Here is a 143,031-nt window from a genome sequence, read left to right as displayed (position 1 = left end):
TTTTCTCTTCATCATGGGTTACATTTTTCTACATCTTTTCATGACTTGTTATTTTTGATTAAATGTTGAACATTGTGAATTTGTGCTGGATTTTCTTTCTTTAAAATGTTTTGGATTTCGTTCTGGCATACAATTAAATTAACTTGGATCAGTTTGATCCCTTTGAGGCTTGCTTTTAGTCTTTGTTCAGACTTTTTCAGAACATCACTTAGTCTAGAGCTAATTTATCCCCATTACTAAATCAATACCTTTCTGAGGACTCTATGAGATCCTGTGTGCTATGAAGTCCTGCCACCCTGGTTTGTGGGAAAACAAGCTTGGTAAACATTCCGAGACTTATGTGAGCTTTAGGAATGGTTGAATCCACTGCTTTCAAGTGGTTCCTTCCCTTGCCTCATGGAATTTTACTCCCCACACAGGCAGATCAAGGCTTAGCTAAAGATTTGCAGTGACTCTGGACATCTTCTGCACGCTCTCTCTCTTTGTGTCTCCTTTCTGCCCAGTGTTATGCCCCCAATTTCGGTCCCTCAGCCTCCACAAACTCCAACATTTCTTTTCTTATCTTAGCCAGACCCTTTGCTCTGTTTGAGTTCCTCCTTGCTTTGCTGAGGCTTGGAAATCCTCTTAGCTGTAAGCTGGGGCTTACCTTGTTTGTTCTTTTATTTAAGGGATCACTGTTATGTTCTGTCCACAGTCCAGTATCCGAAAACAGCTGTTTTTTATATTTTCTCCAGTTTTCTGGTTGATTAAAATAAGAGGGCAATTCTTGCAGCAGTTACGTCTCCATGAGTGGAAACAGAGTTTTTCTCATTGATTTTCATGTATTTTCATTATGACTCAATTCAACATGTTTTCTTATTTTCCTTCCGTGGATAAGTATGCTGTAATATTTTAATGTTTCAAGTTTATCAAGACTAATGTTGCAGAATATAGTCTATCTTGGTGAATATTCCGTGATAATTTGAGAAGAATGTGTGCTCTGCAATTGTTGGATAGAATGTTCTATCAACATCGATTCGGCCAAGTTGATTGATAGTGCTATTCACATCTTCTATGTCCTTTGATTTTTTTTCTAGTTGTCCTATCAAGTATTGAGAGAGAAGTGTTAAAGTTTCCAATTATGATTGCAAATTTGTCAATTTCTTTATATAGTCTTGTTAGTTTCCTTCCATATATTTTGAAATTCATATCATTTCTGAAATGAAATGATACATACATTTTAGGACTGCTATGTCTTTTTGATGGACTTATCCTTTTATCATTATGGAATGTTCTGTTCTATCTGTGGTAATATTCTTCATCTTGAAGTTTGCTTTATCTCATGGTAATATAGAGACATCACCATTCTGATGTTTATTGTTTGCATGATATATCTTTTTCATACTTTTACTTTTAACCTAGGTGTGGTATTTAAAATACATCCCTTTTATTTTAAATAGTAAGTTACCCAATCTGATAATCTTCCCTCTTATTTTGAGTTTTTAGTCCATGTATACTTAATGTAATTATTGGTATTATCTTATGTAGGTCTACTGTTCTGTTGTAATAGTTATCCATTGCTGTATAACAGAGTACCATAAATTTAATTGCTTAAATAGCACATATTTATTATCTCACAGTCTTTGTGGGTCAGGAATCTGGGCATGGCTTAGCTGCTTCAGGATGTCTCACAAGGCCACAATCAAGGTCTTATTAAAGGCTAGAGTCTGATCTGAAGGCTTGACTGGGGAAGAGTTTATTTCCAAGGTCATGAGGTTGCTGGTAGGATTCGGTTCATCTCAGGCTGTTGGAATGAGAGCTTCAATGTCTTGCTGGTTGTTAGCCAGAGACTACCCTCAGTTCCCTGCCCTGTGGGCTCCTCCATAGGAACGCTCACAACTTAGAAGTTTGTATCAGCAAAGTCAACAAAGGAGAGAATCTGGCAATACAATGGATGTCATGGAAGGCGCATCCTGTCATCTTTCTGTATTCTATTGGTTAGAAGCAAGTCATAAGTCTTGCCTACATCCCAGAGAGTGTCTTACACAAGGGTGTAAATTCCAGAAGGTGGGGATTTTTGGGGACCATCTTAAAGTCTATCAGCCACACCTAGTATTTTGTTTTCTGGTTGTCTTTTCTAACTTGTTTTTTGTTTTTTTCCTGCCTTCTTGATTAAAAAAAAAATTTAATTTTAAGAACTCAATTGGCTTTTTATCTAGATTTCTTTGTCTATTTTTGGTGGCTGTTCTACACATCCTTAACCTATCACAGTATATTTAGAATTAATATTGTAACACTAAACATGAAATATAAAAATCTTAGTACAGGAAAATTCTATTTACTCTTTTGTGCTACTGTTATTATGTATTTTACAACTACACATATAATACATCCCAACTTACAATGCTAATATTTTTACTTTAAACAATTAGCTACCTTTCAAGAAATATAGCTCTCAAAATTCTTTTTAAGGGAGCACATGAGGAAACAACCTTTCTGTTGTTGTTATTGCAGGATTGTCTGTAAATATTATCTGAATATGGCATTTCAGTCTTTTAAAATCTTATGATTCAAAAGCATTCTCCTAGAGGAGACGGGTGGGTGTGTGTGGGGTCACTGAAACTCCTGGTGAAGTGGGAGGAGAAGGTTACCTGAGTAAGAAGAGACTCTCCCGTGACACAGGCTCAAATAGTTGAGTCACCTCTGCTTTACGGTAACCTGGTAGCTGGAGGTAATATAGCTGAATAGTCAGCAGCCTCAGATCTGGAAACAGACAGTCCTAGTTTAATCTCAGCCATGCCACTTTCAGCTATGTGCTGTTGGCCATATTCATTGGCTGGTCAGAGCCTTGGTTTTGTTATCTATCATACGGGTATAAATTGTGAGGATTAAATAATATAGTATATATTAGTGGCCAGAACAGTGCCTGGTATACCATAAGCACTTAATAAATGTCAGCAATTCTTGTTCTCATTATAGCTGCTTTCACACTGGAATCAGGAACTCAATTCAGCAGGGGCTCCCCACATCTAAAAAAGGGGCCAGTCTTGCCTTATCCGAGGCTGGGAGCTGAGTTGAGGTGGAGAGAAGGTTGGCATCTGGGCCTTGCGTTGGAGCCCAGAGACCATTGCTCAGTAGAGGCACCAGGCCCTGGTGTCTGCCTGGACCAGCAGGGAGGAACAGCAGAGCTTCATGGAAGGGTGGAACCAGAGAAAGCTGAGCAATGAAGGCAATTGCTGCAGCCTGGTCCTTAGAAAGTGGAGCCAGGCGAGGACACCAGCAGCTCTTTGTTACTTCAGGTCAAGGATCTGGGATATTCACACCTTTTTTGGTTGTATTTTAATCCCCATAGAGTAGGTTCTGGGTTAGTGGTTCTCCAGATGTGTAGAGTTAATAGTGGGGTGGTAGTTGGCCTCCAAGATAGCGGCCAATGATTCTCACCTCGTGGTATTCACACCCTCTTGTCGTCTCTCCCACGTCAGGTATGGCTGACCTGTATAACCAATAGGATATTGTGGAAATGATGGTGTGTGACTTCCGATGATGTCATAAAAGACACTAAAGCTTCTCTCTCTCTTCTGGCTCCATCTGGGAGATGCCAGCTGCAATGTCATGAGTTTACTTATATAGTCCTATGGAGAGCCCACACGGCAAGGCACTGAGGCTTTCTGCGAACAATCAGCTCCACGTGAGTGATTGAGTCCTCTTGGAAGCAGACCCTCCAGCTCTAGTCAAGCCTTTGGCTTTGGAAGCAGACCCTCCAGTCCTAGTCAAGCCTTTGGCTTACTGCAGCCCTTGCCAACATTTGACTGCAGCCTCGTGAGAGACCCCAAGCCAGAACCACCCAGCTAAATCACTTACAGATTCCTGACCCTCAGAAACTATGTGAGATAGCAATGTCTGTTCTTTTAAGCTACTTAGCTTTGGGGATAATTTTTAATTATTTATTTAATTTATTTATTATTATTTTTTTGAGATGGAGTCTTGCTCTGTCACCCAGGCTGGAGTGCAGTGGCGTGATCTCGGCTCACTGCAACCTCTGCCTCCCGGGTCCTAGCTCTTCTCCTGCCTCAGCCTCCTGAGTAGCTGGAATTAACAGACTCACACCACCACACCTGGCTAATTTTTATTTTTGGATTTTTAGTAGAGATGGGGTTTCAGCATGTTGGCCAGGCTGGTTTTGAACTCCTGACCTCAAGTGGTCCGCCTGCTTTGGCCTCCAAAAGTGCTAGAATTACAAGTGTGAACCACCGCACCCGGCTGGGGGTAATTTTAAAATATAGCAATATATAAATAATATAGGTGGCATTGAGGAAAAAAAGAGCTAATGCTTAAACAAATTTTGGGTTAAATAAAAATAACAGTCTTCTTTACTGTAAGACTTCTCAAAAGCCTTTAACATGAATGTGCAAGGGAATGACATAGCGTTCAGGCCTTCTAGAATTTACTTGACTGCAGGCCCCCTGGTCTCTATATACCACCCCTTCCCTTTGGTTTTTGCAGAGCATTTCTGGGAACTAGTTTGCAGGAGGCACACTAGGGGTGACGCTACCTGGGGTGGCTGGTGGGAGGAGAAGGGATACTAGTTCACCTCTCCAAGGCTCAGTTTCCTTATGTGCAAAAAGAAAGAGTTAGATTTAAGAATATTGGGACTCTATTTCTGCTCTATCATTTTAACGCTGAGGCTGGGTGAGGTGCACACTCCCTTACGTCCTGGTCATTCCTCAGCCTATTAGGTGCAATTGGGAGAAAAATCCAAGCCAGATTAATCAAGGTATACAGAAGTTATAGATATGCTAATGCTTTATGTTAATGACTGATGAGAGTGGTTAATTGGAGATGGCAGGAAGGTGCAGAGTTGTGAAGAAATTTCAGTTCTTAGAGAAAATATTGTATTCAAAGAGCTTAAGAATGATTAATGGGGGTTCTGGAATTACAAAGAACAGCCGGTAGAAACTATTTGGAACAGAAATTGCTCAGGGGGAGTAACCTTGGAGAGACTGCAGGACAGGTTGGGAGGTTTTGTGAGCAGAACCCAGGGGAGGGGCTGGCTTGAGTGTTCAAGGGCAGACATGTGACTGGAACCAGCGTGGGCTGTGGCCCAGCAGGTGACCCAGGAAGATCTGGCTCAGTGTGTGGACAGGGTTGGAGCTGGGGGGATGGAAGATATCATAAAGACAGGACCTGTCTATATCCCTGTCCCCCACCCATGACTACTTCCCGCTGTCATCGGTGGCTGGGAGACTCTGTCTGCTGAACAAGACCCAGTGGAGAGACACCACCAGCAAATAGCCACGCTTGAAAGGACACTGTTTCCAGATTCTGATTGCCTGCTCCCTTGGGTGTTGTTAAAGGGAAGGTACCAGGTTGAAAAGGAAATGGCAGGGAAGCCCTCTGCTTCCTTGATAAGGTATCCCGTATCTCTTCCCCTGAATGGGGAGAGTCTCTGGGAGGGCTGGATCCAGGCATACTCCAGGGTATGCTTGTTCTCTTATAGGAAACCTGAACCCGGGTCCCAGAGCCAAGAGCTCAGGGGCACTGGCCTTGCCTCTTCCTGCTGGGACCAACATGGTTAAGCTTCTGGATACCAACTCTTCACATTTATAATCCTCCTGACAGCGGCTGATGAAGGATGGGGAAGTGTGTCTACTCAGGGAGGTTCTGCCCTGAGCCAGATGTTGCGGGTTGAGGCTGTCTCTCAGCCCCTCCGTCTTCTTCAGTGCCCACCCCAGAGCACCTGCCACCTTGCCTCCCTTCTTGCCTGGGTCAATATCCTCCTCCCAGACAGCCTGGCCAGCGAGTGGGCGCTGGGTGGCACCACTGGCCTTTCCAGCTGTGTGATGGATGAGTGGGCTGCACACCTCCTGTCCCCACTCCCAACCTGTCCCCACCCTCCCCACCCTCACTTTCAGTGCAACAGAGAGTCCCTGGTTCTCTGGGTCCCCTGGGGCCTGAAGTCACAATGCCAAGAGTTCGTGAGGGAGGGAACTAGTTAAGGCCTGGGAGGAGCCTGGATTCCTGGGGTGATCTCAGCTCATTTGGGGGGAGTGTATTTTGTCCTGCTCTAGACCCAGAGAAGCAGGACCCATCCTCCTTGCTCGTGGGCAGAACTTTTCTTTAGAAAAAGCTCAAGCCTCTCAGCCAGTCCTTCCCAATCCAGGTCTTTCAGATGGTCTCATCCAGTCATTTTCTGATTTCAAAAAATAATCTTCAGAGCCTTATACTCAAATGCAATCAAATCCAGAAACCTAATAGCTTAAACAGATTAAAATGGAGCTTTGCTTACTCATCTCCCTGCTACCTGCTCCTGCTCTTAGCAGCCCTCTAGGGGCCCAAGATGAAACCCCAGGGCTCCATGGAAACCAGCTTAGAAACCAGGGATACAGGAGAAGGGGAATGGGGAGTGTTCAATGGGTGTAAAGTTTCAGTTCTGCAAGATGAAAAGGGTTCTGGAGATGGATGGTGATGACAATTAGGCAACAGTATGACTGTACCATACAAATGTGAATGAACCATATGAATGTAATACCGCTGCGCTGTACACTTAAAAATGGCAAAGATGATAAGGGCATTCAGGACATGCTATACCCAGTTATGTACCTTTGCATTTGAGGAAACAGCAGAAGCGGGAAGGTCTCTTTCACCTTCCCCAAGACCTTGGCTTGAAGTGGGTTATAAGACCCTCGTGTGAGATGAACCCTCCCTTATACCCAGAGGAAAGGAACGTCCTTATCTCCGAAGACCCAGGGATGCAGAGAAGAATCTGAACAAGCAGGCTTTGCTAAGTGCCCCCGGTGTATGACTGTTAGATCATATATATTTTTGGAGACAGAGTCTCGCTGTCACCCAGGCTGGAGTACAGTGGTGCAATCTCAGCTCACTGCAACCTCCACCTCCCAGGTTCAGGCAATTCTCGTGCCTCAGCCTCCTGAGTAGCTGGGATTGCAGGCACGTGCCACCATACCCAGCTAATTTTTGTATTTTTAGTAGAAATGGGGTTTTACCATGTTGGCCAGGATGGTCTTGAACTCTGGAACTCAGGAAATCTGCCCATCTTGGCCTCCCATACTTCTCCACAACTGTTCACTTCTTTATCAAACCTAGCATAAAAAATACATAGGCTTATTTGTTTTTTTGGATCTTCATTTGCTTATGAAGTCTCCTGTGTCATGTAAAACATTAAATAAATGTGTATGCTTTCTATGCTTTCCTCTTGTTAATCTGTCTTGTTATTGGGGCTTCAGCCATGAACCTAGGATGGTGAGGAAAAGATATTTTTTTCTCCCTTACGATGGTAAGTTTTGTTATTATATTTTACTCACCCCCACACAAAAACATAGTGGTGCAGTCTCATTTGCTGGTGGGAACAGGCCGAGAGAGAGGAGTAATGCGGCCAAGTTCATGAGCTGCTCGGTGACCAGGTTAAAACCTGAGTCTGTGGTCACCCAAGTCCTGAGGTCATCCCACGCAGGCCCTCTCAGCTAGGCTGGGCTGAGGTCAGCGAGGCATCACGTTCAACCCAGGGAGAGTAAGAGGGAGAGTGAGGCAGAACACGCCATGTTCCCGGCTCGGAAGGTGAGATGGAGGAGGCGCCGCTCTCCGAAGTTCTGGTCGGGAGGGCCCACCGGCCTCGCTTATTTTGGGTAGGTTGCTACATTTTCACGAAACGCGTTTTTTAATTGCTTGATTTACTTATCTCATCTCGGATCTGCTGATACACTCTGCTGCCTTTTAATTGCTTGAAAAGTTGAGCAGTTTTTCATGTTTTAAGGAGTGCTGAATTGTATAATTAAAACACTAACAGTGTAAATCAACAGTGCAGAAGAAAGACAGCAGAGAATTAAGCAAGTGTGTTGGCATAATAATAAAATCAAACCAGCACGAAGAGGGACCATTACTGAGAAGATGCTGAATACTAATGGCGCTCCGGCCTAGGTGGCAGGGAGAAGACCCTGACCTGCCTCCTCCACCCTACCTAGAATGGCTGAGGAGAGAGGGGAGTTGAACAAAAAGATTGCAAACTGTGAAATCCTGTGTGGCTGAGGCCCAGGGCTCATGATAGATGCAAAGCCTCTGTCATGGAAATGTTTTTGTTTTTTTTTTTCTTTTTTCTGAGGCAGAGTCTCGCTCTGTCACCCAGGCTGGAGTGCAGTGGCGCGATCTCGGCTCACTGCAACCTCTGCCTCCCAGGCTCAAATGATTCTCATGCCTCAGCCTCCTGAGTAGCTGGGACTACTGGCGTGCACCGCCATGCCCAGCTATTTTTTTGTAGAGACGGGGTTTTGCCATGTTGGCCAGGCTGGTCTTGAACTCCTGCCTTCAAGTGATTCACTAGCCTTAGCCTCCCAAAGTGCTGGGATTACAGGCATGAGCCACTGGGCTTGCCTGGAAATGGCTTTTAATTCATGTGTGATTGGTGATGTTTGGTTGGGAGGGGGTGGAGGTGGGAACTGAGTGAGGAAGATGAAGGGGGTACTTGGGAGGGGGACGCCTGTGCCTGCTGAGCCTGCTCTCATGCCCGAGATTTTCTCTCACTTGAGGATGGGCTGTAGGAGCTGCAAACCGCAGGATCATGTTCACTCTCCCCACTTCTCTCTTCTCTCTGTATCTCTCTCTTCTCTCCCTTCCTCTTCCTTCTCTTCTTCTGTTCCTTTTATTTCCTCCTTCTCTCTTCCCTCCCTCCCTTCTTTCCTCTCCTGTTTTCTTTTTTCCTCTCTCCTTCCCCCCCGTTTGGTCAATGCACCTGATAGCAATATCTTAAGCACACCCTGAGAATGACCCTGTATGGCGGACACACCTGAATGCAGTTTGGAGTTCTGAGCTAAGGAATCCGGAGTGGCCAACCCATAGATTCATTCCTTATCTATGAGGAACATCTGAGCCGAGAGGGTGCTAAGTGAAACTGCTATAGAAACTGCAGGCCTTTTGCAAACAGTTGCAGTTCTTCTCCCCAGCCCACTGCCACTGCACTCTCTCCCCTCTGTATAAGCTCCCAGTAAAACCCCATGTCCCATTTGCTGGCTCTGGGTCTCTTCTTCAGCCTCTTGAACTTGATGCCATTCCCATTGGAGTTGATAGGGGTCGGCACAACACTCCCCTTCTTCCCCTGTCCTCTTTCTCCCTCTCTTTCCATCCCTCCTCACAAAATAATTCATGTGCTGTGTGAGACAATCAAACAATATAGAAATAGTTAATGTAAAATCTGAAAGTCCTTCCTGGGCTTCTCCTAAAGCCCCTCTCTCCTCTTCCTTCCTCTTACACCAAGGCAAGCTAAGTTGGAAAATGGAGTACAGCATAGAGGTTGATGGGGTTTAGGAGCCACTACCCTAAAATATGGCACCTGGCACTTGAGGAACAGCAGAAGCGGGAAGGTCTCTCTGGCCTTCTCCTGCCCTTCTCCCCTGAAACAGGCCGTAAAGGAATTCTCTGCCCTTCCTCTGAAGCAGGTTATAAGACCCTAATGTGAGAGGTGCTCCTCCTGTATCCAGAGAAAAGGAGCATCCTTAGACCTGAAGACCCAGGGACACAGAGAAGAATCTGAACAAATGGGCCTTGCTAAGCCCCCCTAGTTTATGATCGTTAACATCAGACCCTCTGTGTCCCATTAACTTCTGCGCGACTGTCCACTCTTTGACAAACCTAAGGACAGGAATACACGGGTTTGTCTTTCTTTGGGTCTTCATTTCCGAAGGCTCCTGTGCCACATAACACTTACATTAAATACATTTGCATGCTTTTCTCTTATTAAGCTGCTTTTAGTTACCGGTGTCTCAGCCATGAATCTAGGGGTGAGAAAAGAAACCTCCCCTCCCCTGCAAGGTCAAGATTCAAGTATGGGTCCTGACAGGACCCATTTGGACCTGGCTGGAAAACTCTCACGCTAAAAACAGGTCAGTATTTCTTGACTGTATAAGATGAACAACTGGCCCAGGGAGATGTTCCACGAAAAAAGAGTTTTGAGGTCAATGAGTTTGGAAAATGCTGAGTTAAAATCAAATTCTTTTTTTTGAACTGCAGAACTGCCTAGAATCTTTGATGTCCTCGTCGTGATGGCCCTCCATGCACATCTGTGGGTCACGCTTCTCCAGCCATGAAGCCAATCCTTTCAGGTCTCACAGATACACAGCCCATGGAATATGGGTTCCAAGGATGACATTTTGGGAAATGTTGGGTTCTGGTGAAAAGAGCATTTTGCTAGAACCACATCCCAGGTCCACTACTGCTCAACCAGCTGTGCGAATTTGGCGAGTCCCACAGTCTTTCTGGGCCTCAGGTTCCCCACCTGACAAGGAAGGCTGATGGTGCCCACCTCTCAGGAGCTGGGTGGGAGGCAACCAGATAGTGCCAGAAAGCATGCAGCTTGGGGCTGATGCGGTTACTCCCTAGGGAGAAGGCGTTGATGGCAGGAGCTTTCCTCCTTGCACTGCCTCCGCCACCAGATGCAAAGGCTGATCGTCACTGAGGTGGGTTGTGAGACCACGGGGGCTGGGGTGGGGAGTGGGGAGATGGAGTCAGAGTCTAGAAGACTAGGAAGGTCGAGTTGGAGCCAGCTGAAAGTGGGTTGGATAACTGGAAGCTGAGAGCTGGTAAGCATGGGGAATAATCCCAGAAAATGCAGTCACTTGCAGAGCTGAGGGTAGGGTGAGGCATCATGCTGGACACAAAGTTTAAGGGGGCACCAAAAATGCAGTAATCAAGATAAATAATATTTTAATGCAGTATAAAAATAATCAAAAGCCAACATTAATGCAAAAAAAAAATTATGATAAATGAAATATCCCCCAGGCTTGGGCACAGGCTCATAGCCACAGGCCTGGGCTCCCTCCGGGTTTGCTAAGAACAGGAACATCCCGTCCAGCTCCTGCTCTGCACGGGGCCCAGGCTGGTGGGTGAGCTTGGATCCACTCCCTCCTTTTGCTGCCCACTCTAGGCTCATCTGCAGGAAGCCCCTCTCGACTCCCCTCAGCTGGCCATGACCTCGCTCTTTAAGCCTCTGGAGCACTGAGCATCCCTCTAACAGCACTTGCTCAGCCTCAGGTTTTAGGTATTCTGGTCCCTTCCCCCACTGTAGCTTGAAATTCCTGAAGGCAGAGACCTCGTAAGGACCAGCTGATTTCCGAGCCCCATGCCCTGTGCTGTGAGGGCATTCATGAGCTGTGTGGGCATTCAAACTGAAATCCACCAGGAAAACCAAACTGGGGCTTGAGGGGTATGGTTAGGGTTAGGCTGCTCCTTCCTCAAGTGTGATGTCACTTTACTGGGCACATCTTCTGGAGGTAGTGATGGGATACTCTGGATTGGAGCTGTTCAGCGTCATGCCTCTGATATGGTTTGTCTCTGTGTCCTCACTCAAATCTCACCTTGAATTGTAATAATCCTTATGTGTCAGGGGTGGGACCAGGCAGAGGTAATTGGATCATGCTGGCAGTTTCCTGCATGTTGTTCTCGTGAGAGTGAGTGAGTTCTCACGAGATCTGATGGTTTTATAAGCGTCTGGCATTTCCCCCGCTGGCACTTGTTCTCTCTCCGGCCACCCTGTGAAGAGGTGCCTTCTGCCATGATTGTCAGTTTCCTGAGGCCTCCCCAGCCACGCAGAACTGTGAGTCAATTAAACCTCTTTTCTTTATAAATTACCCAGTCTTGGGTATTTCTTCATAGCACTGTGAGAACAGGCTAATACAGCCTCCTGGTCTCATGGCACCAGGAGCCCCTGGCCACTCTTCATAGTAGTCATACCTACCATGGACACTGGTGGTTATAGACATTGCCCCATTTAATATTCACAACCTGGCCGATTGCTGTCAATATTCCCGTCTTACAGATGAGTAAACCAATGCTCCAAGCAGTTAAACTTGTGAAGTTTACGAAGCTGGCAAACAGTGGGCAGGGCAGGATTCCATGCCCAGGTCTCCCTGACTCCACACCCACATGCTAAACCTTAGGCTATGTTGCCTCAGCATACACGGGGATGAGAAACCCTCTCTACCCCGGGGTGGAGATTTGGGGAGCTCAGATGACAGCCTTTTTCCTGCCATGGTAAAGGAGAAAAGGGGAGGCTCTCTCTCTAGAATCCCTGCATATGAATATCTCCTTTCCATTTGAGGGGTCCTCTGTCTCTCCCTCCCCCTCACAAACCACACACACTGTGGCGGGGGTGGTGGCAGGAGGTTGCTGGAGTTGCTCTCATTATAAAGTTGCCTTGGGGACTGTCCCAGCCTTAGACCACCTATATTGATAAGTCTTGGGCTGCAGACTTATTATTTGATATTTATAACACCCTGTTCTGCACTCTCATGATGGATGGCTCATATGTTGGGATCAATATGACCCTCGTAACATTTACATATTTATATTATTAATAAGCAATAAGTTACCCAGGCAGCCCTGCTCTGGGTGTTCCATGTGTTCCCTACAGACAGCTAACCTTGCCCTCCATCTCTTGGCTAAGCCCTGATGGCTGGTATTGATCCACTCGACTGGAAGGGGGCACAGAGCAGAGCGTGGAGCCATGCAGTGTCGGAGCCGGGGAAATGGCACTGGTGTCTTTTGACTTCTGTCTGACAGACCAGCTCTTGACATTCCAGTGTGGAGGGGGATCTTCCTGTGTGGTCCTCTGCAGACAACAGCCACCCAGCTGGGGGATGGCTTTCTCCTTAATGCCTCCTTATCCACCTTGCCCTCTCTGTCCTCTCTGTCCTCCCTCCAGGTCCTCGGTCGTTCATGCCTGGATGCTGACCAGCCTCCTCTCTGCCTCCAGCCATCCACACTCCTGTGTCCCACCCGCTCTGCCGTGAGGCTTTGCTACTCGCTGCCCTGCTGAGTGCCTGCCTGGGATCACCACTCTGCTCTGAAATCTCCCACGCTTTTCACATGCTGACTCCTCTACCTGCCTTCAAGACCCCTGGTCATCTACCCCTGCTGGCTGACCTGGTGTCCCACCTTTTCCCAACCTGCATCTCTGCTAGCCTGGCCCATCTCCTCCTGTCATCCAACACACACACACACACGCGCGTGCACACACACACACACACACATACACGTTATACTCACCTCTTGGTTTATTCTGGTCTGGTCCACCCACCTAGAATGTCCTTCCAAATGCCTCCATCAACACAAAAATCTACTCCTCCTTTAAGGTCACCTCAAGTCCCACCCACCTCATAAAATGCTGCCCAGGTTTTCTAGTGAGTACTAACCATTTCGCCTCTCAGCATCTCCCCTACAATTATTTTTGCCATTTCCAAAACATTTAATTTTTACTTTTATTTTTTAAATATTTATTTATTTATTTTGAGACAGTGTCTCACCTTGTTACTCAGGCTGGAGTACAGTGGCACAATCATAGCTCACTACAGCCTGGAACTCCTGGGCTCAAGCAATCCTCCTGCCTTAGCCTCCTGAGTAGCTGGGAGTACAGGCATGCACCACCACACCCAGTTAATTAAAACAATTTTTCTGGTAGAGACAGGGTCTTGCTATGTTGCCCAGGCTGGCCTCTGGACTCAAGTGATCCTCCTGCCTCAGCCTCCCAAAGTGCTGGGATTATAGGCATGAGCCATGGTCCTCAGCCTACACATATTTATCGAGTGCTTACAATGGGCCAGGGCACTGAACTAGCTTTTTGGGTTATAGCAGCACCAAAAAACAGTCATAATCTTCAAGAGCTTAAATTTAGCATGAAAGGAAGACATTCATCAAAGAATCACACAAAGGAATGTAAAATTAAATGGAGATTAGTGCCAGGAAAGAGGGTTGCCATTTCCTGCAAGAGGTTGCAGTGGAGTTGGTCTGGTCAGAGAGAGCAGGAAAGGCTTCTAAAAGGTGTTGGAGGCCGAGGCGGGTGGATCACTTGAGGTCAGGAGTTTGAAACCAGCCTGGTTAACATGGTGAAACCCCATCTCTACTAAAAATGCAAAAATTAGCCGGGCGTTGTGGGAGGCGCCTGTAATCTCAGCTACTCGGGAGGCTGAGACACGAGAATTGCTTGAACCTGGGAGGCGGAGGTTGCAGTGAGCCAAGATTGTGCCACTGAACTCTAGCCTGAGTGACAGAGCAAGACTCCATCTCAAAAAAAAAAAAAAAAAAATAGTATGTGTTGGTTAGCTGGATGTGGTGGTGTGAGCTTGTAGGCCTAGCTATACTTGGGAGGCAGGATTGTTTGAGCTCAGGAAGTTGAGGTTGCAGTGAACCAAGATTGTGCCACCGCACTGCAGCCTGGGCAACAGAGCAAGACTCTGTCTCAAAAAAAAAGAAAGGTGTATGTTGGAAGGGGGTAAAGTCGAATGCATCTTAGGCTGAGAGAACAGCATGTGCAAAGGCCCTGTGGCAGGAGGGAGCACAGAGAGTTTGGCGAGCTGAAAGAAGCCCATGTGGCTGAAACACAGACAGCAGTGCAGGGAGTGGGAGGTGGTTACAGAGGAGGTGGAGTGGGTGGGTTCCACAGGGGCCGGGCCTTGCAGGACCCACTGTAGATAGTGACAGGACATGGGCCTTTAACCTAAGTGCACCAGGAAATCAGTGGAAAGCTTTAAGCAGAGAGATGATTTGGTATTTTACAAAGCTTGCTGTTGCTGTGAAGGCAGGTGAGAGGGGAGAGGCGATGGGGGTGGGGGAGGCTATTAAGGAGGCCATTGCGACGGCTATGCAGGAGATGGTGGTGGGGGACGGCTGTGGGATGGAAAGCAGTGGACCAGTTTGAATGGTATTTAGGAAGCAAAACCATCAGGACTCAGTGACATTTAGGATATGCGGAGGGGGGCGAGGTGGAGGAGGCAGGGTGGCCAGCTGATGACTTGTGGTCCTGGACAAAGCTACTGTCTGACCTGGGGAGAGCAGAACAAAGTCAACTTGATGTTGGGAAGTGGGGGTGGGTACAAGGTTGCATCTGGACTTGTTGAGGGTGAGGGTCTTTGATGCACCCAGGAGGTGATGTTGGATATACAGGTGGGGGACTCATAGGAAAGACTATCTTGGGACATACACAAAAATTAAGATATGGCTGGCAGAGATGAGAACCCCAGGGAGAGAGAAGAGAGGGAGGAAAGGGGCCAGGACTGAGCAGTGTGGGATTTCCCCACCGTCTGCTTCCCATAGTTCTGTACTTCCTTCTACTCCTTCCCTGGGTACATGGTAGGAGCTCCAGCCCTCATTTCTGAGTGAATGCACGCTTATTCCACTGTCTTTCAGTTTCACATCTGTGTTGTCCTCCAGCCGTACTGGAGGCACGGCTGTGTTTTGGCTTAGTACCTGCCTGCCTTTGCAGTCATATCAAATACCTGATGGCAGAGGAGGCCCTTCCCCATGCCAGGCACTCCATGGACCCTTGAAGGCTCACAATTCAGATAAGGAAACTGAGTCTGGGAGGGGTTGATTGACAGTTGTTTAAAGATGTTCCAGTTATCTATTGCTGTGCAACAAGCCAATTTAAAACTTTGTGTCTAAAAACAATAAGCATTTATTTTGCTTAAGAATCTGCAGTTTGGGTAGGCATGGTGGGGACAGCCCATTTCTGCTCCACGCAGCATCACTTTAGGAAGCTGGACTGGGGCTGGAAGATTCATTTCCAAGGTGACTCATTCACGTGGCAGGTGGGGTCTCGTTGTTGGCAAACGCTATTGATTAAAACACCTTCCCGGCCCGGCATGGTGGCAAACACCTGTAATCCCAGCACTTTGGGAGGCTGAGGATAGCGAGACCCTGTCTCTACAAAAAAAAAAAAAAAAAAAAAAGCCAGATGCAGTGGCAAATGCAAATGCCTGTAGTCCCAGCTGTGCTTGGGAGGCTGAGGTGGGAGGATTGCTTGAGTCTGGGATGTTGAGGCTACAGGAAGCCATGATTGGGCCATTGCACTCCAGCCTGGGAGACAGAGCAAGACTCTGTCTCTAAAACAAAAATAACAAGTGAACAAACAATCCCTTCCCCTGACTTTCCTGTGAACAGAAAATACAACAAAACAAGATCCTTTCCTGGGGGAGGGGTTTCGACACCCCAGCCTCTGTCCATCTTCTCTCTAATCTTCCCCTCTGGAGAGTGACCTCTCTGGGTGACCCACACTCTGCCCAGACACATCATCTGGCTCCCACCTGTCTGGTTTTGCCTTCTCGACAAGCCCTCATGCTCTGTTTGTCCTATTTCCCTCCAGGCAGGTGTCTGCCTCTCTATGACGTCATCTCCATGAATATTTACCCTGACTGCAGTTATTTATTTAGCTCTTTGTACTCTCCCTTCTTCTAGAAAAGATTTAGGACAGATAAAAAGAATGCATAAAATATAAGAAGACTTGCATAAATGAAGAGTTTGGTCAAAGAAGAAATGATGTAAAATGGAGCAGACATAAGACTAAAGATGTGTGTCCCTGTGGGATACACCCTGAAACAACTTTGATTCTAAGTTTTCCAATAATCACGGTGAAATGGGCCACATGGTCAAGTACATGGTTCACGGTGTCTAGAAGATGAAAGGGATCAGGAGCTCTAACTGAGCCGGGGAGAAGACTTCAAACAGATCCAGAACTGAGAAAATACTGCAAATAATACTTTAAGCATCACTCTAACCCAGCAGTTTTCATCTGGGGGTTATTTTGCCCCCAAGGTGAAGGTTGCTGATGTCTGGAGACATTTTGGTTGTCATAACTGCAGAAGGGTTGGGGGGCTTGCTACTGGCATCTAGAGAGTAGAGGCTGGGGGTGCCACTAAGCATCCTATAACGTACACAGGACAGCCCCCAAACAGAATGATTTGACCCAGAATGTCGACAGAACCCCAGTTAAGAAATCCTGATCTGCCAGGTGTGGTGGCTCATGTCTGTAATCCCAGCACTTTGGTGGCCTGAGGCGGGTAGATCACCTGAGGTCAGGAGTTTGAGACCAGCCTGACCAATATGGTGAAACCCCGTCTCTACTAAAAATACAAAAGTTAGCTGGGCATGGTGGCGGGTGCCTGTAATCCCAGCTACTCAGGAGGCTGAGGTGGGAGGATTGCTTGAACCCGGGAGGTGGAGGTTGCAGTGAGCCGAGATCGTGCCACTGCACTCCAGCCTGAGCGACAGAGTGAGACTCTGTCTAAAAAAAAAAAAAAGAGGAAATACAAAAAATCCTGATCTAGCTTTTTCTTTGGGCTGGAGATACGGCACTGCCTTCAAAAAAAGTCATTTGGGTTAGTCTACAACTTATCCCTCTGGGAATGTCTTAGCACACTCTGGCCTGATACTGAATACCTTCTCTGGGGAATAGTGTGTTATCCTCCTGGAATCTTACAACGAGAAAGCTAGATGATCTCTGAAAGGCAGTGTGATTTAGAGCAAAGACGGAGTTCATAGTGAGTGCTGGGTTCATGGGCCAGGACAGAAGCACACCAGATGCGTGCCACTTTCTATGATACAGCACGCGGGCAAGCCCTTCCCTGTGTATTGATGATTGCAAACATCCTACGCTGAGCTCGGCACAAGGACGGGGTCTGGAAAAGGTTTTCTTTCTCTTCCTTTACGTGGTGGTCTTAAAAACATGGCCCTACAATTCTTTGTTGCTTCTCCATTGGAAGGTGGAGTCTATGTCTCTTCCCCTGGAATCCGGGCTCTGTGACCACTTCATCGGTAGAAAATGGTGGCAATGACGCTGCATTTGTATCTGGGACAAGGCCTTCAGAAATGGGAAGCTTGCCCTACTTGCCTCTCAGGGCAGTGCTCTTAGAACTCACCATATTGTGAGGAAGCCAACAGCACATGAAGAGCCAGGGTAGGGTTCTGGCTGATGACCCCAGCTGAGGTCAGAGGTGACAGCCAGTAACAACCACCAGAGAGCAATGATGGCTTTGACATGACTCCAGCCCCCAATGTTGGGTCACCCCTGCCTTTGAGCTGCCCCAACCTATGTCATGTGAGCAGAGATGAGCTGTCTTCCCAGACTCTGCCCAAATTGCAGATTCAGGAGCCAAATACATGATTGTTGTTTTAAGCATCCCAGTTAAGGTGGGTAGGTATGAAGTGGTAGATAACTGAAATACCTTTCTTCATGTTCCCTCCTTCTGGTGATTCAACAAATATTTTTTAGCATCCTGAATGAGTCAGCCACAATTCTGGATGCTATGAATAGAGTAGTGAAAAAACAGACAGGGATCCTCACGGAGCTTACGATCTGTGGGGGAGACAGACAAGTAAGAAAAACAAATAAAATAGATGGTTTGGAGGTGGTGAAACATGCTAAGAAGAAGAACAAAGGCAGAGAAGAGAATAGGAAGTTTATAAATAGGGTGGTCGGGGAAGGCCTTCCAAGCAGGGGGCACTGCATAAAGACTTGAAGGCAATGAGGAGCCAGCCAAGTGGATGCCTGGAGGAACAGCTTTCTTTCTTTTCTTTTTTCTTTGTTTTTTTTTTTTTTTGAGACGGAGTCTTGCTCTGTCGCCCAGGCTGGAGTGCAGTGGTGCGATCTCGGCTCACTGCAAACTCTGCCTCCCGGGTTCATGCCATTCTCCTGCCTCAGCCTCTTGAGTAGCTGGGACTACAGGCCGGGCACGGTGGCTCATGCCTGTAATCCCAGCACTTTGGGAGGCCGAGGCGAGCGGATCACAAGGTCAAGAGATCAAGACTATCCCGGCTAACATGGTGAAACCCCGTCTCTACTAAAAATACAAAAAATTAGCCGGGCATAGTGGCGGGAACAGCTTTCTAGACAGAGGGAACAGCAAGTGCAAAGGGCCAGAGGCAGGAGTGTGCCAGGAATATCCAGGGGGGCCGGATGGAGGGTGCAGGGCAGTCATAGGATGTGAGATTAGGATGATGGTGGTGGGGTCAGATGGTGAAGGGCCCTGTGAGGACTTTTTGCCCTCATGGGAGGGTTTCAAGCAGAGGAGTAATGCATTTTAACAGGATCACTATGACTGCAGGGGGCTCAAAGATGGAAGCAGGGAGACTGCTTGGGAGGCCATTGCAATCATCCAGGTGAGAGATGATAAGGCAGGTGCCTTAAATCAGGATGGCAGCAATGAGGGTGGTGGAAAGTGGTCAGAATCCCAATATATTTCAAAGGGAGAGCTACCAGGATTTGCTGAAGGATTAGATGTACGTGAATGGAAGGAGAGGAGTTAAGGATGTTTCCAAGGGTTTGGCCTGAGCAACTGGAAAGATGGATTTGCCATTTCTCACTGAGATGAGGAAGACAGTGAAGTTGGCTTTGTGCACGAAGGGAGAAACTTCGGGAGTTCCATTTCGGGCATGTTAAGTTTAAGATCCTGTGGTCAACAGCCTTCAACATGACCCCAATGACCATAACCATTTTTTTTTTTTCAAGACAGAGTCTCACTCCATCACTCAGGCTGGGGTGCAGTGGTGTGATCATGGCTCACTGCAACCTTAACCTGCTGGGCTTAAGTGATCCTCCTCCTTAGCCTCCTGAGTAGCTGGGACTATAGGCATGCACCACCATATCCAGATACATTTTAAAAAATATTTTTTGTAGAGATGCAGTCTCACCATGTTGCCCAGCCTGGTCTCAAACTCCTGGGCTCCAGTGATCTCTCCACCTCGGGTTCCCAAAGTGTTGGGATTACAGGCGTGAGCCACTACAACTGGCCAGGCCCCACCTGTTGGTATTCACACCTGTCTGTAGTCCCCTCCCACACTGTACCAGGGTTGGTCAGTGTGACCAATAAAATGTGACAGAAGTTATGCCAGTATTTAGATTAGGTTGTAAAAGACTGTACCCCCTACATTTCTCATTCTCTGTCTCCCTTTCTTTCTTGGGTTATTTGCTCTGGGGGGAAGCCAGCTGTGATATGATGAGCAGCCCTATGGAAAGGGTGCGTGGGAAGAACCTGAAGTCTCCAGCCAGCAGCCATGTGAATGCATCATCTTGGAAGCAGATCCTCCAGCCCCAGTCCAGCCTTCAGATGACTGCAGCCCTGGTCAACATCTCAACTGCAGCCTCATGAGAGACTCCAGACCAGAACCACCCTGCTGAGCCTCTCTTGGATTCTTGACCCTCAGAAACCATGTGAGATCATAAATGCCAGTCGTTTTAAGCTGCTAAGTTTTAGGGTCATTTGTTAGCCAGCAAGATAACAAATACAGATCTGCATGAAACATACAAGCAGAAGGAAGTAGGCAGTCAGGTCTACAAGTCTGAAATTCAGGGAAGCAGTTCAGGCTGAAATACAAATTTGAGAGTTATTAACATATAGGTGATATTAAAAGCCATCAGGCGCAAAGGTTTCTCTTTTTATGGAAGCTTTCTCCACTTCCCTACTCCCTCTGCTGTGCTCTGATGTTGGCTTGCCTTTGCTGTGAGGTTGCACCTAATCTGACCATTAGGTTCTGAGATAACTGAGTCTTCTTTGGATCTTCTTCTAAACTTGGTACAAACTGGAAGTGCTTAATAAATGCTTTTGGGATGCATGAACGCACATTGGAGCTCAGTGAGTGAAGCAGACACCGTTAAGTGTTATGACTGTAACCCTTTTTGCATGGTTGGGCTAACTTCCAACTGCCAGCTTTGGCCTCTCAGAGCCTTGGGACCCCCAACACCTGTGTTGGGAGGCCCCTCTGCCCTTATGTGCACCAAGCCAGAAAAGCCTAGAATGAACATCCCCCAGAAGCAGCCCTCAGCTGAAGATCATCATGAGTTGACATATGAACATCTCAGCTTACCCCTTATGTAGGTTTGGGAGCGGATGGTTCCAGATCCTGCGTTTTGCGTTGTTTCTTGGTTTCCCTACAGGATGCAGCTCTAGTGCCCACTTAGGCAGTAGGCTTAGAACAGCCCTTCCCTGGCTGCCTACCCTTCTCTGGGTCATTTCCCTGCTCTCCTTCTGGGGCTCCCCCCATAGCCAGTACCTCTCAAATAAACAATTTTGTGCTCAAATCCACTCAGGAACTGCTTCTTAGGGAACCAAACCGTGATTATGGAGAGGCAGAGCTTGGATATGTGGAGAAGTAAAGCACCAGCTCAGGGCTCAGCACTGCACAGAGGGCATCTGGGGAGCTGAGCCCCTGGCGGTGTGACCTTGCCTGACCAGCAGAGAGGACACTGGGTCTTCCAAAGCTGGACCCAATTTTAGAGCATTGCTGAGCCACACCTCTGATCCAGGAGCCCTGTGCTTGGTTTCATACTTTCACCTTGGCAGGATCACTGTCTTCCTTGGAAGGGGAGGCAGGTCCAAGGGTGGTGCCAGCTGCCCCAGCACACAGCCTGCAGCTGGCACCACCAGGAGGCATGACAAGCTTTCTGCACAGAAGGAGGCTGTTCCCAGGCAGATGGCACTTGGCTAACATGTTGGCGGTGTGACCGCGTGGTTTCCAGTGCTGAGAGTGTTTGTGCCCCTCATAGGGTCTTCCCCTGAGGGGTTGCAGGAGGGAGTCAGACCGCATCTGGCTTCTGGAACACTCCAATTTTTACCAGCCTCACCCTCCACCTGGAGCCCCCTCAGCTCTGCCTTTAGTTCTCCCACTTTGATCCTAGTCCCTTTCTTGACCTCTCGGGGTGTGGCTGCTGTGTCCTGCGGGGCTTGGCTTCCACCTGACAGATGAGACCCGGAGCTTGGTGGGCACTGGCCTGCTCAGTGTCTCCCTCCTTGTCCTTGTTCACCAGGAAATGCAGATTCCAGGGCAGCACCAGATTCACTGTGAAAGAGCTTGAGCCGGTGGCTCCCACTCACAACCAGATTCATTCAATAACTTCCATTACCTTGGCACTGGCTGTGTTCTCAGCTGGGAGATGCCACAGGGAGTAGAAAGACGTCTCCTAGTGAGTCCACCCTCAAGAGAGGAAGCAAGATAGAGCAGAGGAACAAGAAAGTCATCAGTGCCCCAGGAAGAAGCCGAATAGCTCTCATAGGGCCTCCTTGTGCTAGACGCCTTCCTGCACAAACATTCGTGAGGTCCTCCCAGCGAGGCAGACAGCTGCTCATCCCCATAGCCACCCTCAGCCCTTCCCCCGCTACTCTGTGCTGGGAGGCAGAGCTCCGTGGACCGCATCACTAGGCTCTCGACTCAGATCACAGAGAAAGGGGGGGAATTTCCCCAGCCCTCCAACCCCCGTCAAAGCTCTGTTCCCATTCTGAGGCCTTCTACAGCGAAGGGACAGCTATGCTTTCTCCAGGCCACTCACTTGTTGCACAGGGAGTTGTTTCCCTAAACCCTGCCCACATCTTGGTAAAAAGCCCCTTCCAAGGCCAGCTTTGTGGGCCTGTGACCCATGATGACATCATCCTGGACCTGGCGCTTAGAAGGGCCCATTCCTGGTCTAATGCTCTGCTGTTATCATCTTGAAATTCTTAACACTTTTTAACCACGGGGCCCACATTTTCACTTTGCTCCAGATCTGTAAGTTATGTAGCTGCTCCTGGTCCCTTGGCTAAGGCCCTCTGGTCAGCCTGTTGACAGGTGCCATCCGCTTCCTGCTGGGTTCATTTTTCATCAGCAAATGGAGGTTGAAGGGAGTGCAATAACTTGCCTGAGACCACAGAACCAGTAAGTAGCAGAGCTGGGATTTGACCTGGGACTTCCACCTTTGTAGCCCCTGTTTCTCCCGGCTTGAGTCCCCGGATGAAATGCCTGTGATGTCAATCTGCAGCACTTTGCATATACACTGATTGTTCCTCCCTGATGGGAAAGTCACGAGGCTTCCGGGGGCCTCTATTTCTCTCCTCCTGATTCTGGTGGTTTTCCTGATTGCCTTGGCCCAGCCGGCCTCAAAGCCTCCTGCTGGCCTGAATCACAGATGCAGCTGCCCTGACCGCCTGGTGATGGAGAGGCCAGGCCTCTCCCTGGTCGCCTGAGCTGGGTTCCTCTCTCCCTGCCAGCCCCCTGTCTGCCATTTGCTGCTCCCAGCAGAGAGACCCTCACTCCCCAGTGCAGCCTCGAAGCTCCGGCCTGGACATGACGGATGAGAAAGGGAAATTTGGAAAGGACTTAATGCTCTTACCGGCTGCCTCTTATTTTATTTTGAAGGGAAGAAGAAAGAGAGGGGCACGGGCAGACAGGAGACATTTCCCCTGATGGAGATGAGCTGGGAATCAAGATAAATGAAGGCTCCTTTTGGACACTTGTTCCGACCCTCAAACTGTTTTCCTGGCAGACAGGCACATGATCAAACCCCTGCCAGGCGGCCCTGGGTGAAGCTGCTGCTCAGATGCCCATCGGATGCTGGGGGTCTGGAAGGGAGGGTTCCATTCCCTTCAGCCTTTGGTCTTGGCCTTTGTGGTCAGCCTAGTCCCTTTGGAGACCACTGGTCCTCCGGAAAAATGGGAACGGCTCCGACTCTGGATTCAGACAAATCTGGGTCCATTGCTCTTTCATTTCCTGCAGGCCTCCAGGTACAATACTGAACCAAACCCGAAAGACCCTGCTGTGCGTGAGTTTGGATGCTGTCTCTGCCACTTCCTAGTGACGCAGCCTTGAGCAAGCTCCTAAACCACTCAGAGCTTTGTTTTCTTCCTCAGGGACACAGGGAAAGTCACACTAATTCTCAGCATAAATGTGAGCCTCAGAGTTTGTGCATATAAGAGCTTCGTCCTAAGTCTGACACATTGTACCAACTCTAATATACTAACCACTGGCTTTGTTTTGGGAAAGAACGGTAGGCAAGACACGGCTTGGAGGACAGTGGTCCAAGGGGGATGGTGTCTGGTGTCCCAAGTTTGTGCCCTGTTTATAAATGCCCAGGGCCCGGCCCCGCATGGAGGAAACAATTGAAAAAAAAAAAAAACCCTCAACTCGGCAGCATCCTCTTCCAGCTGCAGGCTCGCAGCTCCAGGGGGACCCAGTTCTCCTTCCTCCCTTGTTATTTAAAGTCGAAGGGGTGTGTAAATCAACCAAAACAATTCACGCGAATCATTAGCGACTCCAAGGTGGCATCTTTTTACCAGCAGCATTAAATTAAAAACAGAGCAAAACTGCGGCTTTTAAAAACACATCAGCTCTGTTTCCTCCCTCCGGCCCGCTGTAATCGAAAGCTGCTGGGATCTAATGAAATGGAATTAGCATCTCCAATCCCTCTCTGGCTACTCCTTACATAAAAACATCTCTCTGGATGGAGAGCTGAAGGGAGATGTCAGAATTGCAAGGGAGACCCACCCTTCTCTGCCAGCCCCCTCGCTCTGTGGCGCCCACCTGTCCAGTGCCGCCCGAGCTGCAGTGACCATGTTGCAGAGGGGACCGAAAGGAGTGGTCGGTTCTGTTTGTTTATCTCTCGTTTCTGCCTCTGCAGAGACCCGGCCCAGCTCAGCTGTGCTCACACCAGCAACTTCATGGTTTCCTGTGACAACTGCACATCAAGACTGTCTCCCTCTAACCCCATTTCAGGCACCTCTCACCTGCTGTCCTCTCTCGTATCCCTAAACACTCAGCCGGCTGGGCACGCAGCCTAGAAGCTTTGCCATCCTTTCTCAGTTACCTGCCTCCCATTCCTCTTTCTGGCTGAATGGGAAGTCCTGCAACCCCCCTGTATCATTCCCCTGGGCTGTTTCTAAGTGTTCTTTCAGGGGTGTTCAATGGGGGGGCTGTGGCATTTGGGTCATGAGAAGAGTAACAGGGGCCCCCAGAAGCCTGGTGACTTTCCCAGGCGCCAGGTCCCTGGTGCCTTGTAAATGCTTGGAAAATGATCCTTTCTTCTGTGGTTATGGTTGCAATAGGCTGTGAATTCTATGAGAGCAAGAGTGGGTGTCTCCGATCCCCCACTTCCTCTCTGATACCCTGAACTCTACTGACGGCAGCAAACACTTGCTGAATCGTTGTTGAAAAAGGAATGAATGAACATTGGGTTTGGAATCAGGGTCTGTCTTTGATTTACCAACTGTGACTGGCCCCTGGACTGAGTGGGCCGCTCTTTGCTGCTGGGGGACTGTTGTGTGTATCGCAGGATGCCTCTCATGCCCACTTGATTCAGGAGTACCCTCCCCGGTCATAGCAAAAAGCAAAAATGCCCAATACCTTTCAAGTGCCCTGGGAGTTTGATGCCATCCTAGCTGAGAAACACTGATTCCCTTCCCTCCTCCCAGACACTCTCTTGTTAACTCTCTGATTTTTCTAAAATGAGATCATCTCCATATTTTCCTTAGAAAACTTTGCTGACTCCCAGGGACTTAATTCTCGGTCTCATTGTCACGGCCAGCATGAGGGTGTGTCTGCACAGCAAGGGGCAGGTGTGGGTGGAGGGAGTGGAGGGGATGTGGGCATTACCTCTCCTTGGCAGGGGTTGCCCCTGACCTGACGCCTGCCTCCCACAAGCCACAGACTATAAATCTCCTGGCTTTGCTCATAGGAGGATGTACCCACGTGCCTGTGATTGGTAGAAAATAAAGTCCTAACTCCTTAGCATGGTGCCAGAGAGTTGCAGCTCCTGCCTGAGCCATTTCTCCTGCTCCCAGAGCCTTGTACCCTCTTAGCACATCCCTGCTGTCCTGGCTGTGACGCTCTGCCTGTGGCTTTGCATCATCCCCTTCCCAGAGGCAAAGCTGAGGCTCACACAGAGGTGATCCTCAGGCAGAGAAGAGGCCGCTTTTGCACTCCCAGGTCCATGCCCTGAAACTGTCTTAAAGTTACTCTTTCACTCCTTCATTCACTCACCCATCCGTGCTCACCCATGCGAGGCATGAGTCTGCATGCCTCGCCCACTTCTGATTTGTCTGTAGCTGTGGGGGGCAGTCCATGCATGCTGAAACCACCCCCCAACCTCAAGTGCACTCCGAGTCTCTGCCTGAGGGCTGTCCCCAAAGCAGGAAGGAGTGTCCCTGCAGGTGCAGTTGGAAAAGCAGGAGAATCAAACCTCAGCCCATGGGCAGGGGGCCCGTGGGAAAATGCCTTAGTCTGCAGTCTTCCAGAGGAACTATTACAAGGCACCCCATGCCTGGCTTTGCAGAGGGGCCCCAGTGGGGTTGAGTCCCATTGTCCGCAGTAGTGACAAGCCCAAGAACGCACCCCTCCTTGCTTTTCTCCCTTCCGAGTCTCACTCTCCCTGTCCCTCACTCCTGCTTCCTGGGGTCATCTCCCAAATAAACCACTTGCACCCAAGTCTTTGCTTCAGGCTCTGCTTTCAGCGGAACCTAATTGGGAACAGCATCTCCAGTTTGTCTGGGGTGTGGAGAGAACACTACATATGCTGCAGGATGAGGAGGCCAAGCACTGTCCCCTCCAGCATCCATTTCCTCCTCACCACCCCCCACCCCAAATAGAGCGACAGTGTAGCTGGACCACAGATCTGCCTGAGACATGCCTGCTAGTGATGGCCCAAGGAGGACGTGCAGGAGACCAGCTCCACTGGTTCCCCAGCTTCCCAGTTCGGAGCCAGCTTTGCTCCACTGTCCAGCTTTGCAGAGAAGTGACGGATTGTGTGGGGAGGTGGCAGTGATGGTGGGGAAGGCTAGGAACAGAGCCTGCTACTGTAGGGAGCAGGCCCTTTCATGGTGCAGCATGGGGTCTCCAGAAGCCTGGGGGGCACTGCACAAACTCCGGGTTGGCCCGGGGGAGGCTGAGCACCAGCCTGAAGACTCACCACCCTGGTTAGGAGCACCTGGCAGCAAGAGCACACCCTGATGGGCAGGCCAGGCAAAGCTTGAGGCTGGAGAACCCAAGGTTGGGAGCTTGACTGAAATTGGGGGCGCCTTTGATCACCTGTTGAACTGCTACACCATCGGAAGTGGCTTCTCCACTGGGGGATTCCCTCCTTAGCCTACTCAGCGCCTTGCAGATGACAGGTGCTGAAATCAGTGCAGACAGAAATGAGAGGAACCCCAAATCAAAACCAGGAAATATTCCTGCCACTCAGCAGCTCTCCTTCCCCCTCCCTGGAGACATGTGGCAGAACTCCCTCTTATTGTTTTTGGGGGCAAATTGAGCCTGGGGCAGAGGAGGGACAGAAAAAGACAGCTCAACTTGGGGTGGCAGGTCACAGATTATGTCCTGATTTTAAACGTCTGACCCCTGGCCCACCAGCTCTCCATGTAACCCTCTTCCCCAAACAACCATCTCCCGATTCTCCTGCATTCCCGTCCCGTCCCCACCTCCCCGCCTGCCCCTGCCCCCACCCCCTCCCCAGTTCAGATCTGCCTGAAGGCCTGGATGGCGACCATATGTTTAAGATGTTCCATTGCTGCTGCTGAGAGCCAGAAGGGCTGTTTGGGAGAAGGCACTCAGTCAAAGCTGTGTTTATATACATAAGGGCCGGCGTCTTTTTATTATGCATAATTATACGCTTCTTAATGTACAGGCGTTTCGAGCCATTTTTCCTTCCTTGGTGAAGTCGCAGCAGAGGCGGGTGTGAGTCTGGGTGCTTGCGGGCCGGGAGATGGCTGCTCGTCTCCTTAACTCGGGGGTGCTGAGCCCTGAGCATGGCGGGTCCCTCGACAGATCAGCGCGCGAGGTCGCTCTGACCGAGAGAACGAATTCTTCCACGGGGATCGGGGAGCCGGGACGCGGTGGTACAACGTGGAAATGTTGTAGATCATGAGGTGAAGCCCTGTCTTTCCCTCTTTGTTTTTCAGCCAAAGCCTCAGATACGCACTCCTGTCCTCATCCTGAAAGAAAATGTTAGATCCTTCCTACAAAGCATTGTTTTACATCTGTACCCAGCGATTCTCCTCTTCTTTCTAAATTTCACAAACTTAGACTCTGAAAACCTGACATTGAGAGGTGACAGCTCGCTGGCAGCCCTCAGCCCTCGCTCGCTCTTGGTGCCTCCTCGGCCTCAGCGCCCACTCTGGCCGCGCTTGAGGAGCCCTTCAGCCCGCTGCTGCACTGTGGGAGCCCCTTCCTGGGATGGTGGATGCTGGAGCCGGCTCCCTCAGCCTGCGGAGAGGTGTGGAAGGAGAGGCACGGGCTGGAACCGGGGCTGCGCACAGTGCTTGCGGGTACAGTTCCGCGGGCGTGGGCTTGGCGGGTCCCGCACTCGGAGCAGCCGGCCGCCCGTGAGGGGCTTAGCACCCGGGCCAGCAGCTGCGGAGGGTGCGCCGGGTCCCCCAGCAGTGCTGGCCCACCGGCGCTGCGCAGCGATTTCTCGCTGGGCCTTAACTGCCTCCCCGCGGGGCAGGGCTCAGGACCTGCAGCTTGCGGTGCCTGAGCCTCCCCGCCCCCGCCCCCGCCCCCGCCCCCGCCCCCGCCCCCGCCCCCGCCCCCGCCCCCGCCCCCGCCCCCGCCCCCGCCCCCGCCCCCGCCCCCGCCCCCGCCCCCGCCCCCGCCCCCGCCCCCGCCCCCGCCCCCGCCCCCGCCCCCGCCCCCGCCCCCGCCCCCCGCCCCCCGCCCCCCGCCCCCCGCCCCCCGCCCCCGCCCCCGCCCCCGCCCCCGCCCCCGCCCCGGGCTCCTGCGCTGTCCGAGCCTCCCCGACGCGCGGGACTGGCAGGCAGCTCCACCTGCGGCCCCAATGCAGGAGCCACTGAGTGAAGTCAGCTGGGCTCCTGAATCTGGTGGGGACTTGGAGAATCTTTATGTCTAGCTCAGGGATTGTGAATGCACCAATCGGCACTCTGTATCTAGCGCAAGGTTTGTAAATGCACCAATCAGCACTCTGTGTCTAGCTCAGGGTTTGTAAATACACCAATGACACTGTGTATCTAGCTAATCTACGGGGACGTGGAGAACTTTTGTGTCTAGCTCAGGGATTGTAAATGCACCAATCAGCACCCTGTCAAAACGGACCAATCAGCTCTCTGTAAAACAGACCAATGGGCTCTCTGTAAAATGGACCAATCAGCAGGATGTGGGTGGGGCCAGATAAGAATAAAAGCAGGCTGCCGGAGCCAGCAGTGGCAACCCGTTTGGGGCTCTTTCTATGTTGTAGAATGTTTGTTCTTTCACTATTTGCAATTTTTTGCAGTGGGTCTTGTTATTGTTCACGCTGGATCCACACTGCCTTTATGAGCTGTAACACTCACCACGAAGGTCTGCAGCTTTACTTTTGAAGCCAGGGAGACCACGAACTCACCGGGAGGAATGAACAACTCCAGACGCGCCGTGTTAAGAGCTGTAACACACCGCAAAGGTCTGCAGCTTCACTCTTGAGCCGCCGAGACCACGAACCCACCAGAAGGAATTTCGGACACACCGCTTTTAAGAACTGTAACACTCACCGCGAGGGTCCAGGCTTCATTCTTGAAGTTAGTGAGACCAAGAACCCACCGATTCCGGACACAACATGGTAATATATGGGGACCCTATCCTTACAGTAAGGGTTAAGCGTTAACTCATCACAATGAAAGCTTTTTGTTTATCTAGCATAGCAGTGAGGGAGAATAAGGTCTCTGGAGTTCAGGACCTGCGTTCAAATCCAAGTTCCGCCGTAGCTGTGTGACCTGGGTTTATCATTTCGCCTCTTTGATTTCGGTTTTCATTGATAAAATAGGAATAACATTAGTTCCTACATCATGGAAAGAACCTGACACAGTCCCTGGAGCCTTGTAAATGCTTGGAAAATTATCCTTTTTCCTGTGGTTATGGTTCTAATAGACTGAGTTCTATGAGAGCAAAAGTGGGTGTCTCCCATCCACTGCTTTCTTTCTGATACGCTGAACTCTGCTGATGGCAGCAAACACTTGCTGAATCGTTGAAAAAGGAATGAATGAACACTGGGTTTGGAATCGGGGTCTTTTTTTGAGACGGAGTCTCGCTCTGTCTCCCAGGCTGGAGTGTGGTGACTCCATCTCGGCTCATTGGAAGCTCCGCCTCTCGGGGTCACGCCATTCTCCTGCCGCAGCCTCCCGAGTAGTTGGTGCTATAGGTGCCAGCCACCATGCCCGGCTAATTTTTTTGTATTTTTAGTAGAGACTGGGTTTCACCATGTTAGCTAGGATGGTCTCGATCTCCTGACCTCGTGATTTGCCCGCCTTGGCCTCCCAGAGTGCTGGAATTACAGGTGTGAGCCACCGCGCCCGGCCAGGGTCTGTCTTTCATTTACCGACTGTGGGGCCAGGCAGTGTGAGACCTCTGAGCTCCACAGATGCAAAGTGAAGTCATGGATTTGACCCACAGGCGTGTGACGATGAGATTAACTGAGAGGCGCTGAGATAAAACACGTGAAGTGTTTATTGTGAGACTCGGTGTCAGGTCATGTTCAATTTTATTAGGAGCTTATATTCTATTCCGTAGCAGCTTGCTTTTTTTTTTTTTTTTTTTTTTTTGAGACAGAGTCTTGCTCTGTCGCCCAGGCTGGAGTTCAGTGGCGCCATGTTGGTTCACTGCAAGCTCCGCTTCTCGGGTTCAGGCCATTCTTCTGCCTCAGCCTCTGAGTAGTCGCTCGGCTAATTTTTCTATTTTTGTTTAGTAGAGATGGGGTTTCACTGTGTTAGCCAGGATGGTCTCGATCTCCTGACGTCGTGATCCACCCGCCTTGGCCTCCCAAAGTGCTGCGATTACAGCGTGAGCCACTGTGCCCGGCCGCAGCTTGCTATTTAAAAGCATTTTTATTTCCATCACCCAATGTGATTCTCAAAACAACCTGTGGGTTGGGCAGTCTTCATCCCACAAATAAGAGAGTTTCAAGCCGGCCACTGGAATCCCAGCGCCTTGGGAGGCCGAAGCCGGGGCGGGGGAGGGCTTGCGCCCAGGCGTTTGAGACCAGCCTGGGCAAAACAAGATCCTGTAACTATAAAAAAAAAAAAAAAAAATTTCAGAAAGGTGAAGTGACTTGCCAGCCACAGTGTCCAAGCCCCATGGCTCTACCCGCCCCCTACCTACCCCGCCTTCCTGTTTTTGTCACTTTTATTCTAATGCAACTTATTTGGTTCTTTGAGAGTGTCCCAGACTTTTAAGTGTGGGAGATGCTGGAGCTCTGTGGTGTACGTAAATCTCCTTTCTTTGAAGCCTGCTTCCACCAGGAAGGCTCCCTAGGATGAAAAGACTAAAAGGTTATCGGCCCACTTTTGAGAGCCCTTTTCTGGGCCCCTACCCCAGTGGGGAAGCACAAACAGACTGCCAAGCTGTCATTCATACGGAGTTCACCCCGGGAGGAGGAGACAGATTACGTGTGTGGGGCAGGGCACTTTCCACACCCTTGCTTGGGGTTTGGAGCGGGGACGGTGGCCAGGGGCCCTGTGTATACACATTTTTTTTTTGTTTGAGGCAGGGTCTTGGTTTGTCTCCCAGGCTGGAATGCGGTGGCGTGATCACGGCTCACGCACCCTTGATCTCAACAAGCAATCCTTTCATCTCAGCCCCTCAAGTAGCTGGGACCACAGGCACGTGCCACCAGGCGTGGCTCATTTTTTTATTTTTGTAGAGACAGGGATATCCCTATGTTGTCCAGGCTGATTTTGAACTGGGCTCAAGTGATTCTCCCACCTTGGCCTCCCGATGTGTTGGGATTACAGGCATGAGCCGCCGTGCCTGGCCAACGCATGATATGCTCTGTGCTGACAGATTTCTTCTGAGCTAACAGATGTTGTCCTTTGACCCATATTGACTCTGTCGGAACACCCTAAATATTCTTATTTAGCTTTCTCTCACCAAAACATTACAAAGGTTAGGCAGTTAGAGCTGTTTTTCAGATTTACCTGGCTGTCTTTATTTTTTATTTTTTTGAGATGGAGTCTTGGCTCTGTCACCCAGGCTGGAGTGCAGTGGCGTGATCTTGGCTCACAGCAATCTCTGCCTCCCGGGTTCAAGTGATTCTCCTGCGTTAGTCTCTGGAGTAGCTGGGATTACAGACACCTACCACCACGGGATTACAGACACCTACCACCACGCCCAGCTAATTTTTGTATTTTTAGTAGAGGCAGGGTTTCACCGTGTTGGCAAGGCTGGTCTCGAACTCCTGACCTCAGGTGATCTACCTACCTCAGCCTCCCAAAGTGCTGGGATTACAGGTGTGAGCCATCACACCTGGCCCATCCTGAATTTTCATCTGCTGAACCTAGCAACCCTAAGGACTAGTGACTTCCCAGGGTTGGGGCAGCTGTAGCTCCTCCCAGCTCCACTCTGCAGAGCTGGGGACCAGCCTGCCTTCTGGTCTCACCAGGAGCAAGGGAGATGCCAAGCGCCTTGGATGCCTCCCTGAGGAGACTGTGAATCCACAATAAAGGAAGCGTCCTTGGTAATGGGGAGATTTACCATCTGAAGGGCACCCCTCCCACTCGTAGGTGTGATTAGTTCCTAAGCACTTTTCTTGCAAGTGCTTTGTTTGTTCAGGGACACAGGAGGAGGCCCCCATCAATTATTTCCCATTCCCACTGCCCCCTGTTCCCCAGAGATTGAGAGTCAGGTGGTGATCTTCCCTCTCGCTTCCATTACTTTAGCGCCTGAGTTACTGAGCCATTATCCCTTCAAGAGTTTTTCATTCGATCTCAGGCAACAAAATCCAAGGAGCTGTAGAAGCGCTTCCCTCTGCTCCGGGGCAGTACCTGCCCACTGGACTCTCCATTCATTTAGCTCTTTTATGGGCTGCCTCTGCCACTCATGACTAAACAACCTTGGGTGAGACCTTAAACTCTCTGAGATTTGTTTTCCTAAACTGTAAAATCAGGTGGTTGAAATAGATCCTCTCTAAGGTCCCTCATTTTCTGTGATTTCTTGCTGCCCATCTGGAGACAAAGCCCCCCGCATCCCAACATAATAGAGTTAAAAGGCCATGGCCCAGTCCAAGGGGCCATCAACTTCCTCCAGCTCCCCTCCCCAAGCCTTGACCCACCTCATCATGCAAAGCCAGCAACTCAGGAGGTGGGAAATTGACAAAGTTAATAGAAGACAGGAAAGGACAGAGTTGGGTTGAGATTCCCTCGTTCAATGAGCAACGTGCATGAGGAATTGATCTCCCCCACCTCCTGTTTACTATGGTATTTTTCCCCTCTGGTGCAGGGAAGGAAGGCTTTGCATCGAGATGAGTCGTTCCACAGTGAGACTGCAACTTTACCCAACATGTTTATTATTTCGGGAGCCCGAACACCTTTCACAATAACTTGATTCTCTTGCCCTTGCTTTTTTTTGGCTTGTTTCTTTTTTCCTATAGACAGTTTCAGAGGAAGATCAATTTCTCCTCGGTTGTAGGTTGGGGGTTCTGTGGAGGTCTTGGGGAGGGGCCAATGTCTCGGCAGGCCTGCTGTGGTGGGAAAGCTGCTGGTGCCTCTGCCTCTCCAGAGGGGCACTTTTTTGACCGAGGACGTGAGCTTCCCAGCCGGGAGGCCAAATGGCTGAGGAGCACTGAGGAGCCCCAGCGACACCTTTGTAGGCTGGGGTACCAGCAGCTCCTGCTCGTGCCTTGGTCTCTGAGTAATCAAGATGGCTGGTGTGGGGGGAAGGGGAGAGCAGGTGGCTCTGATAAGGATGAAACAAAATGAATGTGTTTTCAAAGTTTCCCCCAGGCCCCAGCAGGATTCTGCAAAACTGTAATCCTATTTTGTAAATAGATGGAATTGCCTTCTCTTTTTTAACCCATTGGAGATGCAAAGCCAGCTGCTCGCTCTTTGTCTTAATGCAACCGGTGAGAGGGGGAGGCTAAGCTGTCGATTTGTCCCAGCGCGTGGATGAGGTAAGGGAACTACAGCGCGGTGACGGCCCCCAGAAACCTGTGCTGTTTGTCTCTGAAGCTTGGACTAGTTGATGCCCAAACCAGTGGTCAGTTCATACAATTTGGAATTAGACTTGGCAGACCCAGTGGGACACTGGGGCAGAGAGAACTGATGGCTCCTCTGAATCCATTCTGAGTCGTTTCTGACCAAGGGTCTGGGCTGATGTTCTTGGGACAGAGACTGGGGCCGCCCACAACTGTTGCATTTCCAAAGGTGACAAGGGGACCTCAGCCAAACACCTGGCAGCAGAGCCTCAGCATGGGGACTGGACCTTACCTCAGTCACTAGAGCTGCTGATTGATGTGAAGGCTGGGTGCACTGGCTCACACCTGTAATCTCAGCCCTTTGGGAAGCTGAGATAGGCGGATAACTTGAGAACAGGAGTTTGAGTCCAGCCTGGGCAACACGGAAAAACCCTGTCTCTACAAAAAATTAAAAAAAAAAAAATTAGCCAGGCCTGGTGGTACGCACCTGTAGTCTCAGCTACTAGGGAAGCTGAGGTGGGAGGATCATTTGAGCCCAGGAGTTCAAGACCAGCCTGGGCAACATGGCTAAGCCCTGTGTCTACAAAAAATATAAAAATTAGCCAGTTGTGGTGGTGCATGCCTGTGGTCCTAGCTTACCCGGGAGGCAGAGGTGGGAGGATCGCTGGAGCCCAGAAGGTCAAGGTTGCAGTGAGCTGTGATTGTGCCACTGCACTCCGGCCTTGGCAACAGAGTTGGACCCTGTCTCAAAAAAAAAAAGTTAAGCAGGGCACAGCCTGATGGCATGTGTGTCTTAGATGCCTTTGCTGGCCAACTGGAGGTGGGGGTGGGTGGCTAGGACTGCAGGAGGGAAGACCAGGTGGCGGTGCTGTGGGAACCCAGCTCAGTGTAATGGTGGTGGCCTTGGTAAGCGTCACCCGAGAGCAGAGTGTGGGCTCTAGGCTTGTTAAGGATGGCGGGCCATGCCTGGGTGGTGTCTGCTTGGGCACTGGGTGGGTGACGGTGTCATCTATGGTAGGGAGTGCAGAGGAGGAGTCAGTTTGATGAGTGGAATTTGTGACCTCCCGCATTTGAGGTCCCTGGAACTCAGCAACAAGGTCTAGACACCTGTGTTGTCGCGGGCACAGAAGGCGTGGCACAAAGACCAGCACTTATCAAGAGGCAGAGGACCATCAAATTGGAGAGATTTTGATGACACATTCGTTAAAATTTGTTGAATTGTAAAGTGGTGAATATTACGATGTTTAAGTTATACATCATTAAGGTTGCTTTTTTTTTTTTTTCTTTTAAAGAAAAGACAATGAGAGAGCAGCCAGAGGGGTGGAAAGGGGAGCACGTGACCCTGCAAGAGGCAGGGAGAGAGAGAACACTGCGTCCGCTCCCTTTTAGAGCAGGTGAGTGGGGTCAAAGGGCTGGTAGGTTCTGTTCTACTCAGCAGCAGGTAGCTGCCATGACCCTCGGCCAAGCAGTCCCAGGGAGGAGGTGAGAGCAGGAACTTGATCATGGTAGACTTGGGGGGCTTGGCAGGGGGTCAGATTGGGTCTCCTTCAGGATTCTTAAGTCATTTCCTAGACCTTTGCCATCTCCTGCCTTCAAAGACTGAGCTCAGGAAAGCAGAGTGAATTACTGGTGTTCAATAATTCACCAATAATTAGCGACACCACTGGCTGGAGTTTGGGGATGCTTAGGACTAATTGTGACGAGCAGTACCAGGTGTCAAAAGCCATTTAATTTTTAATTTTAATTTTTAGTTGGGTACATGTGCAGGATGTGCAGGTTTGTTGCGTAGGTAAACGTGTGCCATGGTGGTTTGCTGCACCTATCAACCCACCAGCTAGATAAGCCCAGCATGCATTAGCTATTTTTTTTAGCTGTGTTTCCTAATGCTCTCCCTTTCCCCATCCCAGCTCCCAACAGGGCCCCCCCTCCTGTGTCCATGTGTTCTCATTGTTCAGCTCCCACTTGTAAGTGAGAACATGCAGTATTTGGTTTTCTGTTCCTGCGTTTGTTTGCTGAGGATAACAGCTTCCAGCTTCATGTCCCTGCAAAGAACATGATCTCGTTCTTTTTATGACTGCATAGTATTCCATGGTGTATATGTGCCCCATTTTTCAAAAGCTATTTTAAAAAAACATAGGACAAGGGTTGTCATTGCACAGAGGGATGACTTGTTAGTGGGCCAGGAGTGCACCCTGGCTTGTGTCCCTCATCTCCAACCAGCGCCCTGACAGCCTTGCGTGATCAGGCAGGAAAACAAGGGCTGGGGACAGCTGGAGCTTTCTCTGGGGGCTGCTGTTGCGGGGAGGAGGTGCTACCACGTGGCTTAAATAGCTGCTGGGGGACAGTGTTCACAGGCTGTCCTCTCAGGCATCTCTTCCTTCCCCTTTCCATTCTTCGAGGCTCCAAAGTCTTCTCTGAACTTCTTCAGTGAGTCAAGGCTGGGTATAATCTACAGCTGGAATGAGGTCTTTTCTGGGAAGCCACAGGATGTGGGGCTGAGTGAGGAACAGAGCACCTGCTTGGCTTCCAGAAGAGACTTTGCCCAAGGCCAAAAGCGACCTGGGGCTCCATGGAGCCTGAGGTGAGGTAGCCCAATTTCCCAAAGGTCATTTTCCTGAAATCCAGTTCACCCCATGGCCAGTTCTCCAAAGGGTCCATTTGCTGAATTTACTTGCTGCCTTCAACTCTTCTGTTTTTGTTGACTGGTTTTCATTTTGTCTTCATAACAGCATTTTAAGGGATTGACCTACAGCTGATAAGAGATGCTTTAGATTGTTAGGCCCAGAGGCTCTCACAGGCTATTTCATGTAATGGGGTTTATGGACAGACAAGGCAATATGAAGACAGAAACCTCATGGGGATCTGGGAGCAGCCAGACTGTCAGGAAAGAACAGGAAGAGAAATGCAGCCAGCATCCTGGAGACTGGGATGAAGGTCATTTGGGATCATGGCAGCTCCAGGAGCCAGGTGTCCTTGCCACCCAACAGCTAGGATGCATCCTGGTCCTTACTGATGAGTGAACACATCTGTGGTAGCTTGACCAGGTGGCTGTTGGGTTGCGTGCAACACGAGGGCAGGAACTCTGTCCCGTTCCTTACTGTGTCCCCGGTGCCTGGCACGCAGCAGGTGCTCCAGGATGTTGGTGTACATGCAACTTGCCACCTCCTCTCTTGGGCTCTTCCCCTGTGTTCTGAGGTTAGTTCCGATTCAGATCTGCCTGGCCACGTGGGTTTCCGGGCAACAGCACTCACATTCTTCTGCAAAGCCTCCTTGCATCCCAGGAAGTGGACAGGTGGGGACAGCCACAGTCATCCTGGAGGCTCCTGCCTCCTCTCTACCAAGCCCAAGCCCCTAGAGTTTCCTGGGCAGACCCAGGATGCCAGGACTCTGTGGAAAAGTACTCCATCCCCGCTACCACCCTTGGGCCCCTGCCCCCAGGGTAGTCTGTCTGCAGCAGCCCTGCTGGGTTTAAGTTCTTTTTCTGAGAGATAGAGGTGGCTTTGCCCCTCAGGAGGCTGGTACCTTTGGAGCCCTGATGCCCTCTACCCACCAGCCACTAGATAATGGGAAATCATTTCTGGTGGGAGGAAGCAGCGTGGGGCCTTCTGTGCATTGGAGTTGTTGCTGCGTAACTGCAACAAAGGAAAATGTAGGGCAATAACCCTTCTGGCTCGCCACTCGTGCTGTTGAGAACAGCACCAACCAGAAAATACCCGCTAATGGCCTTCACCCAATCTCCTTCTAGATAATGATAAATTATGTGTATTTTTAGTTTGGAATTGAATTTCATCTCTCCATTGCTTGTGTTTTTCAGGTGTTTTTTTCCTTCTCCCTCGGGGTTGGAAAACTAGACGTTTGTGCATTTACTGTGTGCATTTATTCCTTGCCAAAAATTGACATACGGACTCATTAATTCCTTTACACTTGTTCTCACCACCCCCCAAACACACATCTGGCTGGACCAGGAAGGGAGCTGTATCCAAGAGGGCTCTTCTGAAGGAAACCTGCAGACCTGGGGAACAGGTGTGTCCTGGAAGCAGGAGAATGACCCCTCTCAGTGACCATTGGTTCCCACACTTGAGTGTGCCCCCAAGTTCCCAGTTTAGTAGTTTGGGATAGAACGCAAGAAGGTGCATTTCTAAGGAGCTCCTAGGTGATATTGAAGCTGCCAGGTCAGAGGACTGCACTCTGAGAACCAGTGGCCTAAATCCTTCCTCCTGAAAGTGTGGTCCTAGAACCAGCGGCATCAGTATCACTGGGGAGCTTGTTATAGATGAAGACTGTGGGCCCTCACCCCAGTCTAATAAAAATTTTCATTTTAATACAATCCCAGGTGATTTAAATGAATATTACAGTTTCAGAAACACTGGCCTAAATGATTTCTCAAAACTCAGCCCAGCAGCCTCGACCTTGGCTGAAAGATTAGAATCGTGGGGAGATTTTAACATTTCTCTAAGCCCAGGCTGCACCCCAGACCAATTAAGCCAGCATTTCTGGGGCTGAAGCCCAGGTATCTGTGTTTTTAAAAAGCTTCCTAAGTGATTCCATGTGCACTGACATCTGAGAAACACTGTTCAGGCTAGAGGAATCAAATCAGAAACATATCTCACCCAGCCCTGACCTTGAACGGAGAAGGGAAAAGTTGTTCTTCCATGGCCACTCATCCATACCCACTTTTCTGGCCCAGAGAGAGTTCAGCCTTGCTTGACCCATGGTTGCCCATCTTTCCAGTGTGCCTTGTATGGGTTTTGGGAGCCTAGTGGCTGCAGCAGTACATCCTTCTCTCTGATTTCAGTTTAGCCAACTGCGGCAGGTGGGGAGTGGGAGAAACAGCCAGGATTGGCCAAGCCAGCCTTTGTTCACCTCATTGGCCTAATTAGAGCAGGGCTCATGTCGTACAGTTCTGAAATTTCACTACATAAGTCCTTTTGAATTAAATCTGGAATGTCAAATACTGAGCGAACCTACTAGGACTCTCCCACCCTGTGTCCATGGCAGACATCACCAATTGATCAGAGCACTCTTTCTCATTGAGCCCAGAGGTGGCTTCAGAAGACTTTTTCCTAGTCTTCCTGGGGTGCTCTAGGCAGCTGGGGCCAGCTAGACTGGGCATGGGAGATGGAAGCCACTTGCCTTCCTAGGTTGAAAACATCAGCCCCTGTCACAGGAAGACACACTTGGGGCGAGAGTATCAAGTTCTTGTTGAGTGATTCATACTCTAGTAATACACACTAGTATGAATTACTTATCTGCTTCTTTCCAGGGTTAATCTAGAGCAGGTTTCTAAGTGGATGGGAAGGTGGTGGTAGCAGGGAGAGAGGTCTGAAAGGTGAGATGCTGTCTTGGGAGGCAGGGCTGGGGAAGCCCAAGTCAGCACAGGGTTTTGGGGGAAAAGAGAATCCCTTCTTTGTCTTCCCCTCCTCTTGCCTCCAGTGCTAGAAGGTTTTGGCTGAGAAGACCCAAGGGTGAGATTCTCTTACCCCCTTCTCTGTACCTGGGGCTGTGGCTCAGTCTGACAATTTGGGGAAGGCTCTTTCCTCTTCTATCATGCATTTCATTGCAGCCAGTTCTTAGACTCAGCCAGGATGGTATGGGTGTGCAGAAAACAAGCAGGGGGGTTGGTGGGGTAGAGATCCCCATGCAGAGCCTGGCATCCTGGGCAAGAAGCACCCTGGGGACTCTCATGGATGACAGCCGGACACTGCAAGGCCAGCCCGAGGGCGCTGTTCTATCCAGCTGTGGGGTGAGGTGAGGAGTGTGTGGGGGAGGAAGGGCCAGCAGGGCCCCTCCACTAATCCTGATCTCAGCTCCTCCCGAGTGGACCTGAGGGAAAGGAAACGACATGAGAAGAAAGCAAAGAACAAATACTGGAGTGTGTCCTCCAAAGCAGCGGGATCCTGCTCAGTAGAGGGGAGTGGGGCAAGCAGGTAGAACACAGCACCTGAGCTCACAGGCAGGAGAGGATATGACTTTCAGGAAGAGAAGGAAAGAAGAAAAAGGAGATGAGCATGAGGAAGCTTTGCCTCCAGGGCTGTGCATTTATTCATTCATCCACGAATGTAATACTTCTCATCAAACACCTACTCTACAAAAGGCTGGAAGCTGCTTAGCTTTTTCCTGTGTGGAGGAGTCCACTGTGTAGGGGAGGAGAGGAGTGGCTTGCAGACCATCTTGGTGCCATAGAGCTTGGGGGCAGAGGAGTTCTCACCAGCTCGACACACAAGAGGCACTTGTAGCCTGGGGTAGCCTGGGATGGTGATGGAGACCCTCAGGAGACTGGTCCAGCCAAGAGCTTCGTCTTCAGAAAAGTGATGAAGCCTGGTCCCCACTTGCCCCAGCGCAGATGGAAGGCGGCCAGTTGGATGTGTGCTCAGTAGCAGACCCTCAAGGTCAAAGGATGCTAAACTAATGGAGCTTGGAACGTCCTCCAAATAGTCTGCCAAGTCATGGGGAGCTGCAGAGGAAGGGAGGTTAGGCACAAGCAGCCCTAATTGCATTTCATGACCTGATGTTCATGCCGCTGAGGATGCTGGCCACTGCTGGCTGCCTGCTTCACTTCTCACCCCTTCTCTCCCCTCCCCTGCCAGGCAGGCCTAGCAAGCTCTGAACTGCCCCTTTGCAGCTGGGGAGATCAAACGGAGAAGCTGACACTGATCTCTTTGTCTAAGAGCCTTCCTTCCTTCCATATTCTATTCGTGGGCTTTGGGGAAGAGGTTGGCAGTCTCAGGCTCCATGAATGTCCCCTGCAAGAGTGAAGGGCAGCAGCATGAAAAGGCTGGGCTGTGGGTCTTTGAGAAATGGTCAGAAGGAATTTAGGTGGGTGAAGAAGAGCCTCACCCATCTTCCTGGTTTTGTCCCTAGCATCTGAAAGGTACCCCCAGCTTTTCTGGCATTTTAAGAGTAGAAACTAAGTGTGGGATTGTTTTGTTTCGTTATGTGGCTGTGCAGGTGGAGCTTTGGATCTATGAGCAGTTTGACAGTATACATGTGTGCATGTGTGTGTATGTATATATGTGCATGTGTATATATGCACATGTGTAAGTGCATACATGCCTGTGCATGTGTGTGTTCTGAAATATCTGTTTATCTGCTGTGCCTGAGAATGTGTGTTGGGGTGAAGCACTCTGTGTTGACTGGGTCCTATGGATCTGTAACAGAGGAGAGGTCACCTCTGGAAGTAGAAATAGGCTACAGTCCTCATGGGAGGGGACAGATTTAGAAGCCGGAGTTATTTTTCCATCCCTTAGGTGTGGAGCTCAGTGGTGCCCTGCCCTGCCCCACTGAATGACCCTTTCCCTGAGAAGAAACTGACACCAGGAGAGGCTGCCATAAACTGAGGATGGGTTTAGTGAGGTGGTCCTGCTAAGAGGTGAGGCAGGGGGCTTGATGATCTCCGATGAGCCCCAGCTCACATGGACAGCCCCATCCATGTTCTGGACTTCTGCAGCCTGGCCCAGGCTCCCCTCATGTCCTAGGACCATCCCAGCCCCAGCACTCATGGACAGAGGCTTTGCTGACTTTCAGTGACCTTGACTCCTCACCCTCACCACTTAGAGAGGCTTCTGCACTGCACGGTCTATGTTTGCCACTCCATAGCCAGCCTTTAAAATCATTGCTTCATCTCTGCTGTGATGGGAGTCTGAGGGGTTGAGAAGCAATACCTTCCATTTCCACTTTTGATGACAGCGCCAAATGTGGTGACGCGCCCACCCTTCCCCCTACCCCACCCTATCATCCCTCAGCGTCCCCGGAAGCCCCTTCTCCCTCCTGCTCCCAGGGCTCCTGCCTGCCCTTCCCTGGCTGCTAGCAAAGCCCATCCTGCCTGGATGGATGGACCTGTTTGCTGGGGAGAGTATTTATTTCAAGAGGCATTTCACCTCTGCTTTGATGTGCTTGGCTTATTACTCAAAAATATCAACTAACAGAAAAGAGGTGGCCTCTGAAAGGAGAAGTGGATGTTTTGGAGGGAGACCAAGAGCAGACAGATTCCCGGGGGAGTGAGGGAACCATTCACGTGGCCTCTTTAGTGCCATCCAAAGGGGCCCCGGATGTGCTCTGCCACTGAGCCAGGCCTGGCTGTAGCAGTGTGTCCACTACACAAGACCTGTGTCCTCCAGGACCTGGGTCTCTTGGAGCTAGATCCTAAACCAAAATCCAGCCAGGAGGCAATGGGACAGGCGGGGGTGTGTGGAGGGCCTGGTTAGGAACCAGGGTTGAGGGGCTGTGGCTTGCAGGTGTTTCATGGCAGAGACGACCGTTGGAAAGGTCTTGTTGACTGAGCGGAGGAGAGGAAGGGCATTCCAGGAGGGGGAAAAGCAAAGGCATAGGGGCCCACTGAGGAGGGCCAGGGGCCTGCAGGGGGAAGGAAGGGTGGATGAAGAGCAAGCATAGGGAGGGGGTAGAAAATGCCCACAGGCAGTGAAAGGCTTTGATGTCTGGGTTTCCAAACCACGCAGGGGAGTCAGAGTGGCTTTACTTTTTGGACTCTGGGGAGTGAGCTTTGAGGGTGGTGATGATCTGAGGTTCTCTGCCTCAGCCAGAACAGATCATGCAGCTGACAAGGCAGACCCTGCCCAGGGATCACTCTCCTCTGATTTCACGTGGGAGTCCACCGTCTCCCAGCTGTGACCTCTGCAGGAGGGAAATGGAGTCGACCTTGTTGACCCGTCCCTGAATGGGCAGCTTTGTGCTGGGTGCCACTTGATCTCTCCTAGTGTCCCCTGGGTGGCCCTTGAGGCAGGCATGTTGACTTCCACCAAGCAGGTGGGGAGAAGGACTCAGGGTGCAGAGATGGTCTCGGGGTGCACAGTTGCAATCGCAGTCTGGGAATTCTCAGGCAGGGTGGCGGGACAGGGACACCTTCATTGAGGATGTGCTCTTGGACGCCTTCATTGGGGATGTGCTCTTGGACGCCTTCACTGAGGATGTGCTCTTGGCTGCCAGGCAGTTTAGAGACACCTTCTTCTGTCTCTTTTTGCCTTCCGTGGGAACAAACATTTCCTCTGGAGGCCTTAGAAACAAGACAGAATGTTTCCCAGTGGGATGCTCAGGCTAAGGTGATTCTGCCTGGAGGGGAGTGGAGGGGACAGTGTGAGACTTTCCCAGCCAGGAGGGAGATGCAGCCAGGTGGCCCCGTTCCCCCTGTGGAGCCAGGGGGGGCAAACCTACCACGTGTTCTCAGTAAGGCCTGTGTGGAGGCAGTGGGGGGTACCATCTGGACCTTCAAAGAGACTACCTGACGGAGGAGTGTGTGTGTGTGTGTGAGAGTGTGTAAGAGCGTGTGTAAGAAAGCATGTGGATGTGAGCATGTGTGTGCAAATGTGTGTGAGCGTGTGTGATAGTGTGTAAGAGCGTGTGTAAGAAAGCGTGTGAACGTGAGCACGTGTGTGTAAATGTGTGTGAGCGTATGTGTGTGGGACCATATGTGAGTGCATGTGTGTGTGAGCAAGTGTGTGAATGTGTGTGAATGTGAGACTGAGCATCTGAGAGTATGTGTGAGACTGTGAGTCTGAGTGTGTGGGTGAGAGCATATGTGACTGAATGTGTGTGAATGTGAGAATGCATGTGTGAGTGTGAATGTGTGAAAGTGTGAGTGGTCTGAGTGTGAGAGTGTGTGTGAGAATGTGTCTTTGAGAGTATGTGGGTGAATTGTGAAAGTGATTGTTGCATGTGTGAGTGTGCATCTGCATGAATGTGTCTGTAAATTGTGTGTGTCAGTGTGAGTGTGCATCTGTTTGAATAGGCGTCCATGTGTCAGTGTGTATCTGAAGGAATAAGCACGTGTATGAGTGTGTCTGGTGAGCATGAGAGTGTGAGTGTGCATCTGTGTATGTCTGTGTTGATGTGTGTCTGTGTGTGCAGATGTGTTTACAAGTGTGTGTGAATTTGTGAGGGTATGGTGTGTCTGTGTGTGTATGCATTTTGGTGTGTGTCAGGGTATGTCTGGTGGGTATGAGGGTATGTGAGTGTGCATCTGTGTGGATGTGTGTGAGTGTGTGTGTGTATACAGAGGCTGAACCTCACCGAGCATCATTCTCTGAGGGCCAGGATGAGCTGCCCTCAGCCAGTCCTGCCTGGACCCCTCCACACACTGAAGGCAGAGCCGCCCAACTCATGGGTCAGCAGGTGTGAGGGAGGGAATCCCACGATGACCGTCAGCCCACGAGGACTTTCCCAGGGGGAGGTGAGCGGCCCCTCCTCTTTGCTCCCAGATCCTCCTTCACCACCCTCCCACTGCCCTGATGCATCCCAGGGCTGACCCCAGACCCCAGTAGAGGTTGCTATTAAGGCCCTTCACTCTTCCTGAGCCCCTAGGGACAGGCGTGGAACCCACGCCTGACAAATCACAGGGCCCATCCCCTGTACAAAAGTAATCAGTCCGAGGGGGGTGGGGGGGGCATGAGAGTAGGGCCAATCAGAGTCCTTCCTTTGAGATTGGGCCATGGATCCTGCCAGCAGGAACTTTTCTCTGGGGATGCGGGAGTGGGAAGGTGTGAATGTGAGGTGTCTGGTGGCCGTCTTCATCAGTGCGGAAGAGAGCCTGTCTGTGACCAGAGACAAGCACAAATGAAAACTGGGTAGGGGTGTGTGGGAGAGGAGACAGATGGATGGACTCATGGATGGAGTTGTAGACAGAATTGGTCCCAAAGTCCTGGTCCCCACAGTCTTTTCTTTAATTCTGTGAGCTGTCCCAGAATCCTCTTAGCTACAAGAGCCAATAAATCCTCCTTTTGCTTAAGCTAGTTGAGTTCAGTTTCTGTCACTTGCAAATTCCAGAGTTCTGAGTGATTTATCGGCCTCCACGGGGCTGTGCCCAGCCCCACTGTGCAGCCTTATCTCTCGACTGTGGGGGGGGGAGGGGGTATTATATGCATTGGCTCTTCTCCTCTCCTTCCACTGCAAAATGAGAGTCAGATGTCCCCTTTCAAGCGTCTGTGTCCCTCTCCCTTCCCCTACTTGGTTGCTGATACGGTACATGGTCTCCAATCTTCTCCTTGCTGCAGAAATACAGTAGCATACTTAGAGAAGTTTCCAAAGGCCTGAGCATGAGAAAGGTTGAGAAACCCTGAATGAAGACATAACTCAGGTTCTCCTGGGCACTCTGACACTGAGAACCAAGGGAGCAAGACTGAGATGGACAGGAGTGAGGCCTCCTGGACCATGGTGTTCTGTTACCGTTTGTTTTTGTGGGGATGGGGTCTCACTACATTGTCCAGGCTGGTCTTGAATCCCCAGCCTCAAGAAATCCTCTGTCATCAGCCTCCCGAAGTGCTGGGGTTACAACCATTGCACCCGGCCCCAGTGCTCTGCTTTTCTTGACATGGAAGCTACTTCATTCACAACATCCCTTCCTTCACTCTCCCTGTTTATATTCAATGATATGAATATTCATTATTGGGCTTCAGCCAGTTTATTGATTTTATTTTTTTCTAAAATGGCAATATCTGGGATTTTCCCCCCTCTTTATAACAGTAATTCACAGTCATGACAATAAGTAAAATAAAACCAAGTTACAAAAAGTGGAAAATTTCCTGACTTCAGTGCTGGCCCATGCTGTAATTAATGCTACCTGTGCGCCCTTCAAGGTCTATCTTGAGTCTGGTTTCTCACATGAGTCCTTCCCAGCAAACTCGTGTACATCTCTCCCCTTCTGGCCACTTGGCCCCTCTGGTAAGCCTGGCCTCTTGTCCCCAGACCACGTTCTAGAATTGTAGAATCCTGGCAAGAAAAAGGCAGCTTGTCCAGCCTTCTGTCCAGTGGAACAGCCCCAGCCAGAGCAACTGACAGATGGTGAGCCGCTGATGTCTGCACACGGCCGAGCCGGGCAGCTCACTACTTTCTGTGGCAGCCCTTCCACCATGGGGCAGCTCTAATTGCCGGAAAGTTCTTCCCTTTATTTAGCTGAAATCTGGCACCAGGATGCCCTTGGTTGAAGGCCTGTCCTCTGGAACACCACAAAGTCAATCTGTTATTCTTCCACATGACAGTTTTCACACTGTTGAAGACAGAACATCCCTCGTGGATTTGCTGTTTCCCTGGTTAAACACCCTGATTTCTGAAAAAACACATCAGAGGAAGAACAGTGCGAGTACCCTCACTGACCTGGTTTTCTCCTGGTCGTGCTCTCTTGTCTTAGTCCATTTTGTGTTGCTAGCACAGAATACCACAGATGGGTAATTTAGAAAGAAAATAATTTTATTTCCTACAGTTCTGGAGGCTGGGGAGTCCAAGGTCATGGGGCCCGCATCTAGTGAGAGCATCTATGCTGCATCATCCCATGTCAGAAGGTGAAAAGGCAGGAGAGTGTGAGGAAGGAAGAGGGCAAGCAGGGGTTGAATTCACTTTTATAACAAGTCCACTCTCACAATAACCTTTTCCTGGGATAATAACATTAATCCATTCATGAAGGCAGAGCCCTTATGACCTAATCGGCTCTTAAATGTCCCACCTCCCAACGCTGTTACATTGGGGACTAAGTTTCAAACACATAAACTTTGGGGGACACGTTAAAGCCATAGTACCCTTTGGTGTTCATCTTAAAGTGTGATACCTAGCCAGAGCAAAATTTTCCAGGGGAGTTAGACTCCAGGAATCAGCCAATGGGATGTGGTGATCCCATGCTGCAAACTTGGCACTGCGTGTGCAACAAAATTACTGGTAGCATTACACAAATACCTGGGTCCCATCCCCAGAGATTCTGGATCAGTAAGTCTGGAGTTAAGCCCAGGAATGTGTACTTTTAAGGAGAGCTTCACAGCCCTTTCCGTCCAACGGTTATTTTTCTGCAGGAAAATAGAGATGTGCAGATAAGATGCACTGGGCATGGCACTGTGAAGCCAACATGTTAGTCAGGACTCACTTATTTGCAAGTGATAGAAATCCAACTTAATCGGCTTAAGCAAATGGGGAATGTATTAGTCCAGGAGCTTTGAGGGATTCTGGGACAGCAGTAGGAAACTGCCTTCAGGGACGAGACTGAGGACCCAAAGCTCTTGCTCCTCTGCCTGCCATCTTTGTTTGGCTTCATTCTGGGAAATAATCTATGTGGTGAGAAACATGGCTACAAGTAGCCCTAATTCATATTTTCCAAGCTTAACCTCAATTGGAAAGTAAATTTTGTCTTTTAGTATATTTAAGTTAATTCTAGGGAAGGATTTTTATTGGACCAACTTGAGTTTTCTTTTAACTGATCACTGTGTCATGTAGATGGAACATTTTTTATTGGATCATGGACTTACCACTTCCCTACATTGGAGAAGGTTCAGTATTGGGTGAGGGAGAATGAACCATCAGGAAAATGATGCTGGGCACATTCCCACTATAGTCAACCTACACAAAGGGCTGGCTAGATTTTTCTCAGGGAAAGAAAGCTTTATTGCAACTTTTAGATGGAGGCAACATTCTTCTAGTAATAACCAGATTTTTAAAAGACTTTAAGGTCACCAGATTAGGATGATGCTACTGGGATGAAAATAAGAAGAAATGTTGGTTCAAATGCTAGTTCAGTCATTTATGAAACTTGATTTATGCTTGCCGAGACTGGTGATCACATCTGTCTTGAATTAATCTCTACTTGTTTCACTGGCACAAACCTTGTCTCATCAGTCAGACTGAAAACAGCTCAAAGCCTGGAATTACAAGATACACAATTTTTGTGTTTCTTCTTATACGCAGGTCCAGTATGTTGCTGGTTACCCAGTAAGTAGAATGCACATAATGTATTTCACCTCTTTAATGGACACAGCTTTATGTCTGCTTCTAGTTTGTGTTCCCTCCCATGAAAGGCCTAGGTCTGCTATGGTTTGAGTGTGTGCCTCAAAATTCATGCATTGGAAACATAATCCCCAATGTGACACTGTTGAGAAACAGGACCTTTAAGAGGTAATTAGGTCATGAAGGCTCTGCTCGCATGAATGAATTAATGACATTATCACAAGAGTGAGATCCTGATAAAAAGGATATGTTTGTCTCCGTTTCTCTCTTGCTTTTGCTCATGTGCACTCTCTTGCCCTCCCACCAACTACCATGGAATGATACAGCAAGAAGGTCCTCACAAGATGCCAGCATCATGCTCTTGAACTTTTTGGCCTCCAGAATCATGAGTCAAATAACCTTCTATTGTTTATACATTTCCCAGGCGGTTGTTCTCTGTTATAGCAACACAAAATAGACAAAGACAGAAAATTGGTACTGAGAAGTGGGACTATTTTTTATAACAAATACTTGAAAATATGGAAGCAGCTTTGGAACTGGGTAATGAGTAGAGGCTGGAAGCATCTGAAGCCAGTTAGAAAAAGTCTAGATTGCCACGAATGGAGCAGTAAGAGTGATTCTGCAGAGGGCTCAGAAGAAGAGAAGAAATGTAGGTAAAGTCTGAAACTTCTTAGAGATTACTTAAGTGGTTGTGATCTGAATGTTGGTAGAAATATGGATGGTAGAGGCCATTCTGATGAAGTCTGAGATGGAAATGAGGAAGAAGGTATTGGGAACTGGAGTAAAAGCTATCCTTGTTATAAAGTTGCATAGAACTTGGCTGAATTATGTCCATGCCTGAGGGCCTTATGGAAGGCAAAAATTAAGAGTGGTGAACTAGGAGCCGGGCGCGGTGGCTCACGCCTGTAATCCCAGCACTTTGGGAGGCCAAGGCAGGCAGATCATGAGGTCAGGAGATCGAGACCATCCTGGCTAACACGGTGAAACCCCGTCTCTACTAAAAATACAAAAAAATTAGCTGGGCATGGTGGCAGACGCCTGTAGTCCCAGCTATTCGGGAGGCTGAGGCAGGAGAATGGTGTGAACCCAGGAGGCGGAGCTTGCAGTGAGCCGAGATTGTGCCACTGCACTCCAGCCTGGGTGACAGAGCGAGACTCCATCTCAAAAAAAAAAAAAAAAAAAGTGGTGAACTAGGATATGTGGCGGAAGAAATTTTTAAGCAAAATAGTGAAGAAGCTGTCTACTTTTAATCACATACAGTAAGAAAATAAATGATTTGAAGATGGAATTTATAATTAGCAGAAAAGAGAAGAAGAATGAAAAGATCTTAAAAATGTTCAGCCTGACCATGTGAAGAATGAAAAAACATGTTTAGGCGAGCAAACTAAGGATGTGGCTAAGTGACCATTTGCTAAGAAGATCAATACTGATAGGAATCAACAAGACAATGGGAGAGAGAACCTACTGTGATTTGGATGTCTCCTCCAAAAGTCACATTGAAATTTAATTGTCAATGTAACAGTATCGGGTGGCAGGAACTTTAAGAGGTTATTAGGTAATTAAGAGGGCTTTTTCCTCATGAATAGATTAATGCTATTATTGCAGGAGTGGGCTCCTGATAAAGAGATAAGGTTTGCCCATTTCTTTCTGTCTTGTGTGCAAACTTCTGCATTCCACCCATCTACCACAGGATGATCATTCCCTGATGCCAGCATCATGCTTTTGGACTTCCCAGCCTCCAGAACCAAATAAACTTCTTTTGTTTATAATTTACATAGTCTGTGGTGTTCTGTTATATTGGCAGAAAACAGACTAAAACAGACTCCAAATGCATTTCATAGATCTTTGAGGCTACTCCTCCCATTACAGGCTGAGAGCTCTAGCAGGGCAGAGTGATTTTGAGGGATGGTCCTGGGGTACCCTTCACTGGCTTGCTGCCCAGAGCCACGTTGGGCTTCTGTTCCCCACATTCAGGTGCAGAGCTTCTCAGCCACCCCAACCATTGCTCAAGTAGGCCCAGATGTGGCCTGACCCACTACTCCAGAAGGTACAAGCTGTGAATCTTGGCAACATTCACATGGTGCTAATTTTGCACATGCACAGAATATAAGAGCTATGGAGGCGTGACTTTCTCTACCTAGATTTTAAAGGAAGTTGTCGACAGTCGAGGGCTGTAGCCACAGACTTGTCAACGGGGCAGAGCCACCATAGAAAGCCCCTACTAGGGCAATGCCAAGTGGAAATGTGAAGTCAGAGCTACGACAGAGTCCCCACTAGGGCAATGCCTATTGGAGCCATGAGAGTGGGGCCATTCCCAGTATGGAAGTTCCTAGCTTGAACTTGCAGCATCAGACTAAGAGAGCTGCTGGAGGCCAGGCGCAGTGGCTCATGCCTGTGGTCCCAGCACTTTGGGAGGCCGAGGCAGGCGGATCACGAGGTCAGGAGTTCAAGACCAACCTGACCAATATGGTGAAATCCCTCTCTACTAAAAATACAAAAATTAGCTTGGTGTGGTGGTGTGCACCTGCGGTCCTAGCTGCTCAGGAGGCTGAGGCAGAAGAATCACTTGAACCCTGGAGGCAGAGGTTGCAGTGAGCCGAGATTGTGCCACTGCACTTGAGCCTGGGCAACAGAGGGAGACTCCATCTCAAAAAAAAAAAAAAAAAAAAAAATGCTGCTGGTCTGAGACTCCAATCCATGAGATCTGCTGGGTGAACTGAGCCCAGTAAAACCATGGTTGTGGGGCCCAGTCTTTATCCTAGTGTTTCCAGAAGGTAGGGCATGGAGTCAAAGACTTAAGACTTAATGTTGTTTTCCCCATTGGGTTTTGGACTTACTTGGAGCCTATTACTCTTTTCATCTTGCCTATTTCTTCCTTTTGGAATGGGAGTGTCTCTCCTACGCCTGTCCCACCATTGTATTTTGGAAGCAGATAACTTGTATTGATTTCACAGCTCATAGCTGGAGGAAATTTGCTTTAGGATGAATCATGCCTTCCATCTCACCCACATCTAATTTAGGTGAGACTTTGGATTTTGGACGTTTGAGTTGATGCTAGAATGAATTAAGACTTTGGAGACTATTAGAATGGGATGAATGTATTTTGCCGGGTGAAGATATAAATTTGGGGGCCAGGAGTGGAATGTTATAATTTGAACACACCCCCCAAAATTCATGTATTGGGAGCACAATCCCCAATACAATAGTGTTGAGAGGTAGGACCTTTACAAGGTGACTAGGTCATGAGGGCACTGCTCTTGTGAATGGGTTAGTGGTATTATTGTGGGAGCGGGTTCCTGATAAAATGGATAGGTTAGGTTCCTTTCTCTCTTGCTCTTATTCGCACATACTTTCTTGCCCTTCCCCTTCTGCCATGGGATGACATGGCAAGAAAACCCTCATCAGATGATAGCGCTATGCTCTTGGACTTCCCAACCTCCAGAACCATAAGTCAAATAAATTTCTATTGTTTCTAAATTACCCAGTCTGTGGTATTCTGTTATAGCCACACAAAACAGACTGAGACAAGGTCTAACATATTTTTGATATCATAGCTTCATGTTAATACCGTACCTGAGGGTAAGAGAAATAGTTAGTTGACCAACAAAAATGTGTTCCACATCCATGGTGTATCATCATTTCTGGAAAATAGCTGCTCAGTCATGGATTATATTTTCCAGCCCCCCTTGCATCTAGGTAGGTCCATATGATTAGTTCTCACCAATGGAATTTGAATGGAAATGATGCATATTACTTCCAGGCCAAGGTTGTTGAGCATTGGGTGGGAGATTCTCCATGTTTTCTTTCTTTTCTCATCTTTCAGCTCAATATAGAGAATCCCTAACGAGGACTTCCAGGATATCTTAGGGACAGCAGAGCCTCAAGATCCAGGGAGGATCCTGGATACCTGAGGAGTGACCACTTGGTGGAGAATCTCCTGGAAGAACTGATTGATCAGCAACATCTACATTCAACTTGAGGTGAGTGAGAAGTAAACCACTGAGCAGTTTTATTAAACCACCAAGATTTTTGGGCCAGTTGCTAGCATTAATTACCCTAATTACTACACTCAGTAGGCTTAGCTGGTGTTCAGTGTTGCTCCTACTCCCCCTTTCCGTGTCAAATTACCCCAGAGAACAATCGAACTTCTCATCTTAACCACTACCAAATCAGATTGTCTTGGTGATTTTAGCCTGTGATGGGCTCTGTAAGAAGGGGGGTGCCATGTCTGGGTCTGGAACAGACTGCTCCATGGTTGATCATTTTTATTGTATTTATTAATTCTTTTGCCCATTCATTCACTTACTCCTTTATTAGTTCAGCCTAGTGTGCCGATTGAGCACTAGAGGTGGCATAGTTCTCTGTTGGTTTTTTTTTTTTCCAGCTCTGTGGGCCAGTGGGCCACACTCCTCAGCACAGGTGTGGCTGTGGCACCTCTCAACACACCTTTTCCAGTTTACAGGTGGACACCATGCAGGGTGTAGGGCAGTAAAACATCAGAAACCACATCAGTTATTTTAACAGAGAGAATTTAATAGAAGGACTTGGAGTATTGGAGAACTGCAAAAGTTCTGTGATACTTACGAAGCAATCATAAAGGTAGCAACTGCAAGAAGCAGCCACCACCCCTAGGGCCGAGGGAACAAGGGAAGAGATTGGGATTATTCGAATTTAAAAGCTTGGTGGAGAGGCCACTAGGAGCTGGAACTCAGAGCTCTTCAGGGAAGGGGCAGGTGCCAGTTGCTGCTGGGATCTCTCAGAGGGCACAATAAGGCACCTTCTGAAGTGTGGGACAAGCACATTGCAAACTAGGACCAACTACTGACAATGGAACCAGCTCCACCACCAGATTGAAGACCCATCACCAGAGAGGGAAAGGAACAAGTCCTCCTCCCTCTTCTTGCCTGTCTCCCGAGTGCCCCCTACTGGCAGGAGCTAACTGGGTGCATCAGGCGAAGCACAACCATGGTTTACAGAGTATGACTGGGAGGTTTGGAGGTAAGAGTCAACAGTTTAAGAACCAGCACAGAAAGTTCTTAGCTTGGATCTCCTGACAGGTTTGCTGCGAGGGCCCTTCTTGGAGTCTGAGATCCTAGGAAACAGCTCTTGTCCACAGCCTCCCAGCCAGTCACAGGGCTGACTTCTTGGTCACACACTGATACCTGAACCCTGGTTTCCAAGTCCTAGAGAGACTCATGTAGACAGACACCAGACTTCTCATGTGTGGTCTGTACTGTAGGCTCAGAAGGAGGAATTTTGCATCATTGGCTTTTCAAGGTCAGCTGCAGATTGATGCTGGGGTGCAGGGGTAAGATCAGCCCTGTGGATCCTCCCCCTAAGAGGAGCAGCTGGAGAACTGCAGCTTCTCCTGGATTTTCCCAGGAAGGCAGCCATTGCCTCTCAGTGTTCTGGCAAAGAGGACTGCAATCCTTTCGTTTATTGCCATGTGACCTTGAGCGAGTGAATTACCCTCTCCAAGTCTTGATTTCTTCCTCTGAAAAATCCCCTCGGAGGATTGTTATGCAGATTAGGGCTAATGTATATAAAATACAGTGTCTGGCACATGGTAGATACTCCGTAAGTGGCAGGAATTATTATTTATAAGAGTGGGGGATGACAGAAGCAGCCTTTGCCCTTGAGGCCTGTGGGATGGCATCAATTCTCCGTGGTTGGTGAAGGGGTCCCAGGGAGCAGAAGCATGGGCAGAGACAGGGCACCTCAGTGTTAGACAGTCCTGAGCCCTCCCCCAGGGGTAAGCCTTGGCCCAGAAGCCCTGGAGGGGCCAGACCCACAGGGAGAAGGCTGCCCCACCCTGATGGAGCACTTGGAGGCCCAGGGCAAAGGAAACTGCCCTGCCTAGTGGGCGCCTGCCTTCCAGCCTGTGAGGGCCACAGGACAGCTCCTGCAGTGGTCCAGGGGAGGCGTGTGGAGATGCCCGAGCTGCATGCACAATTTCTAGAGCCTGCTGCTGTGGAAGTTTGGATCTGAGCGAGTGGGTGTAAAGAATGTCAAGCAAGATTCGATTACAATTTTTATTTTGGAAAAACCTTCATCAAAATATGTATATCTAATTAGGACAATTACAGCACAGGAACAAAAAACTGATTAAAAATCAGACACTCCATAAATTACAAGTGTTTTGCTCCAGCTGGGGCACATCTCCGGCTGCTGAGCTGCAAGGCCAATCAATGGAGCTGGGGCTCTGGGAGCAGGAGTGGGAGGTGGTGACACCCAGGACAAGACATGGAAGGGGCTGCTGAGTGCAGGCTGCAGGGGACAGGGAGGCGGCAGCTCAATCTGCTCAGGGCCAGAAAAAGTGGCAGTGCCCTCTCTGAGCAGGGGCCTCTGTCAGCGGGGTCTGGGGAGATGTGGACATGCCTGTATGGGACAAGTGTGTGTGTGTGTGTCTGTGTGCACTTTGCTGATCTGAGTGGCAGATCATGTATGTGCACATGTGTCTGTCAGCATATGAACATCTGTGCAAACATCTGCGGCACTGCAAGAGGATGCAAATGCCTGAGCATAAGCAAAATGCACAGCAGCATCTGGAGCCTGCACCAGAGGCAGGCTGTGTGCAGAGGGACAGCAGGCAGCGAGCCTGTCATATGTGCCCTGGGTGCTACGTGCATGCTGGCCTGGGTGTGATGTGTGTGCAGGGGATGGGGCACAGTGTGTCACAGGCAGGCGGAGCTGCCCTTTAAAGACATCACAAAAAGAGGCCATGTCCATGAATACAGCTGCCCTTTATTGAGTGGTTTCTGTGTACCAGGCATTGTGCTAAATCCTTGACTTAAACCCGCTCAGCAACACTAAAAGGTAGATGTGGTAGGCAGAATTATATTCCCTTCTCCCAAAAGATAGGCACATCCTAATCCCTGGAGCCCTACATGGCAAAAGGGACTTTGAAGATGTAATTCAGGATTTGGGGCTGGAGGGTTTATTATTATTGTAACTTGGGTGTGCCTTTAAAGTGGAAGAGAGGGTTCAGAGAAGGAGATGTGATGACAGGATGGTCAGACAGATGCTGTGCTGCAGGCTTGGCAGACATGCGTAAGGGACCATGCGCCAAGGAATGCGAGAAGCCTCTAGAAGCTGGAAAAGGCAGGGGAAAGGTTTCCCCCTGAAGTCTCCAGAAGGAGTGCAGCCCCACTGACCCTTTGCTTTTAGCCCCATGAGACCCATGGCGGACTTCTAACCTATGGAATTGTAAGATCATAAATTTGTGTTGTTTCAAGCCATTAAATTTGCGACAACATGTTACAGCAGCAATGAAAAACAAATATAGTAGACAATGCTATCCTGCTACTTTATAGGTGAAGAAATTGGAGCTCAGAGACAGACATAAAGTGGTTTCCCGAGCTCACCCAGTCAGTAAGTGGCAGAGCCTCACCCCCAAATCTAAGCTGGCGTCTCCAGCCCGACCACTGCACTGCACTGTCTCTCACAGAGAAAATAGCAAGGGGCAGACTTCTAATTTCCAGGCAAAGTTAGAGATGTCCTTCCTTAGTTGCCAGCTCAGAGAAGATGGAATTGAGGGGCCTATTCTGGGAAGAGAATATTGAAACGCCTGGACACGTTCCATTTAAAGCCTTCATTGAAAGCAGCTTGTGTATTTTCTCTCTAAGGAGGGGAAGGGGGCTTATGTCTGAGCTCGGATCTAGCTTTGACATATGGTGCTCTTGGCATCCACAGCCAGTCCCCTCAGAGCACAACTCTGGGCCTCAGCCCCCTCCACTCCCTTTCTTCCTGCTCAACCCAAATCCCCCTTAAGTCTGCACTCTTCCGGACAGAGCTTCTGCAGCTTCTGCAGCCTTTAGAAGCTCAGGGGATTTCTGTGGGCTCAGAAGCTCCCTGCCCTGGGCAGAAGGGCGGGGTGGGATGGGCTTAGAGGCCTACTGTCTGCCCTACACTATCCTTGTCTGTGGCCATGAGCTGGCCATGCTGTGCTGAGAGACCTAGAGCCCCTGTCTGAGATGATATGGTATTGGGAAGAGGGGGATGCTGGAAGAGAGTGTAGGGTTAGGAGACAGGTGAGCTGGGCCCCAGCCTTGGCCAGCCCAGCTGCTGATCCCCTTGGGAGGCTTTCTAGACTCACTCCCCCTGCTTGGCCTCAGTTTCCTTATCTGTGAACTGAAGTACTTAGATAACATTGCTGAGATTCCCTCTAGCTCGGGGAGTGAGGGTTCTCTTCCTGCTTGCATGCTGTGGTCCAGCATCCTGGGGCCCACAGGTGTTCCTGTCCTACTTGCATTTTCTTTCTTTTCTTTTCTTTTTTTTGAGATGGAATCTCGCTCTGTCACCCAGGCTGGAGTGCAGTGGCACAATCTCGGCTCACTGCAAAGTCCACCTGAGGCGATTCTCTTGCCTCAGCCTCCCGAGTAGCTGGGATTACAGATGTGCACCACGACACCCAGCTAATTTTTGTATTTTTAGTAGAGACGGGGTTTCACTATGTTGGCCAGGATGGTCTTGATCTCTTGACCTCCTGATCCGCCCGCCTCGGCCTCCCAAAGTGCTGGGATTATAGGTGTGAGCCACTGTGCCTGGCCCCTACTTGGCATTTTCTACAGGGAGAGGTAGGTGTCACAGGAGAGGAGCAGGGGGCCCTGAAGTGGGTGTCAGGTCTGTGTTTTGGCCTCTGGGGGACTGGGATTGGGGTGGTGAGAGCTGCTTGGCAGGAGGTTGTCCTAAACTCAATGCTAGGGCCACCCCGATACAAATCCCACATTGTGCATTGTTCCTCACCCCAGGAGGATGCTTTCTTCCAGGTCTGCTGTCCTGGCAGCTTCCTGTAACCACAGGGTATGGAGGATGTTGTATAGTAGGAGAGATACTTGCCTGGAGCCACTGCCGCCTGATGCAGGTGAGGCCTTCAGAGAGCTTTGTCCGCATCATCTGTGGGTGCGCTGGAAGGGGAGTTCTGGCTCTTCTCATTCTCTTTCTCCAGTGTGGGGGGAGGGGATGTTAATAAAGAAATAAAAGTGAACATGACACACCTAAGGTCACACACTGGATTAATGAGAGACTGGAATCAGACTTCTAAGCTCTTGACCTTCTAGCCTTAAACATCTTTTGGAAAACATGACTTGATCTTCCAGTTTGGGAGGCAAATATATTACATCTCTTATTTTTTTCCAGTTGTTTGCCAGAATACTCATAATGTCCGTGATCTCCTCCTGTGCCCTCCCTCACACTGGATTTGTCCGAGAATCTCAGGGACTTACTCTGCACTAAGGGGTACAGCCCTATTCCAACAGAGACTTGACAACTATAGTCTCATTGGTCAATCACTGCCATTACTTTCCCACTACCACCTGATGTCGCTGTTGGAGACTGGGCCTGCAGAACTCAGTGAGTGACACTGACTAATTAATGGCAGGTGCTTCATGGTCTCAATCCCAACTCAGGGTACAGCAGTGCCACCCAAGGGCATCGAGGTCACAGCCCTCTGTAGTTCAGATTTCCATGCTTGGCCAACAGCTCCCACTGTGCAACCAAGTGATAGGATGATTTGATCTGGGGAGCTTCCAACATCAGCCTTACCTTCTAGTAAAATCTACTCTTCTGCACAAACCTTTAAGCCATTGCATTGAGCTGCGTCACCAGCCTAGACTCTTCCTTTCACATGGCAGTTTTATAAAGCAAAGAGTTCTCATTGTTTTTCTCAGCCACTAAGCTTTGTGCATGGCCATGCTGGTCTACATTGCTTTATCCACATAAATCTCTTTACCTTTGAATCTCAGGAACAGGAGTTGAAGTTTCTTTTCTTGTCTTTCAAGTCTTGGGTTATATGCTCATTTATCCATTTATTTATTTCATTGGGGCTTTTTTATTGCAAGGAACACAAACACAACTTGAATTAGGGAATTCATTGGCCCATGTATCTTGAAATGTCCAAGAGTTCTGCTGACTTTATGCATGAGTGTTTCCAGGGGTTCAAGCAATGTCATCAGGACTTTCTGTTTCTCTCCTCCTCGAACTTCAATTTGGATTCATTCTCATGACAGGGTCCTGCACAGTCCTGCACAGCACAGGCAGGATAACCACTGGCCCTGCAGGCTCTCATTCTCTCAGCACTGGCAACTGCAGTGCAAAATATTATTACGATATTCAGACTCAATAAAAATGACTTTTTAAAAGATAGTTACAAATGGCCTTTCATACCATCTCATACCCCATACACAAAAGAAGTTCAGTAGAAGCTAAGCTATTTAAGTAATTCATGTATCTAAATGTCCCCGAAAATATATAATTTAATAGAAATAGTTCTTATTTTGCAAAGCTCAATTCCTGGCCCCTCTACCTCACACACAGAAATATTTTAACATTATGATATTATTTCTTTTTTTTTTTGAGGCAGAGTCTCACTCTGTCACCCAGGCTGGAGTGCAGTGGTGCGATCTCCACTCTGCAACCTCCACCTGCTGGGTTCAACTGGTTCTCTTGCCTCAGACTCCCGAGTAGCTGAGACTACGGGCACGTGTCACCATGCCCAGCTAATTTTTGTATTTTTAATAGAGACAGGGTTTAACCATGTTGGCCAGGCTGGTCTTGAACTCCTGACCTCAAGTTATTCACCCCCTTTGGCCTCCCAAAGTTCTGGGATTACAGGTGTGAGCTACCGCATACAACCTGTATTTCTTTCTTTTCTATATTAGCACCTATTTGTTTTTTTTTCCCCCCTGCTTTAAAGACCTTAACCTTTTTGCTTTCAATAGACTTTATTTCTTAGAGAGTTTTAGGTTCACAGCACAATTGAGTGGAAAATACAGGGGTCTTGTATACCCCCTGCCCCCTCATACTCAGAGCCTCCCCTCCTATCTATGCAGGCACCTAGTGGTACATTTGTTACCATCTGTGAATCTGCCAAAGTCTCATTTTTCCAACAGAGTCAATAGATTTGCCCCAGGCAAGACTGCTTGGCTGGCTTGAACTCCATGTCCATCTCTGAACCAATCACTCTGATCTGGGGAATGCAGCCCCGAAACAGTTCAATCACACGATCACATGCATGATGTCACATGATCACTCTAACCAGGAGGGACCACTCAGGCCACCGTGTTTGAAGCTCATGTAGTGCACGAGGGGTCTCCCAAAAGAGCCCAAAGAAGGGCTAGCAATTTAAGCAGACAAAAGTGCTTTCCTAAATGCCCACCATGTGCCAGGTATGGTGTTAAGGCGTTGCTTTGGGCCAGCTATCCTGGGCGACCTTTGGACCATCTATTCAAGTGACCTCTGAATCCCGGGGCTCTCAGGGCATGTCACAGTTTATACCCTTTACCTGCAACAGGTGGTGGCATCCTTGCCATACACCTGTAGCTTTCAAGGGGTTCCCTCTTGGAAAAGGTCGGCTATGCTGCTATGAGTTCTCCTCCACTAGATAAGGAAGGGGCTGAGACTTTCTAAGTGCCCTTCAATGAGCATCTCATTGACTCCCTGCTTTAATAGATAGTCTGTTGCATTTTGACATGGTCTGGTCTGAGAGCCTTCCCAGGGAACTTGAATTCTGGGACACCTTGGTATGTTGTGCCCGTGCATGCATATAAGTGTGTCTAGTGGGGGTGGGCGTTAGGGATTTGGACACCCAGTCTTCATAGCAAGGGAGTGGTAGGGGAAAGGGCGGCCATCTGGGCTGCTGCCACACTTTGTGTGTGTCTGTGGCTCCCTGATTATTATTCTGGGCCAAGATAGAAGCAGCTGCGTGGTGGGGGGAAAGCTGTCAGGCAGTGGCAGGTAACACCGGCTGCTGTAGTTGGAAGCCTACCAGATCCCAGCAGGGGCGGGAGAATGGGCCTGGAGGGGAGAGAGCCAACTCTCAACACCCCCAGCCCCTAGCTCCCTTTTTATTCAACTCAGCTGCGCTATCTCCACTGATTCCAGTGCATGGGACAGGCCTGTGGTGCCTCTCCTCCTGGGTCGTCGTCTTCACCCTCCTCTTCACAAGTCCCCGGCAAGGCCTGAGGGAGAGAGGGGAACAACATTTGGTTTGGAAGTTCTTGTGCTGGTCAGTTGCCTGCTGGTTCTCAGGCCCGTTTTCCATGCTCCTCCTGCTCTGCTTAGCACCTTGAGGGGCTGACCTGGCAGCTGGCTCCTGACTGGTTTGGGCATTAAGTCCCAGTGGGAGATGGGAGCAAGCAGGAGGGAGAAGCTAGAGTATTTTTCCTCCTCCTTTCCAGCATTGCTAGATTTCATCATTGCTTCTGCTCTCTTTAGATAGATCCACCAGCTTCCACGATGGACCTGGCTGTGGGGTCCACTGATGCCTTCTCCTCAGTTTGCTTCCTACTGTTGCTAATTCCCAAATTGCCTCCCTATCCCCTTCTCAGTTCTTCCTTCACCTGTGCAAACAAGTCCCTGCATGAATCTCCCCCTTTTAGACACTCAGAGTGGTACCTGTTTTTTGCTTGGACCCTGATGCTGCAGCCATCTGATTGGGCCTCAGGCAAACTTGAACTCAGAGCTCTCTCTGCCACTAATGAGCTGTGTAACCCTGGACTAGTGGCTTTGCTTCTCTGGACTCGACTTTTCTTATCTTGAAATGGAGAGGGGAGTGTAGAGAGCAGACCCTTCTGAGCGCTGGATCCTCTGCCTGGGGCACTCAGGGCTTCCCCAGCTTGCTTCTGCTATGGCTCCTGGGCCCCTCCAGCTGTCTCCGCCTCACTTGGAAGAGAGTGAGACACATGCTCATGGGGCGTGGCTTTGAGTCCTAAGCCCCCTTCTCCATGTATGTGGGGTTCATACCCAGGGCCCTGGGTAACACTTCTAGCCCCTGGGTGAGTTGGGAAGATGACTAGGTGCCTCTGAGGAAAAGCAAGGATGCCAAGGTGGGGCAGGCACCCCGAGGGCAGGGCTTCTCAGCTGCAGCACTTTCGGTATTTTGGGCTGGATCATTCTTTGTTGTTGGGGTGGCCAGGGCTGTCCTGCACATTGTAGGCTACTTAGCGGCATCCATGGCCTCCATCCACTTGATGCCAGAGCAACACTTCCCGGTCACAATCATCTTCAGACATTGCCAAACATCTCCGGGGGCGGGGGGCAAAGCTCCCCCTGGTGCAAAACCCCTGATTTCCAGGGGTTTGGACCCCCAAACTAGGGCTGAGGAGGTAGAGTTGGCTATACTGGGCAGTCGGAACCAGGGAAAATTTTCAGAAGAATCTCTTCCTCTCCTGCCTCCAGCTGCCTCCCAAAATCATTTGGAGGTGGTAAGGGGAGAGGAGGAGAGCACGGGTGAGGGGTGCGAGGGCTGGGAGGGAGCAGCCAGAAGGTGCCAGTTGTTTTGGGCCCCTGTGCTCAGGCCCCAGGTCCAAGTGAGGGGCAAGAAGGCGATGAGATCTGGTGGAAACCCCCCAGGTCCCCTCCCCCAGGAAGCCTGCCTGTCACCCTGATCAGGCCCAGATGGTTGTCATTGTGGGGAGGGGGTCACAGTCCGGGCTGGGAGCTGGGAGGGAGGGCGGGCAAGATCAGAGCAGAGCTGAGGCCTTGTTTTGGGTTTGAAATGCCCAAGCTGTTAATTTGAGAATAATCAATGCTAATTTGCACATATCTGGTTGCTATAGCAGGTTATCTATTTCCCGTCAAGATGTCCCAGAGGCTCCTGCAGCTCTTCCCGCCGCTGCCCACCCCGTCTCCCGCTCCCTACCCCGAGGTGCTGTGGGGCCAGCCCGACCAGGGGAACAGCAGGTCAGCACCCTCCCTCCAACCTCTGAGTCCACCCCAGCTGCACGGTGGGCTGGAAGAACTCCAGGGCGCAGGAGCCAGGAGCAGAGGAGTGAGGGGGCTAGCAGGGCAGCCAACCGAGCCTAGGAGGAGGAGAATTAAGCAAAAGTGCAAATTACCTAAACCCGTGATTAACATTTCTTCCAAATCTGCATGAATATTAAAGCACAACCCACCCTGGTCCCCACACAATGAATTCTGCATGAATCTTAAGATAAATCGTTTGGATAACTTAGCGGCAGCTGTACTCCCCTGCTGCCAGCTGCCTCCCAAAATCATTTTGAGGCGGGTAAGGAGAGAGGGGGAGAGTGTGGGCGAGTGGTGGGAGGGCCAGGAGAGAGCCAAGTGGTGTCTTTTGGACCCCTGTGCTCAGGCAGCAGGGCCAAGCAGGGCATCGAGCTGAGGGTGACCAGTGAGTTTCGCCAAGCCTTGGCCCCGCCCAGTTGCTGAGGCTAGAAAGGCACAGGGAGGACCCGCGATGGAATCTCTCCCTGGCCGAGGACCCCATTCTTGGGTTTCTCCCCATGCTTGCTCTGTGCTTCTCCTCTCCTAAGAAGCAAACCAGCCCAGCTAGCCCTCAGCTCATGCCCCACTATTTTGGAGGTCAGGGTTTTCAACCAGGGGGTACTCTCCCCACCAGGAGATGCTTGGCAGTGTCTGGAGGTGATCGTGACTGGGAAGGGGTGTTTCTGGCATCAACTGGGTAGAGGCCACAGATGCTGCTAAATATCCTACAGTGTACAAGACAGCCCCGGCCACCCCAACAACAAAGAACGATCTGGCCCGGAATACCAGTCGTGCTGAGGCTGAGAAGCCCTGCCCTCGGGGTGCCTGCCCCACCTTGGCATTTTTGGACTCCTCGGAGGCATCTAGTCTTCCTCCCAACTTACCCTGGGGCTAAAAGTGAGTTACCCAGGGCCTTGGGTGGGGGCTGGGAGTCAGGCTTTTGAGCTTCAGAGCATGGCAACATCATCGTCATGACTGTCATTGTGCCAGGCAGGGTCCTGGCGGGAAGCAGATGGTATCCTTGAGGGGTTCCAGCAAAGGCAGTTTAATAAAGAGGCCATTTATAGATTTGTGAGAAGAGTTAAGGAAACCGGCTCCCCTGGTGTAGGATCCAGGGGCCAGCAAGAGTGGGGAGCCTTTGCCACCTTTAGGTCCAAAGGGACAAGGAAAATAAGTGGAGCTATCAGAGCCTGGAGCCGTGGAGAGGGAGCCACCCAACAGGAACCATGGCCCTGGTAGAAATAGCTGCTCTCAGAACAGCAGCAGGGAGGGAGGGAGAGAGTGGAATCAGTACCCCCATCGCTCCCTTCTCCTGCCCTCGCTCTCCTGCCAGTGCCTCTGATAGGCCAAACCCAATTAGAAGGCAGGAGACAAAAGGGCCCAGCTGACACAGCCTGGAGAAGTCACCCTTCCAAGGCACAGAGCAGAGGGGAGAAGAGAGCATGGCTTTGGCAGGGCGATGGGGGCAGGGGGCGATGGGGGAGTTAAATGGAGTGCGGCCAGCACAGTCATCCCCATCAGCACCAACGGAAGCTGCCTACAGGGCAGCCCCAGGAACTGCTCCTAGGAGCTCAATAAGTGGAACAGTAGTTAAAACCCATGGAACAACCCGTGACCAGGAACATGAGTGGGTCAGTACAAAATGCCTTTTGGAAAATTCTAGAGTCTTCCAGTGGTAGAGATAGGGTTAAAGTGTTAGGATTACCTGGGGAGCCAACCTCAGTGAGAGCTTGGGTAAGCCAGTGGCGTGCTGGGGCTCAATTTACAAAAATGCAGTTTAAGCCCAAATTTGCAGGAGCACATCCATTATAAAAGGAATTCCACTTATAATAGAGTGTCCAAAGAAGCGGAAGTCAACCCCAGCCTGTCAGAAGAATGGACACAGACTGGTGGGATTGCTTCTCTGTAAAGGACTTGCTGACGATTGGATGTAGGGGTGAGAAAAACAGGCGTCAAGAGTGAGCACACGAGCTTCTGTCCTGAACAGTTGAGTGACCGTGGTGGTGCTTCCCAATATGGGGAAGACTGGGAACCAGGTTCTGTTAGACTCCAAAGCCCGGCTCAGGGTAGACAGCCACTTTCTATTCTTGCCAGGCTGCCGGTCAGTGTCCCGGGACTGTGGTCAGCTCCTCTCCTCTTTCCAAAGATGCACTCTGTATATCTTCTCCTCTCTGGTTACAGGCGGGATGGCAGCGTTTGTGGAAACTGCTGGGGGACATGAGGAAAGGGGTTTGGCCCAAAGAGTGTGAAAGGCAAGTGGACCAGAGGGACTGCCTCCTATTTCTGCTTTGAAGCAGCAGCCTAACAAGAAGTAGACAAACAGGAGCGCTTCCCAGCTCAGCAGGACGATGGGGGGGAGCGAATTAAAATCCCATTATAAGAACACTGCGGAGGCTGCTGGCAGCCTGGCTGATGATCATTTACACCAATATACACACACAAAAGCCTTCCTCACTGTGTGACTCAGGCCACAGAGGCAGCTGTGGGAAGAATTCCGAAGTCCACCTGGCTTTCTCACCTCCAAGCTTGTGTCCTTGGGCAAGTTGCGTAAACTGTCTTAGTCTCAACTTCTTAGCCTCGGCTGTGCTGGAAGGTGTCCATTTACTTTGCAGACCACCCTCCCTCCTCCTCCACCTGCTCTGACTGGGAGGCTGGCCTCTGAGGACCTTAGCTCTGGCTTGCACCAATGTGGCAGTAGCAGAGCTCAGAGGGTATGATGAGAAGTGATGACATTGGGTCCTGGCTCCTTCCAGGCCAGGCAGTGGCTTGGCAGTAGCTGTCAGGGCCTTCCCCTATAGTCCCCTCTGTCTCCAAGCTCTTCCTTTACCCAGTCAGTCCTAGGGGCATACTGGCTTCCCTCTCTGGCTGGGCGCTGGGTGTGACACCCACATTCCTTGGATCCCCGTAGTCTGTTTCAGCATTGTCAATGGTTCTTTCATTAGGACTCTGTTAATACAGAGTCCAGTTAGTCCATTTTCATGCTGCTGATAAAGACATACTTGAGACTGGGTAATCTGTAAAGGAAAGAGGCTTAATGGACTCACAGTTCCACATGGCTGGGGAGGCCTCACAGTCATGGTGGAAGGTGAAAGGCATGTCTTACATGGCGTCAGACAAGAAAGAATGAGAGTCATGTGAAAGCAGAAGCCCCTTATAAAACCATCAGATCCCGTGAGACTCATTTGCTAATTCACTACTATGAGAATAGTAGGGGGGAAACTGCCCCCATGAATCAATTATCTCCCACTGGGTCCCTCTCACAACATGTGGGAATTATGGGAGCTATGATTCAAGATGAGATTTGGGTGAGGACATAGCCAAACCGTATCAGACTCTCTTCCATCACACCTCTAAGTAGGCCAACTGTTTCCTCCCAAGACCCCGATATCACATCTATTACATAGAACTGAAGCCATTATGGAATGCAACAACTCATAGAAAGATGCAGAGTGCAGGGCCAGGCTCATAGGAAACATCGGAAGGCAAGGGGCCAGGTGGAACTGTGGTTAGCAGCCTAGACTGCCTGGGATTTCTCCAGCTCTGGCTTGGCTAGCTGTGATACTGTGACACTGTGGGCAGCTTGCTTGTTCTTCGTGTGTCTTGTCTACAGTTCTTCCATAAAATGATGATGATGATTGATGATGATAGTGATAACCCACACATGATAGAGTTGCTGTGAGTTCAAATAAGTAAATTTGTGTAGTTTTTAAATGGCACATCAGAAGCCATCAGAAACATTAACTATTACTTTTTACGGTAGTGAGTTCTCAAAAAATATGTTTTCTTCCAGGCCACACAAAAGGCTTAGTCAGAAGCCAATTTATGCATCCTTGAATAATGTGATTATGGCACAATGTCTATGGTTAGAAGGACTCTGAAGCCATTTTTGTCTTAAGGGAGGTCCAGGTTTCCCAACTCCTAGATTAGGATACCCCTCCCTGAGAGCTTCAGGAAATACTTTTGAATCCCAACTGTGGATATTTCTGGTCCTCAGTAAAACTATAGCTTGCTGAAGGGTTGGTTTGTTCATAAATGTGTATCAAGGACCTGTTATAGGCCAGGCACTGTGCTGAGCCTTGGGAGTGATGTGTTAAACTTACAAGGACCCTCCATTTGCATTGGGTTTTTAACTTAGGATCAGTAATAGCTCTTGAGCCACAGTGAACAGATTTAGAAGAAACATAGGAGAGAAGGCAAGTGTCAATAGCTCTGAGGCTCTTGGCTGCTGGAAGAGTTTGGAAGGGCCTTATATAACCAGCTCTATTCTATGGATGCCACGTACCATGCCCATCTTCTTTTGTTGGACTTTAGAGGAGAGGATTTGGCATGATCCTGGCCAGAGGCCTCCCTTTTCTGCAGAGAGGGTCCATGGATTTTGACTAACACCACCGCCATCGTCACTAACACCACTATCAACACTACCATGCCTTCCACCACCACCATCATCATTACCACCACTTCCAGCACCGCTATTACCACCACCACCAGCACCGCTATCACCACTGCTCCCAGCACCGCTATCACCACCGCCCCCAGCACTGCTGTCACCACCGCCCCCAGCACCATGACCACATCTACAGTCACCACCACTGTTGGCCTCCATCATCACTACTAACACCACTACCGCCATCACCACCACAATCATCACCACCATTACTACTATCACCATCATTGCCACCACCATTATTGCCACAGCTACCATCATCACCACCACCAGCACTATCATCACCACCACTACCTCCATCACTACTATTACCACCAGCACTACCACCATTACTAATATCACCACCGTTACCATCAACATCAACATGACTAAAATCATTACCATCACCATCATTATTACCACCACCAACATCACTACCATCACCACCATCACTACCATCACCACTATCACCATCACCACTACCACCATTATCACCACCATCATCACTACCATATCCACCACCGCCACCACTATTAAACCACCATCACCACTACCACCATTATCATCACCACCATCATCACTACCATATCCACCACCGCCACCACTATTACCACCATCACCACTACCACCACCACTGCTACACCACCATCATCACCACCATAGCCATCACCACTACATCACCACCACCACCATCACTATGATCACCACCATCACCATTATCACCATCATTACTATCACTACTGCTACTTCCACCACCACTCACTACCATTCACTATCATCATGGCCACGTCCACCATCACCACCACCACCACCATCACCATCACCTCTACCACCACCACCACCATCATCACCATCACCTCCACCACCACCACCGCCTCCACCATCACCATCACCATCACCATCATGACAACAACAATACCAGCAAAACAGCTCTTCCCATTTTGGTCATTGCCTTTCCAGAACAAAAGACAGCACAGGAGGGAGGCTTCTCTCTTAGGTTCCTTGTTCTTATGTCAAAAAATAGGCTTTTCTGTAGTCCTGAGCAGGAGAATAAAGGGCAACATGTACTCCAGACAAAATCTTGAAGTGAGGTATCCAGAAAAGAGGTCAGGCTGGTGTCATGAGTAGTTAAGGTCTGCCTGAGTTAATTGGGCCTAGAATTTCTATTACTTTCACCCTCAGTTTCACACTCTTACCTGTGCTCCACACCAGACATGTCATGATCATGGACTTTGGGGTCAGGAGAACCTACTCCCTGCTAGCTGTGTAACCTCAGGAACATTATTGAAACTCTCTAAATCTAAGTTACTGTTTCTATAAATGGGAATAAGAATACCAGCTTCATAAGATCGTTGTGAGAATTAAAAAAGAGATAATGTCAATAAATCCCTTGGTCTAGTGTCAATGATTATTACTATGAACACATAGTAAGTGCTCATTTGATGTCTCTCTGTTACCCTATCCATCTCCTCATCCATCCATCCATCCATCTATCCATCCATCCATCCATCCATCCACCCATTGATCCGTCAATCCATCTATCAGTTTATCTATCTATATATCATCTTCATGATTATAGCATTATTGCTTGGTTTGGGTTGCCTGTAGGTATGTAACAAACCAACTCAAATGTAGTGGTATGAAACAACTGTTGATATGCTTTGGATTTTTGTCCCCACCCAAATCTCATGTTGAATTGCAATCCCCAGTGTTGAAGGAGAGGCCTGGTGGGAGGTGACTGGATCATGAGGGCAGACTTAGCCCTTGCTGTCTTGTGATAGTGAGTTCTCAGGAGATCTGGTTGTTTAAACATGTGTAGCACCCCCCTCTTCTCTCTCTTCTGCTCCAGCCATGTAAGACATGCCTTCTTCCTCTTCATCTTCCACTATGACTGTAAGTTTTCTGAGGCCTCCCCAGTCATGCTTCCTGCACAGCCTGCAGAACCATGAGCCAAGTAAACCTCTTTTGTTTATAAATTACCCAGTCTCAAGTAGTTCTTTGTGGCAGGGCAAGAACAGACTAATACAACTATCATTAATTATTACTATTCCTCATGATTTTTGAGGTTAACTGGTCTTAGCCAGTCAGTTATCACTTGGGTTCTCTCATGTGGTTTTATTCCGCTGGTGGCTGGAGTCATCTGAAAGACTTCCTCACTCTCATGTCTGGTAGTTAATGTTGGCTATTGGCTGGGACCTTGGCTGGAGCTGTCTGACAGGACACCTACACATGGCTTCTCCATGTGGCCTGGGCTTCCTCATAACATGGCAGCTGGGTTCCAAGAATAAGCATCGCAAGAGAGAGGCAAGTGGAAACTCTGTCACCTGTTATGACCTAGCTTTGGAAGTCACATAGCATCATTCCTGCCATACTTTGCTGAAGGAGTCACTAAGGTCTGATTAGGTTCTAGGGAAGATGTTGACTTTCCTTTTTGATAGGGGAAGTGGAAGAGTCACATTGTGAGAAGACCATGTAGGATGAGTGATATGGTCAGAGCCATTTTTGTAATAAAATTTTAACACTTTGATAGTTTCATTAAGCCTTGATATTTTCTTGTGCTCAGGTATTCACCCTTTCAGCCACCTAAGCAGTCTTTTCTGGATCAGATAATGTGCTTTCTTTGCCCTTTAGGAAATCTAGTGCACTAGGAAAAGCACTGTCCTGGAAGCCCAGATTTCTAATTCCTTGACCCAACTCTACTCTTTGTAGTGCTTTTGAGCAAATTTGGAGCTAACCACTGCTCCTTTCTTCAACTTCTGTGCCTTCCGTGCCTTCAGGGCTCTGTAGCTTCAGAGAGAGGAAGATGGCATATCACATCTGATTTTTCCACTCTGGTTATCTCAGCACTTCTCCTCCATCCCAAAGAAGAAAATCAAATCATTTAATAGACTTTGGTGTTGGGATGTCTGCAGCCAAGACTTTTCAACATCGGCTCATCTGGGCTAAGTGTTATTCCCAATAAGCTCATCCCTGACCCACCATCCCAGCAGCTCAGGATCTCCCAAGAGTATCTTTTCTTCTATCTTCACTTTATCTAAGACTGCATAAAAATTAGCCTAAAATGGAGTAGCTTAAACCAACACACATACAATATCCTGTCACAATCTAAGGGTCAAGATTCCTGGTGATCTTTGCTGGGTGCTCTGGCTCAGGGTGTCTCTCCAGGCTGTAATCAAGCTGTCAGCTAGGGATTCAGTCTAATCTGAAGTCCTGGTTGGGGAAGGATTCACTTTCATGCTCACTCATGTGGTTGCTGGCAAGCCCCAGTCCCTAGAGGGCTGTTGGCCAGAGGCTGTCCTTAGTTCTTTACTACATGAGCTTCTCCATAGAAAAGATTACAACATAGCAGGTTGATTCAATAGAGAAAGTAAGTGAGCAGGCAAGAGACTGAGAGCAAGCCAGAAGTCACAGTGTTTTACAGCCTAATCTTGGTAGTGACATCCCATCACTTTTGCCATATTCTGTTTCTTAGAAATAAGTCGCTAGGTCCATCCCATGCTCAAGGCAAGAGGATTACACAAGAGCGTGAATACCAGGAGATGGGAGAACACTCAGAGCCATTCTAGAAGCTGCCTGCCATACTCATCCTAACCCTGGGATTTGGGGAAGACAAATATGAAATTCTCACTATTTCGCTAATGGCAAAAGTGGTTAGGGGTTCACGCCTGTAATCTCAGCACTTTGGGAGGCTGAGGCGGGCAGATCACGAGGTCAGGAGATTGAGACCATCCTGGCTAACACGGTGAAACCCCGCTGTCTCTAATAAAAATACAAAAAATTAGCCGGGCATGGTGGCAGGCACCTGTAGTCCCAGCTACTCGGGAGGCTGAGGCAGGAGAATGGCGTGAACCCAGGAGGCGGAGCTTGCAGTGAGCCGAGATCACGCCACTGCATTCCAGCCTGGGAGACAGCAAGACTCCGTCTCAAAAAAAAAAAAAAAAAAAAAAAAAAAAAGCTTAGGGGTTGTACATGAATTTTCACAGCAACGTTATTCAGAATAGCCTAAAAAAAAAACCATATGTCTATCAACTGATGAATAGATAAATATGATGTTGTATATCCATATTATTCAATAATTGAAAGAGATGAAATACTGATACATACTAGAACATGGATGAACCTTGAGAACATTGTGCTAAGTGAAAAAAACCAATCACAAAGGACAGCATATTGTATGGTTCCATTCATATAAGGTGTCCAGAATAGACAAATCTATATAGATTAGTGATTGCCAGGGACTGGGGAAGACAGGGGCAAAAGGACCATATAGTGGGTGGAATTGTGTTCCCCCAAAAGATATGTCCATATTCTAACCTGAAGAACCTGTGAATGTGGACTCACTTTTTTAAGAGTCATAGCAGATATAATTAAGTTAAAGGTGTCAAGGTGAGGTCATCCTAGATTTAGGGGGAACCCTAAAGATGAGTTCATCCTAGATTTGGGGGTGGACACTGAAGATGAGGTCATCCTAGACTTAGACTGGACCCTAAAGATGAGGTCATGCTAGATTTATGGTGGACTCTAAAGATGAGGTCATGTTAGATTTAGAGTGGACCCTAAAGATGAGGTCATGCTAGGTTTAGGGTGGGCCCATTGACATGTGTCCTTATAAGAAAAAGGCTGAGAGAGATTTGGTCTTCAGAGGCACAGGGGAAAAGGCCATGTGAAGACAGAGGCACACGTTGGAGCAATGCAGCCCCAAGCCAAGGAGCGTCTGGAACCACCAGGAGCTGGAAGAGGCAAGGAAGGACTCTCTCCTGGAGTCTTTGGAGGGACATGGCCCTGACCACACCTTGATTTCAGACTCTGGCCTCCACAACAGACAGAGAACCAATTTCTGTTATTTTAAGGCACCAAGTTTATGATTAATTTGTTACAATTGCCCCAGGAAACTAGTACAGGGGTGATGGCCAAGGGGTGCAGGCTATTTATTTGGGGTAATGAAAATGTTCAAAAATTGATCATGGTGATGTGTGTACAACTTTGTAAATACGCTAAAAGCCATTGAATTGCAAATTTTATTTTTATTTATTTATTTTTGAAATGGAGTCTCAGTCTTTCGCCCAGGCTGGAGTGCAGTGGGTGCAATCTCTGCTCACTGCAACCTTCGCCTCCTGGGTTCAAGCGGTTCTCCTGCCTCAGCCTCCTGAATAGCTGGGATTACAGGTGCCCACCTCCACGCCCGGGTAATTTTTGTACATTTTTAGTAAAGATGGGGTTTCACCATGTTGGCCAACTGGTCTCAAACTCCTGACCTCAAGTGATCTGCCCATCTCGGCCTCCCAAAGTGCTGGGATTACAGGCGTGAGCCACCACGCCTGGCCTGAATTGCACACTTTAAATGGCAAATTGTATGGTATGTGAATTATATAAGACTGGTTAAAGAAAAAGGCTAGGGGATTTGCCCCTCTTACAGCCAGGTAGGGAAAGAAGCAGGATCAGAAGGTGGGATGGGAACGTGGGTTGCTCCACGCTGCCAAGCCACTTCCCCTGGACAGCAGCACTCCTGTCCCCAGGGCCATCACCGTACAGGCAGAGGTGACGTGTGCAGGTGGTAGGGAGCCTGGTCACGTGGCCTCCCCTGCTCCTCTGTCTCGTGCATGTGATCTTTCCCTCCTGCTGGTGTTTATCTTTTCCCTACCTCAGTTTTCACGCCTCACTGACTCCCCACCTCCCCTTTGTGAGCTGTCTTCATCCCTGTACCCCCTGCCATTGGCCCCTCCAAATAGCAAACCTCCAGGGGCAGAATCCATTTCCAATCCCTTAGATGTCAGGGGAATTGAAAGCACGGCAAATATTTCCAAGATCTAAATTACACCGACCCCAGAAGGCTGAACTTACAGTATAATCCAGGTTATGAATTGTAAATCAGACGCCATGCAAAGTACTTGCGAAAATTCAATAAAGCTTTCTTTGCTCCCAGCACAGCAAAGTTGGGCCTAGGGAGGCAGGAGGAGGCATGCTGGAACTTGGAAGAAAGGAGACCTGTGACTGGGGAGGAGGGGGTAGGGAGTGGGTGGGCAGAGTGTGGGGGCTCTGACCCTGCTTGGCCAAGACTTCTCAGGAGGAGGAGCTGCCCATTTTCTTGTTGGAGGAGTCAAGAGGTCTCCATGGCCATTGGATAACATGCCCTACAAGATTTAGTCCAGCCTTGCAAATAAGAATGATACAGTTACCAGCCCGTCCAACCTGGGGAGGCCGTGGAAGGAAAGGTGGCCTTCTAGGCTACTCATGTGGCACAGACTGTCAGGCTGTGTGTACATGCATGTATATAGTCAGAGGTGGAATGGATCCTGATATTAAGATTTTTTTTTTTATCCCTGCTTTAGTAAGAAAGAAGCCAGAGAACTCACTTTGGACCCACTAATGATAGGTACCCCTAGAATGGAGAAAGCAATGCACACTGGAATCTCTGGAGAGTTTTACTTGGAAGGGAAACTGAAGAGCAAATGGCCCCACTCTATGGCTGGAAGGGGATTGCATAGAAGCTTTTATGTTTCAAAACCTGGCAATCTCTAGAGAAAGAAATGCGGGTGGGACACTGGCAGGTGTTCACTTCCAACCCTGGAGGTACACTGAGGCATGGCAGCTCCACCCTGTCTGAATTGGAAGCGGGGGGTGCTGGGAGGGTCACATTTTGTATGGTTACATCTCTGGGGCACCAAGAAGGTAAATACTTACAAAAGCACTCAGCCTGCTAATCTCAGGTGACCTCCCCTCTGCCTTGGTCTTCTGGCCATTAGAAAGTTTGAAAACATCCCCCTCACCCAAAGATAGATGGGAAATCGGAAGCTGGTGGAGACTAATTTTCCCTGTCCAAACTTGGTCTCATGGGCATCCTACCACATCTGCATAGATGACCCCTGTGGGCAGCCATTGACTCATCTCACGCACTGAGGCCCACCTGCCAGGCACTGTGCTTGCTGCCAGGGAGACAGGGATAGGAGATGAGGCTCTTCCCTTGAGCAGGTTGGGTGGTGAACGGGTTGGGTCTTTCACCCTTGTCTCCCAGATGCTCAGAAGACCCAAGTTCCAGGCACACACTGTACCAGCCTTGTGGAAAAGACCAGGTGTTGCCCTTGGTTACTGCAGGTCTATGGGGCTGGTGTAAAGAAGGCCTGGAGGAGACTTGAGCTGCTTGTGTTGGTGGGAGTGGGGGTTGCCAACCCTGGGCTTGAGCAGCCCTGAATGTTCCCAGCCTATTAATAGTCATGATGAGGAGGATGTGGAAAGTCTCCCCTTTAGGTGCTTAGGGCTCTGCCAGGCAATTAAAATGCAGCCCTGCTCATGCCTCTAATGAGGATACCATTAATATTGGGGGCAGCCTTAGCTCTGGGCTGTGTCCTGCAGGAACAGCCTCATCAGTGTAGCCTGGCCAGGAAGAGCTTAGTGCATCTTTTTGTTCTGTAGAAAAGTCTCTCTCTTTCTCTCTCCCTCTTTGCCTTCCCCCATGCCCTGCCTACCCTTGAAGAACATGGAGAAAGTACAGTGCAATGATATGGGCTTGAGCCTCCTCTACAAAGCCAGGGTGCGTGTAGCTTGGCTTTCTAGCACCCACAGACCTTTGGCAAGCATGGTGGGAAGACTCTGAGATGGTCCCCTGCCCTGATTCCCACCTCCTGGTGCTCATGCCCTTGTGTTAGTCCCCTCCCCTAGAGTGTGGGCTGGACCTAGTGACTTGCTTCTAGCCAATAGAAGACAGCAAAGGTGAGGAGATGCTCTTCCATGACAGGCTGCATCAGATGACAATCTCTGTCTTGTTAGATTCTAGTGCCTTCTTGGCTTACCACTTTCATGAAGCAAGCTGCCATGTTGGAGAGGCTCATGTGACAAGAAACTGAGAGTGGCCTCCAGCCACCTGCCAGCTAGGATCCAAGACACTCAGTCCCTTAAGGAACTGAATCACAATGACCACATGAGCTTGGATGTGGATCTTTCCCCAGCTGAACCATCAGATAAGATCCCAGGCCCTCAGTTGCAGCCTACGAGAGACCCTGAGACACAGGACAGTTGAGCTCTGCCCAAATTCCCAGCCCACAGAAAGTGTGAGACAATAACTGTGTTTTAAGCCACAGTTTAAGTTTTGGGATAACTTGTTACTTAGCAATAGATAACTCATATAGCAAGTTATTTAACCTTTCACTTTTCTATTTCTCATCTTAAAACAGTTCTAATCCTACTACCTTTCAAGATTGCAGAGAAGATTAACTGAGTAGGTGCATGGAAGGTGTGTTGCCTAGTGTTGGGCACCTAGGAAGCAAGAAATAGCAGCTTCATTATTAATTTACATCATCCTAAATAGTAATGGCTGTTCTGGGCCACGGCATTTAGAGCCCCTGTGCTGGCTTGCCCTTAATACACAAGCGTTTATGCAGCTCACTCCCTTCATGTCCAGCCCTGCACTGGCTGCATTCAGAATAACAATGAGATCCTAAATAATGCCCCAGTAATAATGTCTGCTTACATTTATAGAGAGCTTTATAGTTTACAAAGCTCACTTATATTGCATTGACTCAAAAGGCAGAGTGGGGACTAGGGGCCTTTGTTTTCTTATTTATTTGGGGTGTGTCTCTGGGGAAAACAGATTCCCATTTTCCTACTTTTGGGTGCCCTAGCCTGGTTCCTGTACTGCCTGGATCTTAAGCATTCACTGAAAGTTACAGCTGGAAGTCCCTTTAATTTTTTTAGTTGAGGTAAAGTTCTCATAACATAAAATTAACCATTTTAAAGTGTACAATTCAGCAGCATTTAGTACATTCATCACCTCTATGTAGTTCTAAAATATTTTTTAAGCACCCTTAAAGGGGAACCTGGGACTCATTAAGCAGTCATTCCCTACTCTCATTCCCCCCAGCCCCTGACAACCACTAACCTATTTTCTGTCTCTATGGATTTGCCTATCCTGGATATTTCATAGAAATGGAATCATAAAATATTTTTGTGTCTGGCTTCTTTCACGTGGCTTGTTTTTGGGGTTCATCTGTGTTGTAGCCCATATCAGTGCTTCATTCTGTTTTATGTTTGAGTAATATTCCATTGAATGGATAGACCACCTTTTGTTTATGGAAGGGGCCTTTTAAGAGAAGGAAACTGAGGCCTGGAGGAGGGACTGGCCCAGGTGAGAGGAGCCATCCATGGCAGAGTCAGGGCCAGGACCAGGAGCTGACATGGCATGGGGGGTAGCTGTCCATCATATCTGGGGTTCCCTCCTTGCCCACTGCTGGGCCAGGTTCACCCTTTGCTGTTAAGTGGGGCCAGTAGTCCATGGACAGAAGTGATATCAGTCACTTCCAGGCCTGGCCCCTCAATCTCTCCACACTGCCCCTGAGCTCATTGGCCAGCTGGATGTGAATGATCCAGTGGAGGGCCCTGAGGCTGGGGGTCAGTGAGCCACGAGTGGGAGGAAGCCTGGGGCTTGAATGACTATATGGAGTAAAACCCATTGAAGAGCAGGTCTCTTCAGAGGAGTAAGCAGTAAACCTTTGTGATGTTCAGTTGCTGGTTAAAAAAGAAAAGAATCAGCTCAGTTGTTTTCATCTGGGGGTGATTTTGCCTCCAAGGAAACATTTAGCAATGTCTGGAGACATTTTTGATTGTTATAATTGGGGGATAATTCTGGTATCTAGTGGGTAGAGGCCAGGGATGCTGCTAAACATCCTATAATGCCTGGGACAGGCCCCTGCTCCCTCCAACACAAAGAATTGTCTGACTCCAAATGTCCACAGTGCCGAGGCTGAGGAACCCTCCCTTAGCTAGTGCGTCTGTCTGTCTTCCAGTTCTGGCTCCTGCTATAACACTTTGCTGCCTCCCAACTTCACCTGAGTTATGACCACTGAAGACTCGCTTGCCGACCAGCAGATGCCTGTCCTTGCCTGAGTCCTGATCTGTCCTCTCTGCCTGTCTCGTCTCCCATCCACTGGGATCCGTCTCTCTTAAGCATCTCAGCTGCCCCTCTACTGCCTGAGAGCTGCTCTCTGCTGTCCCTATCTGGCACACACTTCCTGTGCTTTGTACAGGTGGACATACTGGGGCCAGATTCTGGATTTCCTTCTCGTGGAGTCTTCCCCAGCCTTCTGGATTTGTCACCTTACGAGACATGTCCCCAAGCCTGTGGCTTCCTCTCACAGAGGACTCTCCAGCTCACAGCTCCTCTGGTTTCTCCTGGGCCCCAAGGTGACCAAGTGGGCTGCGTCTAGTCCCATCCACTCCCAGCGGGAAGCTGCCCAAGGAATGTGTCAGTGGAGCTCCTGCTTCTGTGCCACATTGACAACAGCTGATCCAATTTTTCTTAATTAGTACGTTTAATTATTAGTAACATTTTACTTAAGTAGAATTAATTACTCCATCGCCAGCTCTGGCCAACTATGTCTTCTCACCATGGTTTCCTATTGATATTCTTCTATTGAGGCCACATTTCCCCTCTCCCTCCCAGGGATGAGCTCCTGGCAAAGACTCCTGGGAATAAAATCCCCCACTCCATGCATCTGTTGCGGACTCCAGCCAAAGCATCACATCGAGTCAGAAATTACGGTGGGTGTGGCTGAGCCCCAGGTGGGGACAGAGGGGCAGCTGCTCAAAGTGATTAGTGTCTCTATTCCTCTGGGCTGAGTCTAACCACTGGAAAGATCCTTTCTGCCTTTGGCTGGAAGGTTCCAGAACTGGTATCCAGCCAGGAGCATGATGAGGAGGAAAAGCGTGGAGTCCATCCCACCTTCCTCAGCTCCCTGCTTCAAGGTGGCCCAGGGAAGAGGATAGAGAGGTAGAAGCACTGGTCCCCATCCAGCCAAAAATTTGGATTTTCCCCAGGGGCTCCTGCCTTTGGATTCAGGCCCCCCACAGCTCAGGAACTTCCCTGGGGAACAAGAAAGAGGCGCTACTCAGAGACCAAATCAACTTGCATTTGCTTCTAGGTATGCCGTTGAACGGGGCTCTGATAGCTACCTGAGCTAGCCGGTCAGGGAAGCTGTTTAAACCAGAGTTCTTAAATATTCCACAGAACCTGAGTCCCAGGAGATGCTCTGGGACAGAACAAAGGATGGGGCAGATCCAGAGTTGAGTAAGTTTGGGAAGTGTTGTGTTGTCTACCTGCCTCAGAGTCACTGCTGATTCTAGCTTGCTCATCTTGTCCCATCATGCAAGAACTCCTGGCTTTGGGCAGGTCACTTCCTCTCTGTGTCTTGGCTTCCTGAACTGTAAAATGGGGATAGCAGTATGGAAATGAGTTAGTATTGGAACAGTGCTGGGCACATTGGGCCACAGGCAACATGGGCTGTTCTTACTAAAATCAAGATGATGGAGGTTTCAAGAAACCCTGGATCAAAATAATCTGTTTAATTTTAATTAACCCAAAGTTCCCCAAATGTATTTGACTGCAAAATCGTTTCAGAACTTCAGACCCCTTGTTCCTTGGGACACACTATAAAAAAGGCTGGTCTAGATACTCTAGGGATGTGCTTTCCTGGATGGTGCCTGGAGAGACCTCACAACTTACGGTACAAGTGCATTCGGGGGCTTTGGCTGCCTGACCCCTCTTCTTGGTTGGTGTTTCAGAAATGCGGGTCTCGGGCTGGGTACTGTGGCACACGCCTGTAATCCAAGCACTTTAGGAGGCCGAGGCACGTGGATCACCTGAGGTCAGGAGTTTGAGACCAGCCTGACCAACATGGCTAAACCCCGTCTCTACTAAAAATATATATTAAAAAAAAATTAGCCAAGTGTGGTGGCACATGCCTATAGTCCCAGCTACTCGAGAGGCTGAGGCAGGAGGATCGCTTGAACCTGGGAGGTAGAGGTTGCAGTGAGCCAAGATTGCACCACTGCACTCTAGCCTGGGCAACAGAGTAAGACTCTGTCTCAAAAACAAAACAAAACAAAAAAACGAAAAGGAAATGCAGGTCTCAGGGGGCTAAGATGCTCCCTGTGATGTTTTGTGCTACTTTCTCAGGGTTCTTCGGCCTTTACCTTGTGCTGATGTCATGTCAACTCAATAAACAGTTTCAGAGGGGTCATGGGTCAAGTCTACAGTGTGGCATTCTGACAGTTCCAGCTGTTAGTCTCTAAAGGCCATGTCTCCTGCTTTTCCACTTTAATACGTGCATTGAGAGCTATGGGGCATCTCCTTGAGTCTGCGTCCAGGCCTGGACAAAGAGTGGACGCATGATCCACAGTGCAGACAGCCATGCAGAAGCCCAGAGGACGCCACCCATCTCTAGCCCTGTCTGGATCAGACGCACCATTCACAGCAAAGGGCAGGTTGCATGAAAGGGGTCCCAAATTGGAAGTTGGAAACCAAGGTTCAAATTCTAGCTTATTAGCAGCATGATCTTGGATGGGTTGCTTAAGTCTGCGGATCCAACCTGGAAAACTGGAATAACTCTCTCTTACCTGACTCCCCCATGTGGTGGTGTTGAAGATCAGTTCAGATGCTAGATGGCAAAGTGTCTTGTCCTGAGTAAAATGCCATGATGTGATGCCTTGGCCACTGTATTCATCTATTTTATGTTGCTATAAAGGAATATCTGGGGCTGGGTAATTTATAAAGAGGTTTATTTGGCTCATTCTGCAGGCTGTGGAAGCATGGCACCAGCATCTTCTTGGCTTCTGATGAGGCCTCAGGAAGCTTTTACTCATGGTGGAAGGTGAAGTTGGAGAAGGCATGTCTCATGGTGAGAGGGGAACAAGAGAGAGGGGAGGAGCTCCTTAAACAACCAGCTGTCCTGTGAACTAGTAGAAGAAGAACTCACTCATTACCACAGAGAGGGCACCAAGCCGTTCAGGAGGTATCTGCCCCCAGGACCCAAGCACCGTCCATTAGGCTCCACCTCCAACATTGTGGATCACATTTCAGCATGAGATTTGGAGAGGACAAACATCCAAACCATGTCAGCAAACCCCTCCTCTCCCTTCCCATCCTCCCCTGGCCTTACCCCACCTGGGTCAGGCACGGTGAGCAGGACCAAAGCCCAAGCAGTCACAACAATGCAGGAATGAACGTTTTTATGCGCTGTGACAATATTTAATGAATTCATATGCGCCTAGGGGAGCAGACTTAAGTAGGTGAATAAAGTGAGAATATTCTCTGTGACAATCAATATTCCTTCAGTTGAACCATCTCTGCAGATCTGACATTTTGATTTTTCTTTTTTGGACACATTAACTGGATTTATGCCTCCATACGGTGGAGACGGCAGGGAAGACGATGTGGAGGCAGCACAAGTAGAGAGATATGGTGGCGCCTCCACAGGCACCTGGGTAGGTGGGTGGGAGCAGGTCCATTTGCATAAGACCCTGGCTCAGTGGGAGCCACTGCCCCAGAGCACTGCTCACCTGGCCGCTGCAGCTCAGAGCTGGGAGGCCCCATCTGCCTGTGGTTCTTTCAATTCCAAGCAAGCTGGGAAAGGAGCCACCTCCAGCTCTGGGAGTCCTTCTGCCCTGGAAGCCGGACCCAGGCTCCCGGAACACCCACTCAGCTCCGGACAGAATGGGGGCGAGGTGGGGGCAGATGACTTCTTCAGGGCCCTCCCAGGGTCGACGTGAAGCCGACAGGCTCTGATGACTGCTTAGTTTCAATTTCTGGCTCTGCCCTTTGCTAATAAATGGTGCCAGGTGAGTGATCTTGGACAAAGTTCATAACATCTTTTGTCCCAGTGTACTGATCTGCAAAATGGAGCTGATGATAATACTAACTTAATAACTTGATAATAACTTGAGTACCTTTAGCTGCCAGGCATTCGTTTCAGAGCTTTACTGAATCAATTACCCAGTTGTCACAGTAATCCAGCAGGGTAGCTACTAGAATAGTCCCATTTCCAGGTGAGAAAACTGAGAGACGCAGCTATGCATTTTAGGCACATGAGGGTTTGAAACTCAGTTCTATCACTTAATAGATGCGTAAGTCAAGATTCTTTATGAAAAAATAAAAGTACAACTCAAAGAAGCTTAAGCAACAAAAGGATACAGAGATATTTTATTTGGTACCCAGAAAAAGATGCTGAGGTTGCTTGAGAAATCCAAGGGAAGAAAGGCTCTAGAACCTTCTAGAACCTCCTAAAGGTTCCAGAGCCATAGGGGCTAGAACCCATCCCCAACCCCATCTGCAATCTTGCTCTGTCATTGCCCATCATTATTTCTCTCTGCTTTTCTTTCAAGGTTATTCTGTAAGACAGGATGGCACAGAGCTTCAAGCAACAGCTCTGGCATCTGACTTCCGTGTTTGCATCTGGCTTTGAGTGTGACTTTGGACAAGTTCCTTAGCTGGCCAGATACTCTTGTCCTCATCCATAAGATGGAACAGCAACGAAGCCTTTCTAATAGGTTATTGTGAGGATTGAATGAATTAGTATATGCCAAGCATTTGAAGCAGTGCCTGACATGTAGTAGATGCTGAGTAACATTGGGGATCTGCCTTTCCTTTTACCTCTATGTGACTGGCAGCCTTAGCCAGACCACATCAGCTGAGATGATTTTCTCTGTAAGTTACCAGGATCATCTAGATCTGGCCAAGGACTTGCCCCTGTAAGGAAATTTGGAATAAGCAAAAAAGATCACTAGGTGTTGCCGATGGAAAACTACATTGTTTCGAGCATATCTTTGCATGTTATCTGATTTTAGCTTTTCAGGGTCTTTGAGCTATTTTATGGCTCTGTAAGTTGTACATAACTGATAGCAATGCAAAATAATTCTTGTCTATAGACATGCAAATAAATCCTGTCCAGCGGTTCAATTGACTACCCTCTTCCCTAAGGAAAAAGCCAGTTTCAGTCTATTTGTAAATTCATTTCCACTTTCCTTACTCCCTATAAATTTCTGCTTTTCAGATTTCTCCTTTGTTAACATCTGCCTGGTTCCCTCATTAAGTCAAATAAAATCTTTAACACATGTTAAAGTATAAGAGTCATGGTCTCACCTGTTTTGGGAAAATTATCTTTTAATACTTCTGATAGGAAAGTTTGCTAAGCAGACCAAAAAGTAGGTACCACGGTCCCGTCTCCTAGTGGTGTGACCTTGATCCAGCTATTTTTCTATCCCGGTCTCAGTTTTCACATCTGTGAAATGGGAGTAACATTATACACCTAAGAGTATGCCTGAGTATTTCTAAGAAATATATGGAAAGCATCCAGCCTCCACCTGGGCACACAGGAGCTGCTTAAGGAAAAGGAGCTGGCATTGTTGCAGGGATGGTGATGTTTAATCCTGGTTATTGGTAACTCAGTCAGCAGAGGTAGCACAGGTGTTGAAACATAGGGAGAAGGACAACAGACAGGATGTGCTTTCTAAGGCTAACATGAATGGGAACAGAGAGGAGAGGAGACCTTCCTGGGCTGAGCTGCCTGTCACCTACCCGTGCACTCAGCACCTCTGCAGCTGTCACTGGACACATCCAACCCAGAGTGCAATCAACATGGGAAAAAACTGCACATGTAGACGTTTCAGTGTGGTGAGAGTATGTGGGCGTGGAGATGGCTGCATCTGCCCTTGTCAGGATGAAGGAGGGAGTGGTCAGTGAGGTGCCAGGAAAAGAAGAGAAGTGCAAATGTGGGTGTGTCGGCTTGTTTCCCGTGGAGGTGTTGCTTTGCCCTGGGCAGATGTGATCATCTGGCTCTTTGTTTCAGCATCTTCTGTGCTGCTACTCTTAGCTGGTCCCTAGATTATTCATCAGCCATGCAACCACTTGGTTAGCTTGAATCTGTTCCCTCCACCTGGAGAAACCTTGGTGCACTCATAAAATGGGGTCTGCCCCGCTCAAAGGAAGAGCAGGCTGTGTGCTGGTTGTCAAATCAGGAATGTAACTACTTTGAGGCAGCAGTAAAGTGCTAGACCAGCCTTCTAGACCTCATACATAGTCCAGCAAATTTTATCTCTAACTTTTCCTAGTTTTCACTCTCCCTGGCTTTGACCTGAGAAAGAGAGCAATCATTTGAAAAGTATTAATGAGACTTTTCTCTTTGTTTCTTAGCCTAAATCAGCATCCAGCGGCCTTGAGGAAAAAGACTGAGGTTGCTACAGAGGAGAGCGGAAAGAAAAAGGGAGCTAACGTTCAGCTTTTGATATTCAAAATGCGATTTCTTGGCAAAATAATAGGAGAGGAAAAAATTTTTCCAAGTTTCTTTAGCTCCTGTTTAACAGATCAAGACTGGCTTTGATGTGTTGCTCCAATTCCCCTACCCCCTCCTGCCCTGCTTAGGCCTTGCCTCTTGGTTACATAGAGGGAGCAGTTGTGGGGAGGAAGAGGCCACCTCTGCTGGTCTACTGTCAAGGTATTATCTGGGGCTGGGGTATCATCTGAAGGCTCAACTGGGGAAAGATCCACATCTAAGCTCGTGTGATTGTGGGGGAGGAAGGGAGGAAGAAGGATAGAAAGGGAGGTGCTGTGCTTTCTTCCCTGAGCCTTGGGAGGTGGGAGGTCTGGAGGCGGCCTTGACACCAGCCTGCTAGGAGGTTATGGGACCTGAGGGGCAGGGGAAAGCTTTTGCCCAGCTACAGGTGGAGTGTGGTCACATCTCACATGCTCAGCCTGGTTGGGCTGAAGGAGGCCTGAACATTTCCATCCTCAAGCTGACCTCAGTTTATGCTTGTTAGAATAGCTGACGGATTGCTGAGAAGCTGGCTACTGGGGAGGACAGTCATTGTGGTTAGTTGTTTTTGTTTTTTTTTTTTAAGAGGGTGGGCAGTGTTGAGGTCATCCTGCAAAAAGCCTGGGGTCCTGCTCTCCTAACCTTCAACACCCCTTGAGTGTGGTAGAAGAGGCCTTTGAGTCTTGAGCAGTCAGAGAAACCACGTTGTGACTTGCCGCAAGGGCAAATGACAAATGATGGCCAGGCAAACCACCTAGGGACTTTGTCAGGCAAGACACAGGACTTTGGAAGTCACAGGAAGTATGGGGCAGCTGTCCCTCCTGGCTGGAGAACACAGCCAGGTATGCTCCTCCCCACTGACACCCAATCCCATTGTGGCACACATCTCAAGGTCTGCCCTTAGTCTATTCATCCACTCAGGCTCCAGGAAACTCAAACCTAAGTGACTGAATTGGATGGAGATTAATGCATGGGGTTGCCATCAAGTACTTCCCTCCCCACCCCACCCACTTTCTCCCTGCTACTTAGCTAGTGGGAGTTTGTGTAGACAGCACATCTCTTATAGACAATAAAGCACTAGTGTGAGGGATTTTGTGGGCTGCTCCACAAGGCCTGTGATCCTCCTCTTACTATCCCCACCCCTGATGTTTTTCGTTTGCTCACCAGGGCTGGCCAGGAAGGCTGCCTCTTCCAACATCCCCAAGGCAACCACTCTATGTCAGCAAGGACTCCTGAACCCATGGCAACCCACCAGCTGCTGCTCTGGGAAGTGACACCTTACCAGCTTGCTGCCTCCCCAGCAATGCAGCTGCCCTGCTGGTCAGGACAACCTCTCAGGAGGGTATCAGGCCCTGGTGTACATTCCTTTCTTCTAGAAAAAGACAAACAGTGCAATCACCACAGCCTGCCACTTCTCCTTCTTAGACAGATCTCACATCGGATTCACAGGGGCTTCTTGGGAACATAATTCTGTTGAGCCTTAGAAATCAGGTAGGATTTTGACTGATTTGGGGAGGTTGGTTAATTTTACCTTTATTTTGTTTTCTACAGCTGCTGTTAAGCCTGGCTTAAGGGTCCACCCTTTCCCAGCCCCCTTCCGTTTCTTTATAACCTGGATTTTGCACAATCTATATCTCTCTATATCTTTGCATCCATCCATCCATCCATCTCCCTCCCTTTGCCCATTTTTCTCTTTCTTGATATAGGCTAGACTTTCCCAAAGTAATTTCAACAAAAAGTAAAGGAAAAAATCAAATGAGATGCACACCTTTCTCTCCACAAACAGTGCATAACATTGTCAGGTAGTCAGGCTTCTGAAGGTTCTCTACACACGCCTGATCTCTCCAATAGCTAAGGCTCTCACTTTCAGTGTGGTTAGTGGTTAGGGAAATGGACTTGAGAGCTGAACTGTCTGGACTCAATTCTCAGCTCTGGTACTGGTCTCATGGCCTTGGGAAAGTGTTTTTTTTTTTTGTTGTTGTTGTTTTGTTTTTACATTTCTCTGCCTCAGTGCTTCTTCGGTAAAATGGGAATAAAAAGAGTAACTGTCTCGTAAGATGACTGTGAGAATGAAATCAGTGAATTAGTACGTACAAAGAGCTTAAACATCACTTGGAACATAGTAAGTGATATATGAGAGTCAGTTCTTATGACTAGTACTGGGCACATAAGGTGGCAAGACCCCCTTATCCCCATTTTTAGTTCTTGGCAAGTCCCCCTTTGACTCCAGGTTGCTAAGTACAGCTATGCAGGTTGCACACTCCATACCCCACCTGCACAGACTCACTCCTCTTCTCCTCCACAGGGAGAAGTTAGTGTGGCATTTCACGCAGATCATTACGGCAAACGGAGTTTGCAGCAGGACCGACAGGTCACCTTCAGGGTCCTTGATGAAGTTCATTCTTTCAGGGCCACAGAAGCTTAGAATACTCCTTAATCATAAGTTGGTGGGGGTGCCAAGAGGAAAAGCACAGCAGAGAATGCTAAGCCTAAGGATGTGACTGGAGAATCTCCTGAAGTTATAGATCCTGCAGGCAGGGCTGGCTTCAGGGAAGTGCAACCTGTGCAGTCACATTGGTCCACATGCTTGGAAGAGGCCCCTTATTTTCACTTTGCACTGAGTCCTCAAGTTACGTGACTGGTCGGTCCTACCGCATAAGGCATGGATTGCAAAGGAGAACAAAAAATCAACGGAGGTGATCGACTTTGAGCTGAAGCTGGGAGAGGAGGACGATGGTGCCATCAACAGAAAAAGATCAGCCGAAGAGCTACATTTGGGTGGAAGAAAATGTTAAATTTGGATGTGGCCCCATTGCGTTAGCTTTCCCCAAGCTCACAGGGAGGCAGTGCCTTCTGTCTCCCAGGTGGCAGCCTGTGTAAACACACACACCTGGAGATGGGCTTGTGTCAGATATGTCTCATACATGGCTTCAGTCCTCTGGGGACCTCTTTCTTCAGCTACTGAGGCAGCAACCAGTTCTGTGCGAGCTCCCATTGCCTTTCTCAGAACCTGTCCCATCCAGGACTCCCCTTGTGTCCTGTTCCTTTCTGACAGCATGGTGTGGGCTGTCCTAGGAGCCTGCTCTAGAATCCTGCACATGCAGCCTGGAAGCATCGGGAAGTTAATACCAGTGGAGCCACCCTTGACCTCAGGGCTCAGTAGCTGATTGATGGTTAAATTCTTTCCCCTTTTGTTCCCTGGACAAAAATTTCCCCTAGTTTTGCAGGATTGAGCACTGGATGCCTGTAGCCACAGCCAATTCCAAACAGAGCACATCTTTGAGTTGGCTTTTTCTCCTTCCCTGCTGCTCCCTGAGGACACACCTGTAAATAAACTTGTGCCAAGGAGACTCTACAATGATGCCCAATCACCCCTTTCTCCTGAAATTGATTGTGCAATTCTCTCCCCTTGGGTGTGGGCTCAGCTACTTGCCTTTAACCAATAGAATATGGAAAAAGTGATGGGATGTCCCTTCGATGATGAAGTTATAAGGAGAATAACTTCTGTCATGTTACAGAGTCTTTCTATTGCCTTCTTGGCTGGCAGGCTTTGATGACCCAGGCTGCCATATTGAAGATGCCCACATGGCCAGGAGCTGGGACCTTTATTCTAACAACCCTCAAGCAGCTGAATCCTGCCAATAATCGTGAGCTTGGACATGGGTCCTTCCCTACTTGAACCTTCAGGTGAGACCCCAGCCCCAGCTGATACTTTGACTGCAGCTTTGTGAGAGACCCTGAGACAGAGGACCGAGATGAGTCATGCCTTGGCTGCTGGCCCACAGAAACTATGAGATCAAAATGATGTGTTGTTTTAAGCCATTAACTGTGTGGTAACTTGTTAAACAGTGTATTAGGCCATTTGTGTTGCTACAAAGGAATACCCGAGGCTGAGTAGTTTATTAAGAAAAGAGGTTTAATTGACTCATGGTTCTGCAGGCAATATGAGAAGCGTGGTGCCAATATCTGCTTGGCTTCTGGTGTGGCCTCAAGAAGCTTACAATCACAGCAGAAGGTGACAGTGGAGCCAGCATGTTACATGGCAAGAACAGGAACAAAGAGAGAGGAGAGGGAGCCAGGTTCCTTTAAACAGCCAGCTCTCCAGTGAATCAGCAGAGCAAGAACTCACTCATTGCCATAGGGAGGGCACCAGGCCATTCATGAGGGACCCACTCCCATGACCTAAATACCACCACGAGGACCCGCTTCCAACATGGGGATTACATTTTAACATGAGACTTGGAGGGGACAAAACATCCAAACCATATTCCATAGCGACAGGTAACCAATACACCACATGTACCAAAGCCTTGGTCTAAGGCCCTGTCTTCATAGAGCCCAGGCTGTCGTGTGGTCTGCACTGAGCTCACCCTCCAGGAGGCATCCTAGAGGTCTTAGCACCTCCTTCTCTTACCCACAGGACAGATATCTTGCCCAGTCTTTCTGAATGCTCAGCTGGCCGAGGATGCCTTTCTTTGCTTTTCCCCTCTGTATGGGGGCTGGAGGTAGGTGAACCCCTTGGTGAACAGGGTCTCTCCCCTGGGTTGTGCCCAGTTGCAGTTCACACCCCCTTCCCCATGCTTTGTGCCTGTCTCCCAGTTGCTGGGTGGTCAGGGGAGACTCTGCAGAAGGGGCAGGTGCCTGTGCCTCTGGATGGTTCCACTGAAGAACTGATGTAAGGGATGATGTGTGGGGACTGTAGGGCTTCCAGGATCAGGAAGTGGGCAATAGAAGCACCTAGGCAATATGGCCCCAAGCTCCTGAAGACCACCTTCTCCTGTCTCCCTCCTCTCACCCCCAAAACAACAGACAAGCAAACCTACCCTGAAACAGTGTCGTCACCACACGAGGCACTGTGCCCATGCAGTATCCCATCTGGTGCCAGCCTCAGAGGGAGGTGTCTTCATGCCCCTGTAACAGATGGGAAAGGCAGCATGGTGAGTGACTGCTGGGAAGTCACAGGGCAGCATTCGGCCCAGGTCTGTCACACTCCAAAGTCTGCATGCTCTTCAGACTCCATCTGGAAGGCTCCTCCCCTCGGCCTAATGTCTCAGGCACACAGCAGCCAACTCAAGATGAGGGTCCCTATTTGGAGAGTCTGGATCCGCGTTTCACAGTGTGGTCAGTCCACGGGCCAATCGCTTCAGCATCAGTGTCTCCTGGGGTCTTTCCAGCAACTGCAGATCCCCAGGCCTCACCCCAGACCTGCTGTCTCGGTCAGCTAGGGCTACTGTAACTACAGACCATAGACTGGGGTTTAAACAACAAGCATTGATTTTCTCATTGTTCTGGAGGCTGAAAGCCTGAGATCAGGGAGCCAGCATGGTTGCGGGCTGGGGATGCTCTCTTCCAAGCGTGTAGAGGGCTGCCTTCTCAATATGTCCTCACATGGTGGGGTGGGGTGGGGAGGGAGAGAGAGAGAGAAAGGAAGAGAGACAGAAGGGGAAAGAGAAAGGGAGAGAGAGAGAGAGAAGGGGAGAGACAAGGGGAAAGAGAAGGGAGAGAGGGAGAGAGAGAGAAGAAGAGAAAAAGAGAGGGGGAGAGGCCGGGTGTGGTGACTCATGGCTGTAATCCCAGCGCTTTGGGAGGCTGAGGCAGACAGATTGCCTGAGCTCAGGAGTTCGAGACCAGCCTGGGCAACATGGTGAAACCCACCCCATCTCTACAAAAAAGAACACACACACACACACACACACGCTGGGCGTGGTGGTGCATGCCTGTAATCTGTAATCCCAGCTTCTCAGGAGGCTGGGGCAGGAGAATCGCTTGAACCCGGGAGGCGGAGCCTTCAGTGAGCCGAGATCGTGCTAGTGCACTCCAGCCTGGGTGACAGAGTGAGACTCCTTCCCTTCCAAAAAAAAAAAAAAGGGAGAGAGAGAAAGATGGAGAGGGAAAAAGAGGGAGAGGGAGAAAGAGAGGAGATAAAGACGGAGAGGGAAAAAGAGGGAGAGGGAGAAAGAGGAGAGAGGGAGAGGGAGAAGGAGAGAGAGGGAAAAGGAGAAAGGGAGACGGAGAGAGAGAAAGAAGGAGACAGGGAGAGAAAGAGGGAGAGCAGGTTCTCTGGTTTATGAGAGCACTGATCTCGTTATGAGGGCCCGGCTTTCATGACTTTAATTATCCCCCCAAAAACTCCACCTCCAAATACCAGCACGTTGGGGGCCAGGGTTTCAACATATGAATCTGGGGGGGACACACACATTCAGTTCGTAACAGCCACTGAGTCAGTCAGTGGTGATGATGATGTGCCCTAGCATTTGAGAGCCGTGGCAGTCTATGGAGGTTGCGGAATCTGATTGTTCCAGCTTTGTCCATGCATGTCCTTGGGCTGTTCTTGAGGAAAGTTTCATAGACAAGGAGAAAATGTCAACATGTTTACAGAGTGCTTTGAGCTGCTGGGCACCCCAGATGCTGTCTCAGCATTTCCCAGATGGCAGGCCTTGAAATCAGTGTCCCAAACCAAGTAGGGGGCTGCTTGTGACTAATTATTGCTGGAAAAGAGATGGCTGGTAATATTCTTGTGCATCATCAGCCTTTGCAGGGAGAATGTGTATTGGTTTGACTCAAAAAGACTGAACTGCAGTAGGAGAGACTGAAGTTAGACACCTTGAAGAACTTCCAGGCTGTTACGTGTCTTACTAATTTTTTGAGTCAAAAAGGAGTAGGTAAAGGCAGCCAGGTCTGGAAGCCAGGGTCACACACGGCTACGTTGGATCTTTCGTAGCAGCTGGACATGTACTTCAGCAAACTAACTTCATAAGCATTCATTACCTGTGTGGCTGGGACGCTAACAACCATCATCCAACATCACTTTGCTGTCTGTCTTAGCAAGAAGGAAACAAAGGGAAGGAAGAGATTTCATGTTTTTCTAATAGAACGAGGTCGGGGCGGGGGTGGAAAATGATTTCAGCCCAGCACTTCCAAGCTGCTGTCACAGCCATCCCTCCCCTCAAAGCAGCAAGAACTGCAAAGCCAAATTCGATAAAGATGAAGAACAGCGTGTGTGAGCTGCTCTGGAATGAGCCCGTCATTCCCAGTGAGGCCCAAGGGGAGAGCAAGATGATGGGCTCCTGAGTTCCGCCACCGTTTTGAGATGGTGGCCTCTTCTGGCTCTGGAGATGGAAAGGCAGCAACAATCAGAGGTGAAGGCTGTCATGGGGCTGGGCCTCAGAGGCTCTCAGAGCAGCCAGGGTTGTGACAGGTGTCAATCAGGGCTGACAGTCTCCAGGTCAAGCTGCTGCAGCTCTGCTACCTTGGAGTGGCAGGTGGGGGGAGCGAGAGAGAGGGAAGGCAGGAGGATGGGAAGCTGCTTTTCGGAGGCATCGGGTTCTTGATCTGCTTTAGCTCTGAGCAGCTGTTTGCCCCCAGGCTGGTTGCTGCCCCTCCGCAAGCCTCTATTTCCTTATCTGTAACAGGCAGGGGTGGTCAGACTAGTGGTTCTTCAACCTGACGGGGCTGGGGTCCCGGCATTGCTACTGTTAAAAAGGTTCCCCAGAACATTCTCACTCTTTGGGCTGAGGACCACTGGCTTGGAGTCTGCACGGCTGAGCCTAGGGCCTCAGTGATCGCTAAAGACTCTCCAAACGAGGATACAAAACCATACTGCAACACCCTAGCCTGTCCCTTACCAGGGCTCCCGGGATCTCTCCACCAGGAACAACAGAGAGCGCTTGGAATCCCTGTAAGGTGGGGTCATGCTGGCACCCCTCGACAGCCATGAAGAGGTAGTTATCAGAGTTTGCAGGGTTCCCTGGCCCGGCACTGCAACGCAACGCGCAAGTCTCGGAAGGACTTCTGATAGATCACTGCTTCTCTCTCTCTGGTGCCTTGGGGAAGGGAGATCAGGATTATGCAAGGACTGCGGGGAACCAGGCAGGTCCCAGCCCGGGTTCCTGTCGCTCAGGGGTCTGCAGCATCAGCACTGAGCAGCTCCAGGCTTGTTTACCCATCGGTGAAATGCAGCTGAGAATCCTACCTGCCTCACAGGTGAGGGTGAATGACAGCAGTGCCTGGTGCATGGTAATGAAGCCCACTGTGCTTGTTATTGGCTCTCTGATTGAATGATGCCCTCCTGGAGGGCACAGCTGGCCAGTGCTGGGCTGAGCTTGCACACCCGGCAAGCCGGAGAGCAGGCTGTCCACACACATCGTTGAATGTATGGAAGGAAAGAAAGGAGGGGAGCAGGGAAGAAGAGATAAAGTGGGGTGGTGCTTACTACTTCTAGAACCTGACCAGCAGTAGAATGTGCCCAGGAAGCTTTGAGGTGGCCCCTGCAGGGATGTGGCCCCACCGAGTTGGCCTAGACACAAGTGAAGATGGAGGAGGAGGACAAGGAGGGCTGACACGGGGACATCCCTCCTTCCATCTCCTAAAAACCAAATATTTGCCCCAACAAGTGGAATTCAACATGGAACACCATGGGTACCCCAAGGGTTGGTGTCAGAGCTCAGCTGGTTTTACGAACTCGAAAACAACAACTCAGGCTGGGCGTGGTGCCTCATGCCTGTAATCCCAGCACTTTGGGAGGCAGAGGTGGGAGGATTGCTTGAGTCCAGGAGTTCAAGACCAGCCTGGCCAACATAGTGAGACCCTGTCTCTTCCAAAAAAACAAAAATTAGCCAGGTGCGGTGGCGTGTGCCTGTGGTCCTAGCTACTCTTGAGGCTGAGGTGGGAGGGTCATTTGAGCCCCAGGACTTCAAGGTAGCAGTGAGCTGTGATCATGCCATGGCACTCCAGCCTGGGCGACAGGGTGAGACCCTGCCTTAAAAAAAAAAGAAAATGACAACCCTTTTACTTTTTTTTTTCTTTTGCTGTCACATCAAAGCTATTTTGTTAGTATATGTTCAAAAAATGTTTTTTAATCTCTGAAATTATAGCTTCTCTAAGTGTTCTTGTTGTCGTAAATTACATTGTGATTCCCAAGCCAATTTTTGTTGTTGTTGTCATCGTTTTTTGCTGGAGTCAATTAAAAAACTCCCCCCAGGGGCCTCTGCAGTGGCGTTCTGCCTGCTCATCCTACACCCCTGCAGTGATGTCCCGGCCCTGCCTGTTTCTCCCCACATCTTGTTTCCAGTAACCTGCAGGTGCACCAGCCTCATTTTCTTGTTCTTCCACTGGGGAAGGCTGTGACATCTTTGCCATCAGCCTGTGGGGAGGGCAGGGCCCTCCAAGCAAACCCAAATCCATGCTCCCTGGGAGAAGTGTGAACCCCACAGACCCTTTGCTCTCGCGGGGCCCCAGGGCTTCCCCAGCCCGGGCAGAACTCTGGGCTCCACCAACCCCCCTGGCTGCTCCAACCTGTTGGCCTCACTAATTGCCCAGCACAGGGCAGCTCTCTACTCGTCATCCAGCCTCCCCAGCTAATGACTCATCCTCCCATTGCCATTTGTTTGTGCTGGTTTCGGACAGACTAATGGTTTTAATGGCACATAATCATTTTTCAGAAGTCATTTGATGCCACTAATCATCTCGGTAATATGCTACGATGGAACGCAAAATGACATTTGGAATAGGACAAATGGCAGTGTGATTCCCTGCTTTCCCAACTCTGATCTATATTTTGCCACATCCTGGGCTGTGAATGCCACCAGATGCTGTTAATAAGCAACTGCTTTAAGGATATTTTCGCCCTTTGGTGGTTGGAAGGGACGTGAGGGCACCCATGGTCAGGTGGGAGAAGGGGAGGGGAGGTGGCTCTGGGAAGCCTCACCTCCTTGCAAGGGTAAAGGCCTGGTTAGGGTTCATTTTGCCCAGGTGGGATGTGAGTTTCCAATGAGAAGATCAGGATGGAAGAGGAGAGAGTGGGAAGCCAGAGAAGGAGTGAGAATTGCTGACCAGGGAGGCTTTCAGCCACTTCCCCAGAGCCAGAAGTTTCTTCAGAGAAATGACTGTACCTGAGAGAGGTGGAGATGGGGCTCCGAGGAGACAGGTAGGGAGGGCAGAGGCATCTTCTTGCAGAAACCTGCTGGCCTTCTCCTTATCTGCCAAGGCCTTGGGTCTCAGGGAGGGTCAGGGTCAGTGTGTGGAGCCTTCGAGGGCTTTGTGGCTGCAGTAAACTCAGGAGAGACTCGATGTGAGTAGATGGGCGTGTGTGACACGCGTCTTGTCTACAGAGCCTCCTCAGGCTGGGGAAACTGGACTCGAGCTGTCCCTCCATTAAAATGGGCACGTGAGGCTCTTGGAAGATCTGAAAATCAGCCACCTGCTACTTGCAGTTTCTAACCTGAGACAGTTCCATTCAGTTGCAAAGTATAAAATCAAGGATCCCCTCCTGGTTCCGAGTCTTAGGGGCCTCCAAATTGCTGTGATCAGATTTTCTCACTGACTGACTGTCCTTATGACAAAGCTTTTAACAATGATTTAAATGTGATCACATTATACCTACTGCCCACCAGAGAGTCAGTGCTCAATAAAATGCAGCAATTACAATAAATAATAATGACGGCAGGCTGGACACCTCTTCGGGAGACCCGGGGACAGGGCAGAGGGCAGGGACCGTGACAGCTGCCTCACCACAGCAAACGAATCCTGGCAAGCAGCCCGTTGTTATCCTCTGGGTCCTACCCACGTGAAGCGGGGGATGTCCAGAGAGGAGGGCTGAGCTCGTTCCAGCATTTTCTTCCCTGTTCCTTCCTTTTTGGGCCTCCAGGGAGGATGTGAGCATAGGAAGTCGCCAGTGGTGATTCTCCCTGTGCACTCTCAGGCCAAGGGGAGCTGGGGAGGGTTTCAGGGTCGGTGGACAGGGGCCCGGGGGCAGCACGGTGGAGAGGTTGGGCTGGAGACGTCAGAGGGACGTGGATCTTGGCCCTGGCTCTGTCATTTAGTAAGTGTGCAACACTGGGCAATAAGCCACTCTAGGTCCCACGTGCTCATTTATAAAAGGATGTGAATGACACCTCCCTTGCAGGCTCACTGTGGAGATTAAATAAGAAATGCGAGGGAAATGCTGAGCACCAAGTAGACCCTCATGCAACATTAATTATTACAGTTGCTGCTCTGGGCAGGTCTGGTGCCCCGCTGGACTCAGAGAGCCCCTCAGCAGGGGGACAAGAAGCAAAACTGACACAGGTGAGTGAACCCGAGAGGAGCTTGCAGGGACAAGGTGGGCAGTCTCCACGGGGGTCCGCAGTGCCTTTTCCTCCTCCAGTGCTGCATCCCCGGGCTGTGCTCAATCCCCTGTTCATATCACATCAAGATGATGCACAGAGATTCAGTTGAGAGCCATCTGTTAACAAATGGCAAAGCTCCTGGCGTCCTTGCCGACGTTTAATAATTTAGCGTAAGCTGCAGGATGAGGGCCGACCGGAGCTCTGACATCCATCTTAATAAAGTCCTCCTCCATCTCTCCTCAAGCTCAGGCCTGGGGGGCCAGGGGCTCCACCAAAACCTGCAGGTCCCCAGTCACCTCAGCCTCCCACTGGCAGGTGGGCAGAGATGCGGGGGTGGAGACAGCAATTAATCCAGACACAAAAAGCCTGGTGCTCAGAGAGTTCCAGATGCACATGGAGCTGCTGGCAGGGACAGCTGTCCTGCAGCTTGGGCAGGAATGAAATCAGAGTCTCCAAGAGGGTCCATTCTCACCAGGGGGTCCCGGCCATGGCATGGCCTGCCCTGCTTTCAGGCCAAAACCAGGAGGGCTCTTTTGCTAAAGTCAGAAGAGCAGCAGCAATAGCTACTTTTGACTGGTGGTTATTCCGTGCCGGGCATTAGGCTGAGGTCTAAAATGATCTCATGTAATCCTCCCCCAGACTCTGAGAGAGAAGTATCCATATCCTTGTTGTATAGACAAGGAAACCGAGTCTAGGAAAAGTAAAGGAACTTGTGCAGCTAAGAGGTGAGAGAATGAGGGTTCGGCACTGGAACCCCAAATTCCTGCTCTTCACCAGCTGGTGAGCTTAAGATTTTTCTCTGTTTACTAAGAAACTCAGAATGGATTGCCTCTAGAGGTTTCTCTTTCTCTCCCTCCCTCTCCCCCTCTCTCCTTTTCTTTCTCTTTCCCTTCCTCCTTTCGGTCATTCATTATTGCTCAAAAGCTGCTTATTAAACCAGGCGCTTGGCTAGGAGCTGAGAGCAAAAATGAATTGTGCACTTTCCCAAGAAGCCTTCAGAAGCCCAGTGGACTGCTCTACCGGGGGCCTCTCAGGAGGAAATGAACCAGAGGCTCCTCCATCCCCACCCTGAAAGCCTCTATTTAGGGATTCCCTCTTATGATCTAGGCCAAGAACGCTGGAGCCACACCCCTAGGCAGAGCTGTGGGACAACAGCCACTGCTGCCTCTTCCCCGTGAAAATCTGTACATCCAGCAAATTGTTGGATGGTAAAAGCCAGGCAGTGATGCCTAGACCACTTCCTTCTCCCTACCCCTGCTACTCCCCCCACCATCCTCTTTCTGGTTTTGTGGCCCAAGTCCAAATGACAGAGACTTGGTGTTGGAGGGCAGCAAGCCTCAGGGACCGCTATATTTACTCGCAGGCAGTGGCTGGCATGTCTGTCTAGTGAAACCTGGAATTTCATTGTTTCGAGAGCACAAATGTGCTGAGAAAACACGTCTCCGATCGCCTTTCTTGCGCTTCCTGTTGCCGGTTCCCCAGGGTCCTACAGAAGGCTGAGTCTTTTCTCTCCCTACACATACCAGGAGGATCACCTTATGTGGACCACACACTCACCAAATGTGGCGTCTTCAGCATCAGGTACAAGAAAGTCCAGTGGCTCACCCTGCAGGGCAGGTGGAAGCACAGTCCTCGACCGTAACCCCCTCTGTGCAGGGCTGTGTGTGCTTCCCCATTGCACCCAGCACTGTGCCCTGTCCTGCGAAAGGGCTCCAGGAGATGCTTGTCCAGCAAATGAATGAAAGATGGAGTGGATGGCCTCTCCGTGGTGCCCGTGGCTGTCCCTGGCCCATCCCTTCTTTTTCTAGCTGCACGGCCCTATTCTTAACTCCAAAGTGGAGATAGAGGAGTACCTACTGGCCGGGTGTGGTGGCTCACGCCTGTAATCCCAGCACTTTGGGAGGCTGAGGCGGGCGGATCACCAGAGGCTGGGAGTTCGAGACCAGTCTGACCAACATGGTGAAACCCCGTCTCTACTAAAAATACAAAAAATTAGCTGGGCGTGGTGGTGCATGTCTGTAATCCCAGCTACTCAGGAGGCTGAGGCAAGAGGATCACTTGAACCTGGGAGGCAGAGGTTTCAGTGACCCGAGATCGTGCCATTGCACTCCAGCCTGGGCAACAAGAGCGAAACTCCATCTAAAAAATAAAGGAGTACCTACCTCACAGTTTTTCCTGCAGGTTAATTGAAATAATGTATGTTCAAGTACCTGGCTCAGGGTAGGTAGGCGCTCAGTGAACACCCTTGGTCCTCATCCATAGCTTGTGGTTTGTCTATGCAGTGAACTTCTTTTTTTTGAGACAGAGTTTCGCTGTTGTCACCCAGGCTGGAGTGCAATGGTGTGATCTTGGCTCACGGCAACCTCTGCCTCCCAGGTTCGAGCGATTCTCCTGCCTCAGCCTCCCGAGTAGCTGGGATTACAGGTGCCCACCACCACGCCCAGCTAATTTTTTGTATTTTTAGTAGAGAGGGGGTTTCACCATGTTGGCCAGGCTGGTCTCGAACTCCTGACCTCAAGTGATCCACCCGCCTTGGCTTCCCAAAGTGTTGAGATTACAGGCGTGAGTCACCGTGCCCGGCCCTTACAGTGAACTTCTACTCAGCACCAAAACAGAACCAACAACTGATGCACAAAGGTGCCTGGATCCGTCTTAAATGTAGGTGATTAAGTGAAAGACGCTGGAATCAAAGGGCTTCCCAGTGTATATGACATGATGGCAGAGGCCAAACTATAGGGACAGAAAACAGATCAGTGGTGGCCAGGGGCTGGGAGTGGGAGGAGAGGTTGACCATAGAAGGTGCAAGGAAACTCTCTGGGGTGACGGAACTGTTCTGCGTCTTGCCTGTCTTGGTGGCCACACAACTGTATGCATTTGTGAAAACTCTCAGAACCATTCCCTTTTAGAAAGCGTGAGTTTTACTGTATGGAAATTCTACTTTAATTAAAAGAAATGAAAAAAAAAATCTATGGACCTGAAACAATGAAAAATCCAAAAGAGCCTCTCTGGCCTTTGGAAGACTTCTGTGGTTGGCTGCGTCCTGATTTCTCTCATCATCTTTGGCTCAGAAGACCACGGGCGGTGTTGGTATTTCCTGCTGTTGAGAAGACGGAGTCCAGGACACGGCTTGGCTCAGATGAATACTTCTCCGGGGAAACATTGCCAAAGTGGAAAATTCACACCTGGATACCTGAGAGTTGGCTAATGAGGGCCCAATGGTTCATGTCCGGGAAATAACTAATGGTAGCAGGATTATTGGGTTAAAAAAGCTTGTGTCCGTTAGGGAGAGGGGCGGCGTGCAGCAGAGGACACTGAGCTCATGTGGAGTGTGTGTTGGGGAGGGTGGTGAGTTCCCGGCCTGATGGATGGCTTCAGTCAAGTGGCAAACCCAAGAGCATAAAATTGCCTCCTGCAATAGGTCAGTTTCGGTTCCAGCAGGCGGCAAAGGTCCTGTTAGTGCCTCCGTCATTAAGCAATATAGACACAGGTAATTTGCTTCACTCTTCAGATGCAAAGTTAAATGGCTGATCATTATCTTATTAATGAAATCAGAGGCTGAAAATGAAGCTCCACTAGCATTTCTCCACACCAGCACTTTCTGGAGGGGTCAGATGTTCATGGCCCCTGCGGTTCACTTCCTTGACACTTTCGCTGCCATTCGAAGAGCTCATATATTTGCTCTCGGTCTCCCTGGGCCTCTGGGCAGGCAGTGGCATTCGCAGCCTGGAGGCAGAAGCTCTGTTGCTGCTGAGTCAGTGAGGCTCCTGCTAAATCCCAGCCACTGGGTGGCTGGCTCGGCACCTGGGCTGGGCTCCGGAAAGAGCCCTTTTTACCTCACAGGACTAGTTGGTTTTGGAGGCATGAAGTTTAGGTTTGGCTGAAGAGAAGAGTGGCCACGTGTTGTGGGCGTCCTTTGCATGCTGCACACTGCTGCACAGTTCACAGGTGTCATGTGAACCTTCTCATGGCAACCTTCCAACGCTGGCACTATGCCTCTCTTGACTTGATAGCTGTGCCCGTTAGGGCTTGGAAAGGGGGTGTGCTCAGCTGAATACAACATACAGCTAGAACGGACTTAAATCATTTCTTTCCTCACACAAGAATCTGGAGGCGAGTGCTCTGGGGTGGCTTCAGCAGTGCGGTGATGCCAGGGCTCTGGCCGGCCTCTTTGCAGTTTTCTCAGTCTTCCCTTTGCATTAAAAGATAGCAGTAAGCGAGGTGCAGTGGCTCACACCTGTAATCCCAGCACTTTGGGAGGCTGAGGCAGTTGGATCACGAGGTCAAGAGTTTGCGACCAGCCTGGCCAAGATGGTGAAACCCCGTCTCTACTAAAAATACAAAAACTAGCCAGACATGGTGACATGTGCCTGTAATCCCAGCTATTTGGGAGGCTGAGACAAAGAATTGCTTGAACCTGGGAGATGGAGGTTGCAGTGAGCCGAGATGGTGCCACTCCAGCCTGGGCGACAGAGTGAGACTCTGTCTCAAAAAAAAAAAAAAAAAAAGATGGCAGCAGCAGCCCCAAGCCTCTGTCTTCACCCATCCTTGTGCACAGATAGCCAGGGGCAGCAAGGGCTGCCCCCTTGCCTCCCTTCTCTCACTCTCTCCCTCGCTCTTTTAAATCAGGCGGGACAATTCATTTCTGTAGACTTCCAACAGATTCCTTGGGTCTCGTGGACCAGACTGGCCACATACTCATTTCCAGCCAAAAGGGGGCAGAGATGTGAGTCTCAGTCAAGTGGCAAAGCCAAGGGCCTCTTCTCACGTCTTTTAGGGGATGAAGTTATTGGACCTTCCTTAACATTCACAGAGCATTTCCTTGCCTATATTTCCAGGCTCTGCCTCCAGATCAGATGCAATTGTCGAGGTCCTCACCGTCAGACTCATGGGGGTATCACTGAGCATGTGTGGTGCTAAAGGCTGAGCCATCTCAGAGGCAAGGGTGTTTCTGAGCTTTAAGCAGCTTTGAGGAAGGAGAGGGAAGCAGATGGGACCAGTGAAAAACTCAGAAAGAAAAAAGCGGGCCGGGCATGGTGGCACCTGCCATTCCAGCACTTTGGGAGGCTGAGACAGGTGGATCATGAGGTCAGGAAATCGAGACCATCCTGGCTAACATGGTGAAACCCCGTCTCTACTAAAAATACAAAAAAATTAGCTGGGTGTGGTGGCACGTGCCTGTAATCTCAGCTACTCAGGAGGCTGAGGCAGGAGAATCACTTGAACCCAGGAGGCAGAGGTTGCAGTGAGCCAAGATTGTGCAACTGCACTCCAGCCTGACAACAGAGTGAGACTCCATCTCAAAGAAAAAAAAAAAAAAAAAAAAGAAAAAAGAAAGAAAGCGAATATTTACTTAGTACCTGCTCTGCCAGGCCAGATTCTTGGCACACCTCTGAGGAGAGCACTTTGGCCCCATTTACAGGTGATGAAACAGAAGCAAAGAGAAACTAAGTAACTTTCCAAAGGCTGCACAGCTGGCAAAGGGTAGAGCTGGAGGACTTGAAGCCATCTACATTAACTCCAACACCCTGGCATCCAGGCAGGCAGCATGGCCCGACGGTCTGGTCCAGAACTAGGCATGACAATAGTGTTGGATTCTCACTGTGCCTTAGCTCTCTGCTGAGCCGAGGCCAGCCTCAGTTTCCCCACCTGTGCAGAACTGGCCTGAGATTGTGCCTGATGTTTCCAGCTGTAACTCTTGCTGGCAAGGAGTTCTTCCCTCATACATGAGCAGACCAATTGGGGCTGTGGCTTCTCACTAGGAACCAGGTGGCTAGAATCTTTGGGTCACATGCTGCAGTGCTACTGGCCTTGGGAATCAGGGCTGGGTACATCTACAGGGCGGGCTGTTGAGAGGTACTGGCCAGAGCCCCAGGGAGTGTGGTCACTCAGGGGCCTTGGAGCCGTCCATTGCTGAAGGCCAGGTGATGCCCCCCATATCTGATGGAGGTCATTGGGAACCCTAGAGCCTGCCAGGAGGCTGTGACCTCTGGGACCCTCCTGGTACCACCCATTTGTCCATGGCTGGGTGCTCTTTGACTTCTGATTCCTGTTGCAGGGTCTTCTTGCTTGGTGAGCCTTGGTGGTTGGCCATCAGCTCTGGCACTGTGGGACCCACACCAGCCAGGCTAGCCTCCCATCCGCTGGACATCGTGGGAGTGCTGAGCATCAGTTCCTCCTTAGTCTTGCAACAGGTGTGTCCTGCATGTGTGGTTGTGAAACCTGCAACTATTTCCTGCATGAAAGAGTCTTCCTTTTCCTCCCCTAGACTTCCCCTCATCCTTCCTCCCTGCCTCCCCTCCCCAAGAAAAGTGCGGGCGGCTTAGGGAGTGGAGGGAAGGGGTGGCTTTGTCAAACACAGTCTGGCCACATTCTACCTGGAGTAGGCCAGGCCTCTAAGAAGAACAGCCAGGGCTCAAACCAGTTTCTCATCCTTCTCTTTCCTCTCCCCATCTGAAAGGGAAAAGAGAGGGGACCCTAGAAGTCCCAGGGGATTCCAGTCCTGCTTAGGATGATGAGCCAACAATTCATATGATAGCTATGGTCATGTGACTCATATCAGCCTCAGGTTTCTGTCCCGCTGTGCCACCTGTGAGTCATTCCTGCGAAGCCTCCAGCTCTCCATGGAGAAGGCTTTGGGCTGCCAGCAACTCCCTCACTGAGTCATCTCGCACTGCAAGTGAGGTTTTTCATGACATCCTGCTTTCCACACAGACTCTCGGAGGGCCCAGAGAGTGAGCCAAGCTGGGCTCATGCAGTTATTTTGGGTGGCTTGAGAGAGAGGGCTGAAGAGAATAATAAAAATGATAAATCACGTACAGTGGGCACTGCTTATGTGTCAGATACTGGGATTTGTACAGATTACCTCGTCTGATTGTTCTGTCTTATGAGGGAGAGTCTATTACTTAGACCATTTTACAGATGAAGATGCTGAGACTGGAGGAGGCTAAGTAACCTGCCCAAGATCCCACAATTAGCCAGGGTGGAGATGGGATTTGAGCCTCCTCCTTCTGGTAACCACTGCATGGCTTTTTCCACAATACTAGTTGCCTTTTTAAAACATTTCCAACATTCAAAGCAAGCTCTCTGTTTTCAGGATGGAACAGTTCCCAGGGCGCTGGCACTTCCATTGGCAGCAGAAGAAGAACCAAAATAGGACACACCAAATGGATCTAATTTTGCCTGAACCTCAGTCTGCAAGGTTTGGGGGTACACCCTGGGGAAGGATCAGAGCTAGGTCCAGAGGAGCCTTTGCTCTCCCTCCTTGCTCCTTCTACCTTCACCCCATTTGATGAGCTGTGCCATGTCAGGGCTTGGCTCCATAGTGCTGGTTTTAAAAAGGCGCCTCACTCATAGCTATTCAGATTTCAGAAATAAATGCTCTACACCACTGATCAAAACGCCTGGAGTCAACAGAGCCGGTGACATCTTAAGAAATGCACCCAGTACTTAAGGCTTTCATCTTAATTATACATGTTCAAATCATAGACAGATTTTCTCCTTCTGGTCCTGAATATCAGAGCTGCCAAATCCAATTGAATCATCTTCTTTTAAATGCATTTTGCAGTATGTGTTTCGCCGTTTTCCCAATTTCCATTGTAAACGAGCACCAGAATTGTGCTAAGGGCCCTTTTCTTACAGGCTGCATTATTCAACCAGCAAATGAAGAAAGGAAAGTGCTGATTGCAAAAGAATTAAAAAATGGTCCCAGGCGGCCTCTGGGTTTGGCTAGGGCTGGGTGCAGCCAGGCCCAGGAACTATCTTTGTTAAGGGGTTTGGATCCTCTTACCCCATGCAGGGACAGAGAGAGGAAGGTATTTCTTCTAGGAGGGCATAGCCATTCTGAATGAGCCAACTCTGAGGCTGGCTTCCAGGGCTGGGCAGGAAGGAGAGCCGTGGATGTCTGCAGGCCCGTTGTCATTGTATCACCACTGTCGTCAGCGTACAAGCCACACACTGTAACTTTTGGGGCATCCTGGTTCAGAAGCCTGGGGAATGTGGCTGTGGATCCCCCGGGGAATGCCTTCTCATGGGCTGTACTCACCATCAGTGCCCTTATCCACCAGCTGTGCCCACTGGTTCCATCTCCCCTGGGGTGAGAATGGGAGGTGATGGACTCTTAGACTTAGGGTAGTGACAGTAGCTGGTGGTGGAGGAGCAAGCCAGGAACCCAATGCCTGGAATTCTGCTGAGGTTTGTCTTTCATTTCTCACTTTCCGTCCTCTTTCTGCTCAGGCGGAACTCCATTATCAGCACACACTGTGGTTCTTTGCCTGTGTGGTGTGGTCTGCGTTCTCCTTTCCAATCACTTTCCACTTGTTGGTTTCGCTAAAGGCCAAAGCCCAGTGCAGTTATCAGAGCAGAGGTCTTTGGGCCCATTTTACAGAGGAGAATGTGCCTTTGGGTCGGACAAGGCTCTGGATCCCAGCTGTCCCCTTAGGCAAACCAATTAACGTCTCTATTCCTCAGGCTGCTAATCTGTAAAGTGGGGGTAGAGACGATGCAGAGATTAAATGGATTCGCCCTTGTAAGGCGCCCAGGGTAGCGACTGGCAAAGAGTGAGTGCTCAATCAGTGTTAGCTCTTGTCACAAGCTCTTGGGACATCACACAGTGTGGTGGGGGCAGAGCTGAGGATAGAGCCCAGCTGTCCTGCACTCAGGCAAGGCTAACTTGTATTTTTAGTAGAGAAGGGGTTTTGCCATGTTGGCCAGGCTGGTCTCGAGCTCCTGATCTCAGGTGATCTGCCTGCCTTGGCCTCCCAAAGTATTGGGATGAAAGGCGTGAGCCACCGCACCTGGCCCATTCTATGTTGTTTAATCCACATTTTTTGTTTGCTTGATTCAAGGGCAGAGAAAAGTAAAAGCTGAGACTTTAATAAACTCGAAAAGTTACATAGTAAGTAGCAGAACCAGGAACTTAACTAGCTCCCATTTAGCTCTTTTATATTTAACCACCTCAGGGCAGCACCACTGAGCCACTCTACAGTTAAGGACCAGGCTGATCCTGCTGGGCCTGAACTGCTACCAAGTTGCCCCCACTGCGTCACTCTCTCCTCACCTCCCCAGCTAAGTAAATGTCAGCCAGGGCTTAGGCTTGAAACATTGGCATGAGTATCTCTTTCTCTACATTTATTATTTAAAAACACACGCACAGTTGCAGAGAGGGAGCAATTGAGCCCTGAGGTTGTGGTTTTTTCAGGGGTGTGTGACTTCCATCCCTCCATCCCCCCCCCATATCACCTCATCCAGAGCCTTGCACATAGCAGGGTTCAATGTGTCTGTCAAATGATTGAATGTAGCAGCCACAGCTGATCAGAGGGCTGGGGGAGCCCTGTGAAGCACCCCCAAACCTGCCCTGGAAGCAGTGGGCAGGCTCAGCTACATAGTTGGTAGAGCCCAGTTTAAAATGGGGCCGGGTGTGGTGGCTCACGCCTGTAATCCCAGGACTTTAGGAGGCCAACGCGGGAGGATCACTTGAGGTCAGGAGTTTGAGACCAACCTGGCCAACATAGTGAAACCCTGACTCTACTAAAAAAAAATTAAAAAATTAGCTGGGCATGATGGCACACACCTGAAATCCCAGCTACCTGGGAGGCTAAGGCAGGAGAATCGCTTGAACCTGGGAGGCGGAGGTTACAGTAAGCTGAGACTGGGCCACTGCATTCCAGCCTGGGCAATAGAGTGAGACTTGGTCTCAATAAAAACCAACAAAACAAAACAAAACAAACAAACAAAAATAAAAAATAAATAAAATGAAAATGTAGGGATCCTTACTCAAAAAGGAAAAAAAAAAAAAAGCTTGTTCCTCTTACCATCTTTCTCTTCTACCCATCATGATGTTTATATTTGTTGTAAGTTTCCCTCCTTCAGTATGGGGATATCTGTGGGGTGACTGCAGATGCCCACAGATGCTTGGGGCCCCACTTCACAATTTGGTCCATGGGGTACACACCTCCGCAGTGACCCTCTGGCACCCCAGTTTGCCACAGGGGGATGGCAGGGCAGCAGCAGTTGCTGAGGAGGTGGAGTTAGCAGCTGAGAATCATCCCAAGGAGGTGTGGAAACAGAGGGAGGGGCCACCACCCAGGGGCCCCAAGCCCCCAAGAATGCTCCATTGTCCCATCTGACTTCACTTACTAATCACGAGTTCAAAGATAGATAGATAGATAGATAGATAGATAGTTTTTATTTTGTTTGGTTTTTTTTTTTTTTGAGACAGAGTCTCAATCTGTTGCCCAGGCTGGAGTGCAGTGGCAAGATCTCGGCTCACTGCAACCTCCGCCTCCCAGGTTCATGCCATTCACCTGCCTTAGACTCCCGAATAGCTGGGGCTATAGGCACCCGCCACCACGACTGGCTTTTTTTTTTTTTTTTTTTTTTTTTTTGTATTTTTTAGTAGAGACGGGTTTTCACCATGTTAGCCAGGATGGTCTCGATCTCCTGACCTCATGATCCGCCCGCCTCGGCCTCCCAAAGTGCTGGGATTACAGGTGTAAGCCACCGCGCCCGGCCTTTTTTTTTTTTAATTTTTTTTTTTTTGAGGCGGAGTTTCGTTCTTGTTGCCCAGGCTGGAGTGCAGTGGCACAATCTCAGCTCACTGAAACCTCTGCCTCCCGCACTCAAGCGATTCTCCTGCCTCAGCCTCCTGAGCAGCTGGGATTACAGGCACGCGCCACCATGCCTGGCTAATTTTTGTATTTTTAGTAGAGACAGGGTTTCGCCATGTTGGCCAGGCTGGTCTCGAACTCCTGACCCCAGGTGATCTGCTTGCCTCAGCCTTTCAAAGTGCTGGGATTACAGTTGTGAGCCACCGTGCCCGGCCTTAAACATAAAATTATCAAGTTTTAAGAAGGTGACTTCAAAGGATCAAACTCCAAGCATGGGGCCCCCTCTGACTGCAGACCCTGGGTGATACTGCGTTGGTCACATGATCAGGAAGCCGGCCTGGGCAATGAGTCTTGGAGTGTGGATACTTTAGGAGGTGTGTGTGTGTGTCACTCTTTCTCCCTGGCTACTTGGCAGTTGGCATTTCTTTGCACACACAAGATTCCCTGGGTTACTCCCACTGGCTCAGTGCCCAGGAGATTCAGTCTTCTGGTCTGTGGAGGTGCAGCTATCTCTAGGCAACACACACACATCCTCCCAGCCCCTAGCGTGGGAACTCAGGAAGGCCCCTCCCTCCCGAGCTCTGCCCAGGCCCTGGGCTCAGAGCTGCCTGATGCTCTGTGGCATTTACACTGTGTGGGGATGAGTAGATAAAGGTGCTAATAAGAGTGCTAATTAATTGCAGCAAGCTTTATAGCGTTGCTGTCTTAATGTTGAAAGAAAAAGGCATTTACAGTTTTCTCCCTTCCATTCGCTCTTCTGTACAGTTATTTCATCTGCCATAGAGAATATGCAGATCACTAATAATTATTGAATCTGATCATCATTAGCCTCTGAGCTCCAAGGAGCATGTGCAGCACATTCTTGACTCCTGCCCTCGGTCACAGAGTTCAGGGATGGACGGGAGGCAGAGGAGGGACGATGACCCGCTTTCTCAGGGGATCAGAGAAGACTTGATGTTCCTATTCTGACCTCTTACCTTTTACTAGAAAGAAGATCTTGCTCCTGCTTTCCTGTGCATAGCTATATATAAGACTTCCAGGGTCAGCCAGGTGTGGTGGCTCACGCCTATAATCCCAGAACTTTGGGAGGCCGAGGTGGGTGGATCACTTGAGGCCAGGAGTTTGAGACCAGCCTGGCCAACATGATGAAACTCTATCTCTACTAAAAATATAAAAATTAGCTGGGTGTGATGGCATGCATCTGTAATCCCAGCTACTCGGAAGGCTGAGACAGGAGAATTGCTTGAATTCGGGAGGCTGAGGTTGCAGTGAGCTGAGATGGCAACATTGCACTCCAGCCTGGGCTACAGAGCAAGAATCCATCTCAACCAAAAAAAGAAAAAAGAAAAAAATACTTCCAGGGTCACTTTGTGTATGTATTGGAGGTGGGAAATCACCTATGAAAATATCTATTAGATCTGCTTTCATATCTAAAAGCTTATTCTAGAGAGACTCGAGTTCTGTTTCAGGTGTAGTTAATGACCCAAAGGCCCAGGGCCCAGGTGAAGAAAATCTAGGTATGCTGTTGGGGAGGAGAGAATAGGGTCAAAGATAAGCATAAGCTCCTTTTGATTTAGTCAGGGCCCTGCAGGAAGCAGCTGGCACATTCAAAGGCTTAAGGGAAAAGTTTATTAAGAGGACGAATTTAGAAGTCTAGGTAGGCATATTAACTGTGTCCTAGCTTCTGTACACTTAGTGCTTTAATATCAGCCCTGCACCCATAGGCTGCACATGTCTGAGCAACTGGATGATGCTCGAGTCGTTTTTTTTTTTGCTTTTTTTTTTTTGAGTTGGAGTCTAGCTCTGTCTCTAGGCTGGAGTACAGTGGCATGATCTCGGCTCACTGCAACCTCTGCCTCCTAGGTTCAAGTGATTCTCCTGCCTCAGCCTCCTGAGTAGCTGGGACTACAGGCGTGCACCACCACGCCCAGTTAATTTTTTTGTATTTTTAGTAGAGATGGGGTTTCACCATGTTGGCCAGGATGGTCTTGAACTCCTGACCTCATGATCCACCCACCTCAGCCTCCCAGAGTGCTGGGATTACAGGTGTGAGCCGCTGTGCCCAGCTGTTGCCCGAATCCTCTTGCCTCGGACTCCTGCCTTCCTCTTTCCCTCCCGCACCCACTTCCTCGGGAGGAATCTTCTTGGGAGGCAGTGTATGTGAACCCTTCAAATACAAACCAACTGATCCAGAGTCTACGCCCTCAATTCCGTCCCTTGCTGGGCTCTCACACTCTGACCACATCTGCCTGCACTAAACACCCCAGGGCTAGGTGCCAGACATCTAGGGATGGCTCCGATGCCTCAGAGTCCACTGAAATTACACTCACCAGTGCTACACCTGCCCACTGTGCCTTGCTCATTTCATCCCAAGGAACCACAGTGAAGGCTCTTGCCCATGGTTGTCGCCTTCCTCTGTCTCAAAACCAGCCTGTTGCCTTTCCATGTGGCCCCTGTGAGTACCATAGACAGCCTTTTCAGTGGCAGTTTTCTGCTGATCTGTTGACCTTGCAGCACCTAAATAGTAAAACCCATTAGACAGCAGGGCTGAGGGAAACGAGGAGAATGAGACATCCAGGGAGTAGCTGTTGTGCTGAATCCCTATTAATTCCAGTGGGGATGGCACCAGGTTCAAGATACCAAAGAAGAGACCCAGAGCCAGCAGATGAGACATGGGGCTTTACTGGAGGCTTACATACAGGGGAGGGTTCAATGGCAGTGAGCCCAACAGGATGAAGCACATAGTTCAGTGGCTGTGGGCTGGGCAGGAGAACCATCACAGCTTACAAAACATGCAGTTTACATGGCATTTTTACTTAGCACCCTCCCCTAACCATCTCCACCTGGGCATCTTCACTTAACCCAAAACCATGGGCCTCGATCCCCTGTATGGCCTGTGTTCCACAGACTGGCTGGGGGCTCAGATGTTCCTCATAGATAAGGAATGACTCTCTGGGTTGGCCCCTCGTGGATTCCTTAGCTTGGAATTCTGAGCGTGCATTCAGGTGCACCTGCCATACGGGGCCATTCTTGAGGTGTGATCAAGTTATTACCATCAGATGCATCTACTAAACCGTAGCCAGGAAGCCACTGTGCCCCTTAGGCCTGACCAGGCAAGAGGAGGGAGCCAAGTTAATAGAGCCCGGCATAGAGCTTAGCCTTGGAGGGAGGTGCCCAGCAGATGTGGCCAGAAGGAGAAGAGCAGAGCCATTGAAGGGGCTTCAGTTTGAAGCCCGTTAGGGAGAGAGTCAGGAATACCTTCCCCAGCATTTCTCTCTTCCTGCCTCCCATCTCCAGGTGGGGGCTTCCATCGGCTGGATCCCACCAGACACCACAGGACAGTTCCTGGAGCCCCAGCAGAGTGGCGAGTGGAGGACTGATCCGCTGGGGAATGGAGTTGCATCAGAAGATATGGAACCATTGAGAGGACCTTTCTTGGTGAATGGCCAGGTGCTTTAGACATGGGTGGGGTGACCCAGAAGACTCCATGCTCTACGTGGAGGCCCAGGAGCCTCCACGTTGGTGCCTGGGAAAGATCAATACAGGGTGGGTGGGTCTCAGAGTGGGATAGACCAGCATCTCTCAAACCTGTACTGTGGATACAAATCCTCCCAGGAGTCTTGCTAAAATTCAGATTCTGACTGAGGGGCTTGGGGTGGGGTGTGAGATGCTGCATTTCTTACAAACTCCCAGGTGATGCCCGTGCAGCCAATCCATGGATCACACACTGAGTAGCCAGCCAGCTGAAGGTGGCCTGTGTCTCTCTTCCCCTCTGCTTATGGGGACTGGGTTTGTCACGCTGTCCCAGTCACTCATTTCTCTCTGACATATCCTCCCCAGCTCTTTTCCATCTGTTCATTGCTCCTGAGTGTCTCTGAAATTTATTTTTCTTCTTCCACCTCAGGTGAGGGTAGATAAAAGCATTTCTTACCATCTGGCCAGAAATCCACTTCCCTAAGATAGCCTGACCTGGGGTAACTTAAAACTTAAAAAAAAAAAAGAAAGAAAGAAAAGAAGTTTAATTGGCAGCAATTAACACAAACAGATTGGCTTGACACAGCTGCAATGATCAGTTTTCTCTTCTCACCCTGAGTCTGCAGTTCATTTCTCCCTTTGCCAAAGACAGACCCGGGAAGGATTTTTGAGAAGCTGGTGGTCCCCACCCAGCTTGGGTGGGCTCTGTGGGTCCCTGACTGATAGTTGCCTTTGCAGTCGGGGGCTGGGGTGTGGAAGGACTAGGCAGAGGAGGGAGCTGCCATGTTACTGAGCCTCTGCTCTATGCCAGGCTCCATGCCAAGGTCAGCATTTGTTAACAGTTTCACCATCAGCCTGCAGTGGCACTAGTAAAGCCATTGTTATGGAGGAGGAATTGAGGCTTGGCTAGGTGTCATGGCAAAGCTGGACTTGGTTTTGTGTCTGATTCTTAATGTTCATTGTTCACTACCCTGTATGGCTTCCAAACAGGACCAAGGGTTGGGCGAGTAAGGCATTCCCCTTGGGCACTAGATTTGGGAGGTGGATTTTTTAAAAACTAGGTAATCAAGATATACAATATTAAAATCAAAATTCAAAGCTCCTCAATCCACAATGAAAAAAATATGCAAATTTTTAAATAAAGACAGAGTCCCATAGGGCTAGGACTAGAGTGAGAGGCGGAGGGCAGGGCTGGGTCTGGTCTTTATTTAACATTTGGACGTTTTGTTTATCATGGATTTTTCTTTTCTCAGGCCCATTCTGCACAGGTGCGGAAACTGAGTTTACCCTGTAAATGGGGGCAAAGATGTTTTCCTTGGAGGTGTGCAAAGAACCCGGCCTGGCAGGGCAGGTACTAAGCGAGCATTAGCCCTCTTTGCTTCCTTTCCTTTCCCTGACTTCCTCTCTCTTCCCATCTGGCTTACTCTCCTTCCTCAAAGCTGCTTAAAACTTAGCTCCCACCTGGGCCTCTGGGAAGGTGCTGCTTTAGCAGGGATTCCCTGTGAGTCTGACATTGAGGACCCTGGCAAGTGCATCTGCTGGGGAGACAAACTTGGCAAATACGCTGAGTTTTGGGGGGCGCCCCCTTAAATTTGGAGGCAAATTCTTCACTGGCCTTACCCTAGTTTACCCAGCTTTTCTTCAAAAGCATAGGGAAATCTTTACCCTGTCCCTTTCCCACCTGCCCTGCCGGCCTCCCTGGTTGAACTGGAGGGAAGTGGGGGGTTGAACAGTGTTGTTAGAGGCTTGGGGAGGGGAGGAGAGGAACCAGGACCCCTTGTAGATGCCTAATGGTGTTCACATTTTGAGATCCAATATTGCCTCCTCTACAAACGGAGAAGCTGGAATGCTCGGTGCCTTTAACACCTTTGAATGATGTAATTTCTTCCAGATGTGGGTGGGGGGATGCTCCCAAATGGCCCTGCTTTCAGGCTTTATTCATGAGTTAGTGGTGGGCAGGGGGCAGGGTCTGGGTTTACTATGCTTAGGGCACTGGGTGAGAGGAATACCACATGGACCCTCGGCCCTCCTGGGGTCACCTGGCCTGACTCCTTCTCCCATCCTCCCAGGTGTGCCTTTGGGAAGGGTCTCCTCCACCCACTGTGCAACCACCCGACCTGTGGCTTGGAGCAGGCCCTCCCTGGCCAGCAGCTCTGTTCCTGCTGAGTGAAAAGGAAGGAGCACTTGGCTCTGCCTCCAGGAGGTGCATGAAGATTAATTAGGTAAGTCTGTAAAGAATCTGGAAGTGAGAAGCGTGGCCCGTGTCTTTCTCCAGGGACAAGATATTTCAACGGGGTGGGGAGAATTCCCTGACCTTGGCCAAGGTTCCTGGGGCTCAGCCCTGGGAGGGGACTGTCCCTCTGTCCCTGCCTTGCTCTCCTCGGTCTCCCAAACCCAGGGTGATCCTTTCCCTCTGTCTCCTTTCCCAGCAAATCAATTTGGGCAGGGAAAGGAACAAGGCTATTAAAGTTAACACCCACTCCACCCGACAGTCGCTGGGTCTTCGCTATGCATCATTCCTAATTAATTAAAAAGTAATTACTTATGGATCTGACTTTCATTATTTACACCCCCCGGGCTGTGAGGATATTACTTTCCTCAGTCCCTCTGGTTCCCTAAGCTGCTCTGGCGCCAGCAATTGCAGCGGCAAGTGTGACTAGGTCCAGTCACACACAGAAGCATGTGATTTAAGTAAGGGGATTTAAATCCCCATTAAGGGGGATTTAAGTCCCCATCAGAGGCCGTGCATCTGTAGCCCCTGCTGACGGCCCAGGAGGGGACTCTGAGGAGGTAGAGATACCCTGGTCTGCTCCATGTGGCAGGTTAACCCTATGAAGATTGGAGCCGCCTCCAAACCTTGCTGCTCATTGTGTGGCCATCAACCAGCATCCATATCATCTGGCTGCTTATTAGAAATGCAGATGCTCAATCTCCAGCCGAGATCTGCTGAATCAGAATCTGCATTTTAACAGCATCCCCCCAGGCCCCGGCAGCACATTCGAGTGTGAGAAGCGCTGCCCCAGTGGCCAGAAGCAAAACCTATCACACCGGCACCGACTCTCCTGGGTTCTGCGCACAGCTGGGCAGGTTTTATTCTGCACTGCACCTGGGCCCCGACTATGCGGAGGGGGGTGGGGGGTGGGGGTGGGGGGGCTTCCTAGCCTGCTCCCCCACCATTTAGTCTTCTTCAATGGCTTTCCTGCTCTGGAAAGTTATTTATTCAGGGCTGTATCTGCTCCCTCTTGTCTGAGGTGTCTAATCTGGTAAATGAATCCAGGCTAATTACCCATGGGTGTGTGGGTGATATGTTTCACTCCTCCTGGCCTGTAACAAAGTTGCAACATAAAAGGGCATTGGATGCCTGAGGTTTTGTCTAAGGCTCATGAACTGTGTGCATTTGGAGAGGTGATTTCTCTGGGCTTCCTTTCCTCAATGGGAGATGCGGATGCTCCCAGTCTTAGAGCAGCTGTGAAGAGTGACCGGGCACAGGGCAGACACAGTTCAGTGGTTATCATCATCGTTGCTCAACCTGAGGCTCAGCCCCAAAGTCTCCGCAAGCTGACTGGGGTACACCTGGACCTGGGACACGGTGTCTGGGGAAGGTCTATTATTTTTCTGCATTTGAGGCTGGAGTCTTCTGGGCAGAGATGGGGGCCTTGGGGAACTCTCTAGGCAGGTCTAGAGTGCCATGAATTTCTCTAACAGAGGAAGAGGATTGAGGCTTGCCGAGTAATGGACTTGGGGTTTAAGATGGAGCCAGACATTCCATCCCGTTCTCCTGTCTCTGCTACTTGAGGTGCTGGGAGGATGAAAGGTGGAGTATGCTGTGGGTCTTGGCAGTCACCCTGCCTTGAGCAGGGACTATGAACGTTTTCAGAAGGGGGGTCCGAATGTTGTCAGACTCGTAACACTGGCCTCACCAGGGAGGTGGCAGCCACAGCCGCCCAGTTGCCTCTGCCTTTACCAGTGGATTTGTCTTAGTGTTTAACAGTGCATTAGAGATGAGCATAACAGGAGCTGGGGAGAGCATGGGATGGTCCAGCAGAGGAAGGTGGCAGCAGACCAGCGGGATGATGGAGGCAGGAGGGGGAAAGGAAAGACAGTCACGTCTGCAGGTGAGTCTCACTGTTTGTTTGTTTGTTTATTGAGACAGAGTCTCTGTCACCCAGGCTGGAGTACAGTGGCGCCATCTCGGCTTACTGCAACCTCTGCCTCCCGGGTTCAAGCAATTCTCCTGCTTCAGTCTCCCGAGTAGCTGGGATTACAGGTGCGTGCCACCACGCCCCCAGATAATTTTTGTATTTTTGTATTTTTTTTTTTTTTTAAGTAGAGATGGGGTTTCACTATGTTGGCCAGGCTGGTCTTGAACTCCTGACCTCAGGTGATCCACCTACCTCTGCCTCCCAAAGTGCTGGGATTACAGGCATGAGTCACTGTGCCTGGCTGAGTCTCACAGTTTAGACCACGGACCCTGGGATGGGGCTTGGTATGCGGAGGAGGGAATCAACCTCAACAAAGCTGAGTCTGCAAATGTTGTGTGAGAAGGTGTGACTCCAGCCTTGCCCTTCCCCGCCCGGCCTCTGGCCCTTTGTGTGCTGCTATCCAACTCCAGTGACATTGCTCAGCCATCACTGGCATAGGCAGGCCACACCTGTGGTCACCACACCAGCTGCTCTCCACTTCCAGAGTTCTGAGGATGGGGACCCATCTTTTTTCCCCACAACTTTCTCCCTTTCTTCTCCGGATCACACAGGAAAGGCTAACATTGATGTTAATTGGAGTGTTGTTTTCACTGGAGTGGAAGGCTCACACTGTCTGGGTTTGGTTCTTTGTATGTTCCGCTCCCCTATCCCAGGGAGTCGTTCTGCCTGTTTGTCTTAGGGAAATTGCAGGGCTGAGGTAGAAGCTGTAGAGTCCAACTCACTCCTCCTGACTCCTGTGAAAGGATCGGCTCACGGAGGACGTGGTGCTGGGTGGCTGAGATTGGGAAGAGAGAGGGCTGAGGCTTTGCAGGGACAGAGATAAAAGTGGAGAAAGAAGAGATTCTCCCAGAATAGGAAGGAGATGGCCCCCACCCCTTGGTTCGGCAGCTGGCTCCCCTGAGATGCCCAGGGGGTAGGGGTTGCGGAAAGTGGGGTGGAGGGCAGGTACCAGGGTTCCCCCTCAACATAGTCTAAGCCTTAACCTAGCACAGATGCTGAAGAGCTGCTGGACATCCAGGACCAGTATAGACCACAGACAGGCTCCCCAGGAGTTTTACTTTGCAGGGATGTCTCTCTCCTTCAATATGACCCTGGGGAGGGAGCCCCAACATTGAACGGGATTGTTTCTTGCCATCCCCATGGGATGAAGCTTGGAGTCAGATTGAATTTGACTTAAAGAAAATAAAGTCATGCACCATTTCTTGCACCCTTGAGATGTTGATTGCAAATTTATTCATGGCACAGCCCTGGAGGGCGGGGAGGAAATGGCTTCATTAAATGAATGGCTTTTCATTTTGAGGCCTCTTAACTTCTTGGTTCATCATCTCCACCTTGCCTAGCTAGTGGATGTGGTCAAGGGCAGTAACCAAAGTGGTGGCAATTTCTGGCCTTGGTTAAAGGTGTTTGCATTTAGCCGTCGGTGTTGACACGTATACAGACGTGGAGGAGCCCCACCCTGAGGCACCCTCTCTAACAGTCACACTGAGCTACCCAGAGGGTGCCTGTCCTGTGCGAGAAACCCACACACTGCTCTACCTGCCCACAGACGCATATTCTCAGGTGCCTTCCACCAAACCTCCCATAATTCAGGAGCCAGTGGACACGGACGGACTGGGGAAACCCAAGGGTTGGGGTCTCGCAAGGCACTCTCTGACAGGCTGACGTCAGCCACGCAGGATCTAGGACTTGGTGCCTGTGCTTCCCAAGTAACACTAGAGTCCCAGCCTCCACTTGAGCACAGGAAACCCAATCTGTTACAGATTCCTTAGTGCAGAGATTGTTGGGAACCCCTGAGGAATACTTCTACATTCCCAGATCAGGCCGTCCCAGCCAGTTATCGGAGCTTGCCTGCTCTGCTCCCTCTTTTTTTTTTTTTTTTTCTCTGAGACAGTCTCTGTCGCCCAGGCTGGAGTGCAGTGGCGCAATCTCGGCTTCACTGCAACCTCTGCCTCCTGAGTTCAAGCGGTTCTCCTGCCTCAGCCTCCTCAGTAGCTGGGGCATGTGCCACCATGCCCAGATAATTTTTTGTATTTTTAGTAGAGACGGGGTTTCACCTTGTTAGCCAGGATGGTCTCAATCTCCTGACCTCGCGATCTGCCCACCTCGGCCTCCCAAAGTGCTGGGATTACGGGTGTGAGCCACCGCGCCCAGCTTGCTCTGCTCCTTTGGCCACCTTGTAACCAGCTTCCCCAGGCTTCTGTCCACTGTCGCTCCATGTGGTTTTGCCCTAAGTGTAACAGGCGCACTGGTGCGTTGCTGGAGCTGGCTGATACCGGTATACCAGTGCTGATTGTTGAATTTCAGGAATTTCTCAAGCTTGGTAGCTTCAAATTGGCTATGGTGATTGTATTGACACCACGGAAATTGGCAAATGCTGCAAACCAGAAATCTTCCTCTCCCACTTTCCAACTCCCAGACAGCCAGTTGTTAAATATTTGGCAGCACACCACTGGGTGCCTCCCTTTAGCTCCCCACAGGCTGGACTACCCATAGACTTCCCAAAGGCCTGGGCAGACAGAGGGAATTACAGTTCAGAAAAGAAAACACAGGTGGCCTGCCTACTCCCAGAATCCATGGGGTTCCCTCCTTCCTCCCTCATCTCAGCCCTAACTTTGGCTTTGATTCAACCTTATGCTCCCTGCTCCAGGAGTGTCTGAGCCAGGTCTCCCTCCTGGAGTCCAGGCCTCCAATCCTCTGAAGTGCCCTGGGGAGAGGAAACTTTTATATTTTAAAGCAGCTATAATTTCAGAGGAAGTTTTCATTGCTATGCAGAGCATCTGTTCTCCATATCAAACTTGCTGGCTTCTTATTATCTTCATTTTAATGCTGGAAGTGGGTGCCAGCTTTGCAAAACCAAGAGGCCCATGAAGAAGGTAATCCCCTAAACAAGGGTTCAACCTGCCCTCATTGAGAGATTCAGATTTGTGTCTCTAGATTAAAAACACACACCAACAGCAACTGCAGGAAGCTCTAAAAACAAGGCTTTCTTGTCTGTATTTGTGTGTGCATGTGTGTGTGTATATCCAGTGACGATGCTGAATTTCACCTGAGCCCCCCTGTTCCTGGAGAAGAGCCAAGGTTACAGGAATCCCCTCACCCTTTGTTCTGGAAAACAGCTTGCTGCAAAGACTCATCTTTCTTCTCATGACTTAGATAAGACTCAGGGATGCCTCCCATGTTTACCTATGTACGGCAGGGACCGACACGGGCCTTCCAGATTCTCGATCTTGGCTTCATAAGTGATTAGCAGAATGCTGGTCCCTATTGGTCAATGGGAACAAAGTGGCTCTTAGCTAAACTTTGGTTCTGCTTCTCTCCTTTCTCCAGACCCCTGCACTTTGGCCCACTCTCAGCACACAACACCTCCAGGTTGGACTCAGGTGGAAACATTCTCCCTGTCTACTGTCCACCCAGGCCACCTTTTCATCCACTTCCCCACACTGGCTCTTTCTAGCTTTGTTTCTTTTTCTTTTTTTTTTCTATTAAAAAAACACCTCTTTTTTTTTTTTTTAGATGGTATATAAATCCTTACCCCTGACTGTTCAGAGAGCCACTCCTTGTAGAGTACTACCGTGTGCATGCAACATAAACCTGCCCTCGAGACACTTGGAGATCTCTTGGTCAGAGCATTCTCCCTATTGCAGTGTCCTCTAGACCCTCACCCCCTTGCAATAATAATCCTTTTGGATAAAGTCTCTCCTTACGAAGTCTGAATTTATTTATTTTTTTGTTTTGTTTTGAGATGGAGTCTCGCTCTGTTATCCAGGCTGGAGTGTAATGGTGAGATCTCAGCTCACTGCAACCTCCACTTCCCGGGTTCAAGCGATTCTCCTGCCTCAGCCTCCTGAGTAGCTGGGATTAGAGGGGCCCACCACCATAGCCAACTAATTTTTGTATTTTTAGTAGAGACAGGGTTTCACCATGTTGGCCAGGCTGGTCTCAAACTCCTGACCTCCGGTGATCAGCCCACCTCAGCCTCCAAATTTGCTGAGATGACAGGCGTGAGCCACTGTGCCCGGCCAAAGTCTGGATTTATTTTCACCCAACCCCAGCCTCCGTTAGAGTGTCAGGTGCATGAAAAGAATGGGCCAGTCTGGCAATAAGTCTAGTCTGGCTGGGGGACAAGACTTAGGCAAAAGAAAACACAGGTCCCATCAGAAGAGCCAGTGACGGGGAAGCAGGTCATGATCTTGCACGTTTGGAGGAAAGGGAGATCTGAGGATGAGGCTGCTGTCTGCAGGCACAGAGAAGGCTGAAGACATTTTCTGCCCTCTCTGGAACCTTATTAAGGAAATGAGAACTCCGTGCTCACAGTCATATGGTGCCTGGCTCTGGTGGGAGAACTTTACCAACTTAGGTTCGTTGGTGGGGGACTGCGAATAAACAAGTTAACAGGAGAAAAGACAGGTTTATGTCACATGCATGCGGGAGTACTCTGTAAGGAGGAGCTCTCTGAACAGCCAGGGGTAAGGATTTATATACCAGCTTTATGGGTGGGAGGGATGGGGTGGTTGGAGGGCAGGGTTAGGGCTTCAGTGGGAAAGTATAAAAGGCTTGGACAGGCTGAGTGCAGTGGCTCACGCCTGTAATCCCAGCACTTTGGGAGGCCGAGGTGGGTGGATCACAAGGTCAGGAGTTTGAGACCATCCTGGCCAACATGATGAAACCCTGTCTCTACTAAAAATAAAAAATAGTTGGACGTGATGGCACGTGCCTGTAATCCTGACTACTTGGGAGGCTGAGGTAGGAGAATTGCTTGAACCTGGGAGGTGGAGCTTGCAGTTAGCTGAGATGGCACCACTGCACTCCAGCCTGGTGGCAGAGCGAGACTCTGTCTCAAAAAAAAAAAAAAAAGGCTTGGACAAGGCTTATGTCATGGACGTAATGTTTGTGTCCCCACCAGATTCATGCGTTGGAGCCCCAACCCCCAGTGTGATGTTTAGATACAGGGCAATTGAGGGGTCATTAAGGCAAGATGAAGTCATGGAGGCGGGGCCCTCAGAGGGGATTAGAACCCTTGTAAGAGACACCAGAGAGCCTGTTGTCTCTCCCTCTCTGCCATGTGAGGATACAGTAAGAAGGCGGCTGCCTGTAAGCCAGGAAGGGAGCCCTCACCAGAACCCGACCCTGCTGATGCCCTGCTCACAGACTTCCAGCCTCCAGAACTAGGAGAAATAAATGTCTGTCATTTAAGCCACCTGGTCTATGGCATTTTGTTCCGGCAGCCTGAGCTGATGAGGACGGCTCGTTTACACGGTATTCGTGGAATGTCACAGTGTTAAAGGTCAGTTGCCTTCGTGTCTGGAGACTCCTCAAGTGGGGATGATGGCAGCTGACTTCTCAGGAATCTCTGTTTTTGTCAGATAAGGGAAGCTCAGAAAAGGTCCCTTTGTGCATCTGCCACATCTCAAATGTGTTCAGTTTAAAAGAGTCTTCCTGTTATCCTGGTTGGCTCTCAGCCCCTCCCGCTCTGTTGTGCTTTCGGTCTTGTTACAGCGTGGAGACCACCAGGCCCAGAGGCACGCAGGGCCAGGGACACTGAGGAATCAGAGAAACCTACCGGGGGTGGGCATGACTTGGGCTCAGCCCTTCAGCATACAGCGGCCTCCTCTCACTGGCGAGGCATCTCTCCGAAGCTTTCACATGCTTAGTCTCCATTCTCTCAACCTCTCCTTTTGACATAGGCAGGCAGCAGCATCTCACCAACTGGCAAGGAACCCTCTGACCCATGAGATTGGATGATTGCAGCATGGAAGCCTGCATGACTCCTGGGAGAGTTGGGAGGAGAACCAGCTTGCCCGCGATCTCTTCCAGGGTCATTTCCACCAGGATTTGGATAAGCGGAGGGAAGAAGAGTCTTCTAAGATGGGGGCTGTGGAACAGACGCACAGGGATGAGGGTGAGCCTGCTGGGTGGCAGGGAGAAAGGATGTTACCCCAAGGGAGCAGAAGGGTGCATGGGACGAGGTCATGAAGAACTTTACATGTCAGAGGAATTTGGTTGGATGGCATGGGGAGCCGAGTCAGGAGTGACACGTTAAAGGCCTGCAGTGGGCTGGGCGCAGTGGCTCATGCCTGTAATCCCAGCGCTTTGGGAGGTTGAGGCAGATGGATCACGAGGTCAGGAGTTCGAGACCAGCCTGGCCATCATGGTGAACACCCGTCTCTACCAAAAATACAAAAATTAGCCAGGCGTGGTGGCGCGTGCCTGTAATCCCAGCTACTCAGGAAGCTGAGGCAGGAGAATCGCTTGAACCCGGGCGGCAGAGGTTGCAGCGAGCTAAGATCGGGCCACTGCACTCCACCTGGGTGACAGAGCGAGACTCCGTCTCAAAAAAAAAAAAAAAAAATTGTTGCAGTGTTCTGGGATGTAATATACCCCTAGACTCTGAGATGCAGAGACTCATCATACACTGACTGCCAGTGATTCCATACCGAGCACAGCCAGGGTGTCTCAGCCCAGGGACCTGAGACTCTGCAGCCTGCAGAGCTTTGCCAATGTCTCCTCCCCGAGCCTTCCAAGGAGGAGAGACTCCCCGCATAGTGGATTACACATGTGTGTGGTTTTTAACTGTCCGGTGTCCATTCTCCTTTCTAACAGCATCCTGGTTTTCATACGCAGGGTCCTGGTTTTCATAGGCCTGTGGTTCTGCTGAAGCTGGTTCCACCCCAGGCTGGGGTGGAGCACATGGCCTAGGCTGAACCAGTGAGTGGCTTCCACCCTCTGGCCTCTGGGATTGGCTCAGGGATGGACACATGACCTGAGATGGACCAATCAGAGCCAACAAGCCTTCATTCTGGGCCTTTTGAATTGAGCTCCAGGGCCCACACACTCTGTCTGTATTAGGGGCTGGGGTTTGTGAGCTGGGGATTCCTGTAGAAGTAGAAAATGATGCCAGTTCGGAAAGGCACAGCCAGGAGAGAAAGAGGAGCTGGGTCCTGAGCCACTCAACACCAGTCCCACTGATCCTTGGAGGTTCAAGTTATATCGGCCTAAAAATTCCCTTTTTTGATTGTGTCAGCTTGAGTTGGGTTCTTCCACGTTCAAGAAGAGGAGAACCAACCTCCACATTGGGTCGGCTCCTGGGTCCTCCTGGTTGTACAGAATCTGGGGAGGAGGCAGACACAAAATAAAACCAAGCACCCCTCCACACCCCAACAAAGCAAAACAAAAGCCAAACAAAGAAGGGAGTCAGGGGAACTAAATGCACGCACCACATAAATGTTAAACTGGAGGGAGGCGGTGGGAGAAATGAGGAGTGTGGAAATGAGAGACAAGTTTCAGGAGTCTGGCTGCAGGTGATGAGTAGACTCACCTTTGATGTTCTTTGAGAGGTTCCAATAGAGATTTTAATTGAATTTCATTCATTCTGGGCTAACAAAGTGGCATTTACTTGTAACATTCCTCAAAGTGTAGATCGCACAGACTTTTTGCCGGGCTATAGTAAGAACAATGGCTACCATTTATTGAGTATGTACTGTGTGCCAGGCACGATGCTAAGTCCTTTATGTGTTTTATCCTCTTGTAACAACCCTAGCAGGTGGGCACTGTCATTACCCTACTTTTATATGTGAGGGACCCAAAGTTTAGAGGATAAGTAATTTGCTAAGGTCACATAGCTGGGAAGGGGACGGGGAAGGAACATCCACCCCCAGAGCCTGAGTTATTTAATGTGATGCCACATGTGGAAGTATGCTTTTATTTTTTTACTTTTTTTGAAATTTTGAGACTGGGGTCTCACTCTGACACCCAGGCTGGAGTGCAGTGGCACAGTCATGGCTCACTGCAACCTCCATTTCTCAGGCTCCAGCAATCCTCCCACCTCAGCATCCCAAGTAGCTAGGACTGCAGGTGTGGGACCATACCCAGCTAATTAAAAAAAAAAAAATTGTTTGTAGAGACAGGATCTCCCTGTGTTGCCCAGGTTGGTTTCAAACTCCTGGCCTCAAGTGATCCATCTGCCTTGGCCTCCCAAAGTGTTGGGGTTACAGTTGTGAGCCATCATGCCTGGCTAAGATGTGTTTTTATTTATTTATTTATTTATTTATTTATTTATTTATTTATTTATTTTTATCTTACTGTAGCTCCTGGCCATGTTGGCATGGCCTGGGTGTTTATTAGAAATGCAGTCTTAGGCACCACCCCAAACCTATTGAACCAGAACCTGTATTATAACAATACCCACTGCATCCCTACACACCTAAGTGTGAGCTGTATCTCTGCAGCCAGCCTCCCATTGCCCGTTGTACACTTCCTTGCAGACCTGACCCTCATATGCAATTTAACCTTGAGGCTGAACAAACTGCTCTTATGTCTGCAGGAGGGATTTATGGAATTCAAACTTGAGGTGCATCTTATTGTACCCAAACCCTTATTATACCCAGAAAATGTTTGTCCTTTTGCCAGTGAGAGAGAGGACAACCATCCTATCCATCAGTAGGAAGATTCTGGCTCCGCTCATTTTAAGGGACCCTCCCTATTTTAACTGGGACAGCCAGTGGTAACATTCTCCAAGCCATACTCCTTTTCACATTCTACCAGTTGGCATGCTTTCTGTTACCACATACAGAAAACTTGACTCAAAGTGTCTTAAAAAAATTAAAGGGATTAATTGGTGTATGTGCAAGTCCAGAAGTAAGGTACACTTCAGGTGAGAGTTGATTCAGCAGCTCAGTGGTTTCTCCAAAGAACAGTATATTTCCCCTCCATTTGCATACTCTGCCTTCCATGGCATGGCCTTCTTCTGGGGCTGCCTGGCTCCTCACCACTTGCAAGGATCCATGCTTTTTTTTTTTTTGATGGAGTCTCACTCTGTTACCCAGGCTGGAGTGCAGTGGCGTGATCTTGGCTCACTGCAACCTCTACTTCCCAGGTTCAAGCAATTCTCCTGCCTCAGTCTCCTGAGTAGCTGAGATTGCAGGTGTGCACCACCACACCTGGCTAATTTTTGTATTTTTAGTAGAGACAGGGTTTCACCATGTTGACCAGGCTGGTCTCAAACTCCTGACCTTAGGTGATCAGCCCACCTTGGCCTCTCAAAGTGCTGGGATTGCAGGCGTGAGCCATTGCACCCAGCAGAGCCATGATCTTTCAATACAGGTTATGTGGGATCCTGCCATCTGATTCCACCCAACTCACCGCCACTGAAGCTTCCAGCATCTGAATCGCCCTGGGATTTCCTCCACATTCCTCCATTCACTTCTACTTCTGTGCTTTGTTAATGCTATTCCTCTCTGTTTCCTTAAAAAAAAAAATCCTTTTATGATTGTAAATGTGATGCTTTTTCATTGTAGAAACTTACAAATCCACAGAAAGTTTGAAGAAGAAAGTGAAAAAACTTCCTACCCCCATCACCTCAAGATATTCACTGTGGGTGTGTTGGTGGACTCGTGACTGACATCCCAGCTTCTCAATGCCTGGGAGTGCAGGCACAGACCTGTAATGTTCTGTTGTTTCATTTGCTGAGGAGGGAGGGAGCCTGGGGCAGGTGTGCGAGGAGCCCTTTGGCTGAGGCAGGAGCTGCTTGCTATTTGGTGTGGGTGCCTTGATGCAGCTCTGCTGGGCTTCACGCCCCTTCCTCTGGGCACTCTCCAGAGGGGAAAGGCTTTCCTTCCTGTGCGAAGTGGCCTCTCTGAGTGGGAGATCAAACTTTAGAGAGAGCTGAAAAAGCAATTAACTTCACTCAAAGTGAAGGATATTGTTTTGTGCCACTAGATGATTTTCTTTCCCCCAGAAAAATTACACCCTCAAAATCAACATTTGATTTAGTCTTTGTTCGTTTTAAGAATGATGTGAGGATATGCCCAGACAACATGGGACTTTATAAAAAAATATGATGCAGTTGAAATGATTTTAAGGCTGGATGTAATTTTGCATTTCCTTTCTGGAAAGCCTGTACCAATTTACACCCTACCAGCAGTGTACAAAGAAGGCCTAGTTCTTCATAACCTTAGCAGCATTGAGAATTATAATTTAGAAAACATTCATTTGATGGCAAAAATATTGCCTTCTTATATGTTTCTTTGCTTACAGTGAAGCTATTAATAAATATTCTTCCCTGTGGTTCTTACTCCCTTTCATTTTCTATCTTGTTTTTCAGAAAAGGTTTCTGTTTCTGCCCATTTTTTCCTCATTGCTTTCTATGAGCTCTTTACATATCGTGGTTAGCATCCCTTGATTTTATACAGAGGTCCTTGGTTCTGGTATTACTACAGTCAGAGTTCCTGAAGTTATAATATTGCAACACAAAAATACGCATTCTTGGGTGTAATTTTGCTTGGGTGCAGTGGCTTATGCCTATCACCCCAGCACTTTGGGAGGCTGAGGTGGGTGGATCACTTGAGGCCAGGAGTTTGAGACCAGCCTGGCCAACATGGGGAAACCCCATCTCTACTAAAAATACAAAAATTAGCCGGACATGGTGGCGTGCCTGTAATCCCAGCTACTTGGGAGGCTGAGGCAGGAGAATTGCTTGAACCCGGGAGGCAGAGGTTGCAGTGAGCCGACATCACACCGTTGCACTCCAGCGTGGGTGACAGAGCGAGACTCCATCTCAAAAAAAAAAAAAATTCATTCTTGGGCTGATCTCTTATAAACTCTGCCCCTCTTCCTGCATCCCTTAAACTTAACTCCAGCATATTTCCCCACCCTGTATTATCATATTTGTGGGTCTGCCTGTTCCTGTTGGCCATATGTTGCAAACACTCTGGAGGATAATGCAAGACAATTTCAAATTTTGCAAAAGATGCAGAATTTCCTGAGGTTGATCAAAGTGATTACGGAGAATCACGTGCATCATGTGCAAAGCTCCTGGCCAATGAGGATACGGCAGAGTTCTTAGCCGGTTAACAATTACAGAAGAGAGAATCTACAAGGCTTATGAAATGACAGGCACTTCAAACGAGGGAGATTTGAATTTTAGAGGATTAAGACAGGCCATTGGGAAAATTGATGATGCCTTCCACTATTTTTTTTTTGCAAAAATGTCCTTTTTGTGATTGTGCTGAGAAAGTCAAACGTGAAATCAAGGCTGTTGGATCATACGTGCTATCAGACAATCTCGTCAGAAAAAGTATGTCCCCACAAATCAACATCTTGTTCTTTTTTCATCTGAAGAATTAAAAAGTTGCATTAATAGCCTACTTTGTCAAATGTAAGCTAAAATAAACTGTTTCATAATTTGTCTTTTTTTCTAAATATAAAGTTACAGTCAAACATTTATTTCTTTCCATCTTTTTTTTTTTTTTTTTAATGGAGTCTCGCTCTGTCACCAGGCTGGAGTTCAGTGGCATGATCTCGGCTCACTGCAGCCTCCACACCCCGGGTTCAAGTGATTCTCCTGCCACAGCCTCCTGAGTGGCTGGGACTATAGGCACACACCACCACGCCCAGCTAATTTTTGTATTTTTAGTAGAGATGGGGTTTCACCATGTTGGCCGGGATGGTCTCGATCTCTTGACCTCATGATCCACCCACCTTGGCCTCCCAAAGTGCTGGGATTACAGTCATGAGCCACTGCACCTGGCCTCTTTCCATCTTTTTAAGTGGATTCACTTTGTGGTCTTTCTTTCCCCCCTAATCCCAGTTTTTCTTGACTAATGAGGACCTTCAGTATTTTAATTTGGGTTTTCATAACAAGGATATGTGCTGCCCTCAGTTCCCAGTTTGAGGCACTACAGGATCTGCTGGCCCATACTTAAAGTTCTGGTGCAGGTGTCTTCCCTTGGTTGATTCTCCTAGTGCCTGGAGATCTCCTTAGAGTACACAGGGAACCCAGGACATGAAGCATCTCTCCTGGAAGCCAATTTGTGGTGCAAAGGCTCAGAGGGCTGGCTGTGCAAGCTCCCATCAATACTATGGCTGGGCCCTGCTGGACTAGGCTCTGCAGCAAAAGCCAATCATGGTTCCTACTCAAACACAGTATAGCCATTGCCAGGCTTGTCGCCCCTGGAAATGCTTCTGTGTCAAACAGCTCCTGGATGGACAAAGGGCGTCCTTGCTGTAGGTCTGTGTTGACCACATGCAAGGGTGGCTTCACGTGTCCTAAACTTGGATGAAGATTTCTTTTCCTGGTTCTCTCCTTAGGACTGTGTTCCTCTTTCTCCTTGATCCTAGACTTCTAGATAGAAGCTATTTCTTTTTCCCTGACATCATTTTAGCATTGTGTATTTAAAAACCTCTTCCCATCCCTCTGCCAAAGGGGGCTGCCTTAGATCCTTATACACATCCCCTCCATGGGTGCTCGCTTTAGTGTCTTAAGGAAATGGGACTAAAACTTTTTAAGCTTAATCTTTAGCCGGTGTTATGTTATGTTTTCAATTGGCTTATAATGCTTTGTGATGCAGAGTCGTTTTAATAGTTCTGCAGTTAAATCCATCCATCTTGTTTTTTCATAATATTCCATTGCTTTTTAGCTTTGAGAGTCTTTTTAAAACTTATTTATGCTTTGATTTTTTTTCCTTTAGTTTTAAGTGCATCTGGAATGTATTTCTGTATGCCAGGGTGAGGTGCACTGTGCCAGTGAGTCGTGGCCACGTAGAGTCCCGTAGAACAGCCGTATAATCTCGCTGGCGCACACCAGTGAGCCTCTGTTCTGGTGCTCATTTATTCTCGGCAGGTCGGCTGGGGCTCAGCTCATCCAGCCCAACCCCTGCTGACCCTGTCTCCAGGCTGGGGCTGGAATCAGATCCTGCTCCATGAGTCTCTCATCTTCTTTGGACCAGCAGGCTACCAGAGTATGTTCTTTTTGTGGGGGTGGCTCAAATCTGAGGGGGCAAGGCCAGTCCTGTGAGCTCACATTGAGCCTTTGTTTCCTTAGCATCTGCTCCTATCCCACTGGCAGAAGCATTGTATGCAGCCTGAAGTCAGGGGTGGGGAGGTTCTCTCTGCCCGCCTTGGAGGCCCGGCCAAGGGCCACAGGGAGTGAAGGACCTAGACCCAAATTCTGTCTCCCACACTAGCCAATTTCACCAGCATCCGCTTGAATAAGCCACGCTTTTCCCTTAAATGATGGACCTAGAAAAGTGAGAGGAAGGAATAACTCTCCAAGGATCCTCAAACCCTCGTATAACACAAAGAGGACATATATGTATAAGACGGGACAGACAGGGGCCACTAAGGCCTGAGATGGCTCAGCTGCTGGAGCTCTGGACCCTGCAGGCAATTCTCCATCCAAACAAGACCACAGACAGCAGATCTGAGGCCCTGCCCTGGTCCTTTGGGCAGGTAACTGGTCTATCCAGGTCACTAGTTAGCCAGGTGTGGATGTATGTGGATGTATGCATGTGTACACACGTGTGTGCATGCACACATAATTACGTATACATGTGAGCGAGATTGTACCTTTCGGGTAATGATAAGAATAGTAATAAAGGCAACTGATCTTTTTGCACATTCCCTGAGTTCTAGGCACTGTTTGAGCCTGAACATCAGGAGGCGTGGTGGGAGAGGCTGAGCATTGATTACTTTCCACAAAGAGGCCATTGTCCTAACCTTTTCCTTCTCAGTGATCAGCTGCTCCTCTCCTCTCCTCTTGGTCATTTAATAAAGATGGGGAAGGCAAGAGAGGATGATGTAAAATCCAATTAACTCAGGCTTCAAAAGGCACGATCTCCATGTGGTGCCAGTTCCCACCTCCTTAACAGTCTCGCACAGCTGCCTTGCTGGCTTCCTAGAGGCCGGTGCCAGGGAGCAGGGCTGCTGTGAGCATCCATTCCCCAGACAGAGCAGCAGAAGTGAAGGTTGCTCCCTCCCCTTCAAGGCAGGGGTGGGGGTGGAAAGGATGGGGAGTGCATTGAAGTACGTGGGCCCTCAGCTGCCTGTTGCTGCCCAGTGCCCCCACTTCTCGGCCCCTCTGTTTTGACCAAACTCTCTGCTCCCTAAAAGTCACCACATGTTTCTCTCAGCCTGAGAGTGAGCCTGTTCTGAGGTTTGCAGAGACAGTCCCAGGCCCTGTGCAGGCAGCCAAAACTCATCTTGGGCAGAGGTGGGAGAGGGAGCTTTGCTGCAGGCAGATGTTTCTGTTCTCCAACGGAGACGGGGGACAGAGACTCGGTGTGTGCAGATGGGTGGGAGTGGAGAGGGAGCCTGGGGGACTGTGAGCAGGATCAATGCGGATGGTGTCAGTCGAACGCAATTTTGGTGACAGACGCCGATTTTGATAAAGCGCAGTGTGAGCTGTGCATGGCACATGAGCGCTTCTGATGTTTCCTGCTGGCTCCCACACCCTCAGTGCTGTCTCTCCTCCCTCTTCCACAGTGGTTTCCTCTGTAAACTACCATCTCCAGTGACTTCAGCACTAGCCCCTTCCTGGTCCTCCTTGCACCCAGGGCTCATGATTCCCAGATTTCCAACCTCTCTGAGCTTCAGCTCCACTCCTGCCAACCTCTCCGGGCTCCTTCGTTGTCATCAGAAATTTTCTACCTCCACAGTTTCACTGTGAGCCCCTCCCTCACCGCAAGTTCCTTCCACTTTCTCCACCCAGTGGTTGTAAAACAAGCCCACAGATTCTTTGGCACTCTTGTTGTGGAGAAGGTGCATCTGTTCACCCCCCTTCAATCTGGTGGACTTGTGGCTGCTTCTCCTACCAAAGATCATGGTGGAAGCAACACGATGGGGCTTCCGAAGCTAGGTCGGAAAAACCAGATAACATCTGCCTGGGTCTGTTGGGACACTCACCTTTGCAGCCCTGAGCTACCAAGTAAGAAGTTCAACAACGCAGAGGCTGCCGTGATGTAAGGAAGCTCAGGTCACATGAAGAGGCCACATGCACATGCTCCTGCAGAGTCCAACTGAGGTCCCAGCCCACAGTCAGCACCAACTGCCAGACAGGTGATGACCATGCCTCCAGGTGATTCCAGCCTCCAGGAGTTATCTCCAGCCATTGAGTCTTCCCAGCTGAAGCTCCAGACATTGTGGAGCAGAGATAAGTCATTCCTGCAGTGCCCTGTCTAAATTTCTGCAGCATCTCTGAGCATAATAAAACGGTTGATGTAAGCCACTAAGTTTTAGGGTAGTTTGTTATGCAGCAATAGTTGCTGGGGCCACATCATCCTTTATATCTCTCCAAGGCTGGCACAGAAATGCACTTCAGAATCTTGAACAATTATCTTTCCCACCCCACCCCCTGTAGTTGTAGGGAACAGGAGAGGGTAGAAAGGATGTGTTGTGGAGGGAAAACATCAGAGGATCGCCGGATAAAATGCAGGACACCAAGTTAAACTGAAATTTCAGATAAACAATGAGTCATTTTTAGTATAAGTGTGTCCCATAGGATGGTTGGGATATATTTATATTACATAAGCTATTTGCTATTTATGTGAAATCCAAATATTTTCTGGGTGTCCTCATTTTTATTTCAAAATCCAGGAACATTAAAAAGTAGAGGCCTAAGGTCCTGAACACTCTTCCCAATGTCCTAATGTCCAGGGAGGTCATGTTGCTTCTGAGATCCAGTCTCTGAGTGGTCACAGCCAGTGCTCCTGCAGTGAGGATGAGCACAGATATTTTCTGTAGATAAGATGCATCTGTTCTTCCTGCTTCAATCTGGTGGACTTGTGGCTGCTTCTCCTACCAAAGATCATGGTGGAAGTAACAAGATGGGGCTTCTGAGGCTAGGTCAGCAAAGCCAGACAACGTCTCCCTGGGTCTCTTGGGACACTCACCTTTGTAGCCCTGAGCTACCAAGTAAGAAGTACTACAGGTCAGGCTGGACGGTGTTGTGATGGGATCAATCCTGGGTCCTCCCTCCCCAGGCAAGCCATGCCCCTTGGACTGAGGGAACCTTCATCTGAGGAAACAGGGCTTCTCCTTTTGCATTGGTTTCCACAATGGGCAGTAGGGGCTTTGCCTGTCCCCAAGACCCAGATGCTCGTGGTGCAGGCTCCAGAAAGTATCATTCTCTGTGGTCAGCAAGCATTCTGATACTTCAGGAAGTCATCTGCAGGGGCCAGATGATGGCTGCAACCAGAGGCAGAAGCTGGTTCTGCCCATAGGTTGATTTCCTTGTTCCTAGAGTGAGGATGTCTTCATTCTCTCCAGAATAAAACAGAGATGCCCATTCGGATTCTTCTCCTCCTCCCAGCCAGGTGCACCCCTAACTTCCTCGACTCTTGCCTGACAAAGGAGAATGGGAAAAGGCTCTCATCCCCTTTTTCCAGCCAGTCACCCCTTTCTTAGATCATTTGCGTTCATTAGCCAGGAATGAAAACCAGCTCACTCTCAACTTGCCGCCGTGTCTCCTAAATAATAGTGGGCAGAAAACTGTCTAGTCTACCTTTCAATCCCATAGTTCTCTCATTTAACTTCTCAGTCCCAGCTCATTAGGCCAAGTGATAATAATGAGTCATTCTATTTCTTCCTTCTGCCTCCCACCCTTCCCTGAGCCCCTATTGCAGGGGAGATAAGCCCATGCTTATCTACAAGGCTGAATAAATGACTGGTTTAATAGAGGCAGATGACTGGGGCCAATCTCTGAAGCTGTGCCCTAACTTTACATGTGTGTGTGTGCTCTTTCAAGAGAGTATAATCTCTTTCCTCTTTTGTAGTGACCACTCTGTAATGCCACTATCATGCTCAGATGTCCTACTGTAGCTGAAATCATTTCTGCAGCAACCTCTTGGAATTACCTTGAAGAAACAGCCCAGACAGATCCTCTGAACATTCTCTAAGGTAAGAAAGCTGTTTCTTTGGGGTCAGATTTGTTTTGGGGGTGGTGGTGGTCAGTCAGTCACCATTTGGAAACTGCTCCAGCCCAAACAATTTCAGAGTTCTAACACCAGAACCACCCTCACCCCGACCTTTGCCTTCGCCCCTCCCCCTGCACACACAGCCAAGGTTACGGCTTTGTGTTATAAAACATTTCTCATGAACTCACTCTAAAGGGAGTTTCAAAAGGAAAATTTCAAAATAAGATGTTTTGAGTAATGGCTACTTTCCAGGAATAAGGCTACAGCCTCCCAGAGGGACAATTTGGGTTTGAACTCTTCCTCTGATGGAGGAGTTCTCAAATGTTCTTTCCAAAAAGTTTGTTACTTTCTACTTAGACCATATGATTTCCACCATTGGAGATCACAAGAGCCTGTCTCTGATCTTCTTTTCTTTTCTTTCTTTTCTTTCTCTTTCTTTCTTTCTTTCTTTCTTTCTTTCTTTCTTTCTTTCTTTCTTTCTTTCTTTCTTTCTTTCTTTCTTTCTTTCTCTTTCTTTCTTTTTCTTTTTCTTTTTCTTTCTTTCTTTCTCTCTCTCTCTCTCTTTCTTTCTTTTCTTTTTTCTCCTCCTCCTCCTCCTTCTTCTTCCTCTCTCTCTCTCTGTCTCCCTCTCTCTCTGTATCTCTCTTTCTTGTGTTATATCTGGTTATCATAGGTTTGGTTGGGAGGGCACATTTTCTTGGTGAAGTTGAAGTGGGTAAGGACTGGCCATTCCTCTTGTCATCACCACCTTTTAGCCCCCTCCTCCTCTTTCTTCCTTGCCTGCCAGCTGGACACTCAGGCCTGGGGCTCCTTGGGGGCCGGCAGTCCCATCCTTCTGGCTCTGCAGTGCAGCTGTCTTCAAGGGCCCCCTTGCCACTTTCTTTTGGGGAGGAAGCAGATGGAAACACGCAGACTTGCTCAACTGTGTCTCTGGCACTTTGTCAACATCCTCCCCCACCCCTTTTCTCTGTCATGTCACCTAAGGATGTCCTCATTAGTTGGTAAATAATCACTCCATTTGATCTATGTTCAGTCTGCCCTCTCTTGCTGCCAGTACGAGTAATTTGGCGACATAAACACTGTCATCGGTGATCCTTTGCAAGCTCCTTTCCATCAAGTGTGCTTTATCTATTTATTTACTTGTTTTTTTTTAAAAAAGGGAAAGAAACTGGAAGATATCAGAGGAGGTTATGTTTCTTCTGTCTGTAGAATTTCAGGAGATTTGATAAAAAAAAGTTCTGACAGCTGGTAAGCTGAGGCTACTTTTAAGTGAGGGCTAATAAATATCCCCTGGGATTCGGGGATGGTGTCTAAGGAAGGGGATTGCCCCTTCCCTGTGTTGTGGTTCTTGTGTCACGTGCAAAGCCCAGCTCAGCTGAGCAGGCTGGAGTGGTGTTGAAACGAATCCAATGCTTCACCATCTGGCCCTGATTGTAAACATGTGTATACAAAGTGAATGTCACTTCAGCTAATTCACCAGAGCCAGGCTGCTTTTGTGGTGGCTGCAGCTGTCCCTGGGTGGAGGGCAGAACGGTGGCCCCAGAAGACAGCAGGTACAGGTGGCCAGCCTGTCTTCCAGAAGGGCCTGTGACCGGCAGAGGGAGGTGGCAAAGCTTTGGTCCGCTGGCCTGAGCATCGCACGTCCACATTTCCTTAGAGCTGATGGCGGCCTCATACCCAGCTGCCTGGTCATCATCGCTTTGAGAGTTAATAATTTTCCTTCTAGACTGTAAATATCTCAAAGGCAGGTGGTATTACTCACCTGTTTCACCTTATCCAGAGACTTGCACTTGAGAAGTTATCATTGAGCTAGCAGCTACTTCTTCAAGTCGACCTAACAGCTTTTCTGTTCTCTATTATTATTTTTGTTTTATTTTTTTTTCTTGAGACAGAGTCTTGCTCTGTCACCCAGGCTGGAGTGCAATGGTGCAATCTCGGCTCACTGCAACTGCTGCCTCCCATGTTCAAGTGATTCTCCTGCCTCCTCAGCAGAAGCTGGGACTACAGTTGTGCGCCACCACGCCCAGCTAATCTTTGTATTTTTAGTAGAGACAGGGTTTTGCCATGTTGGTCAGGCTGGTCTCAAACTCCTGACCTCAGGTGATCCACCTGCCTTGGCCTCCCAAAGTGCTGAGATTACAGGTGTGAGCCACCGTGCCCGGCCTCTGTTTTCTTTTGCATTGATTTATTCTATGTCTGCCTCTGTTGGGCGGAGAGAGGAGTGGAGCCCTCATCCTTCTCGGGGTGGAGGGATCTATTAATTAATGAGTTCTCTTTGTCTCTTGAGCAGGAAGCAGTGAGCTCTTAGTTCTCACAGTCTTCCCTAGGCCTCGGTTTTATCATCTTTCCAGTGGGATCACGGGCCCCACACCTTCACATGCGTCTTCACAAGCCTCCCAACCCTGGTCCTTGTGGGAGGAGAAGAAGGCTGCAGAGTGACCTCGGATGGACAAGTGCTGCAGGGGTCTGGGTCCACTTCACAGTGACAAGTCACCACCTTTCATTCGCTGCAGCCCAGCCTCGTTCTTCTTGCACCCCCTGCAGCCTGTCTTGGAAAGTTACGATGTCACCGGGTAGGCGTAGCTGTTGCTTTGTTCTAGGAAACAAAGAGTTGCTCCATAGGTTTGTTGGCTGCATAAATGTCTTCTTTTGAGAAGTGTCTCTTCATATCCTTTGCCCAGTTTTTGATGGGATTGTTTGTTTTTTTTTCTTGTAAATTTAAGTTCCTTGTAGATTCTGGATATCAGACCTTTGTCTGATGGGTAGATTGCAAACATTTTCTCCCAGTCTGTAGGTTGCCTGTTCACTCTGATGATAGTTTCTTTTGCTGGGCAGAGCTCTTTAGTTTAATTAGATCCCATTTGTCAATTTTGGCTTTTGCTGCGATTGCTTTTGCTGTTTTAGTCATGAAGTCTTTGCCCATGCCTATGTCCTGAATGGTATTGCCTAGGTTTTCTTCCAGAGTTTTTATGGTTTTGGGTTTTACATTTAAGTCTTTAATCCATCTTAAGTTAATTTTTCTATAAGGTGTAAGGAAGGGGTCCAGTTTCAGCTTTCTGCACATGGCTAGCCCGTTTTCCCAGCACCATTTATTAAATAGGGAATCCTTTCCCCATTGCTTGTTTTTTTCAGGTTTGTCGAAGATCACATGGTTGTAAATGTGAGGTATTATTTCTGAGGTCTCTGTTCTGTTCCATTGGCCTATATATCTGTTTTGGTACCAGTACCATGCTGTTTTGGTTACTGTAGCACACGTATCCCAGGACTTAAAGTAAAAAAAAAAAAAAAAAAAAAAGAGTTGCTCCAAGGAGGAGGCTGCTTCCATGCAGGACCAAGAGGCCAAGTCTGCAGCCTGGGTCAGTTAGCACCTCCCAGCCTGTCCCTAACCAGGCATTCAGAAGACTGGAGCTTCTACCATCCTACTCTCCACCCTCGACCCCTAGTCTGCTCGAATCAGTGAGTGACATTTCCCCCAACTCCTCCCTCCCGTGCTCCTCAAAAACACAACAGATTTAATTTTCTACACACGCGAAGAAAATGTACTTTTCCAAACAGCCCCAGGGATCTGCAAAGAGGGAGAAAGCGAATCATCTTTCATATTTTCTTCTATGGGGGAGCACAGCAGTAGGGATGGGAGAGAAGACATTGGCAGGGCTGAGAGCAGCCCCCAAGGCAGCCTCCTGGGCACCAGGGCTGGGGGGCTGCACTGCTGGCACTCGGGAATGAGGGGTGAGGGGGTCACAGGGAGCCTGTGCTTTCTATTCCCAGAGCCTGGCATCTAGAGGGTGTGGGCAGGACCCCACTGCCACCAGGCAGTCCCATAGTGGAGGTCTGCCAGGGTCAGGTCCCCTGGTGAGCTGGTGCTGTAGGGAGGCCACCAAAATGGGATTGCTTGGGGACAAGCCCCTCCTCCTTCCTCCGGGCCCCAAACAGCAGGCAGGAGGTGAGGGTGGCGGGGAGAGTGGCCCAGGGAAGACAGAGCTGTGATTCTCAGGAAAAAGGTGTAGGTGTGGGGATCTGGCAACCCAACATCCCAAGCCTAAAGAATCAAAATGAGACAGTTCCACTGCGTGACGCCCTCCTCGTGACAGACGCCTAATTAAAACTGGACGGAAACAGGCAAGAAAACCACTTAATCTAGACTCTATTTGCCTTGCTAATTTAGGTGCCTGTGAATGTGTGTGCGTGTGTGTTTTCCTGTTGGGTGAGTGTTTATAAAATCTTAATTAGGTTGTGCGTATTGGAACAGAGATGGAAATACGTCTTTTTTTTTTTTTCCTGTAATGGTTTCTTCCCCAGGGGACATTAAAGCTCCATACACAATATTCTCTGAGTAGGGAAAGTAGTAATGGCCTTTGACGATGGGTTTCAGGGAGGAGGGAGAAGAGGCTCTCTGATTCAATCACAGATGGATGGCTGATAGCTTACATTTTAAAAAAAATCAAAACCTCAAATTGGACTCAAAGAAGCTATTTATAACCTGTCAGGAGAAGCTCGTATTTGAATATCAAACTCATTGTATACATTTTTTAACAACCTCTAATGTGGGAGTTCAGCAGGGACAGAAGGGACTCACTGTGCTGAGTGCATAGTAGTCGTTCAAGTGTTCCTTGAAGTGAACGGAAGGGAGCCCGTGAGGAAGGAGTCAGGGAAATCCCACAATATCCTCTTCTCTCCCTTCTCTGTCTCTGTCGCCCGGCCTGAGTCCCACTCCCAGAATTGAGGTCTGATGCCACTCTTCTCGGTGCATTTGAGGAGAGCGTGCTTAGGGAAGGCTGAAAGGGACAAGATTGCAGGAGAGAGGATGAGGGAGCAGGAGGCTTGGCTTAGATGACAATCTTGGGGCAATTCAGACTGTCACTCCTCAGGGGCGGCCCTTATAAAGCAAGCCAAGCTCCCTGGGCAGTTGCAGTGGGTCCAGTTCAGCACTGGCCCATGTTCAGGGATGGTGCTAGAATGTGGTCAACTGGGATGCAATCACCTCAGAGACACACCTTCAACTTGATCTTATGCAGGGATAAGGGGCTATGCCATTTGTTTCTTGGATGACCTTTCTGGAATCTCTCTGTAGGCTCCCAGCACCTGCAGCTTGTGATCAAGGCTGAGATCTCCTGAAACCGAGTGGGGGATGGGGACATGGCCCTCGTGATGGGGGGTGATGATGCCTGCCAGCCCTTCCCTTTTCACGGAGTCCATCGAGGCATTTCCTGAAGAGGGCAGCACTTCTCACATTTTCCCCAGAATGCACACCCCCGTACATCCTGTTAAAATGCAGATTCTGACTGTTGCGGTGGCTCATACCTGTAATCCCAGCACTTTGGGAGGCCAAGGTGGGCACATCACTCGAGGCCAGGAGTTCAAGACCAGCCTGGCCAACATGGCAAAACCCTATTTCTACTAAAAATACAAACATTAGCAGGTGTGGTGGTGTGCACCTATAGTCCTAGCTATTCGGGAGGCTGAGGCAGGAGAATCTCTTGAACCCGGGAGGTGGGGGTTGCAGTAAGCCCACATTGTGTCACTGCACTCCAACCTAGGAGACAGAGCAATACTCCGTCTCAAAAAAATAAATAAATGAATAAATAAAGATTCTGATTTGATATGTCCGGGATGGTACGTGAGATTCTGCACATCTAACCAGTTCCCAGGTGAGGCCGAGGCCACTGGTCCAGGGACCACTCTTTGAGTAGCTGGGTCTAGAGACCAGCACGGTGACTCTGGAACGGGAACTCTCAGCAGCCTCACCTAGGGGGCTGGTGAAGACCCAGATGGCTGGGCCCCACCCCCAGGGTTTCTAACTTAGTAGGTATCGGATAGAGACTGAGAATTTGTCTCTCTAACATTGTAGAGAATGGCTGGTCTCTAGCAGTGTAGGGTCTGTCGGGGGAATGAGACAGGAAACAGGAGACAATGAACATGGCACACCCTGTCCTGGGATCAGAGGAAGACGAACTGAAATCGGGCTTTGGAGAGTCAGTCAAATGCAGGTAAGCGGAGAGGAAGGGTGCATTCCAGATGGGGGACCATTTTGTGTAAGGCTGCAGAAATATAAAAAAAAAATACAGAAATTTTCAGCATTGAACTACCTTCTCCCTCCCAGCCCTTCTCTCCTCTTCAGGATCACAGAGGGGAAGGACCATCCTCCCTCTGCTGGGACCAGGAGCAGCTCCACTGTGACCACACATTCCCACATCCTCAGAGTACCTGGAGAGTTTTGTTTGTTTGTTTGTTTGTTTTTTGACACAGAGTTTTGCTCTTGTTTTCCAGGCTGGAGTGCAATGGCGCGATCTCAGCTCACTGCAACCTCTGCCTCCCAGGTTTAAGCGATTCTCCTGCCTCAGCCTCCCGAGTAGCTGGGATTACAGGCATGCGCTACCACACCTGGCTAATTTTTGTATTCTTAGTAAAGATGGGGTTTCTCCATGTTGGTCAGGCTGGTCTTGAACTCCCGACCTCAGGTGATCCGCCCACCTTGGCCTCCCAAAGTGCTGGGATTACAGGCGTGAGCCACCGCGCCTAACCCCTGGAGAGCTTTTAAATATCGTTGATGCTTCAGTCGCTTCTTCTGAGAGATTTTGAATTAACTGGTTTTAGGTGGGGCTCAGACATTTGCGTTTTAGGTTTTTTTTTTTTTCTCTCTCTCAAATAAAACTGCTTCCAAAATCAGGGCTGAGAACCGCTGGCCTAGACCCAAGTATACTGCCATGTGCCAGCTGCCGGTTAGTTGGGGAATCGGGCAGAGGATTGCCCCCTCCTTTATTCTCTGCATCCTTACGGTGCCCCCTGCCCCAAAAGCAGTTAGCTGAGCATCTGGTAAGCACCTGCCCTGTTCCACCCAGCATGGGGTGACCTGCTTTTTTGCCTGTGGCTTCTCTTGCACATAGGGACTCTGGGGACCGAGGGGCAGATGGAAATGTCAGCATGTCTGTGTTGATGCTGCATTTGGGTGTCACCCAAGCGCTTGTTTCCCTGTCAGATTCCGGATGCGGTGTTTAGATAGTGAACCACTGCCGCCAGGCACTTGCTAGGGAGATCAGAGCACCCGGCAGCATCCTGAGACATCCTGGGTTCTGGCTGCCAAGCGCTGGCAGCTTGAGGCTCAGGGCAGAAGGAGGCCTGTGCCTGGACTGCTGCTTGAATGTGGACTCCGGGTGGACAGCAGTGTGCCTGGGGCAATCTTCATTCCCTGCAGGGCCTCCTTCACCTCCATGCTGGCTTTCCCAGCTACCAGAAAGCACGTGGGGGCACACCTGTCCACATCCAAGCTTGTCTGGGACACTGACCAGGGTGCTGTGATGCTGAGGGCTGCTTGGAGGTGTCCCCACTCAGTAGCCTTCATTGTGAGGGGACGCAGGGCCATGCAGGGCAAGACAGCCAGCCCCGGAGGGTCCATCTCGAATGGTTCCAGCATGGGACCAGACCCCTGGAAGCTGGCCCAGAGGCTCAGGACATGACACTCTTCTCTTTCTGCCTCTTCATTTTAAGGAAAGATAAAGAGAGGCTGGATTCCATCCTTTCTGTGGGCCCAGTGAGGGGGTTTGGGCGGGACATTGCCCAGCCTTCTGATGTAGAAAGTCTTGCATGTCCGTCTCCACCCCGGGTGCCTCAGAGGTGTCTTCTGGGACTAGCAGACCAAAGGCAGGAGTAGGAGGAGCTGGGCCTGCGAGACGCACCAGCCCTGGGCATAAACCCAGGCATGAGCTTCCTTCTGGTAAGTGTTTCTGCTCACCGCAAGTCCCCAGCCACTGCCCTGTGTCACCCGTGTTTATTAACCTTTCTACATTCAGCAAAGAATCTCGTGCCTCTCCACACAGCTCTCCAGAATTTCAATTATTTAGTGTCTGCCCCTACCATCCCCACTTTTCAGTAGGATCTGCTATGAACATCTCCTGGGCTGGGTTTCTGGAAGAATTGTTTGTCTCATTTTGACGAGAGAGTTTGAGAGAAGTGTGTGGACGTGGATATACCTGGCTCAGGGCAGCTTTGGCCTCTCCTCCCCAGCCTTCCATTTCTCTAGAAATGTGTTTCCCCCCATCCTGCTCCCTAAACGCTGCTGCCAGTTCCAGAGCTGCCAGCTCTGGCCTCCCATGGGAATCACTGTTCCCCAGAAGTTTGGTTCTGGAAGGTTTGGGGGCATTTTTATAGCCCACAGCCACTTCTCTCCCTGCTTAGAGAGGCAGAGTGGGAGGGGAGGTAAACAGGAAAGGGGCTGTTCTGGGCACACTGGAGGATACACTGATAGGAAAGGGGGTGGGGAGGGCTCCCCTCCCAGCAAAAGGTGATGCTTGGGTTCAGCATCTTCTCCCTCCCTCCAGTTGGTCCCCAGAGAGTGTGCAGGTGTGTGTGTGAACAGGAAGTCATCCCTTGGGCTGGGCTTCAGAGGGTGGGTGGGTGGGTTTGTGGCCGTGGGAGGGATGCCCCACCTGCCCCTGTGGGACTGTGCTGCTGGGGTGCAGGGGAGGAAACCATAGGTGCTGGAGCAGGAGGGGCTTCAGCCTCAGGTGGAGGCAACTGTCTTGAACATCCCTTCCAGCCACAAAAGCTAGGGCTTCTAAGGCTCTCAGAATAAGGAACAATGGAGAGGGCCTCCCAGTCCTCACCTTTGTACATTTAAACATCTATTGTTTTCCCTTCAGTGCAGAATGAGGGAACAGCAGTGGTGGTGTAAACCTATGGAACCGGATCAGGTTCCAGCCTAACTCAGTCCCCACACCTGCCTTCATCTCAGCTGCACCCAGCACCCTCTTCCTCCCCAGCCTGCTCACACAGGCATGCCGCCAGGATGCCTCCAGCCTTGATCCCTTTCAAGGTTCAGCTCAAACGCCTTTAGCCTTCATTCGGTGTTGCCTTCATGCCTTCGGCCTCCTCTCCTGCCCCTCCCACCCTCCAAAGCAGGAAGCACTCCTTCTCCTTGGAATTCTCGGAACGCTTTCTCTACACCTTGTCAGGGTGCACATCAATTTCTCCTTTTTATCCTAGTTTCCTACCTGCATATCTTATATCATCTCCGAGTTGGCAAGCTTCTTAACGACAGGAGTCATAGCTCATCTGCCTTTATGGCCACACTGCACCCAGCCCTGCAAATGTTGATTGAATGAACAGAAACTCAACCTCATGACATTCTGGTATGTGTGTCATCGTGAGATCGTTCATCTCTGCTTTACTATTGAAGTCAGGGGCATCTCCTGGTCTAGGGAAGGTGGAGGAGAGAGACTCATTCTTCTGAGTTGTCAATTTACAGCTGTTTCCTGGGCACTTACTGTGTGGTGTTGTTAGGTGCTGAGGGGCTACAGGCACGGACAGGACTCAGCTGGATGTCACTCTACCTCCCAGACTCTCCCTCATGGATTAACAACTCCTCAGTCTAAGCTGATCCCCCATCTAGTCCAGCCACAGCCAGTGATGGGGATCCTACTGTGAAGGCTTCTTGGTTGTTCTCCTGATACCTCCCTAATCTTACCTCTTGACCCTCTTAGACCTGCCCTTCTTCTTTGTTTTGCATGTCTTAATAAGAATCATTTATTTTCACTCTTAGTCACTCAGTTTGTCCGTCCTCTGCACATTGTTTCATATACGAGTGTCTGTTGTACTTGTGAACTTTAGAGGTTAAGGCCATATACCCCTAGCAAGCAACCTTTTGAGATTTACCTGGTAGGTAAAACATGCTGCTGCTTCCCCCAAGGTGTCTCATGTCCATTGGTTTATTTGCCTTGTAGTATAGTTCTTGTATTAGATATTGTATTAGTATTGATAAAAAAACTAAGCTGCTATAATACAATTGTTTAAGCAATAATGCAGTGGTTTAAATAACAAAGTGCCTTTCTCTCTTACACAATACTTGAGGGGTGAGTGGTTTGGATTGCTGGGGCCTCTCTGCTCTTCATGGACATGGGAGAACAGTCTGCTCTGCTCTGTTCTGCCTTCCCCTAGGTACTGTTGTCATAGACATGGCTCAAGCTAGGTTGAAGTAGATTCAATCCAGTAGGAATGAAAAAGAAAGCTTGGAGAAGGCTCTTGCTGAGGCGTTACTTCTCAGTGAGACCTATCTTGGACATTGTGAGAGCCAGGTTTTCTGTAGTGCTAGCACTGTGTAACAAACAGTCCCAGGAACCCTACATTATAGGTTGTGGTAGACAGAATCCTAAAAATGTTTCCAAGATTCCCATCCCTTTTGTCAAACACTAATGTCTGAGCAAGAGCCTTCTCCAAGCTTCCTTTTTCTTCTTCCTGGATTGAAGCTACTTCAACCCCACTTGAGCCATGTCTATGACAACAGTGCCTGGGGAAGGCAGAGCAATAGAGCAGAGGAAGCTGTTCTCCCATAACCAAGAAGAGCAGAGAGGCCCCACCAATCCAAACCACTCATCTCTCAAGTATTGGGTAAGAGAGAAAGTTTGTTATTTAAACCACTGTGTTATTGCTTAAACAATTGCTTAAAGTCCCTGCTGTGAAGGGACTTTGCAGATGTAATTAAGGTTACTAATCAGCTGATCTTAAGAGAAATTATCTTGGTGATATGGTTTGGCTATGTCCCCACCCAAATCTCATCTTGAATTGTAGCTCCCATAGTTCCCACATGTTGTGGGGGGGACCTGGTGGGAGGTAACTGAATCCTGGGGGTGGGTTTTTCACATGCTGTTCTCATGATAGTGAATAAATCTCATGAGATATGATGGTTTTATAAAGGGCAGTTCCCCTACACATGCTCTCTTGCCTGCTGCCATGTAAGACATGCCTTTACTCCTCCTTCACCTTCTCCCATGATTATGAGACCTCCCTAGCCATGTGGGACTGTGTGTCCATTAAACCTTTTTCCTTTATAAATTACCCAGTCTTGAGTATGTCCTTATAGCAGCAGAAGAATGGACTTATACAGTAAATTGGCACAGTAGAGTGGGGTGCTGCTGTAAAGATACCTGAAAATGTGGAAGTGACTTTAGAACTGGGTAATGGGCAGAAGTTGGAACAGTTTGGAGGGCTGAGAAGATAGGAAAATGAGACTTGGAAGACTCAGAAGACAGGAAGATGTGGGGAAGTTCAGAACTTCCTAGAGACTTATTGAATGGCTTTACCAAAATGCTAAGAGTGATATGGACAGTAAAGTCCAGGCTGAGTTGGTCTCAGATGGACATGAGGAGCTTATTGGGAACTGGAGCAAAGGTGACTCTTGTTATGCTTTAGTAAAAAGACTGGCAGCATTTTGCCCCTGCTGTGGAACTTTGAACTTGAGAGAGATGATTTAGGGGATCTGGTAGAAGAAATTTCTAAGCAGCAAAGCATTTGAGAAGTGACACAGCATAAAAGTTTGGAAAAGTTGCAGCCTGACAATATGGTGGAAAAGAAATATCCATTTTCTAGGGAGAAATTCAAGCCAGCTGCAGAAATTTGCATAAATAATGAGGAGCCAAATATTAATTGACAAGACAATGGGGAAAATGTCTCCAGGGCATGTCAGAGACCTTTGAGGCAGCCCCCTCCCATCACAGGCCTGAGGGCCTAGGAGGGAAAAATGCTTTGTGGGCTGGGTCCAGGGACCTCTGCTCTGTGCAGCCTTGGGTCATGGTGCCCTGCATTCCAGCTGCCTTCAGCTCCAGCCATGACTAAAAGGGGCCAAGGTACAACTCAGGCCATTGCTTCAGAGGGTGCAAGCCCCAAGCCTTGGCAGCTTCCACATGGTGTTGGTACTGCAGGTGCACAGAAGTAAAGAATTGAGGAATCTCCACCTAGATTTCAGAGGATGTATGGAAACACCTGGATGTTGAGGCAGAGGTGTGCTCCAGGGATGGAGCCCTCATAGAGAACCTCTGCTAGGACAGTGGGGAAGGGAAATGTGGGGCTGGAGCCCCCACACAGAGTCCCCACTGGGGTACTGCCTAGTGGAGCTGTGAGAAGAGGGCCACCATCCTTCAGACCCCAGAATGGTAGATCCACTAACAGCTTGTATTGTGCACCTGGAAAAGCCACAGACACTCAATGCCAGCCTGTGAAAGCAGCCAGGAGGGGTCTGTACGCTGCAAAGTCACAGGGACAGAGCTGCCCAAGGCCATGGGAGCCTACCTCTTGCATCAGTGTAATCTGGATGCGAGACATGGAGTCAAATGAGATCATTTTTGAACTTTAAGGTTTGATGACTCCTCTATTGGATTTTGGACTTCGAACAGGCTTCTATTCTAACCCCTTTGTTTTGGCCGATTTCTCCCATTTGGAATGAGTGTATTTACCCAATGCCTGTACTCCCATTGTATCTAAGGAGTAACTAACTTGCTTTTGATTTTACAGGCTCACAGGCAGAAGGGACTTGCCTTGTCTGAGATGAGACTTTGGACTGTGGACTTTTGAGTTAATGCTGAAATTAGTTAAGACTTTGAGGGACCGTTGGGAAGGCATGATTGGTTTTGAAATGTAAGGACATGAGATTTGGGAGGGGACAGGGGCAGAATGATATGGTTTGGCTGTGTCCCCACCCAAATCTCATCTTTAATTTTAGCTTCCATAATCCCCACATGTCATGGGAGGGACCTGGTAGTGGGTAATTGAATCATGGGGATGGGTTTTTCCCATGCTGTTCTCGTGATAGTGAATAAGTCTCATGAAATCTGATGGTTTTATAAAGGACAGTTCCCCTGCACATGCTCTTTTGCCTGCCACCGTGTAAGACAAACCTTTGCTCCTCCTTTGCCATCTGCCATGATTGTGAGGCCTCCCCAGCCATGTGGAACTGTGAGCCCATATAAATTACTCAGTCTCAGGTATGTTCTTATAGCAGCGTGAGAATGGACTAATACACTTGGGCTATCTAGGTGGACCCTGTGTAATCAAACAAGCCCTTGATAGCAGATGGAAAAGCAGAAGAAAGGAGAGATTCCAAATATGAGAAGGTTTCAATGTGCCATTGCTGCCTCTGAGATGTCAGAACCAGAGAGAGAGGCCTCTGGATGCTGAGAGCAGCTCCCTGACATCAGCAAGTACAAAAATGGAAATCTTAGCTCTGCATCCACAAAGAACTGAATTTAGCCAATGACCTGAATGAACTTGGAAGAAAATTCTTCCCACAGCCTCCTAATAAAAGCCCAACCAGCAGACACCTTGATTTTGTCCTTCTGAAGCCTGGAGCCAAACTGGACTTCTGACTCACAGAGCTGTTGGGATCATAGATTTGTGTTGTTTTAAGTGGCTAGGTTTGTGGTAATTTGTTATGGTATCAATAGAAAACCAGTACAGAAGTCTTAAGTCATATTTTATTTCATGTTAGTGCTTGACAGGTTGGCTGCGATTGGGCTGAGCAGGCTGGGTGGGGCTGAGCCAGGCTGACTGCAGGCTTCATGCACCTGGGCATGCTCTTCACATAGCAATGACAGAGGCACAGGAGGGCAAACCAAGGCTCACAAGCACACGTGAAGCCTCTGATGCATCAGAGCAGCTGACATCCCATTGGCCCAAGCAAATCACACGGCAAAGCCCAGCATTGTCGGGTGGAAAAGGTATTACACCTGCTCCGGGTGGGAGGGGCACTGCTAAGTCACCCACCAAGAGCCAGGATATCAGATGCTGTTACCAGGAGGGTGAGGAAAACTGGGGACAACAATCTACTCTATCCACACTCCCTCACTCCCTCCTGAAAATTCAAGCCAGGTTTGGTTCCTCATTCCTGTGCCTGTGATCCCAGCTACCCAGGAGGCTGAGGTGGGAGGGTTGCTTGAGCCTAGGAGTACAAAGCTGCAGTGAGCTGTGATCGTGCCACTGCACTCCAGCCTGGTCAACAGAGAAATATTCCATTTCTTAAAAATAACAAAAAAAAAAGAAAAAGAATATTCAGTGTGCTTCCTCATTCTGCTCTATTTTATCCTAGCACTCTGCCTTCCAACATACAATTCACCTACTTCTTGTGCTTGTGTGTGTGTGTGTGTGTGTGTGTCTCCACACTAGAACATAGTAAGCCCCATGAAGGTGGGAAGTCTTGTCTATTTTGTTTTCTTATGTATCCTAAGCACTTAGATCAGGCTTGGAACATAAACAGAAGTCAGTACATATTTGTTGAATGAATGAATGATCTTAGTTGTGGCACCACCACCAAAGTCCTCTTCATGGTCTGTGGTTCATTTTGTGTAGAAAAAGCAGCTTCTACCCCCTATACCCTAGTGAGGTGGACAGAAGCCTCATCACACTGCAGAAACTTCTGATGGTCTCAAGGGGTTGTAGGAAATTCTAAAAACAACTCTCCAAAAAATCCACTGTAATAGCAACCTTTTCCTCCCTCTGGCTGGCGACTGGAGGGGCCCCTGTCTATAAATTCAAACAACAGGGCATGCCAAGTCCCCAAAGGCTTCACTCCTGGAGCTAAAATAATAATCTCTTGTTTTTGGCAGGATTTTCTGGATACCACTTAGCTTCTCTTGGGCATGAAAGGATGGGCAGTCCCTGCCAAATGTAACCACCATACCGACAAGTTGGCCAAGGTTGTTAGTGCCTTTCTTTCCGAGTCAGCTAATTGGTGGATTTAACTGGTGTTGTGTGCCAGGCGTGGGCTTCTGTTAACCCTTTCAGTCCTCAGAAGCATAGATGTTGTTACTCCTTGTATAGATGGGAAATGGACTCACTTTTCCAAAGCTGAGCAGACAGAAGTGATGGTGCAGAGCTTCAAGGTCAAGCCTGTGACTCCAAGGCCAGTGCTGTACCACGTCATTTGGCTGGAAGATTCTAGAATTTCTAAAACTGGACTTGCCCAGGAGGTGACCAGAACAGTTCTGGTTCCTGGAGGCTGGTGGTGATGTGTACACATCTGTGTGATCTTCCATAACCCATGACCTGGCTTTTTGTGTACCCTTAACCTTGTGTGCTCTGAACTTTCCAGGACTCCCAGGCTCTGAATATAAAGGCAGTGCTAAGGCCCTGATGGTGGTGGTGGGGGTGTGTACAAGAGCACAGGTGAGGGACAGAGGCTGGCTTGATAATACAGCCTTGACTGGGGACCACTGCCCTATGGACCTCGACCCATCATCATCATCACCACCTGTGATATTAGAATATCATCTGTGCTACGTTGGTTTTTGTCCATGGTTCCTGGCTCATGACTCCCATAGTCCTTATTAAACTGTTGGGGGGCTTTAGGCCTCAAAAGCAGGCCTTGAAAAACAGAATCTCTCTCTCTGAACTTCTCCTGCCCTCCTTTTACCTGGCCAAGGCAGGACTCCAGTCTTCCCCAGCTTTCTGTCTTGGAGCCGGCCATAAAGAAATTCTCTGACCTTCCTTGTCTGATTGTAAGTCACTAGAGGCCCCCATTTCAGAAGAGGTCCTGCCCTATACCCTGGAGGAAGGAAGGCTGCACAGAGAGGCCAAGAAGAATCTGAACAGACAGGCCTGGCTGGGTTTTCCCCCTGTCTGTTGGTATTGAGATCAAACCCTTTTTGTTTAGTCACATATGGTTGTCAATCATGCCTATCCAATGAAGTCTCCATAGAGGGCCCAAGAGGACAGAGTTTGGGGATCTTCTGGATAGCTGAGCATGTGGAGGTTTCAGGAGGGTGTCTACCCAAGGAGGGTTTGGAAGCTCCACGCTCCTTCCCCTATACCTCGACCTGTGCATCTCTTCAT

The 143,031-nt window shown here is 49.3% G+C and overlaps 2 long non-coding RNA genes across 2 annotated transcripts in view; one reads left to right on the top strand and one right to left on the bottom strand.

The window, feature by feature from the left end:
• Nucleotides 1-3,494, bottom strand: part of LOC129051117 (uncharacterized) — a 22,878-nt gene extending 19,384 nt beyond the window's left edge. The window contains exons 1-2 of the long non-coding RNA XR_008515177.2: nt 3,421-3,494; nt 2,631-2,742 (exon numbers count right to left, since the gene is read on the bottom strand). This is a non-coding gene — a long non-coding RNA (uncharacterized LOC129051117). The remainder of the gene's footprint in view (nt 1-2,630; nt 2,743-3,420) is intronic.
• A 25,231-nt stretch (nt 3,495-28,725) lies between these two features.
• Nucleotides 28,726-108,769, top strand: LOC129051116 (uncharacterized). The gene is made up of 8 exons (XR_008515176.2): nt 28,726-29,095; nt 34,732-34,833; nt 50,976-51,132; nt 98,531-98,666; nt 99,569-99,673; nt 106,377-106,529; nt 107,807-107,904; nt 108,623-108,769. It is a non-coding gene; the product is annotated as an uncharacterized LOC129051116 (long non-coding RNA).
• The last annotated feature ends 34,262 nt before the right edge of the window (nt 108,770-143,031 follow it).

Source organism: Pongo abelii, chromosome 19, assembly GCF_028885655.2.
Source record: "Pongo abelii isolate AG06213 chromosome 19, NHGRI_mPonAbe1-v2.0_pri, whole genome shotgun sequence".
Taxonomy (NCBI): Eukaryota; Metazoa; Chordata; class Mammalia; order Primates; family Hominidae; genus Pongo; species Pongo abelii.
This window is presented reverse-complemented; position numbering and strand designations above follow the sequence as displayed.